Source organism: Pezoporus flaviventris, unplaced genomic scaffold, assembly GCF_033815535.1.
Source record: "Pezoporus flaviventris isolate CSIRO_AGI_PZ_B2104156 unplaced genomic scaffold, CSIRO_AGI_Pfla_v1 ptg000078l, whole genome shotgun sequence".
Classification (NCBI taxonomy): Eukaryota; Metazoa; Chordata; class Aves; order Psittaciformes; family Psittacidae; genus Pezoporus; species Pezoporus flaviventris.
The window spans coordinates 11095398-11237484 of record NW_026892626.1 but is presented as its reverse complement, the minus strand read 5'-3'; the positions used below and the strand labels follow the sequence as shown (position 1 = coordinate 11237484).

Genomic DNA, 142087 nt, shown 5'->3' with positions numbered 1-142087 from the left:
GATGCAGATACTCTGAATATAACACCTACTGTGAGCATGAACAACTGAACCAGAATCAACCCCAAACAAGGTATTCATGAGACACCTGAAAGAGGGATGGATTTTAGACTTACTGCAGTAAGTCATATCTATCAAACTGCTGCCTCTTCCTTGGGGAGGCAATCTTTAGTCATTCCACTCTGCTAGGAATAAGCCTTAGATATATGGGAGTGGAGAAGAATGAAAGACTATCATATGCACAATTCAGGACTGACCTCCTCTATCCCTGCTCATTTTCTTAGGTCAGTTAATACACTGCCCAAGGAAGGTAAAAGGATCAGGCCTTTCTTTATCTCATCTTGGGCCCACATTCTATTACTCCCTCTCAATCACAGTCACTTAAGATACAAACCCCTTGATTTTTGAAGAATATTATATTTTCCTCAGATGTGGCATTTAAAGAGAAGGAATGGTTTGTATAGTAAGAGCCCTAAGCAGTGCTCCTAAACAACACTATAGTGTTACTGCAGACTCCACCAGTTTATCCTGTATACAGGTCAACTGTGAGGTTGAGGTCACTTACTTCCAGTGAAAGCTATCCAGCGGGCATATTTAGTAGCTTCTCTTCGCCAGTGGGAAGCCACCAGCAAACCACATGTGACAGTTAGTGAAATGATTCCCATAATGATGAAAAATAACGTAGTGACCCACTCAGGAGGCAGCCGTGGAGGAATACAGGTCCTGTCACGTCCATGGATGGTTTGACACTGTCGCACAAGGCCAACTGTGAGAGCACCTGAAAATACATAGCAGAGAGGCAAGTAAACTTTCAAAATCCTCTCTGAGGGGCGCTCAATTGCAAACCAAAGCTCAGAATTCTCCAAAAATGAGGGATTTTTTCTCTGATGAACCTCAGTAAGCCTTTCAAACTCAGGGGATGGGGGGGAGGGCATGCTTTAAGCATCTATTTTCATATTCTTTCATCACAGGCTTGCACAAGTTGAAGCAAGATGGCTGCAAGCTGTATCTGGTTCTTGAGTGGCAGTCAAGGTCTAGTCAAAGGGATAAAGCACTCCTCTTCTATAAAGCCTGCCAATAACAGCTAAAGTGGCAACAGAGTTGTATGGAGGACCACTCCATCATCTGTGCAAGACGAAATACTTTTATCATCTAACAAAACGAGCTGCAGCCCCTAAAATGCCTTTAACTGTCAAATGCCTTTTCCCCTTATCTGTAAATACAGCTTTTCTCCTCAAACTCTTGAAGCAGAAACTGCGCTTGATTCATGCCAAAATTTTAAGAACATTAAAAAAAATCCAAACCCTATTCTTTACAGTAACTCTTTAAGAATCCCTCTATGCAAGAGGCTGGTCAATCCTTTTGACAGCTAACAAGTTACTACACACAAACTGGGATACCTATACAAGAGATCTATCAAAAAGATCCTAGGGAAAGGATGGGGCTGGTACAGGAACCCTAGATTTTTACATAAAATAAAGTATTTTCTATTAAATATAAAAAACTGACTTAAAATCCAATTCAGTGCTTTTTAGACTCATAAAGAAGCTTTTAATAAGCTTTAATAATGATACTATCTTTATGTGGAAAATTTTAACCCAAGATTAACATGCAAAATTAAAATCTATTTCTTTCAGTATCTTGTAAACATTAAGTCCTGTATTTCTTATTTTTTCCCCTTGTTCTGAACAGCTTTCCTAAGTAATCACAATTGTCCTTTATCTAAATCAGGAGCAAAAAAACAACAGTGGATAATACTAGAGTCAACATATTCCTCCACAAGTTATTATAAGTTAATGCTATTTTAGTTGATCTGTTTAAAACCCAAAGAAGGAAACTTAGAAACAATTACAGTAAGACTTGGAAGCTCAGGTATAGCATGTCTTTTGGAGGGAGAAACAACTATCATACTACTTTAACTTTTTTTTTTGGGGGGGGGGAGCATGAAACAAGTAAGCTAAGAGTCAAAAGGGTAACCAAGTCCTTGCACCCATCTCCTAGCACTCGGGAGCCAACTTCTGCAAGTGTTCAGATCCTGTCTGCTTACACCTCAGCAATCAGTAACAGCAGAATTAGTTTCTGAGCTTAGAGTCATTGGGTTAGGAGGCAGAATATTATCTTTTATTAGATGTAGCTCTTCTAATACACTCATAGAGGATGAGAAGAACCAAGAGCAAAACCATCACTGAATCAGTTCTGTTGAAGCGTTCCTGTAACCTGTTTAGACTACAATTTTTTAGCCCTAATCGTATACATCCTTTTAATTACGTATTTACCAACTGAAAGATTCTGAGATTACTTTTCAGATAAAAGTTGAAGTAAAATCCTTTAAAAAAGTGTCAGTTACAAACCCAACAAAATTGTCATTTTCTACTCCAAATATATAGCAATCACACCATTGCTGAGCACCAGGATTACACAAAATTGAGCCAGAATTACACAAGCAATCCTACACAGCTCACATGCCTGTGCAGTACACAGTTTTACATGAACTGCTTCTCAGTTGCTTTTTCATAGCCTGCCATGTTTTCATTTTACATCAGCTCCTGGGGCAGAGGGAAGATGTGCATGGGTCCTTAAAAGTCAAGCTCCTTGAAACACAAGCATTTTGCAGATCCTCATACAAAACACTAAGCAGTTTCCTGTAGTTTAGGGATAATGAGCCTATTCACTGCAGTAACACAGAACAGGAAATTAATCCCAATCACTCTGTAAGAATAGGATTTGATAATTTTACTATACTTGCAGTAGAAGTCAGGGTTTTTTTCTAACCTGCAATTCTAATCTAGAGAATGATTTCATAAAAATGACATCATACACTCAGCAGATGCTTTCTGAGTTCAGACATGCCTCCTGAATTCAGTGGCAATAATTGAGTGCATTTTTAACTTTGGCAAAAGCAACAGTGCTAAGAACCACTGTGCTGGACTCCATTCCACTTTGTATGTTAACTGAAACTGAAGAACAGTTGCTACAGATGAGCATGTATTAGAGACAACAAACTTGTGTTTCAGATGCAATTTGAAGTTTATACTGAAAACATTATCAAGTAATAAGAGCACATTCAACATGTTAGATTCAGAGAGAACCAAAGCTAAGCCCAGCAGTGCCATATTTAGATAAAACAGAAGATAACTCCGTCTTGAACTACTATTTTCCAGTGCAGCTCTTTTGCTGTCAATGTCTACTTCTCCAAAGGCTGATTTTCTAAAACATAACAAATCCCAAGAAACCCACAACTGAAAATGAAAAAGAATAGAACACAAATCTCAGAACTGTGAGTACCACAGTAGCACCCCTTTTGAAGACACAAGGATAGTTGCAAGAAATTACTCAGGGCAGGGTTTCCTAAACATCACTTCTGGTGCCCAGTTGTGTTGTTCCACTCTATTTTAATGAGAGTTTTAAAGCACCAGCAATTAAATTCAATAAATCTGCCATTCTGGAGGAAAAATACTGAACTTTATGGTTAAGCTTTTGCTACACATAGTATTTTCTCTGAACTCTGCTTCATGGATTACAAATTTGAAGTAGTTATTCCACATTCAAGGCTTTGAACCCTGAGTCTGCAGAATCTAGGGAGGCAAATGGAGAGCAAGAGAAGCTCTGTGAACTATTTCTAAAGGTTTCCCAAACGTAACTGGGAGAAAAACATTCATTATGTGGTTGTAAATAAATTTAAAGTTCATATGTAGGCTCACTTTACAGGGATACCTCACTTGTGTATATAAACTGGGCAGAAGAAAATTAAACCTCATAGCTGCTCCCATAGTGACAAATCTCCTGTTGAAGGCAGACTTCAACAGAAGTCTCTGGTGTGGAAACCCAGTATTTATTTGCTACAAAATTCAAAAGAAGAATGGGTTTACATGGCATTTTATTGCCTTGGTCCCATTTCAGAGCAATAAAGCAAACAGTTGCCAGGCAGCTGCCAACAAACTAACTTCTTCCAGAAAATCCTGTTTAACCTTTTCTAGTCATTATCTGTCTAGTCATATCTGTCACCATCCTTGAAAGGAGGGACAGAGATACTAAGCTGAATAGTCTCCTTCTGCCTATATTTAGCAAATAGTCCAACAGTACATCTCAAGCCAGTCACCAAGTTCCACTCTGATCCCTAGGTAAGAGGCTTTTAGTCATTCCTGCAGAACAATTCCAACATAATAGATGGAAATCTAAGCCTGTAACACAGACATAAAGCAAACAGCACAGCTGATGCTAACATATTAGGAAGCTTAAAGATGGATACAGCCTTAAACCACGTGCAGTGAGTAACCACGCCTGCCCATCCTCCACCTCCCAGTGCCCGTACTGCACAGCCACTGGCAGCTATAACAACCTGAGATTCAGGATGCTGCTCCCTTTCTCTTATATGTCTCTCTCTCCATAGCTTCAAGACTGGTATTATGCACATCAGTATAGCTAGTGTGAGAGGTGATTAGGATAGATATTTTAATTACTAAAAACTGGTAATGAGATGAGATTCAGCCTTCATCAAAACAGAGAATGCTGCACTGAACAAATGTCAGTCAAGTGGTCCTTAGTCTTTTCCAGTAGATCTATTTCCCAAAGTACCAGTTCATTTCAAACACATTAAACAACCTTCCAGTAGTGATAGTCTGACTGTAACCAGGACTCCAGTTTATACCAGTGAAAGATTTCATGATCATACCCCAACTCCTCCAGACCACCAGTAATGCTTTTTCTGACACTGCATATTTTCACCTGAATCAGTAACAAAAAAGTCTCTTTAACAAATATTTGGGAGCCTCACCTGTTTAACAATCAAATTTCACAAAACCATTGAGGGAAGACAGGGAACAGCACCAAACCAGAGAAGGGGAAGCCCTTGTATTATCCCTTCATGCTGAAGTGCCGCCACCACCAACCAACCCATGAGTCCCGCGGTGCTGTGTCATCCCTCTCCCGTTTCCGTGGTAACTCCAGAGCCATCAAGGAGGAATCACGCTACAGAGAAACAAAGATTCCTGCAGCCCTTCGCTCTCCCACCTCTCCACCACTTCTGAATTATTAAAAGTGGCCCAGCAATATCACAGCTGGAAAGCAGTAGCATAATGATGGCTGCTCATCTGTTACTTCATTGCTGGAACACACGGGATAAAGCATGGACACAGGAGAGATGCCATTGCCATGAAGAGTTTACCACAGTATAAGAAGCAACTGATGTGGTAAAAGAACGATGTAGTGAATGAGGTGGGGCTCAAACGTTTGAAGGTCACAGAACTCAACAGCTATGCTGTAGCATGAACATACCAAAGCACGAATCTTCAGAACTGCTCTTGTACATACCGCTTGGGGTACCTGCTCCTCCTCTGTCCTCTCATACAGTTCCCACTTGACAATATCTTTACTCTTTCCTCTCATTTTAAAGAAAAATGTTATCCCTTGCATTTAAATGCCCCTGCAATCCTTTATATTCCTTGACAAGAGCTTCCTCACTTTTACCTTCCATATATGAACCACATCCTCAGCAAAATCCTGATTACCAACATTAAATAAATATTACAAGCCAATATGCCTAGTGGGGAGGTTAAAACATCCAACCGCTTGCAGACAGACTGCCTGCCCGCCCTCCCTGTCCTGATGAAATGGTGTGGTTCTGCTAGAAACCCCAGTTGTGACTGCCAGACAATTTCTGCTCAAACATGATCCTTTTCTTTAGTGTACAGTGGACTTCCTAAACCATCTTTACTATGTGAAGAGCACAGTTAACACAGTTGTTGGTGACGTAAATCTTAGAGTATGGCAAAGACACTGATAAGTTTTATGTTTTAGTAATGAGCACAGTACATGGAGCTGTGTTATTTGGGCACACTAAAACATTCATTGCTGCTGGTTAGGTAACAGTCACATCCCACAGAATGACATTCATAAAACAAGGGCAGCTCAGTTAAGCCATTCCCTGTAGCTCTTGTTGGGCCACACACATGGACAGGAGGAAATCAAGTTGTTCTTGTAAAGTTTCTAAGTTCTATGAAATTAATAAACTTGAATGGGAAAAGGTCTAGGTTCATCTAAGAGGAGGAACAGGCTGCAGCTGCCTAGTGCATCGCTGTAGCTTGCCACCCAGTCCAAGTGGAGACTTAAAAGGTTTAAAGAGAACGCAGTCATTTTGTCATGGCAGACCAATTTCCTGTACCAGTGTTAAGGATAACCATCAAGTTTATTTCGGCCACCTTGCCTTTAACATGTCTGCTGCTCCTTGCCTGCAACCAAGCCTCTCTGACAGAAGACCGCTTTCAAAGTCAGCGAAGCATAGCCGAGGAAGTCCTGACAGGAATAAACAACAGAGCATGGTAAGAATAGTTCCAATGCAACTGCCCTAACAGCAAACAAGGAGGAGGTATTTCTACAAAGAAAATTTTTCAAAGTCATCCAAGGAAGTTGGCAGTTTAAGTAGGATGTTTTCCAGTCCCACATATGGAATTTATTTTCCTACAGTGGGCACTTTACATGATATTACTATACAAAGAGGGAGGACAGAATGACTTCTTTAGGTTTACTTATATGTATTTTGTTTTGGGGAAAATTTCTATTAATTCTATATTCTAAGTATTGGCTCCTTAGAAACAGAGTACTCTCCCTTCAGCCTTTCCCAAAATCCAGGGAACTGACACTGCTGATCCTTCCCTGCCATAACCTAGGAGGTACTTCAGGCTACATATACTTCATTCTACTTATTCCAGTGTAAAACTCCGTCGGACATCAGGCCCTATACCCTCTCTTATGAGGAAATGAGTTCTGCTTAGACTAAGCAGTGCAGAAGGTTACTGAAAAAGCTATGCCTTTGCAGGATATGCACCACCTCTGGCGTGAAGAGGAAAAAGACACATTGTAAATCTGGGGAGAAAAAAGGAGGATTAATAACGCTGGGGAAGACCTCTTGATTCCAAAAGGCATGGTCCATGTTGTAATAGTTAAAATCATAAGGTCTCTTGTACATAAGGTCCCACTGAATGATGCCAACTGGCACAGCTCATAGAATTTTAAATGGAAAAGTCATTTGTCCTCATCTAAATTTTCAGCCATTCACCCATTAAAGCAATTTAAAAATGTTTATAACCTCAAATTAAGTCATCTCAGACCATTTTGTAAGATAGTATATACACATAAACTGCAGCTAAGAAACTAAGCAAGCTGAACACCCCTTCTTCCACTTTCTTGCGTAGGTCATTGCTGGAGAACAATATAAAACTGGCTTATACCTAAATAACTATAAAGGGTATATAAATGGATCAAAACATAAGAGGATCAACTGTCAGTTTCCAATGAAGTATGAGAATGCCGTATCTGCTACTGTTCTTGCATAAATAATTACTTCTTTTGTGAGGGATGGGGGTAGTTTGAATAGATGCTCTTTAGTACTTATGCCACTAAAATAACTTCGAGGTTACCATGCAAGTACAGCATTCAGGATGTGGCATGACAGATTGATTCTTTTACTGCAGATGTTCCAGTATGTTGTTCAGTTAGTAGATTAAAAGGCAACCAAGTTCAGACTTACTAAAATAAGATTTATGAACGTTAAAGGATGATCTAGAGAAAGGCTTAAAAGAATAACAGAGGATTAACTGCAAAGGCACAGAACATAGAGGAGTTCAAAACAAAAGGATTATAAATTATCTTTCCTATCCTTTGTATGCCAGATCTTATGGTTTTGGCATTCACTCTGATTTGTCTCTCAAATAATCTAATAGGTATTGTAACCCTGACAGAAAAGCTTTGGGAGTTTCTCACTCTGAAGCAGACCAGATGCAAGATAATTCGTATGTCTGCTGGATATTTAATGGTACAAAACAAACACTTAAAAGTATTCATAAAATGTTAAAAGGTCAGTTTTAATAAAGACTTAGATTTACTTGCAAAGTCCTCGCTATATCTGCAGTGTGTCTTTTAAGAGCCATTCAAGTCAATACTGCAAGATGGAGCATGTTATTATATAAGCTATTTCTCTTCTACTCCATTTATCTCCTTCTCTGAAATCAGAAAGCTCTCTCCCTTTCAAACGAACTCTGAAATGCACCATCCTTCTTGCTCTAGAGATATAAAGCGCGTTTCTCTGTTTCAGGAACTAACCATCTTTCTTAAAGATACTCATATTGGCAACAATAGGTGAGGTAATATCCCTAAGCTTAAAGCCAGTTTATGCTAACTATGAGGAACCTACCAATAGAATGTTATTTAGCAATCTAATCTGCAGAGAATTTAATTTATTAGGTACCATTTTTTGCATTCTTTAAAACTCCAAAGCTTACTGGCTTTTAAACAGAAGAATTCTCATTCTGAAAGCTTAAACTCACTGTTAAAAGAGTTGTGGTATATGAACAGAAAGAGCCTGCCTTTCCCCATCTGGTGCCTGAGTTGTCTCAAAAGTTTTCAATTCAGTGTTTGCATCATGCCTAATTCAAACCAAATCCCCCTCCACAAAAACCACAAATTTCTCCTTCCCTCCTCCCACCCCCAAAGAGGAAAAATATAAAAGTCAGGGGCCATCTACTGGGAAAGATCCTTATGATTTACATGTATTAGAAGAGTTTATTACTACAGATGACAGTCATTATGATATACAAGTATTAAGCTGCTTAAATTGCAGGCATTTGGACCAGTAAAAAACAAGTTTATTTCTGAATTCCAACACGCAAGTTCCAATGCCGTGCTGCTTTTGTGCTGGGGTGCGGCTTTTGAATGCTTGGGGTTTGTTTTGCCCTTTTTTAAAACTATTTTTAGAAGAGCTGAACTGCCACACACTGAAAGATCTCTCCTCAGGCATCACCACAAAACAGCTCTCCTGAGGCCATAACAAAGGCTCTGCGTGTTTTCATGCATCACAGCCAAGAAATCTGCCTATGCTAAAGGTATTCTTTCCTACTTCAGAAACAGCATTAATTAAATGTTGGTACACAGGATCTCTAATAAGTTGCATCCTTCTGACTGGCTGTTTTCTGACACTGTAAGCACTTTCACAACAGGACAGTGTTGTCAGTGACTGATATCTTTGCAGTTTCTAAAGTGGCAAGAGCCTGGGGAGAAAAAATAAAAAAGAGAACTTAAAAAAAGCCAAAACAAAACTTGATGTTTTATTTAGCTAAAAATAAAAGAAAATTAAAAAACAAAAAAACCCCAAACACCAAAAAAAACCACAAAACCCAAAACATCCACAGTTATTTCCATTTTCCCGCAACCAAAATAAAGTTCTTCAAAGCTGACAAATTTCACTGCCTAAAAAGCTGAAAGATCAAAGGCAGTGTCAATATTTAAAAGTGAGTTTTCTAGTCAGCTACACCACTTTCATACCATATGTTCAACTGAACGCTAGAAGCTATGACACCTACAGCTGTTCTGCCATTTAACATCTGATGAGCTTGTGTTCTTTTTAACAGAGCTATATTTGGCTTCAGACAGAACTGTAAAATGAAACCTCTCCATCCAGTACACCACACAACCCTACCCCAACCTTCTCAGAAATTGTCTGCTGATCACAGTTCTATGGTTGATGCGCAGGCTCTTCAAGGCTGGCCAACCACCTACAGGAGCCAGTGATGTGAGGTGGCCAGACTGGGTCAGTAATGGCAGCACCAGAGTTTGCCACATGGTACTAACCCAGCACAACCAGAAAAACACAGAAATTATGGATCCTCGTGGTTTAGAGGATCACCTTACACATGGGTGTCTTATAAGGTGGTCTGTTCACAGTCTGGCAACAAGTGGACTTCAGAGCTCTCCATGTTTAACTCCTGCACCATTTCACCAAGCCAGTTCAGTTTCAAACTTAAGATGTCCAAGCAGGTCAGGACAGATACACCAAACCCCCAAATCACACCAAGTACAATATCCTATATTCACAGAGACAAAAATAGGTGTCAGCATTTCCTCTGGCCTAGCAACAAAGGTAGGGAGAAAATTCAGGTTCTGGTCCTGCCCTCAAGATTGTACATTTTATCAAATGAAATTCAGCAGGAATAAGGATCATCTTCCTCTGTCATAACTGTTGCAGCTTTGCGCTGATCTCAGCTTGCATCAGACATGCTCCAAGGACACCCACTGATCTGGCTCCTCCATGGCCTTATGAATCACCCAGTGGTGTGAGGTGAAAAAAGAAGTGTTTAAATGCCTTTGGGCATTCATACGGTTAGAAACAGACTTGCACATTTTGGTTGTCTGGTCTGCAAACACTCAGCTAAATGCACCTTATGAGCACATAATGCTTTCTTAAAGCTGAGCCTAACTTTATCCTGGTCCACTGCTAAGAGAAAATTTTAGGCCTACACTGCCAGAAGGTATGACAGACCTTCCTTAAGGGCATCCTTAAAATGCTCAAAAAGCAAATAAAATGTAGTAACAATTTGGTGGCAATTTCTTTAATCACATAACTGACGGCAGGATTGTATTTATAGCAATGAAGCCACGAGAGGGGAAGTTTCCAGGTAGAAGTAATACCTTTTATTAGAACCACTGGAATAGGTGGAAAATGAAGCACATTTCTGATCTTGCAGGCCCTTCTTTGGACACACAGGCTTCCCCAGGCCTACTAATAGGATATAAAAGATACTATCTCTACTAGACTTCCTTTATTCTATAAAGTACCTTTGTCAATTGAAGAATGGCACCTAAAATGTCCCAAGATGTATTTCATTGCAACAAGAGTAACATTTCAAGTAGAATAAAACCTAGCCTTAGTTTTTATTCCTAAAGGCACTTTGTGACTGTTGCCCAATCTGTGTGTGACATGCTTCTAACCAGAAATACAGGTTAAACTGCACTTTAAATTGGAATTAGGTACAGAGCCAACAAAGAATTTATTCTGTAGGAGTAATGCTTTAAGCGCTGAAAGACCAACTGACATACAACTTAACTAACATACAATGTGTCCTCCGGGACAGCCAGCACATTTCAGCTCCCCCCTGCCGGTACAAAAGGTAGCTTAAACTTTTCAGGCAAACTGGAAAAAAACCCTAACTACCTTCTGCAGTAATAATTCTAAAATGTAGGCATTTGCCTGCTATTCCCATCACAACAAGAACATTAAAACCAAAGAAGAATGAGAAGGCAGGGAGCATATTCAGGATTTATTTTCTTGTAGGGCAAGTCCTTGTTTTAGAAGCATCCATAATTTAAGCTTGAATTATTTAGGCAATTAACAGGTGCTGTCTGTGTGCTGATAACACTTTCTGCCTTATCACAAATCAACATCTACAAAAATAGACTGTAAGAGTCTGAAGACTTCTTTTTTTTTTCCCCTAGAATAAAAGAAGACAGACCACTCCTGAACAGTTAAATGGGCACTTTACTGAAATAAAATACAACTTTATCTTAACAGCAGGGGTCAGTCCTTTCTGAACAAGTGGGACTATTCTTAAAAAGCAATCAGATGTCATACAGTGCTCCAAAGAGCATATCTGTTAACATACACAGTTGTTATACTCACATTGTGAAACAAGAGGCTCTCTAATTTTAGATTCAATATAAACATCCAAGAAATGCTCTGTCTTTATAACCGGCTGCATCTTACTGAACATACTCTTATAGAGAGCATTTACTTCAGATTATATTGGGTGTAAGTCAACAGACTCCCGATTGTAAAACAGCAACTACTACTTCTCACCTTCACCATTTTTCATGTATTAAGCTTCAGGGTGCTTTTGTACTTACCAAGTGACCCAGTAATATTCCACTGAAAGAATTTATGAGACCACACTGGAAATTCTTGGCCATTCAGTCTTTTCAGTTTTCCTGTACAATCTTATTGCATAGTTTTTTAATTGAATTAAGTGTGGGTTTAAAAAAAAGCACAAAGTGAAACGTGTTTCTTCCCACATGAGTTTCTACAATGGAGAGCTACATCATTAATGCATGAATTTAGGTGCATGATTAGTTTCAGAGCGGAATTCAACCTGAGGAGAAAAACAATTATTTCTTCACCCTTTTAACTTCTCTTCCCCCACAGCACGCAATGCTCACAATGCTCCTCGCATCAACAGACACTGAAGATGCAATGCATTTTCTCCTCTACAAGAAAAGATACCAGAATATTCCACTGTGGTAGTTCTGGAGCTGATACTTCCCCTGACTGTGGGAATACTGCTGGTCATTGTCAATGCTCAAGAAAAGAGATCTCTTAATGTTGCAGTTAATAATATTACTATTTTGTACAGAAAAGACTGAACATTAGAGCAAATTTTCAACTCAAACCAGTCACCTTCTATACAAATTCAGCCCTTAGGAAACTTGAGGTCCATGAAAACCTTGTCTTCAAGGTCAATTGTCTTCACTTTGCTTTGTTATAAAGACATTATGCGTGAAGCTCATACTGATGAAGTTACAAATAGAACTGTTCCCTCTTACTTGTACATTTGCCCTGCCTATCACAGAAGTCAGGATCCATCTCATTTCAGATGCATACAAAGATTTTATTGCAGAAAGCAAGCAGTTTCACCAAAACATCCTAATAACATTAGCATGTATGGCATGAATTTGAGAAGTGCAGAAAGAATCTAGATTCAAAGCAGCTCTTTTGAAGTATTCACAGCAAAGCAGTTCCAAGTCAAACAATTCTCTCTTATTCTGATCATATACCTATTCCTTAAAATATAACTAAATTACACTGCTGCAAATAACTGGAAGCAGTCACAGCAAGAGAAGCAGAAATAAGGCAACAACAGCTTAGGCAATGATTGGCAAGCAAGAGAACAGGAAATCCAGTAAGAACTGCAACACTATAAACTTGGACGTCAGCTCAGTGATGAGCACTACAAAAGTAAACTACTTGACTTTACTGCCTAAGAACACTGTTACCTGATTACTAAATTCTTGGATGTGCCAAGCTCAGAGACACGTCAGCCCTACTAACGCAGTGTCCAAACAACTGCACAAAGAATTGCTCAAGGTAAAGTTAAAGACTTAATGTGAACTGTCCTTCAACTGGACAAATACTTAAACATCTAAGTGTGTAATTACTATACCTTGAGAGTCTGTCATCCTTAATAATCCCAAAGTGTTCTGTAATTTATGGCACAGAACTCAGCTACCATGAAGCTCCTGGGTAGCAGACAACTGTTGCTTATCACACTACATTGTGTGGATAGGAAATGCCGGCTTCTGATACTGTAGTAAATCCCCGAGAGGCTTTTGATGCCTTCACAAGGGAGCATTATAGTTCATACCAAGGACCCAGACATAATAGACTATGTTTTGCTCAAAGAGAAGAACTAGTATGTACCCTGAGGAACTCTGAACCTTTAACTCTTAGCAGCTAGTGTTTCATACTGGATTAGTTCATCCCACAGAAAAACCACCACAATCAGGCGCTGTTTCCCAAGGTACCAGAGAGACAAAACTCTTATAGTCTAACTCTATTTGCAAAATTAAAATAAATAAATAGATAAAAACAAACAAAAAATAGACCACAGGTTAATACATCAAACAGGTACTCAAATATAATAGGAATAAAGCAAGAGCTCCAGCCTGAGAAAGGATACAACTTATGACTAATAATTCCATATAGACTCCTGTGGAATTAGGCCAATATAAGTACTTTGCCAGTCAAATGCTCTAGCTTGTTTCCCCTCTCCTTAAAATAGACACGTACCCTGCACAGATCCTCTTCTTGGCCATATCTCCAGTTTTTCAGATCTGTGTGTATCTCCATCAGTCAGAAGCTTGGGGAAGAAAAATGAGATTGAGCAAAGCAGCTGGAGCACACATAAGGGGATGGCTGCAGAATTACCATAGAATTTTTTCCTGCATATAGCCCCCAATAAAAAAAAAGACCTTGTCTATCCCTAAATTTTTGGGCACTGTGAATTACAGTAAGAACTTACAATTATGTAATAAGAAATGGATTTTTAAATTTATAATTGTATAAACTATAAATTTATAATAATTTATAATTCCCCCAAATTACTTTGTACAAGAAATAAAACCAGCCTCCATATTGTATTTGTTCCACCACACTACAAATGTAATTTTGTATTAGATTTTAAAATCAATAGCAGCATTTAACCTGGGCAGGCTCAAATAACCAGGCCAACACAGCCCTCTTTCATAAGCTTCTTCCTACACTTAAAATAGTTCCTTATGTTTAAATGTTGAGTGGTTGAGCTAGCACAAAATTAATTCATGACAATGCCTTTACTATTGATTGTTCTTGTGCCTTAAGGCCTGATCAACAACAGAACCCAAGCACAATTCAAACACTTTGTCAGATTTTATGCCCATGTAAAAGACATCTACAGTCACAAGGTGGAATGGAAATATTAAAAGACTGCACTGACACTCCCAGTCCAGGCACACCTATGACAGACTGCTGTCATTAGAGTATTCAGGTTATATGGGGTTTAGCTTTTTTGTCAGTCTTTACTAGTTCTTTCCTGGGTTTTGCACTGCTGTTTTTGAGGCACTGGCAACATCTCTGAAACACAAAAACACACATACTGTTAGCAGGTTCTGCACCTTACAACAGGTCCTAATCCCCTCATGGTCCAGATCAGCAATGTATCACAAAGGACCACTTTTCCCTCCTTGTTTACACACCTGTAGGCATCTACCACAAGGAAGGTATTCTCCTAAAAATTATGTTTCAGAACCTAATTTTATCACTCCCATGTTCAGTGTTAAACATTATCTATTTTGCTGGACTAAAGATTGCTCTATACCATGATTTCTCCAAAGAGGAGCACTGTACAGCAAGAGTTTCTCAGCACAAGCCCTAAAGGGAAGAAGTGGCAATATGCCATACTAATTTTTACATATGACTACTTTTTGAGTAGACGACTGCATTTAGAACAATAATGCTATCTGGAACTCAGGCTTACACTCTCTTTTAAGGTGTTGATGGTTTATTTATTCTATTCTATCTATTCTACTTAGAAATACTGGTTCATTCCAGTACCTTCATGTGGTATAGGTTTATTCCCTGCATAGTCAGTGCTCCAAGTACAGAAAAATGTTTCTGCGGCAATATGGTCTCAAGCTCAGCAGGAGCCACCAATCATTGCTTGGTTCTATCACCTTATGATACTTCATTAAGCTGATGCCATCAAAGCTACCACTCCTGTTGGAGCCATGGAGCAAAATTCCTCAGGAAGAACTATCACACACAGAGGAATAGCACTGAACAACAGTAATTTGTCACTCAGTACTAGGCAACTTATTTCACAGGAGCTGGGAGTTAACTGCTTCAGGAGGGATGGCTTGCTGGGTATAGCTTCCTCTTCTGTAAGACTATAAATAACACAGAATCTGGAATCACACTTCACAAACATAAAATGCAACTGAGTATGCAAAATGAAGAACTACACATAATACTTTGGAAGGTATGTGGAAAGGCAGCATTTGTTAAAAAGAAAAGACAATTTAAAATGAATGGCATATCGTAGATTCACAATTTACTATCATACAGTTGCTTCATGGCGTGGAACAGAAGGCAGTTTAAATTAAGAGTATAATTCCTGACATAAGTGACCTTGATGCTTATGCCACAGATAAGAGATGAAATTGGAAGCTTTGATGAACACTAGTATCGCCCAAGTCAGCACTGTGTGCAGACTCTGAGTGGCCTCGCTATAACATTATACCATGTGTCCCGTTTTGGTGCATGTATCAGCATAAGCGGATGTGATAAATACTTGCTTTAGAAATTACCCATCAGGGTTTAGCAGCCTTAAATCCTGACATCCATATTAGCTTAATGACTGCTATAAAAAAGGTACAGGTTGTTCTGTAAATTGGAATCAAATGAACAATCATGCTACATAGGAAGGGATGACTAAGTCATATAAACAAAGTGAAAGCTTCACTTTCTGAGGGGGGATTTTATTTGACTAAATTATCCTCTTGAATTATTTGACCTATCCTAAAAGCATTTCAAACTGTCAATCCCCCTACATGTACAGCTTTTAACATGTCTAATTTCAACTGTGCTTACTGCTCACACCCTTTTCCCTACAAAAGGGCTGGGAGCTGAAGCTAAAGCAACTTCTATTCCCCCTCCTCCCATATTGAAGACAAAATATCAAAATCATTAAAGACCCTCCCACACAAAAAAGGAACATATGGAGACAAAACTATCAGCTTTTAAAGTTCATCACAAAATAAGCTTAGAGATACAGGAGCAAAATTCACTACTACTGAAATCAGTGGGAGCCTAGGCACTGGCTTAAATTAAAGGCAACTCTGTCCTTATTTCTCACATCAAATATCAGTTTGACAAGGAAAGGATGTCAGTGCAAGAATGCTGAGAAGCCTCTGGTTTCCAGACTGGAGTTATCGCCTTCTGTACCTGCACAACACAAATAATGAAACCTCACTGACAACTCTCTGAAAGAAAAAATCAATTTAATTTTCATCTTTCCTTTATCATCTTAAAGATGTATCAAATACCTGAAGCCAAATTAATGAGTAATTCTTACAAAACTGCATAAAGAAAAAGCACCCAATAGAGACTTGGACCCATGTCCACAGATGTGTAGTTCCTCTGGCCTAAAGAAAGATAAGCATCTGAAACCTTCAGTGATCTCAGCTGTAATCTTTTGCTCATAATTACAGTGCTGGAGAGGAATTTTTAAAGCCAACATTTTTCAAACTGTAAAACTTATCTTTAAGAGTAAGCTTTCAGAGACTGATCAGCCCTTCCCCTGTATCAACTTCCCCAGAACATAAGCTCCTTAAAAAAAAATAAATTGAAAACAATCTAGATTTTTCAGAAAAGCATTAAAGCCACTGATTTATTTTGCTACCCAATTTAGCAGAAAATCATCATTATCTCTGGAGTAAGATGTACATATTGTTTAGCATTCAAATCAGAACAGCTTGCTTTCTTTCCTTGAAGCCCAGGTTCCCAACCTTAATAGCTGTAAACAGCTCTGAATGAACCAGTGCAGTGCTGCCTTCCCAGGTTTGCCAAGACCTCTGCTCTATGCAGTTCTCAAACAGCTGCAGTACTGAGATGACCAAGGTGTTCCATGCTGTCTTTCAGAACCCTAAGGACAGCAACCAACAAGAGAAACTCCCCTTTTCTCTTTTATATTAGGCTGATTTGTGGAAGGAGAATCTAGAATAATCCCCATAGGAGATGAACTTAAGAACCCAGAGGTAAAACAAAGAAACATTTTCTTTCACCAAATAGTTTCTTTTGCCAGCTGAAAGCAGGATGCTTCAAAAAGCCCTGTACTTCTTAGTGGCAGATATGGATGTTGGATGGCTTGAATGTGGTCCAAGCATATTAGCCTGCTGAGAGCACTTGAATCTCTCTAGCAGCTGGGACAGGGCTCACCATCAGGGCTGTGTCCTCCTGTGCCATACTTCTCTACAGCAGTCTCTGGGTAATGAATGGCACTCATAAAAGTATTTATCTCATAATTCAATACTACAGTGTTTGCCACAGGAAGTCCTTGACTCAATGGGCATCCTCACACTTCCTTTCTTTACAATTTGGGCAAAAGGCTCAATTTAGGTCTAAGTACTATAAATATACATTTATATTGCTTTCAACCAGACATCTTAGAGTGCATCAAATCTCACACCAATAAAAATCTCCAAGAGAGTCACTAAGGAAGGATGACAGCTAGTTCTCCTTTACAATTCTACCAAGTCAACAATTCGTTTGGCTTCAAAATATAGCAAAGAAAAACACTTAGGTCTGTCAAAACATTATTTGACTAGTGAAGTCCTTCAGAAACATCACAGATTTCATGTTTGCCAGCCTAATTAAAACTGTTATGTGCACCCCTAAAAGGAGTACAGGTCCAAAACGGCAGATTAATTTTAAGTAATTATCCATCAAGTAACTAAGAATTTATGGTTTCCAGGTATAATATTTCAGAAAATGAGTTTTGCATTATAAAGAGATACTAAACTTTTTTCTTTAATGAAGGATATAATGGGCTCTGCTTACCTCCCAAAAGACCTCTTCCCCCCCCCCCAGCACCTTCATCAGAATAGTTTTTGTTCTTTCCTCTCAACACAGGCAGAAAGAATCCAGCATTTTACAGACTGCACAAACCTTACAGGATCTGTTAACACGAGGCAGGACTTAATAAAGTCATACTTAAATATTTAAAATGAAGATTGTTTTACTTGACTTCAAGCCCCTAAAGAAAAACTCACTACTGCAGTACTTCTACTAGGTGGAATTGTAAGAGGAAAGATCCAACTGTTTTATATAGCCATAGGCAAGAAGAGCACCATAATTAGCTATAGGAGGAATGCTAAAGTCATCTTGAGTTCCTGAATGCTGCACTTTGGGAAGGAAAGGGACTCCTTTCTCTCCTCTGGACCACATATGAAAGGCCAAGTTGCAGCCTAGGTAACAAGAAGCAATTCAAACAACCATAAGGATAACCTGGTCAGAGGGAATCAATCAACCCCTAACAGTCATCAGTCCCTAACAGCCGACATTTCCAGTAATCTACTTCATCACAATAAAGGAAATATTACTCCATTTGAACCAGTCTGATCCTCTTACACGCCTGAATATTAGGCATGGAAGATGCAAGACAAAACAAAGAAAATTCTTCAAACCCTCTGCAAGAATGTATCACAGAAGCCTTTACCCCAAGAGCACTTTTCTCTATTCTATACCTGTGGTTTGCTTGGAAATTGTCAGTTTGGGAAAAGATGATTAACATAGTTTCATCTGTTCATAGTAAGGATGGCTTTTTTTCCTGACATAGAGATTTGGGTTTCTCTCTGGGACATGTGATGAAAGAGCAGCCCTCCTCCTATTCTCTCTCCCTGCTCCACTGATCAGAACATGCGGGTCCTTATCAACAGGCTGAAATAAGTTGTCATGCAAACAATTACATCATTAGTAAAAAGACAAACACACAAATCCTTGTTCTCTAAAAGAAAGCAATGTCACATTCTAAAATAAAAAACACATGGGATCTAGGCTTAAACGCTGATAACAATCAGCATGCAGGAAATATTCTGGGGGGAACTGAAAAAAAGAAAGACGAAGGAAAGCAATATCTTCCCTGCAACAAAGGAAGCATCAGTATAGTTCGAAAGAATCAAAACCTGCCACAAATGTCCAGACACTGATCCGCATTCCCTGTCCAAGGTGACTGAACCTCCGAGGCGCAGGCAGGGATGCTGCCCTGGACCTCCGGCAGTACAGACAGGGGAGAGGCTTCAGGGGCATGTGCAGGACCCCTTGGGAGACACGGCTCTGGGACCAGCAGCCGGGAGGCAGCCGGGGGCACCGGTGGCTCTGACCGGGCAGCAGGGTCCCACCAGCTCTGACCCAGAGCCTCGCCCATGGCCACATCGGGGGAAGCTCGCCCTAAGGACGGAGCCAGGAGCCCCCTCGCAGCTCCAGCCCCACAGGGCCCTCCCCGGCCACCTGCCCACCCCACCCCCAACCCCGCTCACCCGCAGACTCGCCGGTGTTGATCCAGTCCGGGTTCGCCAGGCTGGCGATGGCGAAGATGTCGGCGGCCAGGAAGAGGCATCCTGAGATGATGGTCAATTTGTCCATCTCCTCCGGCTCCGGCTTCAGCTGCTCCCGGCTCCGGCCTCCGCCCGGCTCCCACAATGGGCCCGGGCCGGGGGCGCCTCACAGCCACGGCTCCATGAGCCCCGCGCTCCCCTCGGCAGCAGCGCCACAGACAGGGCCCCCGGACGGAGCCGGAAGCGAACCCGCCGGGCGGGGGGGGGGGGGGGGGTACGGCAAATACCCCGGAAGAGAAACCCGCTGTCCCCGGCGTTCTCCCCCTGGCGGGGCGGAGCTTCCCGCGGAGGGCGGTGCCTCCACGGCAGCGGGGCGGGGGAACGCCAGACACGGCGGCGGGATTACCCAGGGCCCGGCGAGCGGCGGGGCGGAGCTTGCCTGAGGGGGCGGGGCTTGCCACCGGTGGGCGGGGCGTGGGACGGGAGTGGCCCTATGGGGGCGGGCAGGTGGCCTTGCGCGAAGGTGGGCGCGGCCATGTGGAGGGGCGGGACATGATGCCGCCTCGAGGTCTGTAGGGGGCGCTGCCGCCGGGCGCTGTGCGCGGGGCTGTAGGAGGAGGGCCGGGGCCGGGAGGCGAGGCCACCGCCTCAGGGCGGGTCTGCTGTGAGGGCGGCCGGTGTCCGGGGCCTCGGTGCCTCATTTTGTCACATCTGGTCCCAGCAGTTGTCCCGCATCCCGGTCTCCAAAGGTGTTTTTCAACTGAGGACCACGGGCATCCCTCCTTTATACCTGCACCTGCTCGGACACCTCAGTGCACTCCGGGAGGGCTTGCCCTCCCCCAAGGGAAATCGAGAATGGGCAACTTGGTGGGCACTGCATAGAGGGTTGAGGAACGATCATAAATTTATTGTTTCTCTTGTCACTATCATGCTGTCCCTTTGAAACAGCGGGCGTTAGCTTAAATTTCAGAGTTGCTCCTGTAAAACCAGGGAAGTGGACAGACTGATTCATGGAGGTTCCTCCAGGCCTTTCACGACTCTGGAGCACCACAACAGCACTACATTGCATTGCTGTCTGTATTGTATGCTTGGGAGAAAACCTAGTTCATCCTGACTAGAAAACTTACCCAAATAGACCGATTTTTGGTTACATGCTTGTCCATGGATTTACTTGTATTGAAGCATGGGGGAATCTGTAGCCAATAAATGAACTAAGCAGTAAATGTGAGAAACCAGCCGGATTCTGGCCACAATAACTCTGTGCCTTTGACATTGTCATTCTGGCATGGGAATGCTGAACTCAATCAGTTTAGTAGGCCACATATCTACAGGTAATGGGAAAAATATCTAATGTTTGCGTATTTTTTTCCTTCTAACAGCAAACACCTTCTTGTTTATTTCCAGAGCGGCATCACACTCCAGAAGCCAAGCGGGCAACTATCTGAACTCTTCACGTAAGTCTTTTGTGTAGATGGAAGGCTATACAACCAAAATGGGTATGTTAGTAAAACAAAGTGTTCAACAGCAATCAGCAGGGCTTACTATTTGGAGGGCAAGAGCTCTACTTAGGTTCTATTGAAATCACCTGTTCTTGACAGATTTTCTTAAGGGTAGAGAAAGTAATAAGACTTTTGATGAAAACCTGCTGAAATTCCCTTTAAACAGGGAACAATTGGTGCATGGAATAAATGGGACTATTGATTTTTTTATTTAAAAAATTAGAAATTATATTGCACTAACAACAGCAATAGAGCTGCCTTGAAAATACGTTATTTCCAAGAATCACCTGTGACTATCCTATAAACCAGCTTTAAGTGGTATTAAAATAGCTTTTAATACAAGCATTATGTAAAATTCTGTCTCAGAATATGTTTCTCTCCAAATAACTCAGCTTCATGGCAAAAGGAATAGAGGAAGGAGAGGTGGAAAGGAGAAAGAAAGGGAAGATGTGGTTTTCATTGGCTTTTGATATACAGAAAATATGAAATCTGAAATAGTGACAGAGTCATCTTCATATCATGCAGGCTGTGTGATCAGTTATTTGATTTAATCTTTCTCAGTTTTATCAGGGGACGAGTATGTGCCTAAGGATGCTGTGTGGCAGGACACCAGCAGCTATAGGTTCTCCAGAAAGCTCTGGGGTTTCAGACAGAACTGTGGTATTGATAGGCAGGCAGCCTAAATCTCCTCTTGGACTGAAACAATGCACTAGATGCAGACACATCCTCTGCCCAATGCCAGAGTTCCTCATGCCCGTGGTGCTGTTGTGGTGCTGGGGGAGCTTGGAACCCACCTGCCCTGGCATTCTGAGTAGTTGCTAGACACTGTTGTTTCCTCACCTGCTGGTAGACTCTTCCTCCACAGGTCACCATGGAACAGTAATATGTTTCCAAAAGGCTCACCTAGGACACTCCAGCATTATTTTGGCTTTAAAGGAAAAGATCTTCCTCAGGACTTGATGGAACATACCCAGTCTTTACAAGAGCCTGGGGATGAAACTATGAGTAAGTCATCTCTTTTGGTCATTTCTTCCTCTGTTCATTTCCATCTTCGCACTGCTGCCTCAGCACTATTCTTCCACTCCTGCTTTTCAGTATCTGAAACTTCTTGAGTCCTTGTGCTACCAGGCACTTTATCTTCTTCACAGAGCCCCCAGTGCCCCAAATTTTCTTAGTATCAAGAGGCATTTCTGCTCTTGAGGTTAAGTATTTGGAACAGAATTAAAGGCAGGTGACAAGGAAAATGATGTTTCTTCATGAGAAGAGAGAGATCCTACACTGCTGCCTGCAAACTGCAGAATTGGAGGGTAACTTGGAGAAAATCAGTAGAGGGTTAGGGCAACTGTAATGTAAGTTCTATCAAATACCTAAACTGTCTGTAGCACAGAACAAAGAGAAAATCCACCTTCCTTGGACAGTATATAGACTGATATCAGGTATAGTAAAAAGACAAGAGACTCAGCTAACAATGTGCATTTTAGCATTCCTTCTAATTGTTTTGTAGGTTTTGGTTTTGTCACTGTTTTCATGGTTTTAAAACTCTCATGTCCAGCAAGATAATGTCATATAATAAGAAGCAGCCTAAGATCAGGATTCTGGTATCTATAACTAAAGCTAAATTTATAATAGTGTTGTTTGCCATTTCATTGCTGATCATTTGCTGATGTACAAATGCTCATGAATTTTAATGGGATTTGCTGAATAATTTTGGCTAGAAAACAATATAGTCTTACTTCATACAATCTGTGTATGCTTATTGGCCTGGGAATTAAGTACTTATTCTGGACGTAGGAAACTAGGATTCAGTTCCCTTTTCTGGCTGAAATAGATTGAAACACACATTGAAAAGTGACTAAGAACACCACAGGAAAGATTTCAATCACTTCTACTGATCCTGTTCCACCTTGCATAAATTCCTGAGCAAAAGTCACAGGTCAGATATCTGACCTGTCAGAATTATCAGCAGGTTAAAGGGTGTGCTAGGGTGAGTCTTCCTTTGCTTTTCTTGCTTGACAATGCAAATTAAGTATTTAATCCAAATTAAATTTAAAATAATTTAAAACAACATTTAATTTAAAACAACATTAAAAAAACCCTGCATTTTTCATTGGGAAGGAAAAAAACCACAAACCCATTCCAGCTTCCTTCTCTGTTTTTCAGTTTAGCAGCCAAATTGACAAATAACATGTTCACATTGCTATACTTTCCAGCTTAATTCTTTTATAGACATTCTGGGTTGCCATTTGCAGCCTTATCCAAAGCTTTACTAAAGCCATTGGAAAGATGACTAAATTTCTGTATTTTAGAGAAGGAGGGTAAAGTGGTGGGAATTTTCATTAAGTGTTTTCAGACTGCTGGAGACGGTCTCAAGTAGTTTATTGGTACTCTACTGACAGAAGTTACATTTAGAGATTACATCTTAAAGCAGAGACAGAAAGTAATTTTTAACAGAATACAGCTTGGTTTAGGAGTCTGAAGCACTCATGTGACAGTCTTAATTTTTCCTGGCTGTTAATGAGAACAGGCTTGAGAGATGGAGGAGATTTCTTTATTATCCCTAGTATACTCCTTGGTGGAGACACGGGGATAAATGTCATTTATATTGTATTACTTTGCATTTTAATGGATAGCAGGCGCTCGAGTATTTTATTTCTGTAGATGCTAACTATGGCAAGTGCAGTCCCTTCCCTCATGTCAGCAGTAGGGTGTGGAACCAGTCTGCTGGAAATTTATAAATTAAACTTCTTTATAAATATTGATTTGGAAAAAAAAAACATTTTTATAGGAATTCAATCTTTTCTTGAAGTCCTTAATAGCTGACAGCTCCTCTGTTCTTTTATCCTGTATCCTATTCTCTACTTTCCCTGAATAAATCACCATTAGTAATGAACTCTTAAATAACAGCAGTATTGCTTTTGCTCTTGGTAAAATGTATGACACAGCAGGCAACGCTTATCTAAAGAAGCAGTTAAAGATGAGGGACTTAACTGTTTGGACAATTAAGACTGGGTCCAGCACCTACTCAAATGTCTCCTTAAGCCTGTTGAATTATATCACACTTTCAACCAGTAAAATTTTCCTCTCACTTTTCAAAGGGCAGGTGCCATCACTGGAAAGCATCTTTCACTGCACACTGGTTGCAGTACTGAAGGCAACTCTTAGGATGGGTAAACATGGATTAGGTCTCATAGTCATACAGAATGGGCCGTATCTCCAGATAATAAGCATTGTTGAGAAAAGCTCTGCAGCTAAAGATGGAAGGCTAAAACCAGGTAAAAAGAACCAACAGTGATATTCAAATTTAATAGCATTGAGGATGTTCTGCACCTGGGGCTCTGAGCCCGTCTCTGATTTACTTATGCTTGCATACATCAAAAGAAACTCAGTTTAAAATTACAGGGAAAAGAAACTAGTATAAACCGTGTAAAGCTCAGTGCCAGCATTCCATTGCAATGAAATAGCTGTGATCTTAAAATAGCTGATATGGGTGACTGTTCCATAATCAGATCAAGATTTAAGTCTATGTATTTTTCTCCAACAAAACCAGATTTTCTATTAATCAGGTTTGTCAAAAAATAGTTTGACTATTACCTTTATATAGTAGCTAAACTTGAGTAGTATCATTCTTTGTGGAGTGCATTATTGTTCAAGTAATTTCACTCTATAAGTAACACAAAACTTCCCAAAGGTTTGAAATTAACTTGTCTTATTGTTTGCTTTTTATTTCTCTGTATTATACAGAATAGTTACAAAGTGGCAATAGATAAATCTCTGTGCTCTAACAATCCATGCAGGTGTTCATTCGCTAAATGCTTTAAACCTGAAATGTTCTGTATCAGTACTAACAGACTATTACTGGTTATTCAGGTTTCTTGTGGAACATCAGACACCTATATTAAGCTTGTAATTGAAAGCTCTGTAAACGTGAATGCTTTACATGGGTCCCTAGACCGATTATGTTAGACTCAGGAACTACAGTTTCGGATGTCAGTGTGCTATGTTATTACTAAATATTAAATTGTCTCTAATGTAGAAATCTATGAAGCTATGACTTGAGTGTAATGAGATCATTTAGAACTTCACTGCTGTACAGTGCAAAGGCACGTCTTTAGATTAGAACCATTTTCCCAGCATCACCTTTAGAATTTGGGCAGTTCTTTCTTCTTGCACCTTTCAAAGAGAATTAGAAGAAGAAAGATCTACTTGTTTGATGAAATAAAAACCAGTGAGTAGAGTTCTTAACCTCATTTTAGAAAAGGCTTTGCATTTTTGATCCCTGTATAAAAATCGGTGGAAAAATCCTGAACATAATACAGGAATGGATTTGTATTTGAATTAAGTACCTTTATTATCTTAGGAGCTGATAGCTTGTATCTATTCCCTAAAAAATCCATATATATGATATTGATTTGGTTGTTGGTTTAAGGTTTTTTTACATCTATGAAGTAAAACATACATAATATTAGTCACTGAAACTAAGTAGTCCTGTTTGCAATAGTTTGAAAAAGGCAAGCTCCAAAAGCATTTTCAATAAAGCCTACAAGGACAGGGAGTCAAATTATTTACAGTATGTGATGTGTTTGATTTACTGTAGCAAGTATTGAACAGTTTAAAGGGGGCTAGGGACTGGTAACAAACACTGTCCCTTTGTAGTAGCTGATCTTAGGTTTTGGAACCAAAAGAAAAAATCTGAGCATGCTTCATGGAGCACCTGGATCTAACTCAGCATATTCCACACACACACACACACACACAAAAAAAAACAAACAACAGCAAACAGCTGAATTTGATCAATTCATGTTTAGAGTGAACTTACAAAACCTTTAAGACCAAAGCTGTAAAATTTTGTAGAAGCTCCATCCCTCAAGGATACCACAGGCAGCACAGTTATTTTGGCATTAATACCAATGTACAGAGCATGGGCTTGAGAAAAATATGATACACAAATGTATTGCCTAAGATTTTTTCTTGCAGTGAATTAGGTTTTATCTTTAACTGTTTTCCAGTTGATTAAGATAAGTGTTATCTATACAATGTCAAACAGAAACCTAAAAGAACAGTTTTATAACTGCTTTTAGCTTGGAAGAACTGGTGCCATTCTGCTGACTTTAATGGGAGGAGCTAGAAATTAACAGACGCAGTGGGAGGCATTAATATCTTAAACTTCTATGGTTATATTTACCAAACTCATATGTACATATGCACGCCCTATTCTCCATGCCAGCAAGAAGAAACAGGGCTGCTTAGGACATGTCTCCTCAGCATACCTTCATAGTGCAAGAGATTTTCTCCACGTTAATCTTCAGTGGCCACTGAAGGATATGAATCACAAAATCATTGACGGATGAGCTGAAAAACTGTGTGGTTCAGACCCTAGCTGCTGGAGCAAAGGAGCAAAATTATTTCCATCTGCAGTTCAGAGATGGCTTTGACTCACTACAGCAGTGTTATCAGAACAGGATGGGCAGAAAAAAAAATGAATTCTAAAAGAATCTATTCAAAGCCAAGAGTGTCTTGCGATACTTTACATCATAAGTAAATTTATGTCTGTGCATTTTGAAACATGAATTTGGGTAATTTATCTTTCTGCTTGATGCTGAGAGCTTACATAAAACTGTTGGTAAAATATTTTCTGTTGCTTTTCTTGTTATCTGCTACACTGATAGTTGCTATAGAACTTCTTGTTTGCACTCCAGTAGAACCAGTATCTTGTGATAAAACAGAGTGGAGAGAGGGTGTCATGGTGATGGAGTAGATGGAGTGGTCAGTGGAAAAAGGAGAATGAAAAAATGGTAGTAGTTCAGGTAAACAGTTTGAAAGCCTGCAATTTTTTTGCTATAGGCATTTTTAACCCAAAAGGGATATAAAGAAAATAGAACAGATGGAGAGAGACTCCTTGCTCTGCTAATGTGGCAGCAGACAACTGTACTGATTTTTTAAATCCCCTATGCTGCTCTGTTGCAGTTCAGTGCATAATGCTTACTGATACTGCTCCGCTGTGCAACTGCTTTTGCCAGGCTGCTCATGGAGCTGTAGTCTGCTGCAGGAAGATTCTGCTTGCCTTTTGCAGTCTCCAAAACTACAGGTTTACACACTAACTCCAACTCTCCCAAACCCTCAAAGCCCACCTTGTTACACCCCATGGTATATATAGGTGCTGGGGCTTCTGTACTCTGTTGTTCTTGGATGCAGTACTGCTTTTTGCCAAACTGCAGCTCAGTGCTTTCCACTGGCAGTAGATAATGCTATTTGCAGCTTTATCCCTTAAAACAAACCAACGAACAAAAAACATCACCACCACTTTCTGCTTGAACTCCTCAGCTTCTGCACCAGCTCTTGTAAACACCTCCTATGTCCTCTCTGGCCTGCTTGACATTGTCTTGCAACGTACCCATGTGTTGGCAGCAGAGCTACAGGCGCCAGCCACCAAGGAGAGCCAACCCTGAAAGCCTCCAGGGACCCAGACAAACACAAGGTGACATGTGCAGCTGTAAAACCTCAGCTGAACCTTGCTGGAGTCTGTCTGGTTCCAGGTAGCGATCCTGATCAGAACATTCACCATTCTACCTTTATCTGGCCCCCAAACCCCACAGAAATGGAAGATAGCACTGAATAAGCAACCCAAAGTTTATCATGTTCACTCAGAAAAATCCTGATGTAAACAAGCCATCTGCAGCTTTCCTTAGTGTTGTGAACAGTTAGTTCTTAACAGAGCTAAAATCATTTTCATTAGAATAGAAAGAAAAAGAAATGCCAAACACATGCAATAAAAATGTGATAGTGGTAAGATTACATATTTTATCATATGAACAGTTAAAAATCAAGTCTCTTAAACTGATTGTTGTATGCTTTCTTCCATGGCAGGGGATGTTCTAATAAAAATTGGACATGCCACCATTTTGGGATGGACCCTGCAACAGCTTAGGCAACTCCTGCACAATATTCCTATAGGGACAACTCTACAAATCAGAGTTTACAGAGATTTTGTTGAAGTACCTCAAGACTGGCAAAGTGCAATTGAAGTAATTCCTGAAGTAAAGCTGCCTGTGGTGTCAGTAGAGTAAGAAGTAACTATTGTACATAACTAGAATTTCACATGTTGCTTATAATTCCAGTGAGAAATGAGAAATAGTGTAATAGCTTTTACAGTTTAGTATTTTCTTTTTCTGAAATAGAAACCTGTGATTTGAAATGAACATATACCAAAGAAAAGCTCATTTTTCTAGTTACAGGGTAGACAGGGTCAGGATGAGCATTTTTAGATATGCCCCTTCCTGCCTCCACAGCAAGCAGAAGTCTGGCTGGCAGGAATGCCTCTGAAGTCTAGAGGCCGTATCAGTTTGTCATAGCCAACAACTGGAAGTAGCTGAGGGTACCAAGATGGAGGTCTTGCTACCACCATCTAAAAAGCTTATCTGTTCTTTAATCAGTCTTAACTACTGACAGTGGCTAATGAGTATGACTTTTGAAACTGAACTTCAGTTATGATTAATGTAGACAGGATACAAGTTTTCCTGAGGCACAAAGGTTTAGTAGAAAAGAAGCCTAAAAGGTAGGGGAAGGAACTGAGTATTTAAAGGGAATAATTAGGCTAGAACAGCAGAAATGAAGCTGGAACTTCCTTGGAAGCAAGGGGCTTTCTAAGAGATTAAACCTGGATGCTTATGTTTAAATACATCAAATTATTTCTACTCTGAAGGAACAGAAAAAGGACAGCTTGCTTTTCTGGTGACCAAATTACAACTCGGTTGTGGAGTGCAAGGGAAATAGCATGCAAAGGACTATGAAAAATAGTATTAGTTTGATATTAGAGCAGCTTCAGAACTAATAAACTTGTCTTTAGAACAAGAGTCCATTATTAGTGAACTAAATGGCTGTGGGAATTACTGCATGTTGAAGTAACACCAATATTTTCTGTATTTTCAGCACAGACTATGATGAAGATGGCATCGGGTCCAGTAGTGATGATGATGTAGGCTTGTAAATTTTTCAGTATAAATCTCCCCAGTCATACTGCTGTGAGTTCACTCCTAAGTTACAATCAATGCACAAAATCTGGCAGATACCTGATAAGGACCAGACACTTGGGGTAGGTACAGACCATGTTTGTGATGCTGTTCTTCATAATGATGTTGAAGCATTATACAATCCTGAGTTTGGTACTAGTGGTATTAGTGCTCCTTCATACCGGGCTACAGAAAACTATGAGACCAGTTCCTCTTCCTCCTGCCTTTCTGTATCACATACATCCCATCTGGAAGAATTTGCTTTGCTGCAGAATACCTCAGAACCCGACTTGTTCCAATATAAATTTCTGAAGTTGTATTGTGTCTGTTTTCTTCTAATACATGCCTTCAAAAAATCTGAATGTCCCAATATATTTGAAATGCTATATTAGCTATAGAAAGCTGTTTTAGCAATGCTTTCCCTCCCCACAAAGATGTCAATCAGTACTACTTGTGGAATAGACAGTCAGAGACACTACCTCTGCTCATCCCTGACAAGTAGCAGTTGCAAGCTCTAGGAAGGTCTAATATATTCATCTTTCTTTGAAGGCAAGTTTCTTCATTTTCTTGATATAAGGATGGTGGAGACAGTTGATCACAAACCCCTCCTGAACATACAAGAATACACAGACAGCTAGTGGCAATCACAGTATTTGTCTGCATCACAGTTATCATTATGATATATCTGTTTTTCCCATTGACTAAAATGTCATCTTACTCGCTCACTGTAGTTCTACCTTCAGTATACAGAGCCAGACTTACCAGCATTTTACATACCATTTTCAGTAGGAAAAAAAAAAAAAAAAAAATCAACACAATGTATGAACTCAGCACTTTATTTGACAAGTGCAAGCCCACAATTACTTGAGAGAAATTTGCTGAAATACCTGAATGCACAAATAACAAATTAGTAGTAATTTATTTAGAGCGTAGGTGACTTAGAGCTCATTGTAGGTCCATTGTGAATCTGCATCCCGGTTTCATTTTTACAACTCATCAAGAAAAGGAGTATTTCCCAAATCCCCACTAGCTGCCATCGATTTCTTCCCACTGACAAACTTCTTGGCAGCCTGAAAATACATCGGAAAGATGGATATGAGGAAATATTCACCACAACAGAATTTATCTTGCTGCTCACAGCCTCAGCTTCAAGTTATTAAAGCAAAAGCCAAATCCCAACATTACCATCATACATCAAACAAACAGTTTTCTTTTTGCTGTCAAAACTTGTTTCTATTCTAGATCCTTCTTACTTTAAACAGGAATGGCAGAATGACAGTTGGATATAAAAGGCATAAACTCTTAGAAAATAGTTATGTCTAGAATAATTATTACACCACAAGTGTACAGTAGATCTTTCCTTATTACTAAAGCTATTGCTGGTTGCTACTCCAACACAAAATAGTGGTAACTGTGAAAAAAACAAGTTTTCTTAGAATGTCTGATGGATTTCTGTAAGTTTGCTTCAAGTTGTTAAGCAACAAAGTGAACTGGAATAGCAATGTGGCTACATCAGTTTATTACTGAAAGAGTAATCGTTTTATTAAGCACAGCAAATATTTTAGGCTCAGGAATCCTAAAACCTTTGACATAGAAGTGCCTGCACTGGAACTAGCATCATGTTTTTCTTGAATACTAGTTGACAGTTTTGGTAAACTCAAGTAAAGTAAATGAGAATTTCATACACTCCCAGCTACGCTAGTTTTGCAGCATATTGGATTAAAGGGTCTCCTGTTAATAAAGGCCTAACAAGACAGGCAGCTGGGAGCTGTAAGTTGCCTTGGCTTTTTTAAAAGATTGTGTGTGTGTGTGTGTGTGTGTGTGTGTGTGTGTGTGTTTATATACATACATAAATGAGCACCCGTTTTGTACAAAAACCACTTACACAGTGATTAATAAACACCTGTAATGCTTACACATACTTACACTCACAACATCAGCACTGGCTACAGAGTCGATTTTTTGAGCAACAACAGATGGCGATGTGTGCGTGCCAGACATCAAAGACTCTGAGCCTATTTCATTCAGCAACCCCTCTGCAGTCTCCACTGACATCAAATAGGTGGCTTTCAGCTGATTTCTGCCATCAAATAAAGCATTAAGGATGAGTGAACATGAAAGTCCTGTTATTGGCTACCACGCCTGTAAGCGCATTGAGTTTTTGGTGCTTTTTAAGTTTTCAAGATTCCTCTCCATTTTGGAAGGTTTTCCTTTTCAAGTATGGAAGGGTTCTGTATACGTAGGAAAGAGGTACCACAAATACTCCAAGCATGAAAATGACAGGGTACCCCAGCACCAACTGCCACCTCCTGCAGTCAGAAGATCTCAAGCTCTGAATTTGTTTCTGTTTGAAGGAACTGATGCAGGTACCACAGGATTCAGATAAACTAATCCATCAAGTTTAAAAATTAGGTTTAAAATGGATTCCAGTTTCTCATCAAGAACAGACAATGCAGAGCTATTTTGTTGGAAGTGACAAAGCAGCAGTGGATGTCAATGGTGAGGCTTCTTAAGCAACAGTTCCATGTTCTGTTAAAAGATAGCAAGTTTACACTGTTCTGTTTCATGCACTCACTGCTACCTATGAAAATCTGATTTTTATAAGCTAGTCATTCTATGATTTTTTTAAACAACAAAATGGCAGAAAATGGTTCATTCCAATAGAGTATGATTAGACTGAATTGCCAGACTGCAAATATCGCTGGCCTTGAATTTGGTTTGGTTTTTGGGTTAGTTTTTGGTTGGTTGGTTGGTTGTTGTCACTAAAGAAAAAAAGAGCAAGATAGAAAATATGTGAATCCATTCGAGGAAAAGGAACCCCTCTTCCCCCCAGAAAGCCACAGTACTGTAACTCCCTAATACTAAGCAGCTTTGTTGCAAACAAACCCAAAAAGCCCCACAAAACAATTCACACACACAACAAATAATGTCACATATAAAGGTCCAGAATTCATCATTTAGCTACTAGTGACTAATGCACAACCAAGCATGTCTAGGTTATTACGTTTTCTGTAAGCAGGCTTTACATGGAGTCTTGTAAGTATTTTGCATGTGTAATAGGCAATACTTTAATGTTGCTACTTGAGTGAATCTGTACCATATTGTCATATTGCATAACTACAGTTCGAAAGGCTCAGTGCAGTCTAACACCACCTGGAGATTAAGCTCAACTAGTGTGCACAGCCCTCTATAAATTAGAAATCCTAAAACTTTGTTGATTTTACTGCATCTCTAATAGTAATTTCCCCCACATCTCAAATATTCCTATAGGCACATTATTTCAAACACTAAAGCGCTAATTCAGTGCTTTACACTTGCAGACCCTCATTACTACTATTCTTTGAAGATGCAGAAGATTGTTTAATGTAATTGTTTTGGGAACTGCTGCAGTGCAACTCTAAAGGGAATTACCTGAATAATGCAATTTAGGAATCTAATTTGAATACATCTTAATACTACAGAGTATGATTAAAATGACAGCATCTGTGGATATTTGCTGATACCTTACACTGAAACAGTTTTCAGAAACCATTATCTACCAAGTTTTTATAAGGAAATACCACTAGCAGAGGATCAGTACCGCTTTGGGAAAAAAACCCTACTGACACTGCTTCAGTTTTAACAGAGGAAATTGAGCAGCTCCCCATGGAAATAATTACAGGACAACGATAAGCTCTGCTGTACAGAATAATTTAAGTGTTTGACAAGTAGCTACATGTTAAGAAACTTCTCTTTACAACACACAAGAGAGCTCTTTATGCACTTACTTTGCCCTTGTGACATCATCATCAGTGATGCTGCCCTGAGCAACTGCCTTTACCTGGTTCAAAGCAGCTTTAATCACCTGAGGAAAATTACATCAGTTAAGACTTCTTCCAGCATTAAATTTCAACATGTTATTTATATTACAGCTGATGATGTCACGATTGTCTGCCTGAACTCACTTCTAAACAGCCTCATAACAAAACTAAAACCATAATAATTACATAATAAATGCCCAAGCAAGACACAAAATCAACTGCGGAATGAAACTGCAACACCACATTAATTTGTATGGTCTCACCATTTTTTCATCACAGTTCACTCAGTTCTGCTGGCTTCAAGAGCCAGCATGTTCCTTATGATATACTTAGGCTTACACATGTAAGTCAGCAATTACAGTCAGCAACCAAGGTATTTTACTAGCTCTCATTTGTATTAGGTATTTGTACTTCCCAGACAGCAAGTCTCGATCCCAGCTTACAAAGCTAAGTTATAACTGAACATGCAGCATTCTCACATAAGAAACCAGATGAACTGAGTGTTTTAGATGAATCGGTCTATATCTCAAATGAAAATTAGTTTGAGGGTTATGCTCCTAATAGTTAAATTCTAATTAGCAACTCACCTCCCCAGTGTCTGAAGCCTGGGATACAGTATATATCCCAAAGAGCCCAGAATCAGAGTAATTAACATTAAATGCGGAAGCCTGCAAAACAAACATTATCACCAACTGTTTCATGTATCAGAACAACTCAACATCAAGCATAGAAAAATAATTACTATCAGGATCTAAAATACTGTAAGTCAGGAAGCTAAACTCCATCTGTGCAGAGGAAAGATCAGACTGGAAGTCCTCTGAAATACTGTAACTTGTGCAAGACTGAACTAATTATGATTGTACCTGGAGGTAGTAAACTCTTAAAGGATAATAAACATTTTACTTAAAACATCAGAGTACAATAAACCTCTGAACTTACATCAAATGGCCGGGTAGTCGCTTTAGCAATACCCTGACACAATTTGCTGGTAACACTGCTTCCCCTCTTGATAAGGGGCCCAGCACCTAAAACATGCTGAAGGACACTGAACGCATTTGCTTCTGCACTCCCAACAGCAGTTCCTTCTGTGACAACAGCAGCATGGACAAGGCTCTCACCATTCTGTTTTCTGACTTCTCCTAAAAAACACAACAACAGAATAAAAAGTAATACAGTATTCAGTTAGAAACTACTATACATTCAGAGGTATTGAAATATTCCTAGCCCGGAGTTCGTTTCATGAGAGAAAAGCCAGGGTGTGAAGTTGCAATAACCACTCAGGAAAACAGCAAGGAGCTGTTAGTAGATTATAGGTAATTATAAACAATCCTTAATATTCAAAATTTTTCTTGCAATCACAAACCCATGCACCTTCCTCTGCCTTATTTGAAACTGACCCTAAACCACACATAGTATGAGATAATAAAACCCAGCAAGTCTTCAGATAACAAATACCCAGGAAAGAAGCACTGCCTTCTGTTCAGAACAGTATTGATCCTGTTTTACAGAAAATAAAGTTATTCCAAGTAAATATTAAATGTTGAAAACTAATATTTTCCCCATCTGGTCAGAGTGACCTGATACTCCAAGTAAAGATTGGGTATTGGTATTAACTAGTACACAATACCGCTCTGAAAAAGTTAAGTGTTACATTATCTTTTATGAAAGATTTACAATGTTCTAACAGATCTTCCCTAAAGAGAAAAACTGCCACCACTTTCAGATAGTCCTTAATCTACTCTTCAGTGAATCTTACCCAAAATGCCAAGAGAAACCACAAGCCAGTTTGTTTCCCACTTTATGGAATAAATGATTGTTTCCCACTTTATGGAATAAATGATCCTACAGGTAAAGCTTTACTGGAAATACGTGTTCAGTTTTATCCCAGAACTTCCCACGGTGAGGAATAATTCTCTGCTTAGTTAGATGAGAGATGTCTGAACTGTCACTTCCATGTACAGCATTAAGTACTACTATATTGTTTCCAGTTGCAACTTTGAATACTACTACATTTACAATGAGCAGAAAAGAGTCATCCAGAACAGATACAAGACAAAGACTCACCCCCTCGATAGACAGCCTTTGCACCAGAAACACCAGCTCCACCACGGATATTTAGAAAATTCTCAGCAACTTGCTTTAACACAGAGTGCTTCACACCTGCAACACAATAGTTATTCCAAGTAATGTAATGGCATTGAAAACCTACAGCAGTTACATAAAAATATTTTAAGTGTACCGTAACTGTTTACTTCTATGGAGAACTCCACCTTCCATGCCAGTTTTCCTTTACGAATTGCAATGCCCATTAAAGAACATACATACCTAATCCTACTAGAGCCATTCTTGCACTTGTGAAATTGTTCTGTACGAAATCGTGGAGCTGCAACAGTAAATTCGTATTTTAGAGTACTTTGCATAAATTATAAAAAATGGCAAGTGCGTTTCTGACATCCCCCCTTACACTTCTTCATGCAGCAAACTCCACCATTTCCAAAAGGAGCTGTCTATAGAACGGCATTTTACACATTCTCTGACAAACCCTCTTATATAAGAACACTTGCATTTCACTGACAACCTTACTATGCACAGGAGACAGAAAATTTATATAGTAAGTATAGTCAGTGCTTACTTTCTCAAGTGTCATCATCTATCCTTGATAAAGAAACTGAAACAGTTTCATAACACAACACAAATAATCCTACCTGTTCAGAAGTAATTTTTCCAACTCTGTAGTCTGGACAATATAAGGGGTTTGCCAGAGCATTCTTATAGGCTGCAGCATGCAAGTTTTCCAGCACTCCTAAGGGGAACAACGTTTCAATTATGATGATTAACTTAAGAGCCACTTTTAGTGAAGATCATGAATGAAATGTCAACCCACTGAAACAGAGCTGTGGGCCTTTTTAAGTACCCACAAGATCTGCAAAAGCAGGTCTAGAATAATCTAATACACTTGGAAGTTTCATCCAAATGCATTGGTTTGGCTGAGCCTTTGTGTTTAGGTTTGTTTTGGGTTTTTTTCAAACCCACAAACCTAAATTCATAACCCTAAAGCTGGAATCCATTTTCAGTGTAATGAAAATCCATACTGGTTTTCTATCAAAATAACCATACAAATTCAAGAGGTCTTTTGCAGAATGTCTTTTCTGCACTGGTGAGCAATACCTAAGAATCGTTTTCAGAACACACCCTGCTGCAAATATACTGTCAACAAGAGTCATGTCCTGCACATTCTTTAGCTGTACTTAAATTAAAAAGGTAAAAAGGTGAAATGGAAGCTGCCTTGGGGAATGGCTTAAGCTGTCGTCAGCATGTTACTTGCTGAATGTTACGCACAGGCTACAAAAACTTGTGTATTTATAAAAAAGGGTTCTGTAACAACAGAAAGACCCATACCTATCCATAGGGAAAAACTGAAAGATTAAATGGTCACATGACAGAGCAAAAGGGGAGAAACTATTTTTTCCAGAAGTGTTTAATTCTGAGGAAACTCCCCTGAAGCCAGTGCAGTAGATCAGAAAGTACACTTACCAACTTGAGGGTTCTGGGAGGCAATTGCTTTGTCAACTTTTAACTGAGGCTGAAGGTCAGCTACTTCCCAAGCTCTAAACTCCGGTGCTGTGGTGACATTAAGAAGGTACTCCATAACTGTATCACTAGATTAAAAAGTTGCAAAGGCATTAAGCACAACAGAAGTAGCACATATTTCTTTTGAAGTTGAAAGCAAGTTAAACTAATCTGTAAGCAACATATTAACAACAAAATGTATCACACGAGACAGAGTAGTTACTAGCACTGCCCTACAGAGGGCCAAAATTCCACTTCAGTTCTGCAGCATTCATATACTCAATAATGTGATACAGAAACTGGATATTAATACAGTAGTTTGATTTAGTAGACAAACACAAAAATACATATTACTCCTACCCTGTAAAACGGTCTCCACCACACAGCAGTTTGTAAAGCATGCAATGCCATTTACAGCATATCTAGATACCTACACGTAGTCACGTGGGCATTCAATACAGTAAGCCATCTTCTCTCTTGTTGAGTACACACTAAATGAGAAAAAATACAAACCCCATTTCAGCAGAGAACACAGAAGTGGTTTTTCACACATATTCCTCCCCTCAATATCTAGTTAACCTTAAATCTGCTTGACATGACCATTTAAAATGAGTGATAATGCACACACAGCAGAAACAGACATAACTAGAACTCCCATCCTAAGTATTGTAGTAATAACAAGTGTCTTGTGAGCATCAGAATTTAAAATACAATGCTAATTCAAGGTAAAACAACAAATAAGTTTGAATAACAAAACTTGAAGACAAATGTGTGTATGTATTAAACAAGGCAACTTCGAAATTGTTCTCTTTGGGCAGAAAACTCCCCACTTGCTTCAACACATTTGTGACTAATAGGAACATATATTCCTATATATGGAATATATAGGAATACAATAAAGGGTCAGAGTCTCAAGTTATAGAAAACATTGTATTTAACCAAAATCTATGTAAAACAATCTTACTGGATGATTTCAAGACACATTGCAAGAAAGCAGGCACAGCAAGATCCCTCTTTTATTTCTCTTAGGCTTGTTTTCTAGGCTTTAAACTCTCAAATCATGAAAGCCAACTACTGTCTGAATTGTTCCCAGAATTGCAGTGTCATGAGTGGTATCTATTCACAAAAGATGTAGAAAAAAAAAATAATCTACTGACTTCACAAAGTTCAATCTCAAAGTCTGAAAAAAGAAAAAGAACATTAAGCCTTCTGGACAAATTATGCTTCTTCCAGGTACACAACATTTATGTTTTGTTAATTGAAAGGTGTTCTAAATATACAAACCATGAGTAGTACACTTTTGCACCTTCACTGAACAAGAAGTACAGAAGATGTTCCTTGTCAACATTCACCAATCAAGTGGCATTACCACACTGAGCTTATCTGTCTCTGTATTGTTGTGCTTATTGTTTTAAGTTTCCTTTAATCATATAGCTTGTTTGCATGTTACCAAAACAGATCCTAACGTGGTTACAAACCTCAGGCTGCCCCCAACAGCTTCAATGCCACGAGTAATCCGGAAAGAAGATACTCCTTTAGTAGTCTATTACAGAAATAAAAAAAAGCAACTTAGAATTCCAGCTATTTTAAGAACAGACTTGCCCGAGGTTGTTCAGTGCTCAAGCAACGCGGAAACAGTATCTGTTTATTCATTTATACAGAAGCCATTCTGAGCCAGCTTATTGCACCCCTACTCCCAATCATTTCTATCATCCTCCCGATTTTCCAGTTTAATTGGTCACATATTTGCTCCCCCGCCCCATATTAGAATGATCCAGGTTCGCTTGAACATTAGGATTCTTTGAATTAGATAAACTTCACAAAACCAGGGCAAGAACACCTACACATGCTATCACACTGACAGCTGTCTGACGGAACTTCAGGCAGCAGTTGGGAAGGGTAATAAGCAGCTGGGATGTTCTTTTTTTCTGCCTGAGGCTGATGTGGATTGAACCCATGCAACAGCAGTCACAGACTTGTCAGTGGTGCTGTGTAGCATTAATTGTCACAGTCTGGCTGTTCACATCTGCCCCCACAGCCAGACAGCAACTGAGATGAACAGGAACAAGGGGAAGGGCCACAGTAGGTCAAGCTGTAGGAAGGCTTGCCCAACCTTCTGTACAGCGGCAACAGAAGAGGCTGCTTAAATGTAACATACCACAACCTGTTCAGTGGTATTCCTGCAGCACCTGCAGGAGTTGCTCCTATTAGCAACTCCTTAAAGACCTGCTACTCTAATTTGACGAATTCTTTTTTTTGAACCTACTGTATCTTCCTCCAGAGCATCTTGTATAAGTGAAGCCACTTGGAGAGCATTAATTCTAAATTAAGCATCACATCCTGTCTTCCAGAAAGTAACGTCATTTCTCCTGCACTTGAACCAGGTAACCAAAAAACCAATGTACATTGTTTTCCACTTTATAAGATCTCTTACACTAAATTTTACTGTATCCTTTACTTTTGCATCATAAACTTTTCACCATTTCATCTATTGCCAACATAATAACAAAGTGAACAAACACCTACCATATTCGGTCCAATACGAAGCAAGTGAGCAGTTCCCAAGTTACTAGTCGTTTCATATCTGCTGCCTGCTTTAATAAACACACCAATTCTTGAAACTGGAGAAAAGTTTTCTAGAGAGGCAACAACTAAGCCATTTGGCAATTTTGTGATCTGTATTAAACAGAAAAACATTTGGTTTAGTTACACACTAGAAATACTGTCACAACTCTACTCTGAGTTTTACAAAATAAAAAGGAGACAGAAAAAAAAATACCAGCATTCATACTGACCTCAAGATTCTCAGACTCTCGAGATAATTTCACTCGTTCTGCAGGTTTTGAGATTGAAATTTTAGGGGCTACCTTGAGTGAGTAAAATCTCTTCTAGAAGAGAAAGCATAAGAAAATGGATTTCCTGAATTAGTTCATTGCACATTCCATTACATACTGAAGAAGCAACTAATTCTGAAGTAGAAATATAATCAACAACTTCAAGTCCCAGAGTAAAACCAGTGATTCCCTTGTAATTCCTCTGACAATTGCTTTTTTTTTTTTATATCACTGCTAGAACCTGGGGAATGACTTACATGAGGTCCCTGGACCTTGATGCTATTCTCAAGAATTAGCACTGTAAGAAAGCTTTTCCCCCCTCCCTCTCTTTGCTGTTGTGCACTAGGTATCTCTACTGATACGGTACAGTCTGTAGGACCACCTTGTAGCAATTAACTCAAAAAAAAAAGCCACAGAATTCCACATACTCAGAACATAACTTTGGAGACAACTTTCCAACTTATTAGGTGTAGGCAGTTCAACTCTTAAAGAATTATCTCTCTCACCAACAGAGCTACACTGACTGCTGCATACAAAAAGGATGTGCATGGAAGTCCCCAGACTGCAGAGCAATAACCAGAAGCAGGCCTTCAAACTGAGGAAGTGAACACTGCAACTAGCTGGCAGCAGAAATAACAAGACTTTTAATTTCAAATCTGAAATGCTATTCCTTCTGCCCTTTCTGAAGTTTCTTATGATTATTAAAAAACCCACCAAATTTATTATTCTTCACATTTAAAAAAAAAACAAAACAAAACCAACAACCAAAACCCAACTTAATTCTCATACATCTCTAAGTAAACACTGAGTGACAGACACCCCACTGCAGTCAGCTGAAGGGATACCAATGACATAACTCCACATACTCTGTTCAATGTATGAGTCCAGGAAAAAGTACTTTCTTACCCAAACACAAATTTTAACCACTAAAACTACTTATTTATGAATTATTAGTGAGAGTCTAGAATTGACTTGCAAACACACTATGACTCAGAGGTCATTCACCATCCTGCTTTCCAGTGAAGACCTACACAGATTATACTCCAGCTGCCCGCGGCCTCCAGGGGATCCTTTGCAGCAGAAGCAGCCTTCTGCCCCTTCCACGCCCGGGGAAGAGCCACTTGCCAAGCCCTACTTGTCAAGGGCACCTTGCCACAAACAGCGACAAGGGATCCTCCTCCCTGGCCACACCAGCAGCCCTGCATCGCCGGCCGGAAAGACCTCAGGTGAAGCACCCAAGAAACCCGCCGCCGCTGCCGCAGCTCCCCGCCACAGCGCTGCGCGGAGGCCGCCCCGGGTCCGGCGCGCGGCCTGTTTGACCTTCAGCCCCGCCGCCCCACTCCACCATCTGCCCATCCGCCTCGCCGCCGGCTTTGGCCTCCCCTCTACGCCCCTCGCTGATAGCCCCACAGCCGCTCACACGCCGACCCCCAGCTCGCCCGCCCGGCTTGCCGACCCGCAGCTGTCTGGGGTCAGGCCCACCCACGGCCGCCGGGACCCAGGCAAGCGCTGTCAACTGACGCTATGCCTCTCCCCTGCTACACCCAAGGCGTCCAGGTCATCCTCACCGAGAGGGAACGCGCCACCACTGGGAACCCCTTCATCCTTCCGCGCCCCTCAGCTCAGCCCCGGCGAGAAGATGGCTGTCTGGAGGAGGACTCAACCTTCCCGGCACGCCCTGCGCCGCTTTGACTTTCTAGCGAGAGAAGACCCAAACTCTACTGCTCGCGCCGACAGTCACTCCGCGAGGGGAGAGCGACGCTTCGCGGCGTCCTCGGCGTTTGTGCATGCGCAGAGTGCCACCGCCTCCAGCTCAGCGGGGCTGTCCCAGCCCTCGGGGTCCCCGTGGTGGCCCCGCGTTGTGGTGAACCGTAAATGAGCTGCGGCCGGACCCTTCGCGGCGGTGTGGGCAGTCGCCTGCCCCGCAGCGGTGTCTGACCAGGGGTGGAGACAGGCGGTGCCTGAGGGGGCGCGGGTCAGGAGCGCGCATCGCACTGCGGAGCGGCCCTCAGCTGTTCTTGAGCGGCGATTCCCGCCGTGCCCGTGAGGGCAGCGCGGCGCGGAGAGGCGGAGGGCGCTGGGCGGTGCTGCCGGGGACGGGGGCGGGTCTCCCGCCGAGTACATAGCGGCGGAGCTCGGCCGCTGGTTGTGCGCGGTCTTGTAGTGTCGGTTCGGTGCTCGCTATGGGGTCTGCTCCGCCCGTGTTCATCGGCGCTGAGGAGGTGGAGAAGCACCTGCAACGCGCTAGCCTCCTGCTCCCCGGGCTGGAGGCCGCCTTGGCCAACTTCTCGTCCGGCGCTGTGGGGGGCGTCGCGCAGCCCGTGCGCACTGTGGTGCCGGTACACCGGCACGGCGGGTGAGGCGGGCTGCGGGGCCACCTGCCTGGCACCAGGGTGGGAGCTGTGAGGGGTGGTCTGGCAGAGCCCGGGGTGGGACAGGACAGCGGGGGGATGCTCTGTGCTGCCCTTCCGGAGCGAGAACGGAGGGAGCCGGGCTTGCGGTGGGGAAGGGACCGCGTAGAACAACTTTGAGCGTCAAGAAGGGTCATTGGTACCGAGTTACTGATTAACTGCAAGATGTTAATTGCGCCGGTGTCTGTAGGTATGTAAGTAATACGAGTGAATCTCTCCCAAGGTTCCTAGGAGTCATGCCTGCTTACAGTGCTGCTGATGATGCTCTGACAACCAAGTTGGTGACTTTTTACGAGCACAAGAAGGATTCCTCTGTCCCTTCTCACCAAGCGACCGTCCTCTTATTTGACCCAAGAAATGGTTCTTTAAAAGCTGTGAGTTTCACGGATACTTCTGAGTTATTCTCTGTTAATGCCCTGTAGGTTCTTCCTTCCGATTCTTAGAAGCTGCACTTGATGTAAATTGGCCTGAGTTTTCCTTAATTGTAAATGAAAATTTGTTTGTGCCAAATCAGGATTTAGCCTAAAGCCTTATTCTTTTATACCTGTTGAACTGTATTCTGCTGTTTACTGCTGCCTATGATTTGAAGGGAATCTGATGGCTCACAGGATGATTGGAAGAGAGGCATGATCAGGAAAAGTTTCCTTGCATTTGAAAAGGAGAAAGAAACCTAAACCTTACTGAATAAAGAATTGATCTTGAATCATGTTAAGTCTAAATCACAAGAGAGTTATTGTCATCGCAAGGAATAGTATTCAGTTTGAGTTGTTTCTTTGCTTAAATAATTTAAGAATTTTTTTAAGACTGTTGACCATTTGCATTACAATTTAGTCAAAATTATTATTAAAGAACCAAAACTGGTCAAGAAAACTGTATTAGGCTTTTATTCCAAAACTGTGTTAGTTTAAGTCCTAGAATTCATTTGTACATAGTAGCTAATGCATATTGAGGCAGGAGTGCCCCACTGTGTGTGGTACGTATTAAAGGAATTTTGTGGTTCCCTGTCATCCCTTTATGCAGACCAAGAAAATGCAGGCTCATGAACCAGTTGCACTGGTCTCACTGGAGTGCAGAGTACTGCAGTTGTATTAGTCTGTTCCCTGCGTTGGAGGGCCAGGGAAGTGCAGTGCATGAAGAGTCGTGTGAGTCGGGGACAGCTCTGCTGTGACCTGTTTTCAGATGTGAATTTATGTGGTTTCTGGTTGCTGTAATTGTAACTAACAACCTCTATGTTTTTTATCTGTGCCCTGTAATATCACATAATTAACAAAGTGGATGAAAATGTTTGGTATTTACTCTTATTTTCAGCGTTCATTTCAGTGTGTTTGAACTCTTTTTTTATTTTATTTTTTTTAAGGTGCTGGATGGTAGTGTCATAACAGCAAAACGAACAGCTGCAGTTTCTGCAATTGCTACCAAGGTATGTCTTCCAGTTGCTAAACTGAGACAGATTTAGTGGTGTTATATATAAAATAACTAGAAGGAGTGATGTAAATGACTTTCATTGTGTGTGTGAATTTTCATCAAATACAAATTGGATTTATCATAACATATGTACCTTTAGGGAAAACTTAAAATTGGAGTTTTCTGTTTTGAGTGAGTTGTGTATGGCTTTAACACTGTGAGTGGAGAAGGAATCTGAGCTGTGTTTTTGTGGCTTGTTCTGCACTCTTCCCTGGGAATTTATGAAGCTGCCCTCCTTTGTAATTTTCTTGATTTTGTGCTGGTCTTAACATGCTCCTTTATGGCTTTAGGTTGTAGCTGTGGTGATAAATTCAGTTTTGTTTAGGTGTATGCTTCCTGCTGTTCGGCTAGGACAGGTAGGTTGCACTGGACCTGAAGAAAGAGGAAAAGACCACATTTCCAGGATGCAGTATAGGTCCTCTTAAAATAGTGATGCCCAGGATAGATGGATGACTTGTCCAGAGGTGGCTGTCTTTCTCACTTTCTCTTTAGTCACTGGAAGATGTCCAGATGACTATCCCTGATAACAGTCATGAACTTCAGTGTCTGAAGACAGGTGAGGTCTATCTTGCTGTATGTTGCTTTACATAATTTCAATTTCAGTTGGAAATAGTGAGGCTGTTCAAAAAATTCCTTTTTCAAGCTGTACTTGTTTGGGCTGGTAATATGGGGTGAGAGCAAGTCACTATCCATTGCACAGGAGGGTTTTAGTTTTCACCTCAAAGAATGAGGCATTATAAAGAGAGCCAGGGCTGAAAAATACTTGTTTTTTACCCATCTGCTTTGTGTCAGAATGAAGGCTGATCTCACCACTTTTTTAGTGGCAATATTCATGCCAGTGTGACTCTATCCATGGCAGTAGAGCCAAACTGACCTAAAATTGAAGAACCTGTCCCAGAGAGCTTCCCCTGAACCAAGGGCTAGAACAATTTACAATGGGTTCCTTGGGCAGGAGGTTATAGGTCCTCATTCATCTCGGCTGTTCTGTACTTGGGCAGTTCTGACAGTTTTTAACACAGGCAAGGCTGTGCTGCCCTCAAAGGAGCTTGGCTGCTGAAGGAGCTTTAAGAGCAGATCCTTTGTTGTTGTCTGTTTTGGGAGATTTTCAGGAGTGTTTGAGTTTAGCTCATAGTTGTCATCTTCTCCTTTTTATGGCATTTGCTTCTCAAAGACCCATGCTTTTATGCAATAAACCTTTGAAATCAGTGCTCTAGAGTCTTTGAAAGGAACATTAAAAAAAAAACAAGGATCAGTGAGATTTTTTTTCAATTTATTTGCAGCAGAATAAGGGTTGAGAGCCTAGACAATTCCAAAGCTTTTTATACAAATGTGAGTGGCCACAGCAAATGCATAAACAAAACACAAGGATAGCTTAGGCCTGGACTCCAGCAGCCCTCTCTTCCCTGTTGCCAAATACTGGTGAATCACAGGCAAGAGCTAAACCAGAAAACCAAAACCAGCTACAGAACTGAATTTTATTACTCATTCTTCAGAACCATCTCTCTTTTTACAATGCTTGGTGCATGCATATTACAGCTCTTGCAATGCCAAAATATGATTGAGAGATGATTTATGGCTTCAGTGAATTGAAAAAGGTGGTTTAGTGTGGGGCTACCAGGATCAGTTTACCTACACAGCTACCACTTTCAGTACTAATATCTTTTGGTATCGTAAACCCTGTTTTCAGCCAGCACAGAACACCAGCATTATGTTTTTACACTGAATTAGTCACATAGGTATAGTGTGTTGTAGTAATACTGGAGCATGCCAAGGTTGCAAAATTAGCATTGGCTTATGTTGTTGCATGTTAAGTCTGAATTTCAAGAGTCAGACAATTCAAACCCAGAATTAAATCAAAATTACATTGGTGCTATTGACAACAGATTTTGCAGTTAAACAAAAAAAATAATATATAGTGGTAACTTAATACTGTTTTCTGTTAATATGAATCAATATTAGCATTTGTGTAGAGACTTTTGAAGATAAAAGGACTAAGGATGCTGCTTCTGTGGCATTTTGATATGTATTTGATATCTGATAATATACTGTCTTACATAATTTTTTTTTTGTATTTGATCCTCTTTAGCTGTTAATGCCACCTTTTGCAGAAGTGCTATGCATTTTGGGAGCTGGTGTTCAAGCATACAGCCATTATGATATTTTCACAGAACTCTTCACATTTAAAGAGGTAATGACCATGTCTTAACAGGGTACATTTATTTCTCTCTATTATGTTTCAGGAGCACTTTATATAAATAGAATACAGCCAATGAAGTTTTGTTGAGTCTGGCTGAGATGAAGTTATTTTCCCGTAGCAGCCCTCATAGTGCTGTGCTTTGTGTTGGTAGCTAGACAGGTGTTGATAACACACCAGTGTTTTGTCTACTGCTGAGTAGTGCTTGCACTCTCCAACATTCCCCCTTACCAGTACACTGGTAGGGGGCAAGAGTACAGAGCCAGGACAGCTGAGCCAAACTGACCAAATGTATATTCCATACCATTTGATGTCTGTCAATAAAAGCTGAGAGAAAGGGAAGTGGAGAGGAGGGAGGAATTTGTTACTCAGACATTTGTCTTCTGGAGCAACCACTGTGCATCCTGAAGTCTTACTTTCCATGAAGTAGCTGGACATTGCCTGCTGATGGGAAGTAGAAAATAAATCTTTTGTTTTCCTTTGCTTTTCCTTTATTAAACCACCTTTATCTTGACCCACAAGTTTTGCTGTCTAATTTTCTTCTCCTTGGTGTCCTGCTGAGGTGGGAAACAATAAAGCAGCTTGGTGGGCATCTGGTGGTCAGCCAAAGTCAACCCACCACAGAAGTTAAGAGATTAATCATATTTTGATTCTTTTTCTACAGAACCCAAGAATACTCTGAAAAGCTGTCAGATTTCTTTCTCAAATGTTGGCCTTTTAAAAAGCAGGGTGAAAGGAAATGGTTGGAAACAAAGTTGTTTCAGATGGCTTCTTGTCTTTGATAAAATCCTACTGGATAAGCTTTCTATGGTTTGGTTTGTTTTTTTTTTTCCTTAATATGTTTGTTGGAAATCTTTGTATTTTATAAATACAGTTCTACAAGGAGCTGTTATTCTGACATCACTAACCAGTCACTCAAATGTAGGCACACACAGCTGAAACTGTCACTTGTATGGTGCAGTGCTCTGTTGATAGTTGGACTAAACCTTAAAGGTCTTTTCCAACATAAATGATTCTATGAGAACAGTAAAGGGGAAGAAAACCCCACCTTTAGGATATGTGTAACAATCAACTGAAAATAACCTGTTTCAGCAAGGAGGAGTTCTGTAAGCTGATCTGTTTGTTTCTTTTTTCCTTGAAGGTCAGAATATGGAATCGCACCAAAGAGAAGGCAATGAAGTTTGCTAATTCAGTTAATGGTCCAGTGCGGGTCTGCTCTTCTGCTCAGGAGGCAGTTACTGGGGCTGATGTAATTGTAACAGTCACTATGGCAACAACACCGATTTTATTTGGAGATTGGGTAAAACCAGGTGCCCATATCAATGGTATGCTATGTTCTCATCATCTGAAGGATACCATCATGAACTGTTCAAAAGCTTCTCAGAATGAATGAGCTTTCCATTTTGACTTTCCCTTTTGGCAAGGACCACTTTTCCCAGGCCTGCTTTCCTGCTTTTCTGGAGTCACAACTCCAGTGTATTCCAGCACTGGATGTTTGCTAGAGCATGGGGTATGCTTTTTTCCCAGTGATGCATCATCTTTGACACCGTGTTGTCATTTGATGCTGACTTTGCTCTCCATTTAAATAATCCATACAAACATGTTATTTCCAAAGGGATTCCTGCTCATTGTAATGTTTCCCTGGAAACTCATATTCTCAACCAGTTTTCTAAGCTCCTCTGTTTGTTCCTTTTGGGGCTGATCACACTGATTTACTTTTTTTTTTTTTTTTTTTTTTTTTTACTTGGGTTAAAAAGAGGCAATAAGTGAGTTAAGAACTTCATCATTTAACCACTAATTATCATGAGGGTTTGGGGGCTTACTTTTCCCTGCCTTGCAGTGATGTTGCCACACTTGTTTTGAGTCTCTGGACATGCCCATGTTCTTTTAATTGCAGGCCTGGTTGAGATGACCCTGTGCACTTTCCAAATAGCATGGTAATAAGACAAAAGAAACTTGTCAGAGGGAACAATTTAAAGCAATGTCCCACATTCCAGCAGCATCCTACTAATTTTTCAAACTCAATTTAGTCCTTTGTCATTGAGTGTTGTCCATGTTATGTCATGAAAAGGAAGCCAGAAGTACAAGCAAAATCCATTAAGGTTTACAGTCACTCAGGCAATGCATGCACCAAGACCCCCTCTCCTTTCTTTGCTTTCTTTTTTTTTAACTCTGTTGTGACATTTGTGCTGTTTGAGGAGGCATTCAGGCAACATGGAATTTATTATTCCATAACAGACATTATTAAAAACCATTTAACTACGGTATAGCTGGGTGGGTTTGGGTTTTTTAGACAAGAAGTTGATAGTGGTGTTGCTGTATTTAAAAAGTTTAGCTCCTTGATTTGTTTTCAGTTTCTCCAGGTAAGTGAAAATCCATAATCTGCTCAATTTCTACTGCTTGTAACGTTACAGGGGAATAATAGAAGATTATAGGTTTAAAAATCCAAATTAGTAACACTGAACTCTGTCTGCTTGTGCGAGCCTTTGTTGCACAATACTTTGATTGTCATCCATCAGGATAATGAAGGGATTCTTCAAATTTTATTTTTCTGTATAGATACATAACAAACCCAATCTGAATCAAATGGCTGTAAAAATCACTTGGTAATGATCTGATGGAAGAGAAGGGTAATAGAGATAAAGGGAGATTACTTTCTTGTGTCTCAACTACCCAGAGTCTGCTGACAAATCAGATATTGAATGTTTTTAGAGGTGCTGTATTAGATGCTAATTAACTCTCTTTAACAGGTTTCTGTTGCTTTTTATTTTTAATTTAACAGTCACAGAAACAGGTTACTATTTGTCTGCAGAACAGTTGTTTGTATAACTCTTAAGATTATCTTGCCTCACCAAACAGTCCAAGTTTATTCTAAAGGGGCCTCTGTAAGCAGAAGAGAGTAATTGTCACTCCTAATCGCTGGTGTAATTTTTCAAAGCTGCTAGCAAAGGCTTGTTTGTTTCATACCTATGCATGGTTACACATATCCTTATATTTTTTTTGTGTAGCTATGGAATGATGAAGTGATGAATGGTTAAGCAGTGCTGCTTCCCCTTCTTGGTCAGCATTATCTGGAAGGAGCAGTTTGATCAGTGTACAAAAGAGGTGGAAACAGTGGCAGTAAAGAATCTCACCTCTGCTTACTGAAGAGTTGCAGTTTAATGCCTCAGCAGGTTGAAATTAGATGATTAGTTGATTCCGGTTGTTCTAGCTGTGCTTATGGGAAATACAAGCTTTAGTTGGAGCAGCATCTGCATGACCAAAATCCAGGATGCTGTACATCTTAATGAGCTGTAGTTTGTAGGGTTTGACACAATGTCATCCTTTGTTGATATCACTAGAAATATAAGGGGTTAACACCTTACAGAAACAGGCCGTATATATGTCAGCATTACAGCTGAGACCAGGTTGAGAGAAATCTAGGCCTTTTCCCAGTTGCTCAGGGATATCATATTTTTTCTTGTTGTTTTATCAATCAGCATGTCTGCAGTGCTAACATCAGACTGTATTACATTTCCACAATAATGTCCGTTGTTATTTCACACATTTTCTTGGACAAGATGTTGTTTAAATGTGTTTTAAACGTTCCTCCTGAGTTCATCAGTTTTGTTGTCTTAGCTGTTGGAGCAAGCAGACCAGACTGGAGAGAACTGGATGATGAACTGATGAAGAATTCTGTTCTGTTTGTGGATTCCAGAGATGCTGCTCTTACAGAATCGGGAGATGTTATATTATCAGGGGTAAGACTTTCTTTTTGTTGGCAATTGGCTTGTGTTCAAAATGAATTGGTATTGATGATGTGCTGCACTAAAACTCTTTAGAGCATTAGATAGAGTTGTTAATAATTTCGAGGCACAAACTGAAAGAAAAACTGGTTTCAGGCTGAGACTTCTGTATGTCCATGCCAAAGCAATGCAAGTTCTGTATCAACCATTACATGATACCATATTAAAGTACCACATGTTCAGCATTGGACTTTGTGTACAATAACAATGTATTTTTGAAAGCCCAACATTTCTGCAATGTTTGGTGTTTATGTTCAATATTTTTCAGATCTATTTATTAAAATCTAACTTTCTTCCCATGAGATGTCAGTGATGACTCGCATCAGGCCTTTAGAGAATGGATGACAGAAGCCAAGCAGGCAGTTAGTGATCAAACTAAGGAGGTGATTCTGCCCCTTTACTCTGCTCTCGTGAGACCTCACCAGGAGTATTGTGTGCAGTTCTGGTGTCCTCAACATAAAAAGGGCATGGAACTGCTGGAACAAGTCCAGAGGAGGGCCACGAGGATGATCAGGAGACTGGAGCACCTCCCGTATGAAGACAGGATGAGAAAGTTGGGGCTGTTCAGCCTGGAGAAGGGAAGGCTGCGTGAATACCTCATAGCAGCCTTCCAGTATCTGAAGGGGGGGCTATAGGGATGCCGGGGATGGACTCTTCATTAGGGACTGTAGTGATAGGACAAGGGTAACGGGTTAAAAGTTAAACAGGGAAGTTTAGATTGGATATAAAGAGGAAATCCTTTACTGTAAGGGTGGTGAGGCACTGGAATGGGTTGCTCAGGGAAGTTGGGAATGCTCCATCCCTGTTGGACAGAGCCTTGGGTGACATAGTTTAGTGTGAGGTGTCCTCCCCCATGGCGGGGGGGGGTGGAACGAGATGATCTTAAGGTCCTTTCCAACCCTAACTATTCTATGATTCTATGACCTGAAGAAATTTGATAGCAGGGACTCTCTTAGGTTTAATGAAGTTTTATTTCTCTTTTTTAATGCTTTTGGTAGAACAAACATGGCTTCCATTTCTGAGGTTTAACATAAGATGTCCAGGTATGGTAAAGTATGTGGAATCCTGTGTGTTTTGTTGGATAAGCAATAATCTATCTTCTGTGAAAAATAAAAACCCCTGCTGAGGATAGTCTGCCAGCTGCTCCTGTCTGAAAACCATTCTCCTGATTTCTGCATAATTTCAGTATTTATCTGAATACTGATCTGCTTCACCATGGAAAGGAATTTGTTCTGCGGTAGCAGAACTGAAGGAGTTACTTCTTTTGAAGTGACTCAGAAAAAAGTTTGTCTCTGAATGTATGCTTTTGTATAAATATGTATTTCTCTTCACAGGCAGAGATTTTTGCTGAGCTGGGAGAGGTAGTGAAGGGTACAAAACCAGCCCTGCCTGAGAAAACAACAGTGTTTAAATCACTGGGTAAGGACAACCCCTTCTGTGTACAAGTCTGACAGAAAACAATGCTCTATTATTTATTAGGGCCCCCATGTGTGGGAAAGCTGCTCATCATCTTCAAAGCTGCTATGGCAGTGCACTGTCCTAAAAAACTAGAATGTGATTTACATTTTTCCTTTTCTGTTTCCCTCTTATGTAGCAGGACTGATGTAATTAAAAGTGATTGGAAAGCAAACAAACAATAAGAAGTAGTGCATTTTCTACTTCATAGTCATTGAACACATGACTGTAGCATTTGTTAATACAGCTCCAACCCAGTCCTTAATTGTTGTGCCCATGGAGCCTGTCTGACCTACAGACAATGTGACAGTGTACTGTGGGGTTGGTGTTGATGTTTGGGAAACGTGGGAGTCATAGTGGGTTACCACACTCTGAACTGCATAACATGTCTGAAAGCCGAAGTTGCAATATGAGCACTGAAAATTGGATTCATACTATCACATTAGCTCCATATCGCATACCATGATAGCTATAAACTTTGAATGTAATGCTGTAGGTGTTTGGGATGGGGAATGATTCCTATTCTTGTTCAATTAGATAATTTCCTGAGTCTTTTTGTTCCCTTTTGAAGCTAGATTATTTGTACAGCTGAAGAACTGTTTGAAGGTGACTTCAATTCTCTTTCAGGGATGGCAGTTGAAGATACAGTAGCAGCAAAATTTGTTTATGACTCATGGTCTGCTGGTAACTAGAGAGAAGTCTACAGTGTTAGTGAGGCCAAGAAAATTGTTTGCACTTAGTTTCCTCAGATCTCTTGTTAACAAGACAGACACCAAACCTATCTGCATATGTCCCTTATAGAACATTCAAGAATGCAAGGTAAAATTTCAGCAATGGACTAATTCTTATAGTTTTCTAATGGCAAGTGTTAGATACCTGCAGTATTACTAATAAATATAACTCTCATAATGGCAAGTACTAGATGTTTGCAGTAATACTAACAAAGGTAACTATGTATTTTGCCTTTCCTTCTTAATTATTTGTGTAGCAGCAGTCTGTGGGTAGATTCTTGTGGGTTTTTTAGAGAGGCAACTCATACTGGTGTAAAAGGTACCCATCTGGAAGATGGACTCTGGCATCGTATCTGCCAATGATGGTACATTAAAGGCAACTGTGGGTTTCAGTGCTAGAGTAATAGTAACCTAGTTTTCAGTCTCCTAGAGCACAGCCCACTTCTGATTCCTGGACCGCCCCTTCCTGTCAAGCTCAGACTGGGATCTGGAGGTTGCCATCCTTGCTTTCATCCCCCACAGTCCCTCTCACCTGCCCTCACCCCGTGTGGCTTTCCATTTAAGGACACGCTCTTGAGTGGGACTTTACATAAATAATGATGTCTCCATACAGCTAGATTTCTGCCATTTTTTCTAAAAGATCTGGCTCACTAAGAATCAAGTGCAAAAAAACTCAGAGCTAATATTGTATACATTTTACTTAACTGGAAGGAAACTGTGTACTTAATGCCTCCATTAGTGTATTCTTGAGTGGGATATTGCCATTTTAATGTTGCAAGAAGTCACCAAAAATGTGAGCACTAAAATGTGTTTTGATTGTATTATATGGGGAGATTTTGTTATTAATCTGTATTATTTCCAAGTTCTTTTTTCTAAGTTTCTTGAAGGCTGTAACCATGCAAGCTGATTTCAGTAGGAGAAACGTCAAGTATACAGGCAAATATTTTCAGCTTGGCTGTGTCATGCATCAACTGGTAATTGTTCTTTTATCCCAGTGGATATTAGCGAGGCAGGAATTTCCATGGTCTCTTTCCTGGCAGAAAAACTCTGTGATGTTCTACATAAGGAAAAGTTTCAGTTTTGTGCTGTTATGCAATTGCCTTACAAAAGACTGAGCATCTGCTGAAAACCAGTATTGCCCTGGAAACAAATTCCTGTCTTCAACTAGAGTCATGCCTTGTGAAATCGTATTTCTACTTGTATATTACTTCATGCAGGATATCAAGTGTTTCTTTGTTTGATGTGTGAGGATTAGATGACATGATCATTAGATGACATGATCAATGGTGCCAGTAGAATACAGCAACAGGAAGGTTTAGAAGCAGTTAGCGTTAAAGCCCTTGATGGTGCACAAGTAAGTGTAGAAGATGTTCAGTACGGTGGAGATATGATATAATACTCCAAATTATAAGCCTGGTGTAAACTAGTTGGAAAAAAGTAGTAAGCGTCAGAGTCTAATTTGCAGTTTTAGCATGGAAGGGTACCAGACCAGCAAGTGAATAGGGCCAAGGGATGTGTTTTTATGGATAGAAACCTAACTCCACTGATCTTGTTTATATCAGCAGAAACAAGAACAGAAATTTCTATATAAGCTTTTGCATCTTTTAATTGTAGCAACATTGCCCCTGTATTTTTACATGTGTGTTTTCTTTGTCATTTCTGAAGTGATCAGAAGCGTATGTGTTGGCTTAGCCTGTTATTCAGTGATAGAGAACTTCAGTAGCTTAAGACAAAAATGACAGCTGTTGGTGTTCCATAATTCAAGAAATGCATGGAAACTTGCACTCACTAATTATGACAATATTGTCAAGTTCTGTGCTTGTGTAAAACAAGATTTGTATTTGAAGTGAGACTTGGTGTTTGGGGAAAAAAGTCCAGTTTAATACATACTCTTCTACTAACTGCTCTTTAAAAAGTAGATGGACAGAATACAAAGGCCTGGATTTGAAAACCCACAGTGTTCTCAGCTTTCATTGACAATAGGAGGCTCTGGGAGCCTGGCTTCAGCATTGTACCTCTGAATTCATGAAGAGTATTTGGTTCAGCTACAATGGGAATTGCTTGGAATGCTGTCTTTGGAATTTGGGGGGGGGGGGGGGGAGGATAATAGTCTTAATTTCCATGTTTCCTTCTCTTACAAATTAGATTATCAAGAATTGTGTAACTTTCATTTCTGTTAAAATTAAATAGATACTTCTGGTTTTCTTTGACTTCCATTTTGTTGTCTGTTGCTTTTCTGGTTTGGGGTTGGGTTTTTTTTTGAAGATGAGGAAGAAAGAATTCACATTATTGCAGTGACTGCTGCCTCAACAAACATGATCACTGAATGTAAAGGGGAAAAATAAATTGAGACTGCCCTGCTCCACTGTGATACTCAATTTTGCAGTAATTGTCCCATACTGCACATTCCCTCCTCTTGATGTCTGTCCGGTGCAGAGTATTAAATCCTTAAGGAAGTAAAATCTTGAATTTGGCAGGACTGTGCTGTCTTATAATTTGGGTGTGGATTGGGTTGTAAGATTAGGCATGTGGTATGGAGAGCAGCCCTGAGGAGAAGGAGTTGGGGGTGTTGATTGATGAAAAAGTCAGCATGAGTTGTGTGTGCTTGCAGCTGGGAAAGCCAACCATGTCCTGGGCTGCATCAAAAGGAGCATGGCCAGCAGGGTGAGGGGATTCTGTCCCTCTACTCTGATCTTGTGAGACCTCACCTGCAGTCCTGCCTCCAGCTCTGAAGCCCCCAACATAACAAGGGTGTTGACCTGATCAAGTGAGCCTAGACAGGGCCACAACAATCCTCAGAGGGCTGGAATACATCTATGAAGGCAGGTTGAGGGAGTTCAGCCTGTAGATGAAAAACTCCAGGAAGATCTTTCAACAGTATTCCAATACCTAAAGGGACTGACAAGAAATCTGGAGAGGAGATGTTTACCAAGGCAATTGGTGATCAGAAAAGGGGTGATGGCTTTAAACTTAAAGAGGATAGGTTTAGATTAGATACTAGAAAGCTTCTTTACTGTGAGGGTGGTGGCTTTAAACTTAAAGAGGATAGGTTTAGATTAGGTACTAGAAAGCTGCTTTACTGTGAGGGTGGTGAGACTGGCACAGGTTGCCTAGAGAAGTTGTGGCAAGTGTTCAAGGCCAGGTTAGATGGGGCTTGGAGCAACATGGTCTAGTGGAAGGTGTCCCTGCCTGTAGTAAAGAGTTGGAACTGAATGAGCTTTAAAGTCCCTTCCAACCCAAACCATTCTGGAATAAAAATCTCTCCAACTAAACTGCACTATCCAGATGTTACTAAGGCGTTAGATCTAGGATTCACTAATTTAAATACTTTCAAATTACAAAAGAAACAAAGGGGTTGGTGAAAAAAAAAAGTAAAAGATAGCAAAGCGCATTAGAGGAAAAAACCCTGAAATGTGAGTGTTCTTTTTTATCATTTTACCACCACCAGCCTGAATTTTTCCATGTGGCTGCTTTATGCTGGAGGCCCATTTCCACAATTACCCTGCAGAAAAGGGCTAGCAGTCTTGCTTATAAGCGTATATGTATTCAGGTGATTCCTTTGCCTAAAAATAAATGTGATGTGGGGTGCTCTGGGGCTACGTCTTCAGTCTCTAGACGTGGTTCCAGAGGACAAGGGTCTATTTCTGTATGTGCGGTATTTGCTAGCTCCATGCAGTTACTGTACATACATGGGACAGCTGTGGGTAGATTTGCAGAGTATGCAACGAGGCAGATTTTTGGTGCATTTTAGAAATACTTAGGGCCTGATTCCTTCCCCCCCCCCCAAGGTATAATGACTCCAGGTGCCTTCTCTCTTGTCTGCATTTGGCTACCCTCAGTAACAGGCACTTGCGTGGTTAGCAGGTTTTTTTGAAAGTGTTTCCTGCATAAATAGATCTAACCCAGTTATTTAAAATTTGCTCACCTGTCGCTAGCGAGAAGTCATTGCAGCAGTATGGCCTCAACCGTGTTTGTTAGGAGTGGTAGACTGCCTTGCATTTTTACATCAGTTATGTGGCTGAGAATGGTAGGATTTGACACTTCAAAATCCACTCATTGAATGCCTTCAAATATGTAAGATTCATCAGTTCCTTCTTGCTTTGTTAAACATTTGGGAGTTTCTTAGCCAAAATGAGAACAACACAGCAGGTTAATAACACAGAGTGTGGGGGTGTGCTGTCTTGTTTAGTTACTGCACTGAGCACAGCAATTATTTAAGGTTGCACAGAACAGGACTGTGATGTGACTGCTTAGAAGAAAATACCAAGCTGCTGAAGTATACAAATCCAAGGAGGAGAGAATGTGGTATAAAGTCTAGCCAAGCAAATGAGTTATAATATATAAATCAAGTAACAAAAAGATGTGGAAAAAAGGACTCTTGAAAAAATAGATCATTCATGTCCACAAATGCAGTACTCCCTAAGGAAAAGATTGTCACTGACTAATAGAAAGCTGTAAAAAGAGATTTAAAGAGAAATGTCCTGCTAATGAATGTGCATCTAAAATCTGTGATCTTAGCCATAGCACGGCTGCTGCAAACATCTTATTAGATTCACAAAACTCAATATGAATTATTAATTCATATCAAATAGTGCTGGTTTCCCAAGGGATTAGGCCTGAGAGAGATGAAGGGGACCCTGCTGTGAATGCCTCCAGTTAGACTGCAAAGGATAGAAGCAGAGTCTCATTTTCTTTCTCTTTTCATGAGCTGAGTGAATGTGTACCCAGTTACATGAGGCTTTCAGGCTAAGGCTGGCAACATCCAACAGAAAATGCTGTTTGGTAAGAATCTTGGTTTCTGGGACTTTACATGGAAAATGCACCCTATGGGAACCAAGCTGAGGATACACCAAAACAGATCAAAAATATTGAAAATAAAACCTCAGCTTCTTGTAGTTAGAAGTATTGCAGTCTTGAGACCATTTAGGACACAATGGGTGCTGGCAACTGGGTCCAGTCTAAGAAGAGACAAGAATATACAGCTCTGACTGAACATCTCTTGGCAAGGTGTTTCATGTATTTTTAAATTAGCATCAATACAATAGCAAAACATGTTACTGACAAGAACATGAAATTTGCTGTAAATTGGTCTTATTTACATTAATTCAGATGTTATTTGAGTCAATAATCAAGATTCAGATCCTATTTCTAACATATCACTACCAGTAAGAGCAGTTTGTAAGAATCAAACAGAAGTGAATGGAGAAAACTCAAAGCTCTCCAGCTTTGAGAATGTTCTTTGCATTGTGGTTTTGGAGAAGGAAGGAAGGGCTTTACTAAGGAATGTAGTGTGGCTGGCCTTTGCTAATGTTTTATGTTATTCAGACCAAAAGGAAACCAATCCCCATAAACAGTTCAGGGAGAAAAAGCTTTGAATCTGTAGCTTTTAGGGTTTTATCTTCACATTCTTTCTTCTTGTCAGATTATGCTTGAATTAATATCCTGTTCATCACAGCCGTCTGTCCAGAGAGAAAAATCTTTGTCCTTGCTGTGCTTCCTAAGCAATTGGTAACTTTTCTGCCTTTTGCTTTAGCAGACTTCTGAAAAGAATTGCATGCTCTTTGGAAAGAGGAAAAGATAGTAAGTCAGGGAGCAGGTTACAGCAGCAAGTATCTTAGTTTATAAGCAAGTGTCTACAGTCTTTCCAGGGGTCTTGAGTGCCTGTTTTCTTTTATTCACAGCATTCAAAACTTTCTTTCTTGGCCCAAGTTCCATCTGAATGCTCTGTAGATCCTGATCAGAACATAGCATCAGGGCATCTAAATCAATTTTTTCCCTCATGAAGACAGGAAGAAACTCATCCAGCATCTGTGATGCCAGAAATACCTCAAGGGGTGTGTTCTCTGCTTCCTCGTCATCCCAAATGACTTCTTCCTCATACCAAGGGATATCAGCACCATTTTCAGCATCATCTTCCCTGGTGTTTTCAGCATTTTCAAACTGAAAGAGCTCACTGGACATTTTAAAGCTTGTATCTTCTTTCTCAGAAGATACAGTTCCAGGATTTACATCTGCAGCCAAATTCCTTCCAAACACAATCTTGCCAAGACCCGGCCGCTTAAAAATGGAGAGCTGACTGTCATTATCAGAAAAGCTTTTCTCTTCAAGCTCATTCAGTAATTCATCCTCTTCTTTCTCATCAAAAAAATGCATCACTGTTCTCCTACCTGTACCATTCTCTTGTGCATTGCTTTCCTGGCTTCTTGTGTTGTCATCTGTCTTTTTTGCCTTCAGTTTGAAGGTATCTTTCAGATTTTTGGAGAAAGAACTTGTTGTAGTTGAAGCAAAGAGACTGGGCAACTTTACTCTGGAGTATGTCCCTCTGGAAGAGTTTACTGTGCCAACCTTTTCTTTCATATAATTCCTGTTCATTTCATGCTGGTGTTTCTCTTGGCGCTTCTCACATTCCTTGATTTGTTTCTCCACATTCCTCTGGGCCTGTGCTTTGAGTTTGGAGACCTTCTTTGGATTCAGCATGTTCTGCTCGGTGGCTGCTTTGTCCAGGATTTGGACACATTGTTTGCGGTCTCTGCTGGCAGCTGCCTCCAGGGGGGTGCGGAAATCATTGTCCAGAGCAAAGATATTGGCACCAAAGTTGACCAAAAAAGAAACACAAGAGATGTGACCATTGCAAGCAGCATGGTGGAGAGGCGTGTTCCCCCAGATGTCACATTTGTCCGGATCACCTCTGAGGAGGAAAACAGCATAGAGTGAGCTGGATGTACCCAAGCATAGCACTGCAGGGGGATTGAGCAGATACTAAACATTTAGCTCTGCTTTGCTATAAGTACTACAGCCCAAGGAAAATGAGTCAGCTTAGCTCCATCCTCTAGAACCACGCTGCACCTACTTAACGCAAGCACTGAGTTTAGCTGCGCGTGCGGCATAAGCTCCAATTCCTGCCTGCCTGTGAATTAAGCAAGCTCACTAAGGCTGAGTGTGAATGCATGTGCAACTCCCCTTAACAGAGCCAGGGTATTTCCTTTGTGTTATCCCAGGCTATTGGCAGGGTTTGCTTTGCTCCTTGCTGGTCTCATCTGCCTCACCTACAACAGTGCAGCAAATGCCTGTGTGCAGGCAAGGGACAGTAGCTCTGACTGCTTTGTTGCTGACAGCTCAAAATGGGCTCAGGCTTCTACTTACACTTGCTGGAATTAATGGCAAAACTGTTTCAATAGATTTTGTGTGGAATATTTTAAAGACATTTTGGTGACACTTTCCTTTTGCATATCAAATGGAGGAGCAATATTAGGAGGATTATTCACTGTCCACAGTGGTATATATGTAATGAGCTCATGGAGTAACTTTTTTGGTAGGTAAGAGGTAAATGGTTAGGAGTAAAGCCCTGGTTACACATTTGTCTCCATTGCTATTATATTAAGCTCAGATAGATGCTGTTGTTTTTCTTCAATTCTTTTATTCTCCTTAAGCTGCTTTTTGCTCATGGCGTTTGAAAAGCAGAAGCTCTTTTGAAAATAAAATACCACATCTTTTCAATTAAATTTAGAGCCAGTGAGAAATATTGCTTTATTTTTAACTCTTGCACTGACTTCACACTGAACTGCTGCCTGCAGACAAAAATTGGCTTCAATCTTTTGATATGTATTCGGCATAATCAACATTAGCAAAGTTCAGAACAAAGCTTGAGCCATCTTGTGACCAATGGTCAAGGCAGCCACAGCAGCCTAAAACTTTTAATAACTTCAGAGACAGGGGTCAATTTACAAGGAGAATTTCTACTTTTGGGAGTTCAAAGATGTCTTGGAGATTTGTTCCACAGCAGCTGAACTAAGAGTGAAATTGTACATCCTATCACATCTCCTTCAGGCACTGATCTCTTCCTTTGAGTATCTCTGAATAAAAACACTAACATATTTGTCAAGGGCCAAATCTGAAAACATCCTTCAGCCTGAAATGCCACAGGCAAGAGAGGTCAGGTGTCCCTGCAGAGCTGAGACACAGCGCTGCCCACATCAAGAAACAATAGGAAGCCCGAGCATGCCAGGCTGTGGGACCGCAGGCATTTCTACAGGGAAGTGGCAGCTGAGGGTCAAAGTTTCTCCACTTAGACATGTGGGAACCATGTGTTCATGGTTCTGCTTCTGTAGCTGTGCCCTCTGGAACTGCCTGGCTGCAGCAAGCATGCCAGATTCCTTAATTCCCACATTAGCAAACAGGCTGTGTTATCCTGAGCCTTGGGAGCACTGGGCCATCCCTTCTCCCTCAGGTCTCTCCATAGCTTTTTGTGGTCTCTCTTCCCCATGGATGCTGCCAGCCTTTGAGTCTCAGATAATTGTCAAACTGGAGTGTCTGTTCCCAGCTCAGTGCGACTTTGGATAAGGTTTGACATTTACTTTGGGTTCTCATATTTTCCCTGCTTTCCCAAGAAAGAGGCTCACACAAAAGAGAGCAGATCTGCTACTTGGTCTTGCCTTCATTTATGTACCTGCAAAGCAAGCAGAGAAAATACCTCTTGATGCCTGGGAAGATAAACTATTTCAAGATGAAAGGGGTTATTGTTAGTATTGCTAAATCATCCAAGGACTGAATATGTTGCAAGTCTCAGAGTCCTAAAATCTGCAACCACCCTAAAGAAAACCATCCTGTACCTCAGTGCCTTTGTCAGGAAACCTCTTCAAGGATAGGATGAATTGTTAAAAATAACTAAAATACTTTCTTACAGGAAAATGTTGACTGCAGAACAGACTGAACATCTTCCAAATCTCAGGTTCTCTCAGGAAAACCAGTGAGGCTGCAGCCATACCTCTGACAGGCGCAGCTTGCTGATTGTGTCAGGAAATCTTGGATTAAAATAGAGGTGAATGTGTGTGTTTGAACATTTTGAGAGCAACACTGTCCCAAGCTGTCTTCTAGCAAGAAAAAGAGCTAGAAATACATTAAATAACAATGACATAGAAATCCTGATCTTTGTGTTGTCCACTGTGACTTCTATCAGCTCATGTGGTACAAGACATATTTCTCACTTCAATTTTGACAGCAAAAATTACTTTGTTAATTGTTCCTTAGCTGTCTGTCTTTGAGGTGGTCAGGGACAAACCTTTATTGACTCTAGATATCTCTGTGAAGCTGTCTTAATTATATGAGTTGAAAAACTGTCAATCTATTTTTTGCTTGTCCTGAGGACAAAGCAATAACCATTCAGTCCAAAGGTCTTTTTTATTGTGTTATTACAGCCACACCTGAGCTCAATGAGCTATAAAGCAAATCTATGAAAAAAGCATTTTTATTCCATATTTTCAATTCTTATTTTTAATAAAACCGAGATACATCTGAGTAGTTATTTAGATTTTTTTATCCATTCTTCTTTAACCTATTAGGATTGAAAGTACAGGTCCACTTAATTGTCATCTCAGTGAAGTAACATTTTATTAACTGTCTCTCTACACAAGAGCATGTTTTCTTTCATTAGATCTTATTACAGAATCACAGCTTAAAAGGTAGGCTCCAAGCAAGAGAGTATGGAGGGGTGGGAGGTAATTACCTTGTCAATAATGAATTTTAAGTATGCAGTACATTTAAATGATACCAAACAGAAATATTACTATTACAAAATAAACCTTTAGAAAACCTTCCTTTCCTTTCTTCTTTTTATTTGTTTTGTTTGACAAGGATCCTACCCCAGCTTCTGAAACAGTATTATCATTTTTAGCATTGCGGTAGTTGCTAATACTGTAAAAAGCAGAGAAATAAGAATTTTAGGTGTTACTGTCTTAAAACTATTAGTTGTGACTGGCCTCTGGAAAGCATTAAATCTTCACAAGGGTCTATCAACTGCTCGTTGGAAGCAAATGGGAGAGATTTCTTGCTAAAAATGTTTCAAACAATGCACTTCTGTATGGAGCCCATTTCAAAGACATGTTATCGTCAAAGGTTGTTGGCCAGCTTCTCCTCCATTATAGCAAAGGAAGATCCCAGGCCCTTGCTCCTACCAACCACTCCCTGCAGGCTCCATATACAAGATGGTTCTGCTGATGCTGATGCAGCTTCACCGACTGCATGTACAGACCTGCTTGCAGGTTCTGGAGCTAAAACATTGCGAATTAAGGGAAACAGTTCTTGGCAATGCATTGAAGGAAACTACTGTGATTTTCAGCCTTTTAGGTCTGAGGTCGTCAGGCATTAGAAACATGACACACATTATACTTTTGAACCACAAGCTTTAAGCAATGGAGACTGATGACTTACCCCCTCCGGCATATGACTTCCAGAGCGTCTAGATATCCGTGGTATGCTGCCAAAATGGTGGGTGTCATCCCATCCTCATCTGAACTATTAAGGTCTTTCCTAGTTGCTTCTTTCAAGAGGTCCAAATTGCCATCGGCTGCTGCTTTATGATACCTGCTCGACATTTTCAGTAACTTCTGGTTTCCCAAAGCAGCTTGAACTATATGCAGGGTGTACAGTCACCCTTCCATTACAGGGATAGCTCATTAATGATTACAAGTTGAGACGTCCCTGTGAGGATGGAAATGAGGAGGCAAAGTTCATCTTAGCAGACAAATTAGCTGCAGCTCTGCATAGGTAATAAGGTGGTGGAGTGGTGAATGCTTTCATTTTCTGGAAAGTGGCTCTGCTTTTTACCATTTGTTGCATATTTGACTACTTAAACTTGAGTGAATTCATTCATCTTCTCTGTGCCTTTGCTTAACTGTTCTGAGAAAACTTCAAAAGGACCTTGAACTTCAAACAACCTTCAAAGCCATGAATGTCAGTATGAGCAGGTTACACCCTAAGTGATAAAGTATCCCTGAGTTTTGATAGGATGTAATGCATGAGCAGTTCCCTTTATTGGTGAAGTCCTCTGTAACCTATCATTTACTGGTTTGCTGCATTTGAAAACAAGCCTTTTCCCTGGCGAACTGGCCACATCCATGAAGCTGTTTTGGGAACATGGATTGGTGTGCAGATGGAAACAGACCTGTCAGAACCAGGGTGGTGTTGGGATAAAACCACCAGCAGGTCTGCAAGTCAGAGCAGGCAAAACCACAGCATAGAGTGTGATCCTTTTAACCACAAGTTGAATTTCATCAGAGGATCTTAAGGCATTTGGCAAATCTACATTCATCTACAGGTATTGTAATCTCTAGTTTAGATAGAAAAAAAATGTGCAGGATTTCCTCAGGATAGCACTTTGAATTCAAGAAACGGGAACCTGATGAGCCTCCACCAGCTGCCCCTGCCTGGGCACTGTGGTTCTCCAGGTCCTATCTCCTATAAGCACTACTTGCTTTAGAAGTCGTATCCCCTGATTCAGTGGCATTAACAGCTACCTCTATGAGTAGAAGCTTATAGAATTAGACTGTAATTCTAATTCTTAGATTCAAAAGAATTACTAATAGAAAACCATGTAAAAGGTCAGTTTTAAAAGAGTAGCTGAGAAATCAGAGACTACCTGATGCTTAATAAAATGCTGCAGGCTATCTGTTATTCTGGTCACATTCACAACAGCTGCGAGATGAATATTACTTCTTGTCAAGCTGTTTTCTGTGACTAACCAAATTAACCTGTATCTTGGAGAACCTACCTCAGCAATTAGCAGTGAGGTTTTGTCCCTTATTATGCCCCTTTACAGAAGCAGTAGCAATTGCAAACCAGCCCAGAGCTGGTGCAATTACTGAATAGAGTGCCACCTCATTTACTTCCCATAATGCTACCCATGAAATACACCAGAGACCTTTCCAAAAGGGCTTTCTTTCTTAATTATTTTCTCAGACGGGGATTGAAGAACTCTTCAGGAAAAAACTTGCACCAACATTTTTCTTTCATGAGGACAAGGAGAGTCAGTTAGATGCTGTAGAGGTTTGAATCTTTGAATAAATAAGTCTAGGCAGGAGTAAACCAAAGCCCTGTTTTTCCTACAAGTTATCCACAGACGCAGCCACCTCCGATGCTATCCTGCTGTCCCAGGGCAGTGAGGAAGGGCTATGCTTCACCCAGGTCACCTCCATCCCCGCATTAGAAGGCAGTTTTACCCTCAGCCCTTTTTCAAGTTCCCTGCACTGCCATTAATATTTTTCCAATAAACATACAGTTATTTATTCATTTTTTTTATTTAACCAGGCTCAGCACCAAGTTAAATCTACAGATACTAGAAAAAAACTAGCTGTTGCAGAACAAAGACAGCTAATACACATGTATGTTTATGTTTGCTACAATTAGCTGTTTCTTGATGCCATCAAATTTTATTTCATTTACTGGGCAGTGTAAGCTTTTTTAGTCTCAAGAGTGTAAAATGATCACCAAGGTGTGTACTGCATATATCACTAGTGCCTGGTGGACGAGAGGAAGGAGACAGTAAGTTTCTTGTATTTCACATTGTTAGCTACACCCATTAAAGTGATTTGGTAGCAAAAGAGACCTTTTCATTTTCAATATTATTGATTTCTACTACAGGAGTACATTAGTTTCTTTTCTGTTCTTTAATTCAGTACACACAGTGTTGATCTCATAAATCTCTGTAAATATTGATTTTGAAAGAATCTGTATGATGCTAAGTGGGAGACTGTTGTGGCAAGTTTTAATTAAGAGGTAAAGCAAAACCCACATCAGTTGGAGAGAAGCTCTGGCACTTTGCAAGTGTTATTATTATTAATGTCACAAAAGTGGCCATCACAATAAAGAAAGAAGAAAGAAAAGACCAAAAGAAATCTCTGTCTGTTTCTAAACTCCTGGTACTTGTTCATGTTTGGCCCACCCAAAAAACCTCAACATAAAATGCAACAGTGATTCAATGTCAAATGAGCTAAATTTCTCAGCCTGAATGGAGATTTTTCTTTTCAGATGAAAGATCAGAATTGTGAACTTTTTAAATTGCCTGAGTAGTTAGAATGAAGCTTTTCTTTTGGGGTTTGGAAAGAACTTCAAAACCATTCCACTTCCAATTGAAATGTCTTACCAGGCACAGGAGAAACTCTGTTGTGACAGTATGTGTTGTTGTAAGCTAATGAATTCGTTAACAAGCAGCTCTGATTTGTTATTGGATTTTGTTATGTATATCCTTATTTCTCTATTTTATTTTTTTTTTTTTAGAACTAGCTTAAATAAAATATTACCAGTTAAACTGTTTAGATTGAAAGACTACACCATCATTAGTTATGTTGTTCTAGAAAACTCGGAGCCCGATCTGAACAATGATGTTGTGCCATCTGTTTTGCATGAGGTATTATTCAGCACAACATTTCCTTATTACGGTTTTTATAAGCACCAAATGTGGTATGGTGAAGGCCATAGGAGATGAGGCAAGTAAGTCTCTGCTTGCCTAATGAGATCCCTGGAACTAATGGGCTTAGAGAAGAATGAAGTTAGTCACACAGGGTAATTGTGGCTACACAATTCAGAGATGAGGACAACATTTAAACAACAATAGGAGTTTATTTCTTCACTCCTTAGACAAAACTGCTGTGCCTGAGGACACTGTTGCTGGATGCCCTGTGAGCAGCCGCATTCCCACAGTGGAGTTAAGTATGACCCTTACCGGTTCTGCCCAAGACCCATCCTGACATGATCATTGTTCAGGTTTATCTGCGCCCAAGTCGGGGGTCCAAGGTTAGCCTTTACAATCTGCCTGCACACATCGTTTCAGGAGCAAGGCTTTAATCAATAGGGAAAGATACTAAAATTGAAAGTCAATAAAGCCAACTCTACCAAAGCCTTGTCTCTTCTCACCTGCACACCTCAATTCCTCGCCATACTGGGCACATAAAAGCAGACTGTGGGGTTTCTATGAGACTAAAAGCAGCAACATTTCCTGTTTTATCATAGTGACATTTGCAATGAGTGTTTTGGGACTGCTCAAAAATAGAAGCCCTGACCCAGCCTTGGGCTCTTTGCATTGCTAAAGCCTTTTTGTTGGTTTTGGTTTTTTTCTTTTTCCCCTGATACCAACAACAGTGCTATATGAACAGTCCCAAGGACAGCCATATTGAGCTCAGTGGTGTCACAAATGTTGTCCTGCTGTCAGTGTGTGAGGGACAGGGACTGCAAAGCCCATAGGAAAGTGCCCTGTTGTTACAGGTTATTGTTGCATATTGTTACAGGGTAACAATTTGTGGAGGGAATGGCCACGCTTTCTCTGTAGCTTAATGTGTGGATTCAGATGTGTTGAGCGAAGCAACAACTAATTACTATAGCACACCCTGATGAATTACATCTGACAAACTTACATACTCAAAGATTGGTATTAGGAGATGCTAAAGCACCAGAGGGCTAACCCACTTGAGGTGACTGTCATGATAGCGTTGCTTTAACTGTTAAATGCTGTCTGGCCCAGCATCACCTTTCACTTACACAAGCCACAACCTGTTATGAGGCATTTGGGAGTTGGTAAAACACTAAGTTAACTCTAGCAGGTGAGGACAGGCTGTGCTTCTGCACAGGGACCATGCTGTTGCTTAGGCTTAGGCTTCCACAGGTGTCTCCTGTGCTAGCAGCATCACTCTGGTGTGATGCAAGGCTGAGATTCTACCAACCCAGAGTCAGCCACACTCTGAGAACGTGATCCAAAGCTCTCTGAGACTTACAGCTTTCCCATCAACTTAATGAAGCTGGGAATCAGGGGCAGAGAAATTGCGAGTAAATTTAACTTTACAATGGATTTGATTTCCTGAAAGTACCTAATTTGTGGAATTCGTTAAAGGATGTATACTTGAAACACTTTTTTTCCTCTACTGTGTTAGTTAATCCCAAGCTAAATAATAATAGATACGTGATAAAATAAACTTTGTATGTCTTTGTTGCATTAATTTTCTGTATGACCATTGCCTTTGAAAACAATGAATCTTATTTTAAAAAGAGGAAAAAAACGTACATGATGTATGTTTGTGAATTCAGGAGTCTCTGGGAAGTTAATTACTTGCCAAAGGTTAGCCACCTGCTAATCCTTTTGATGACAAAAGGAGAAGGGTGATTTCTTTTTGTGCTGTTTACTGTGGTGTGGTTATGGATCTAAGCTAATGTTGCTTATTGCTATGAGTGGCATTGTGCACACTTGGTATCCCCACTTGCATATTAGCTTTAACTCTGCATTTGCCATGTTCTCACATGGGTGAAAGTGAAAGAGATGCTCGTAAAGAATATGAGTCTTTTTAGTTACTTACACTAGTGATCTGCATTGCCTATATGGATCATACTGCTTTGCCACACAGTGCACTGGTGGCAGTCATACACTTTGCAGCTACTTCCACTCATGCTGTTGTCCCACTTCCCAGTGCTCTGGTATCTACCAGCAGTGGACAGACAGCTCTTTCTGACAACTCTGGCTTTAAGAGAATTGGAGCTACTGTCACTTGGGCTGGAAACTCTAAAATCTGCTCTAGGCAGAGGTCTGTAACTGTAAAAAAATTATAAATGAATATATTTTACATGAACACATGCTACATTAATACAAAATCTGTCATTCCCTGAAGCCATATTTAACATCCCATTCCTAAATTACCACCCATACTATTCATTTTAGTCTCTTCCTATGATCTGTCTTTTTTGCTTTCTCACATCTCAAGAATTCAATTACTTTTAAAAATACGAGTTTCTGGGTTTTTTAGAAATCTGTTTGAAATCAAAAGCATTGGGGAAGCTGAAAGGCAGCATAGATCTGAGGCGCTTTTCTTTTCAGGCCTCTTCCCCACAGCTCTGAACAATGACAGTCGAGCCAAAGCCTCCAGAGATCTTCCAGACTAAAGACCTGAAACTTGCCGCTTGTGTTTCCTTCCTAATTATATTTATATCAGCATTGCAGACTAGCTCATACAGGGGAACAAAATACTCTCATTTACATTCAAATCTACCAGTGGAATTGTTTCAAATTACCAGAAAAAGTGGCCCAGAAATGTCCTTTTTTAAAAAATAACTGCAAAAAAAAAAAAAAAAAAGCACATTTTTCTGTGCAACACCTAACAAGGAAATAAAGAGAATGAAGAGTACACTGTCAGAGCAAGAGAAAAAACAACCAAAACCTTCAAAATAGAAGGAAAAAACAACCCGTGCCAAAGAGTTAATGTAACATCAAAGTTTCCTGCAAGCCCACCTCTTCATAGTACAGAGACCACACTAGAGGCAGGTGTGAGCTCTCAGTGCCTTGAGCAGCAGAAAGGCAGCACCTGTGCAGAGCCTGAACCATGCCCTATATAATCCTCCCTGGGCAGCCAGAGAGCAAGCTTGTGGTTTCAGTGAGAAGATGGGGTTATTTGTGAAGCAGCAGTGCTTGAATGCTTCAAGGGAGTGGTGAGTTGGGTATGGTCAGGAGCTGGGTCATTTCTCTGCTGCTGTCTTATTTGGTCCTCTTTTTGCTTGCAGGTTGCTGCTTCTGTTTGGATTTTTGCTGCCTTTAGTTCTTTGTGCTGATGGTGATCAGGATCTCTTGGGTAAAGAGGCTTCTCCAAGCTGGTAGTGCAGTGGATGTGGGCTTTAGGTTTGCTTGGAGCTGCTTCCCCCCTGCCTTAGTGTGGAAGGGGGCTCTCAAGTGTGGCTGGCTTGCTGGAGGGCTTGCAGCATGTGTGTTTCTAGGAGGGGACAGTGGAGCTGACAGTAGTTTTTCCTCTGCAGAGGGTGTGACCTGTCACAAGGATAGAATGGATGTTGAGTTTTCCAGAGAGCTAGGCAACTACTCCTGGCATGTGTATATTGTTGGTATGTATTGCTACTGCCCTGACCCCTTTCTGCTGTGGCCTGAAAACAGGTTCCTGCCTGTAGGGCTAAGCTTCCATGCTCTTCCTAGATGTGAGTGATGAGGAGATGGTGAACTGTGACTATGCTGTGGACCATGAGAGACTCCTGCTTAGTGTCCTGTTTGTCAACTGCACTAGCCTGGAGGTAAGGGGGCTCTTCATTCTGGGAAGCTGCTGTGATGGAATGTGAGGCTTTTATCCTGGCAAGGACTGGGTTTAATAGCTCTTAACTTTAACAGCAGAAATACTTATGCTTCTGATAATACTGTTCTACAAGAGCAGTTCATGCCAGAAAACAAATACTACCAGAATATTTATTCTTTCAGCTGTGGGCTAAACACCTTTAGACCCTGCCACAAATGTTATCTGTTAAAGTAGCTTCATTTCTTTATGGGAGTTCTTGTAGGCAGATGGATCAGGTTCAAGAGCTTCACAACACCTCTCTATATTCACACAGAGCAATTAACTTCACATTCTGTTCATAGGTAGAGTAGTAAGAGGAAGGCAAACCCAAATGGGTCTCAGGAACAGAGGCTTTTCTGGAATCTGTTGCTTTTAGGCATTTGAAATGCTGCAAGACTCTGGGTTTTGGCATTTATTAACTTGCTTCTGAAACAGCTGATTCTGCTACTGCACCCTGCTGGTCCTTGGAGTGGTATTGTTGACTCCTGCAATTTTCTATCTTCTGCTCCTCAACCTAACCTTGTGACCCTATGCTTTTCCAGAGAACTTTTAAAATAAAAATTCTTCTTGCACTGGTATAAGCACCCTGAAACAACTCTGAAGTTTAAGTTTGCTCTCAATGGCTTTTAATTGTCTGTATGCTGTAGTGAGTGTTACTGCCTTTTTCTAATTAATGTCTCTTGTCTGTAGTATGGTCAGCACCAGCTAAGATTGAGGCTGATGGTGAATGGCACAATGGGAGAGGAGAATGTAACCTACAGCTCTCGCTGCAATAGTGCTCATGCCGATGAAATCATTATTCCTTTCTTTGCTGGTACAACAAACTGTACAAAAGACTTCATGGCAGTAAGTTGAGGAATTGGAGTGCTATAGGTCCAGGCAGTCTCCTGGAACTGGATGGCTGGGATCTGGGGAAAGCTCCAACTAGCTTCAGGGAGGTCTGTTGGCTGTATGTCCATCTTGGCATGGCCACTAGCTCTTTGAAGAGCATTAATGATGCACATGGTCTGGTTCCAGCCCTATTGCAGGGGAAACTGGGATGCTGGTGCCAGCTGTCTCCTTTGAAAACTATAGGAGAGATTTTTCTTAAAGCTGTAGGGTTGTGATCACTGACTGTTCCAGTGGTCTAACCCTTGTGTTGTGTTTCAGGTTATGTTCCCAAGACTCATTCCAGGCCTCAGTGATGAGCATATGGTATGTGCCCTCTGTCTTGCAGAGGGGAGATGCAGGAGTGCCTGGGGTTTGGACCTAAACTGAACCTGGTATCTCCAAGCAGGAGCAGTTACCTCTCTGGGGTACTTCCATCTTGTTGGGAAGCCTAATTCTATGCTATCAGCATAGCTAACTTGAATGTAAAACCTGCAAGGTCACAGCCTGCCATGTGAAGAGCTCTGTAATGCCTTGATGCTTCTGTGCCTTTCCTTCCTAAGCAAGGATCTCCTGCTCTACAGGTTCTCACAACTCCAGTGAACTGGACTCTATCAATTGATGATGGAACCACAATACATCAGCTGAGCCTTGGGCAAGCCATGCAGCAGGGCTATAGCTTTCTAACTGATGGCCACAACCTCATCTTTCAGGTGGCCTTTACTGCCACTGGAGTTGTCTCCTACAAGGTAGGTGAACGAAGAACTGGCACGGAGGGGGCAGTGCTGCTTTAACAGAGGCTTGATATCTCCCTTCTATAGACCTGAGGAAAGCACTTGCAGAACTGATGCAGTGCTGTAGGCCCAGCGTGCAGCAGGTGTGTGCAAAGCTGTTTGTATAGCTGTCATTGAACAGCCCAGCCCTCTAAAGAGGGAAGCACAGCATACACTGCAGACATCAGCACAGCTGATGGGCATCCACATTGGTGAAATTCTAGCCATAGCTTGTCCTGTGAATATCTGGTAGTCCCATGAGCAGATCCCTTTTGGAAAGGGTGTTGAGATGGGAAGAAACTATTGTTGCAAGCATGAATAGCAGCAGTCCTGAACCAGATACAGTATACAGCCCTGAGGGTTTGGCCATATGATGGATCATGAGCTGAGCACTCTCTAATAGAGCTTTATCTTCTTTGCCAGCACAATAATAAGGTGCTCTATACTGTGGCACTCAAACTCGTGTATGGCCCTCCTGAACGCAGACTGACTGTGGAGTCAAGAATGCTGTGTGCACCAGGTAATGCATGAAGCAAGTCAGAACCTAGAGTGCTTCTGCCTTAAGGAAGTCTTTGTATTTAACAAAGATGTTTTTGCAGATCCAGCAACTTGTAATGCAACGCACATGACTGTTGCCATCCCAGCCTTCCCAGGGACCCTTACGGCTGTGAGTGTAGAGGATAAGACCATTCCCATGGACAAGCTTCAGGAAAATGGGATTGTTCTGGACACAAAGAGTGGGGTCAAGCTGCATATTAACAAGCGAGTCTTGAAGTCCAGGGTGAGTCCTGATCCTCAAGTTACAGGGATTGGTGTGATCACAATTCTGGTGCTTCCTGAGAGGTAGAGTACAGTAGCTTTAACCTTGACTAAGCACTTGTCAAGTCAGCCATGTGCCCTAGGCTGGCTGAGAGCAGTTGTGATTAAGATGAGTGTAAATTGACTGCCTACTTTATAATAGGTAGGCAGCATTCAAAGGTAACTTGAGTTTCATGAAGCCTCTTGGCAGAAACAGCTGGAGGTGAAAATATTCCTTATGGAGTGCTTGGTATTTGGCATGCCTGGAACAATACAAATTAACAAACTGGCCAAGTTTGAAGAGTATCATGGCCTCAGGGCAAGTGGAACCACTCTGATATGTGCATGTGTTAAAGCGAGCTCTTGTAGTTGTGCTCCAGAAGAGAAACTCTTGTCTTTCAGCTACATGGGGTGAGCTGTTCAGGACTTCAGTCATACATGTCTGCTCTGAAACTGGCTTTTCAGTACCATGGGGAGGCTGTGACAATGGTGATGCATCCAGAGTGTCCCTGTGACCAGCACACACCAATAGGTAAGTGACTGACTTCTGCAATGACTTGGCTCAAGTGTTGCTCAGATGATTCTTCAGCATGGCTTGTTCTTAAGCTTGTCCTTCACAGGACAGTATCCCTAGCCAGAACAGAACTGCTCTTGGCAGATTGAGCTGTCACTGACCAGCATGACAACTTGTGAACCTCTGTTACAGCTGCTGTATGCACTCAGGATGGGTACATGGATTTTGAAGTCCTTGCTGACAGTACTATGCCACTTCTAGATTTGGATACACTTAGGCTTAGAGATCCTGCATGCCGGCCAGCTTTCAAGTCATCCCTGAATGACAGGGTTTGGTTTCATGTCCCACTGAATGGATGTGGGACCAGGTATTGGGTAAGTGTGTAGCCAAGATTGATGGGGTGGGCTTCATGCACTGGGAATGTCCTCACTAACACTGTTATTCTGTACACTACATATTATCTGCAGGTTGATGGGGAGAAGATCACTTATGAGAATGAGGTGAGAGCATTATGGGCAGACCATGTAGTGCACAGGATCTCAAGGGACAGTGAATTCAGGTGTCTGGAAACCTCTTTGGCTAATACATAGTCCTGGATGTTAGTATATAGAGCATAATACTTAGCTTGCCTTTTGCTGTTACAGGTTAACAGTCCTGTGCTCCTTCAGAAATAGTGATGCCTCCCTTGCTATAAAGGTAGACAAGCTTCCTTCTCTGGCTTCTTCAGTGAACCAAGGTCCCCTCTCCTTAGATCTTCTAAGCTATCCAGGTAAAGCTGACTCTGGGCTCAGGTGACTGGGAAGAAACTGGAGCTTGTGAGGGGGAGGATGTAGGAGTGAACTGTTCTGGTGCATGGGCTTCTAATGACCTGATATGCTTTCTTCTCTCACACCTATGCTACTTGAGGCAGATGTCAAGTCCTGCGACTCTAGGACAAACTGCAGCTGGTAGACTGGCTGCTGTGGAATTGCTCCAGACCAGAGTTTCTTCAAGAATTTCTCTTTGCACACTAGCTTACCTAACAAGGTTTTGGTTCTTGCAGATGACTCATACAGGCAGCCATACCGCGATGATCAGTACCCAATAGTGAGGTACCTAAGGCAGCCCATCTTCCTGGAAGTTCAGGTCCTGAACCGGAACGATCCCAACCTCCATCTGGTATTGGATGACTGTTGGGCAACAGCTTCACAAGATCCTAGCTCACTTCCCCAGTGGAGTATTGTTGTTGATGGGTGAGTGTCCTGCCAGAGAAATGGAAGCACTTCTGGTAGTGTCTGTGGGTGAGAGGATTCAGTCGTTCTCCCATGCCCCTCCTTTAGGAACAGAGCTTCAGGTACAAGGGTTTCATTCAACATGGCCTTCCAGGTTCTGACCTGGTATGCTGGGACTTATAAGATGGTAGCAACTCTATCCTGAACTACCTTGAACTTTGGCCTGCTGCTTAAAAAAAAAATAGAATTAAACCTTCCTTACCCTGCTGTTCTGACTTGCTTCTTATCTTTTGGCAGGTGTGAATATGACCTAGACAGCTACAGGACTGTGTTTCATTCTGTGGGGCACAGTGTCAGCTATGCAAACTATCGCCAAAGGCTGGAAGTGAAAACTTTTGCCTTTGTCTCCAGGGACAAAACCCTTCCCGGCTTAGTAAGTTATACTATTCTCCTGCTTGGAGCAGTAAGTAGAAGCAGTTATTGTCCTAAAATGAATGGACCTCTCACTATTTGTCCTAGGTATATTTCCATTGCAGTGTTCTGATCTGTGACCGTTTTCAACCAGACTCCCCTTTGTGCATGAGAAGATGCCCTAGGCCATCTAGAAGCAAGCGAGGTAATGTCCTAGCAGATGTTAGGTTGCATTGATCCAAGATAACCCATGTACTATGGGCTTCACTTCTACCACATTGCTGTTGCAGGGAGTGGGATGCCAGGCGTGAACTCTGCAGTTGTGAGCTTACAGGGCCCTGTCCTCCTTGTGCCAGAACAATGGTCTGCAACCCAAGGTGCTTAAGCCAGCATGGTGTTAATGTGTGTTGCTTATGGTGAGTGAAGATCTACTTCCACAAACTGCCTTTCTGCTTGCTTTGCAGGGAGCACTCCCCTGAGCAAGGAGGCATTGGCTGGCATTACAATGGCTGCTGCTGGTATTCTCTCTCTGGTGGCCACAGTGCTACTATTTTTGGCATTTCTTAAATGCCTAAAGAAAAGAGCATCCATGGTAAATGTGGTATGTTAGTGTATTTTTTATAAATAAACTCAGTAGAAATGTAATTGCAAAGGTCTTCTGGATGAGTTGTGTAGCTATGGAGCTGTTGCTGTATAGGATTCAAGGAACTAGACTGAACAAAGATCTGTCTTGCTAAGCAGTGGCACTGCTCCCAATGTCTTTGGGCAGAGTGCTCTAGCTCTAAACCAGAACTGAAGTTCTTTAAAGCCCAGACTTTTTAGGTAAGATTCAAGTGACCATGGCAGCTTGCCCTATACTAGAGAGCTTTTTCACCTCCTTAGTTCACACTGTGAGATGACTAACAGGGTGCTAATTAATCTTTTCTAGTATAGTAAGAAGCCAGTTCTCACAGTAAGATTCCACACTTTTCCTGCCCTTTCCTAGGACTGTAGAAGAGGATTTAACCAAAAAAGTATTAGTTTAAGGTATAGTGCTCCTTAACTGTGCAGTTAACTTGCAGTGTTTAGACACAATACTGGTAACTCAACATCATCTAGGCCCTTCACAGCAGTAAACAAATACTCAGTTTAAATCTATTACTAGCTTAGCTGGGGCTATATGAAAACAAGCAGTGGTTCATGACACCTGCTGGGCAGAATCAAAGCCCAGCTGTGAATTGCACTTAGTGCTGGTCACTAGATTACAAACTCTAGATGCAATCTTGGGTGAACATAAGGTTTTAATAGGGACAAATGGTAGCTGCTTGGTGAATATTTTGTGGCATTTAAATACACTGAGCTGCATGTTCCAGGCAGTAGCTTCTCTCTAATGGCTAAAGATCAGCCTGGGCAGCAGTACTTACTGCTACGTTGCCTTTCAAGGCAAAAGTAAAGTTGGTCATTATTTCACTTGGTTCTGGCTTTCATAAATCACTACTGCAGGTGTGGGAGTGCCATGTGTAGGCTACAGCCTGTAACCAGCTTTAAGCTTACTGCTAGTGAATGTGGAAATGAATCAAATGGCTGTCAGAGACCAGCAAATCTCTTGCTGAAACCTGTAAAGGCCAAGACAGCCGCCACATTAAGAAGAGATGCCAGTTTAAGTTTCCTGGATTTTTAAGACTGTACATGTACATGATTCTGTTGCTTTTAGCTTAGAACATAGCTGGGAAGTGCCCTCTAGATCTGGCATAGGCTGATGTGTTATAGCCCACAGTGGCTTGAAGACCTTTTAATTGCCTGAATCTCAAGGTCAGTTTCAATGTATAAAATGAACTTTCACATAAGGAAAACCTGAGGGTAACACTGAGGTGGTTACAGAGGACTTGGCTGGTAGAAATGGAGAATATGCTGCATTAGCTGTATAGCATTAGGTATGTTGTTTAGAACAATTGCAAAACCCTTTGAAGCAGTGATATTTTATTTGGTTTCATGCATCACTGATACAGGCAGAGAGAACTAAATGGGATGGGTTAAGATGTTCTAGAATAAATTAATGTATATATGCTTGTTTTGTGCCTTCAAATTGATTTCATTGCTGTACCTCTGTCCTGAGGAGCTGAAGACTGCAGCACAGCTTTTAAGATCCCTGGCTGGTCTTTAATTACACTGAAGTCAAAGATCTCAAGTTTCTTGAGACTGAATGAAGCTTAATGGTGGTATTTTAAGGTCTTTTCCAACTGCAACCATTCTATGATTAAACCCCTGGCTGTTCAGCTGTGGTCTGGGGCTGCCTTTCTGTACCTCTGGATTAAAAGCCCTGTTCCCCTTGGCTCTGCCACAGGTGTGCTGCTATTGAGTGCAGCTGACCTTCCTACTAGCCATGCTTCCCTTGCATTATTAGACTGCTGTAGCTACATCAGAGTTACCTTTTGGGCAGCCAACAGCCCACTTGTGGCATTGGGGGCACAAGCACCTGGAGGTGAGAGACCTGTAATTAGCAATAACCCAAGGCTGATGTCCAGTATGAGAGGACTGGACCAGGCACCTCACTAACCAGCAGGTGCATGGTGTCTGCCTTGATTGGGAACTAAGCTCTCAAAAGCAGTTAGCTCATGCTGCAAATGTGTCATCTGAGTGCTGCCATATCTTCTGATGTAGTTAGCAGTAGTTTCTGTTTGCCCATCTCTACTTTAATAGGCCTGGTCCTCGTTATCAGATGTTGCTGTTAGTAATGTATCTTGGAAGGTTTTCTTAAAAGGCTTATAAATGAAGTATCTGTATTGTAACTCAGTTTTCCCAACTGGCCCAGTTAAAAGGAGCAAGAACAATCCCTATATTGCCTTGCTTCCCTACAGAGAAAGGTGATAGAATTTCTTGTGGGTTTTAGGGAAATAGAGGAAGCCTGTTCATGATTATTGGTAAGCAAATAAATACTTCTTAGGCTCGGAGTTTGGAGGTTAAAATTTGGGCTTCTTGAATCATCCAATGGTTTTTATTCTGCTACATTATACTGTGTTCAGTAGGGGTCAGCTAGGGATGATTAGGTGCTTTGAAATACAGTGGCTTAAAACCAAAGGCCTGTCTAAAAGGTTCATATAAACAGGTTTGTTGCTCATTATTAACGAACTATTTGGGTCAACCTGTGAAGGAGACATTGTCTCACACTCTCCACTCCCCTACCAGGCTACTTACAACAGCATTTGGGAATTCTAAAGGGTTCTGGATGGCCTTTAGATATCTTTGAAACCTACCTGCTGCTTTTGCTGGGGATCAGCATGTTGCTACACATACAACATTTGTTTTACACATGGCTATCTGACCCTGAGAATGCCCTATTTTTGTCTGATCTCGAAAGTTAAGGAGGGTCAGGCTCAGGTCTTGTCTAAGGTTAAATGATGATCTAAGAGGACCATCAAGATCTTTTACCCGGGGCTGGACAGTTGTGACTGACAGGGTATTTGGGACAGTATGGGCAAGTATCTGGGACAGTACTATCTCCAGTGCTTTAGAACTTCACCCCTGGAGAAGTGCAAAATCCAGAAAAACTAGTAAAACGCTTACTTAAATGAAGTGTGCTGCCACCCTGGCAATGCCAGAGAAGGACAAATCATGGCAACATGCTAGGGCTTGGCCTATGCCTATGGACCCTCTCTGGAAAAAGACTTCTCTGGATCTGATGGCAAAGTAACAGACAATGCAGCTACTCCAACCCCAGTGACAGACCCTGCAGCCACTCCAAACACAGCGATAGTGCAGCTAACCCGAAGGACCAACCTGTGCCAATATCAGTTGCCTCTATAAGCAAGGGGAAAAGCAAACAAGGGCCACAAAGAGCAACTCATGCAGTGAAGAAAGATGAAGACCCAATGCACTTACTACAGTGGATGGCATCTGAATAGGAGTTATTAATACGTGAAGAGGAAGAAGTGGTAACTTCTCAATCCCAGACACCGAGCTGCAAAATAGGTGAAAAGATTTCAGCCATCTTCCAGGTGAGCACATGATCATCTGGTTGCTCTGATGCTGGGAAAATGGGGCAGATGGTCCTGACCTGGAATGTAGGGAAGCCAAGCAGCTGGGATCACTTGCTAGGGAAGGGGAATTGACAAAGTGACTGCAAAAGAGAAATGAGCCCTCAGCCTCTGGAGGTGGCTCTTGGCAGCTGTGAAGGAAAAGTTTCCCTACAAGAATGATGTTATGTGTTGCTTAGCCAAGTGGACCATGATAGAGAGAGGCATCCAGTCCCTGAGTTAATCAACCATTCTATCATAGGGCAGAAGCTAGGAACTCACCTGTAGATCCAGATGAAGTTGAATGTACATGATGCATGTGGTGGAAGCTTACATGGTATGTGCCACCATCATATGTCTACTTGTTGGCATGAATGACCTGGAGCGAGGCAGCACCACCACCAGCGGACAAAGTGAGCTGTCGGCTCCAAGAACTGGAAGACAATCTCATTCCATCCATCATTTCACCTGTGGAAAAACTGTCCCAGAAGTTCAAACAATTCAGAGATGATCTGTCCAATCTACCCAGCTCCTCATGTAATCCCCACATAATCAACTGTCAGACAGTGAGAAGCAATATGCCTTGTTTATTGATGGCACCTGCTGTGGTGTGAGAAAGCATCGGAGATGGAAGGCAGCTGTCTGGAGTCCCTTATGACAAGTTGCAGAAACTGCTGAAGGAGAGGGTGAATCAAGTCAGTTTGCCAAGGTGAAAGCCATCCAGCTGGCCCTGGACATTGCTGAAAGAGAAAAGTGGCCAGTACTTTATCTCTATACTGACTCGGATGGTGGCAAATGCTCTGTGGGGGAGGTGCAGCAATGGAAGCAGAGGAACTGGCAGTGCAGAGGTAAACCCATCTGGGCTGCTGCACTGTGGCAAGATATTACTGCCTGGGTGCAGAACCTGGTGGTGAAGGTACGCCATGGAGATACCCATGTACCCAAGAGTCAAGCCACTGAGGAATACCAGAACAACCAACAAGTGGATAAAGTGGCAAAGATTGAAGTGGCTCAGATGGACTCAGATTGGCAGCATAAAGGTGAATTATTTTTAGCTTGCTGGGCCCATGACACCTCAGGCCATCAGGGCAGAGATACAACATAAGGTGGGCTTATGATTGAGGGGTGGGCTTAACAATAGACACTCATGGGACTGCTTTTGCTCCGGTGGCTGGATATACTTGGTGGGTAATATGGGAACATGGGGAAGTCCAGTGTGTACCACAAGGGGATTTAATTTGGGGGGGAAAACAGTCAATGAACTCATATGTTGTTGACTGCTATTTATTTAAGTATTTACTGAAACATTAATCTTGCTCCTTTGGATTTTGATTTAGTGTCACACACAGTAAAAAGCTACTGATGACCTCCCAGCTTGCTGCCTGGTGGTGGAAGCTTTTAACACCAAAGGAGTAAGCCTTCTGCATTCTTGTTTAGGAAGATGAAATCTGAAGTTACTGATTTTCTCTGGGTCACACTTATCATTTCCCCTACCACTGAAAGGGAGATCTAATTTCCTGAGCATCAAATACACTCTGAAAGCTGTTAATTCACATGACATATTGCATGTTAAATAACTCCAGTAAAACTCAAGTAAAAACCCCTTTTAACTTTGCTGTATTTATATACTATATAAATTTTACATGCTATATATTTACGGTGGGGCAAGTGCTTTTTATCTTTAAAAAAACAAAGACCAGACTTTAGACATCTCTGATCAACACAGCTTGGATAAACCAGAACAATTACTCAGATGCCCTGTGTTTCCTACAGATTCCCCACTCTTCTCCTGATGAAGGACCAGTGAATAATAAGTGGATCACAGTTTGATAGCATTTAATAATAAAAATTAAAATCACCATATGAATTTGTCTTTAGCTAGCCACTTGAGAGAGACAACACCAGGCAACTGAGACTTCAGACAAGTGACAGTATATTAAGAAAATGTAGTTAAAACATATGGAAGAGTATCAAAGATCACCTGAAGAAATAAATTCAAAACTGCGTATGTGTTGTTTCACAATGCTGAGAACCAGATGGTTTTCTTCCAAGTCTAGAATATAGCTCGTATATGAAATACATGAGCTCCTAGTGTCCGACAGAACAGGAAAGAAAATGAAGCTGTTGCAAAAAATTCTACTTGTGAAATTTTAAGTAAGCCTTTAAATGAAATATACAGACTGCCAGTTGCAAATTTTGTAATCCCTGGTTACTCTTGCACCAGGTGTCTAACTTGGAGTAACATTACATGAATAACATAAAGTCAGCCTGAGTCTGGAATAAGCAGCATTTGAGATAGTCTATTCCAGGGCCTTATCTCATATTTGTGAGATGTTAATGTGGTAATTTACAATGTTCAGCAGTTTTAAGAAGTTTCCACCCTTTGGATTAGAAGTATGTTTTAAAAAACAAAGTCTCAAGTTCAAAACTAAAAAAAAAGTCCTTCATGGTAAAATTCTGTACAGAAATGTTAAGCACCACTTATGATTGGATTTTGTCTTGGTGGTAAATGTTTTGATAATAAATTCTAAGTTTTGATGGTCAATATTGGTACTATGGAGTTCCATGTAAAGAGTCAATGATTTTTCAGGGTAAAAAGTGGGTTTTAAGGGTAAGAAGTAGTTGGTTTTGTTGGTAGGTTTAGTTCAGTTTAGTATCAGTTCTTCCCTTCTGAAAATCTGTTTATTTAACCGGGTGAGGATGCCTGCCCAGAAGCATGAAGGAAGTGCCTTGGGAGTTAATTTGCTGTATTTAGATGAAGTTCTTCTATCCGGCAGGAATAACTATTGAGAGTAACATATAACTAAGGCTACTGTAGCAGGAAATGTAGTATTTCTTAGCATTAAAAAAATGCGACATCTTAATCAGCTATTTGTGGTGCTCAGTGAATCTCTTTTAATTTACCAAAGCTAACGGAATAATGTTCTTGTGTGTGATGATATTTCATTCCGAATGTTCTTTGTAAGAGGAATAAGAGGGAGTGAAACTGGCCCAAACTTTCCACTGTTCACAAGGCCAGTAAAACAAAGTGGCTTGTGAAAATGTCATGCAAGTAGGTACTACCCATGCGGGTGAAGAAAAAACTTTTTAAATTGCAAACGACATTTCCACACTGCAACACTACCGGAAGACAAAAAATCCAAACCAATTAAAAAAAAAAAAAAAAAAAAAAAAAGAAAGAGGACCATCCCGATCACAAACACGCCGCACTCGTTTCCTGTCATAAAAAAGAATCCAGCTGCCAAGCTGGGAAACTCAGAGTTATTCCAGTTAAGGAAGATCTTAACTGGAAGCCAGTTAGGTACACGAAGTAGAGAGGCATGCGAAGCTCTCATTCCCCGCTGTCGGGGCCCAGCACTAACCATTGATAAGGAAAAGCAGACACCTGGTTCTTTTGACAAGGAAAAGCAGACTGATTCTACTGATAAGCAGCTATTGATAAGGGAAAGCAGACGCCTGAAGGGGGAGAGGCAGCTGATTTATGGCTGGGACACCGACCAAACCCTAAGGCCATACGTGAAGACTAAACGGTGAAAAGTTCAAGAAGAGGAAGACTCATTGACTTCCTCTTGAAGACCCCTACCCACAGGAGGAAGACTCATTTACTCCATCTTGAGACCCCTGCCCATGACCAGAGGGGGCACTGCGCAGGCGCACAGAACCTTCTAGCTCATTATAATACGAACCAGGGATAGGACATGAATATATATAGGCATATTGTGCAACCTTATGAATACATATAACTTTGGAGCATAAACGTAGAGGGAAACAACACCGAGGCACGCATGACTTTGAGCAATTATCCCCGTGCTTCTCAGCGCTGACTAAAAAGCATACCTGCTTTACAACTTTAACGAGTTGTGGAGTCAATCCGCACATCAGCATGTTCTCACATGCCAGTTCAGCTCTGCAAATTCTAATGGGACAATAGCACAAAGTGTTAACGTTGAAATTTGTGCTGATTTCACAGTATTTCACATGAATTAGGAACATTTTAATGCTTCTGAATACTAAACACACCATAGGTGAGACGTTCTAGATGGAACAAACAACTCACTGGTTCAGGCGATCCATTTGTTTTAGCAAAGAAAATCTCAGGTGGTTTAGGAGGTTGGGCGTGGCAAGCAAAATCGTCCAGATCTAGCGTTCGTCCAGATCAGCAACATCCTCCCTGTGTTTGCTGGACCAACCTAATGACCTTAGTCCGTCCCCCCCTCCCAGGCCCCTGTGGGGATATTCAGGGGCGGGGTTCTCTGCAAGGAGTTCCTTTTTCAGAGCTAATTGCAAGTAGTTAGCCTGATTTTTCTCTTTGTCTAACGGTTAACTACCTGGTCCTGCAGGGCTCGGAGCAGGTCTTGTAAAGTTTGTATGAACTGAACTGAGATCCAGCTCTTTGTTGTTCTTCGCCAGCCTCCGGTGCAGCAGCCAAGATGGCGCCCGGTACGGCCCAGACAACCGAGTTACCCTTTCCGGGCCGCAGTTTCACATCCTTTTGCAGGGCGCTTATTCGGTCTGTTAGACTTTGCGAATTACACCGATTTTTCTCGGCCCGTTCTGCCCCTGGCAGAGAGGGGCGAGCCTTCTGTTGCTCTAAAAGGCCACACAACACATCTCTGCCCTCAGGGGCAGCTTCACTGCTATCCATTTCGGAACGGGACGATCGCCTCAGGGAGGCAGCGCGTTTTGCTTCCACAAAACGCACCTCTGAAGTCCCTAAGAGGCACGCACCTCATGCAAACCAAGTTAGATACAGCAATAGGTTGGGGGTGTCGTCTCCGGGAGGCAGGAGGCACGTCTGTTTCAACAAAATCCACCCCTTACGTCCCCGAGAGGCACACACGTAATAGCTTTTTACTTTCATAAAAAAAGAGTCCAGCTGCCACGCTAGGAGACTCGCAGTTCTTTATCACAAAAACCGTGCCAGTTAGGCACACGAAGTAGAGAGGCACTCGAAGCTCCCATTGCCCCGCTGTCGGAGCCCAGTAACGCTTCCTGCTACTACTGGCGACCCCGAGCCCGGGGACCGCGAGTAGCACGGAGCAGCGAGAGCGGCGCCGGGGTCTGTGTCCCTCCGAACTGGGGTCCGAGTTTGTCAGCTGCGGGGTCTGCTGCTCTGTCCGCCCCGGGGTCGGGGTCTGTGTCAGTGACTTCTTGTGTTCCAGTGAAAGCACGTAATTGGCCAGAGGAGGCGCGGAAGTTACACACTGCAGAGCAGCATTAAGGTAACACGTATTGCCCAGGTTCTGCAGTCCAGCTCCAGCGTTCAGTGGCTGTTGGCAATCCATGCAGGTTTTCTCAGGTGGAAAAAGAATTTTACGTGGCGGGGCAATTCCGTCGTTAACAACTGCAAGAAAATCAGATTTCAAAAAATATTTACTGTTTCTGTAACTCGTTTACTGTCATAAAAAAGAATCCAGCTGCCAAGCTGGGAAACTCGGAGTTACTCCAGTTAAGGAAGATCTTAACTGGAAGCCAGTTCGGTACACGAAGTAGAGAGGCACTCGAAGCTCTCATTCCCCGCTGTCGGCGCCCAGCAACGCTTCCTGCCACTACTGGCGACCCCGAGATCGGGGACCGCGAGTTGTACGGAGCGGCGAGAGCGGCCCCGGGGTCTGCGTCTCTCCGCCCAGGGGCCGGAGTTTGTGACCCCCCAGGGGTCTCGCTGTCCTCCCCAGGGGCGTGTGCCCGGTGTTTCACCGCGGTCCGAGGGTCTGCTTCTGCGGGGTCGCGAGATAAGCTCTCAACGTCGGTTAACGTCCAGTCCGAAATGGAACTGTCCGGCCTTCCGTCACCAGCGCTACGCATCAAGCACACACCCGCTCACCCCCTGCTCTGCCTGTCCGAGGGGTTTTGGTCCCTAAGAGCGTTGTGGCACCGCTGATCTCACGGACCGGCGCGGCACGCAGCATGGCCGCTCTCGGGAGCGGCAAGAGCCCAAACACAGCCAAACCAAACCAAACCGAAGCCGACGCGGCAGGCGAGGCCGGAGCAGGGCTCCGAGGGATCCCTCGCTTCACGTCTCCTCGCCCTTCTCACTCCACCTCCCGCTCCGACCCAGCCCCGCTCGCTAATTCCGGCCCGCGGCAACCGGTGTTGCGGGGGCAGGCGCAGCGCCGAGCCGCCTCAGCCCCCTGCCGCCCCGCCCCGGTCCTGCCGGTCCAGGCGCTGGTGGCGGCCGCGGCGGCGGCGGAGCTGGGTCCGTCCGCTCCATTCTGGGGACGTCGCCCAGCTCCGCCGCGCCAGGCAGTTCCACCCCTCCGCTGCCCCGCAGGCAGGAGGGTAGCGGCCGGGTGCCCGACCGGCGCCACAGCGGCCACCAGAGCCGAGCCGAGCCGAGCCGAGCCGAGCCGGCTGCTCCCGCCGGTCTCTTTCCCTTCCTTTTGCCGTGCCGGCTCCGCTCAGCATCTGAACTGTGTGGCCGCTTCCATCAGCCACGGTGCCAGTGCAGTGCAGGCAGAGAAATGCACGGGAAACTTCAGCTCAGCCGGACTGACTTAAAACTGACACTATTCTGACAAAATAAGCTTTACGTTGCTTCACATTTTGAACCGGTTTAAACTGGTACAAAACAGAACCTCTGTCAACTGAGCAGCATTTATAATGCTTTCTAGTGTTTGAAAACTATACATATTTTTAAGATTTAGTACATACCTAGGTAGATATGCTGGCTGGAAAAGCTAAGACTCTTGTAGACCAAATCCTACAAACTAAGACTTTTGGCTTACAATTCCTTTTCTGTATTTCCTTGTAAAATGTTTCTAGCTACAGTTTGAATAGAAAATGTGCTGATTTAGTTAAGAGGTTAAGATCTGATTTTGCAACTGTTCTTGTAAGTAAAAGGCCTCTTTGCCTACCTTTAAGCACACTGATTTAAATTGACAGGTTGAATTTTTCAGAGAGAAAACTCCTCAGCTGCAAAATCGGTTGTTTTTGTAAGGCTGAACACTCATAGCTGTGTTGCTATGAATGTTACTCCATTAACAGCTGGTTTCCCACCCTAAATTAAGGAGGGATTTTGCCCGTTGCCTTCCATGAGCTTCAGTCAAATATAAGGCAAGTGGGGGAACAACTCAGATCTCTTCTCCTCAAGTCGATTCATTAACCAGACAGATTAGTCAGATGAACTGTATTTCACAGAGGTTCCCACTCACTGGTCTCCTGATGCAGGACCAGTGACTATGAAGTGCATCACAGTTTGACAGCATTTAATAATCAAAATTAAAATCACAGTATGAATTTGTCTTTAGCTAGCCGCTTTAGGGAGACAAAACCAGACAACTGAGACTTCAGACAAGTGACGGTATATTAAGAAAATGGAATTAAAACAGATGGATTTTGCCTTGACGGTAAATGTTTCAATAATAAATTCTAAGTTTCGATAGTATCGATAAAGTCCAGTTTGAAGATAAAGAGTCATAGTTTTTTTCGGCAAAGAGTCGTCGGTTTTGATGGTAAAGCCAGGTTTGATGGTAAACAGGTTTGATGGCAAAGAGTCAGTTTTGATGGTAAAGCCAGATTCGATCGTAAGCAGGTTTGGTGGTAAAGCCACGTTCCATGGTAAACAGTCACGTTTGATGGTAAGCAACGAGGCTTGGAGGTAAAGAGTCAGTTTTGATGGCAAAGCCAACGTTCGATGGTAAACAGGTTTGATGGTAAAGAGTCATTCTTGATGGTAAACAGCCAGGTTCGATGGTAAACCATCAGGATTGATGGTAAAGACTCAGTTTTGATGGTAAGAAGTAGTGGGATTTGTTGGTAGGTTTAGTTCAGGTACTGAAGGATTCCATCAGTGAGCTTTGCATCTGAAAGACAGAAGAAAGCAGTGTCACTCCCTGTCATGACATTCAACGTCAAACCCTGTCTCAGTGGTTTGGTTTCTGAACGACAAGTCTCAAGCCTGCACGCAGCTCCGTCTGCTCTGTGACTACAGGATCCGACAGACTCGAGAAGGTGGCTTCCTCACATCCCAACCAACTGCATTTTGGATCTACGCTAAGGTGGGCGAACTGTACACAGTATTAGGACAAAGCTACCTCCTTTCATAGCAAGTGGTAGGCTTAGGTAAATTTAGGTGAGGTTTTGTCTAGACAGCATCGTTGTTTTACCAAGGTGTTCAGATCTGGTTCAAGCTCACCAGATCTTACGTACTAAGCCTTCAGAAGCCTGTAGAAACTTGCTGGAGAGAATTTGTAGGAATGTAGGAAGCAGCTGCTTTAAAGCTGCTCCGTCTCCCATCCCACCTCCATTTTCCTTCAATCACACATTATCACAAGCCCTTTCCATCCTTATTAATTTACTGGGGAGTCCTGGTGAAAAGGCACAACCTAACAATTCCTTCTCAGCTGTTGTCTGTCCCTAGCCTGTTTGAGAGGTTCCAGGCTCTTTAAAAACACACTGCTGCGGTGGCCTTTTTTTGAGAGAGATTCCGTTATCCAGAAATTCCTACTTGGGACCCATTTATTTAGTATTTCTAAAGACGGACGTTCCACAAGAGGAAGTTCCTTAACATCTATGGACTTGAGGAAATACTAAAATTCTGCAGACTTAAAAGACTGCTTTTCACAGCCCTCATATCCCACTTGTGTTGCAAGCAGTGGATCAAAGTGGGGTTCTATCACTGTGTTTATCGGTTAACATCTCTTATGCCTACACAGATAGCGCACTAATCGTAATGCCCCTGACCTGTGTGGTGGGGTGCAAGGCATTTAATTTCTTCCTATAAGACTTTAGATGCAACAAACATTAGCCGTCAGACTGAATGACAGTAAGTCTTGGTTTGTACACAAATCCTTACAGGGGCTAATTGTGGAATATGTGGAATTAAAAATACGTAATTGTTGCAACCTAATCAGGAACAGGCGCAGATGTGGTTCTGTCCTGGGTTCAGCAGGCTGGGCTTAAACCACGACAGGTTCTTCGCTTTGTGCTCCAGATCTAGCATTCTAAAGCTATTCAGCAACATCCCTCCTATGTTTGCTTGACCAACCTAATGACCAACCCGTAGTCAGATTATCCTATATAAATCACTTAGAAACAATGGGAAAAAGGCAGGCATGGGAAACATTCAGAAAAGAGTTAGGAAAAAAATGGCAGATTATGCTGGAATCCCTGCTTACTTGTAATCCTTCTCTTGATATTTTTCTTTGGACTTCATTTTCTTCTTGACCTTCTTTTTTCTTTCTTTGGTCATCTATCTTGCGGCGTTTCTTTCCCACTTCAGCTTCGCTTCCTTCTGCATCGCCGTATTTCCTCTTGCCAAGCCTCAGTTTCTCATTTTCCCAGAAAGAGTTGTCAAATCGTGCATGAGCTGAGGCAGGTGGAGGTGCGTGCCCTTCCCGAGAGTGTTTTTCAGACTGCTGAGGTACTGAACAGTGACGGAAGTTCTCTCTGTGGCTACTCAAGTGATGGGCTCCTTCCTCTCTGGAGTGAGTGTTGTGAGCCCATCTGCTCTTGCAGTGATAATCCCTACGTGATTTGTAGAATTGACTCAATTTGTCAAAGGCTTTATCAAAATGAGAGGACTTCCTCTCTCTACCATCACCTGTTCCATGAACAGAGTAATAATCCTTGTAATATCTGCATTTTTCCCATCTCCGTAATTCATCTTGGTAGTATCTTTCCCTGTTCCAAGTCCTCTCTCCTTTGGAATGGTAATACTTATTCCTGTCTTGTTCCGTTCTTTCTCTGCTTCGGGATTTATAACGAGAGTATTTTCCTGAGCTTTTGCCATTATTTGGACTGTTTCTTTCATGATGGGAAGGTCTGTACTTGCCTTCATTGCAATAATCCTGCTTATGATGATATTGCTTATTTGTTTCCATGCTGCAAGAGCGCCTCCTTTTGTAGGAACGATCATCCGCTTTGCTCCTGCTTTGCTTCCGGTCTTTACTGTCAGAGTATTGTCTCTTCTTTCGGTAGTGCTCTTTGTCAGTTTTTTTGGAGTCCTGTACCTTCTCCTCGTATTTTTGCCTATTATCCTCTTTGCATTTTTTATTATTCAGCCCCTCATTTTGTCTGGGGAATTGACTCTCCAGAACTTTATCCAGCTTTGGAATAGAAGAGTCATTAACAGGTGGTACCTCTACATAGTTATTAGAAATGTCCTTTGTATCTTGGCATTTATCTGTAACACCTAGACATACAATTTTTTTAGGACTACATTCAATGTCAGACTTCACAGAGGAAGCTTGCCATAATTTCTCTTCACTCTCGGGAGACCCTTTCATATACGAAGGATCTCCTTTTGCAAAGAGTACAGGTTCTTTTGGTCTTCCTGGTTTGTCTTTGTCTCTACTTTCTTCAGACTCACAATGCCCAAGGTATTCATCTTCAGTATCCAAGGATATTTTCCTGACCTTGTGCTGACCGCTGATACTGGGATGTACGTTATCAGCATTTGTTATCACACTTTCAGCAACGTCTTCGGTAGCAATGGTTTCAGTGGTTTCAGAGTCTGATACAGTAAAAGGACTCTCAACCTCACAGCCAAGGTCGGAAAGAGGCATCCTGGATTGTTCATAGACAAACACTGTTTCCGTCACTACGGTTTCCATAAGACGATCACCCTCAGACTTCTGAGGTGCAGGGACACTGCACAAAACAAAAACACATTTTTCACTTGAAAAAGTTCCCCTAAAAGATAAATGTTAGGAGCAAAAATCCCTTGAAGTAAAAGATTTGGTGGCTACTGGTAAACTCTGTATGTTTCTAAACTCCCTTACACAGTTTGGAAACTGTAGCTTTCTAAAGGGACTCTGTAAGGCAGTCCCTTTAGAAACCGACTCTTACACATTCAGCAGTGCCCAGAGAAGATGTTTTTCTTCTCTTGAGCTTGCAAGTAGTACATTAAAACCCACACCCAACACATTTGTCTCCCTCTGCTCACTGCTCTGCATCGCATCAGTAGCCAAAACCACTACCTTTGCTCTCCCCAAACTAGAAAAAAGTCAACTCATTCATTTCCCTTCTCTCCACAAAATGGGAGGGCACGAGGTGGGAATTTACATTGGAAAAGAAATCCAATTGTAAAAAAAAGTAAAATTATCCTATGAAGAAACAGAACCATTCTGGGAGGCATCTGCTTTCATTAATATCAGAATAACACATGTTCAGTGCTGATGTCTGCAACCCTACACATACAGTGTGGAATTTGCTGTACTGTGTAAAGCTTTCTATTAAATAGTACTAGTAGATGGGTAAAACAATGATAAACTTGTATGAAATCTTGTTTTCATCAGAGTGTACTCAATTTACCTTGTTTTCTCTGCCAACCTGTTCAGGTGGCTGTAGGCCAGGGATTCTAAGACTATTTCTTGAGGAATCGGTGACTCAGCTACAGGTATCTACAATTAAAACGCAGACGTTAACAGACAAAAAAATACCACCTTCAGAAGAAAACTGTTTTCAAAATTTCCTCATTAGTTATTAAACAAGATCACTTTGCCTTACATGCACCATTGCTATTTCACACATCACCCCTTCCCCCCCAGTATATTTATGAAACTTATGAAGTACTATCTCAGGTGAAATTCTGGCTGTTGCATGATGGTTGTGAAGAAAGCTGCAGTGTGGGAGGGAAAACAATTCATCAGATGCTCTAAAACAACAAGCTACACACCCCCCACCCCCCCCCCCCCCCATCAAAAGAAAACAACATTATCAATTTGGTGCTATTATTTGCTCCCTGCAAATTACCTTAATCATACGAGGAGGAAGCCGTGCTCCCATAAATCCAGCCTGCTTACTATTAGGCCCCCGCTGACCAAGGAATGAATGGGGATAAGAAGTTGCTGGTAAGTAAAAACCACGTTCTCCAACTGTCAAATCGTAGCGCCTTGAGAAAAAAGCAGTGATATCACTTTAGAGTTTTTCTTTCAATCTATTCTTGGATTAAAACCCCATCTGTAATTTTATAAGAACAGATGACGTGACACAGAAGCCACATACAAAAGACTCAACCAAGACTACAAACTAAAAAAACAGACAATGGTCTCCCTACAATGACTATTCTTGTCAGAGCAACATCTCACCCTTATGCCATCTACGGTGTTATTTCTCCTCTTCTAAATTACCCTGCTACGTAGAGCGGATACAGAGCAATGTACACAAGCACACCAGTTTAAGGCCAAGCAATGAAAGACAGTAAACGACAGCGGTAAGTTCAGGTTAGACAGAACTGAATTACAGAAACAGTAAACTTTTCCTAGGACAGAAAGAAAAACACTTGGAAAAAAAGAAAAGTATCAGTAACAGGAAAGTAAATATATTCTGAACAGATTCAGTAGTTGGTATTACCTGATATAAAAAAGTAAATAAGCTTGCTGATTGAGAACCGTTTTGATATCGGAACGCTCCACTATGGCATCATTCATTCGATACCAAAACCCATTGCCGGCCTGCAAACAAAAGACAGTGGCGTCTTCAGACAAAATGCATGATGTCCAAATGACATCACAGGCGGAACACTACAGCACGAAACGTACCAAACAAATCAAACGGAACACATCATTCAACCTTTCTCCATCAAAATGGTGGTTGCCGGTAACATTGATTTTCTTTGTTTATTTTACCCTGTTAGAAATCAAGCTGATACCCACCTTTATGAAGCAGATATAGTGTCCTGCATTGCAGCTGAAACCAGAATGAACAAGAACTGCGTATAAAGAATACATGAGTGGTTCTCCCCTTGACTGGGACATATATGCTCGAAGATCCAAATATTCAGGGTATTCCACATCCTAAACACAAACCAGGAAGATTCAAAAATTACCCTGAAACACTTCATGGAACAGCCTGACAAAAACCCTTCTCAAAACACAGGCTAGGATCACACAAATATAGTCTTGATTCATTTAAAAATACCTATTCTCAGAAACAATATTTCATAATTGAAGCTGCAGAGAACTGTTTTCTGCAGAATTAACTCTAAGAGTGAGGTATACTCTTATGGTTACCGTAAGCCATAGTTGTTAGATTGACTTTTCTTAGACTATTGTTATTACACTTACAGCCTGCAAACATTAACAACTTTTAAACCGTAGAATCATAGAATAGTTAGGGTTGGAAAGGACCTTAAGATCATCTAGTTCCAACCCCCCTGCCGTGGGCAGAGACACCTCCCACTAAACCATGCCACCCAAGGCTCTGCCCAACCTGACCCTGAACACCGTCAGGGATGGAGCATTCACAACTTCCCTGCGCAACCCATTCCAATGCCTCACCAGCCTAACAGTAAAGAATTTCTTCCTTATATCCAATCTAAACTTCCCCCGTTTAAAATGATATTTTCTTGGGGAAATCACCCATTCCAAGAAGATAAAGCTGCTTTACAGCTGCAAATATACCTTGTTGATCTTGCCACCAGTAAAATCTGCAAATCTTTTCAGTGATACGATGAGAACTTTGGAGGAGCGATGTATCGTGCACCTCTTGGAGGCAGGAACCATGTTTTCGCACCTTAAAAACAAGCACAGACAAATGTTTAACAGCAAATTCTTCCCCCTCCCAAAACTCAAACAAGTTTTCATCTCTCGCACAGGCTTATGAACCCATATGCTGCGCTTCACGTTTGTTAATAGACAGAAGGTAACAGCATGTAAGCGGACAGCTCTACAAAACAAAGGACTTAGAACATTATCCTTTCACACGGAACACTAGGACCTTCAGCCAGCTGATGTTGCCTCCCACCCCAAATCGTTGTCCTTAGCTCCGTGCTTCAGCTCACCCCTACTTAGCAGACATCCCCTTTAACTTCTGGCCAGAAGAATATTTCTGTGTGCAACCTCACACTGACGAAGGCTAATAAACCCCAGCGTAGGCAGCAGTAGGAATAAAAGTCTAATATGAGCTAATGGCCACAATTCTTCTATTTCCAAATATTCACGTGACACATTAAACGCCTTCTCTTGGACTCAGATGGAATTAGTAGGAATCTTACTTGCTACACTTATAGCTGTTTACTCCGTCCAGTTGTTCAGGTTTCACAAACTGTTCTAGAGCCGCAGTGAGAGACGTAACGGTCTGGATGAATAAGAAGGTAGAGCACTAAGTCACCGGAAATGCAGAATTTCAAACACTTCCTGGTAGTTAACGAGAGAACCTTGCTAGCTCATCCTCAAGTGACCTACTGTCAACCGGCAACCACCGTGAAGGAGGCAGAAACCTCAGAGTACGCTGAGCATTTACCTCCTGTGGAAATGATGCTACTTTGAAATAAAAGGATAAAGTTTGCAGTGCCACAGACACCATCTGTACTATGCTACGGCATCAATAATGAGAACAAGCAAACCCATCAGCCTAACGATAGATTTATAGATGCTGAAGCAGAATAACAGAGAAGTGTGAGGGTATAGGTGTTTGTGTAGATGTGATTACTGTTTTTACAGGTTAAACCCACTGCAAACATGGAGAGCATCTAGATGCCTTCCACACAAGACCAAAGCCCAATCCACTCCCACTCAACACCAAGCTCTTTCCTTTTAGCAGTGTATATTTTTAAGTAAAATGCCTTTATCTGGAAAGCTCTACAGGTCCTTATGCAGCTCGAGCCGTATTCACAAAACACCTTACCTCTATATCCAAAGTAATACTGAGGAATGGCTCGTGCCTGTCCGAAACGGCTTTGCAGTTCAAGCATTTTACTGGAATCAGAATACAAATGCTTAACACTGACTGGACAAATTTAGAGTCTTCATACATTTTACTTTAGTCAAAGCACAAAGTCCTTTACTACAGACAAACAGACACAGACCAGTTCAAAGGACAGGAAGAATTGTAACAAGTACCTTGGGATCTTAGGTATCCTCCAAATATTTGATAAATAAGTGTAGTGGCTTGAGAAGATGTGTCCCATCTGGAAAGAAATGATAAATCAGGCCTCAGATGATACAAGGCTCAGAGTTAACTCTTCAAACAGTTTTTACCAAGGACAGTCATTTTAATGTAGTATAGTAAAGAAAGGAGTAAAAGGGGCTAGAGAACATCTAAGGGTTAAATAATTCGTTTATGCGTACGTGGTGCTTCCATTCAAGCAAGCTCTCTGCAAAGCATCAACAGTGAAGGACAAGAATTCATGTGCATCCTCTTGACTGCCGTAACAGAAATGTTCTCCTATACCTAATAAATAAGAAGGTGGTTATATTTATCTCCTAGAAAATGAAAGAAAACTCACGTTTCTAAAAGTATCAAAATCATTTCTATGCATCAGAGAGTGCTTTGAAGTTACCCAATATATCAAAAGAAAACCATCTGAAATGACTTACTTTTAAGGCCATTGATAACAGATATAGGTTTGATAGCATTATTAGAGAAACACAGGGCCTGGTTAACGTGAGCTTCCAATGTACACATCATACAGAAGCCTTTTTCGTGACCTGAAGAGTGAAAGAAGCAACACAGTCTAGTCAAATAAGCATTGCTACCAAAAAAAGAACAAACCCAGAAAACAACAGCCACAAAAAACACTACTGATATTGATGACACAGCGCTAAGAGAGAATGCGTGCGATTTTCAGCATATTGCTGTTAGGTGAGCTACATGACACAGAGCTAAGAATCCTCTGGGAGAAAGGAAAGGTTAAAGGAAGGTATGTATAAGTATTTCTGCCCTCCTTTTTGCAACAGGGTTCTTAACTGGAAGCATTTTTATCTATGTCAAAAAAACCCACAGTTAAATTTCTAGGAATAAACACAAAGATGCCAAACCAAAAAGCATGCATGTACCTTTGTCAAAATAGACCTAAGAAGGATATGAAAAGAGGCTCCTATGCCAAATCAGTTCAAGCATAGAATGGAAAAGGGAAGAACACAAATTCAAAGGCTTAAAAAATACAAACTTTTAACTAGAATAAAACCAGTCTAAATTTTAATACTGCCCCACACAAATTTCCGTTTCAGGTCAGCAGAAATTATCTCGTAGTGCTTTCTAGGGTGTGGGCTTTTTTAATGGGTCAATAGTGAACATGTCATTTATTGCAGTACTAGCACATGACGCTATCTAGGCTGCAGAGACGAAGACGCTACGATGCCAACATCCTACATTTTACCACCTTTCTACCAGCAGGAAACACAAATGCCAAATGTTCGTCAAATGCCTTCCTTTACAACGTATTTCGCTATTCACACAAAGCAAGAAATGCTCTTTATTTGCAACTTTGCCATTGGGCATTAAATGAACAAATGCACTTTATATGCCATTCTGAGCTTCCTGTTAAATAAGCATGGAATCACAGAATCATTTACGTTGAAAAAGACCACGAAGATGGCAGTCAAAGCCAGCTTCGACAGGTAAAACGGGAAAGCCACGCATTTTCTCCACAGAATCACTCTTGTTCTTTCACCTTTGCAGCTGCCCAACGTATTTATAATCATGTTAGAAAGTACTCACATGACTTGCTGTGTTCAAGAGACAGCATGTAATTGGCCAGAGGAGGTGTGTACGTCAAACATTGTAAAGTAGCATTAAGGTAACACGTATTGCCCAGATTCCACAGTCCAACTCCAACGTTCAGTGGCTGTTGCCAATCCATGCAGATTTTCTCAGGTGGAAAAAGAATTTTACGTGGTGGGGCAATTCCATCGTTAACGACTGCAAGAAAATCAGATTTCAAAAAATAGTTACTGTTTCTCTTTGAAAAAGCATGTTTAAAAGGGAGCATTCTGCAGGAGGACCCAGAAGAACCAGGTCCGCTCCACAACGCAAAACAACATGAACAGATTGTAAGAACTAGGATGGAAAAGTAAGCGAGTAACCAGCGGAGCAGGTAACCCTACGGATACCAGACCTCTTCCTGAGCAGGGTTAGCATTCAAAGGCTTGTGAATAATGGAAGCCGTAAACACAAAGGTAAAATGTACTTTTCTCTGCACAGCACAGAAGACCTGGCTAAGTCTGTGTATTATAAAAACCTCCTCAAACCCATTGTTGCAAGTAGGTTTTTAAAGATAAAACTACAGGTTTTCCAATACCAGTCCCTTCAGTTGCCTTAGGGGACTCACAAAATTGCAGCCTAGTGCTGAAGGCTTTAGTCATCATCTTGTATCAGTGCAACAAATGAGAACTGCGTTTTCTAACTTTTGGGTATTTTGTTCTGAAGAAAGGAGGGGAAGGACAGAAGACACACTAACTTTGCTCTTCCTGGCCAAAAGGCTTAGGTTTTTCAGAGGCTCTAGAATACACAGAACCTGTCGGTGCTTTCTCTGCATCTTCCTCAGGTTGTGACAGGTTTTTAAATACTGAAGATACTCTCTTTAAAGTCATTGTTCGTATCTGTAACAGAGGTAAAAGTTCTGGTTGACTTAAGACTATCAAGAAGCATTCCAGAAGGAAATTCTGTCACTCAGTATCAAAGAGATAACTTGAAGAACTAAATAGCTGGTAAGAAATATGAAAAAAAAAACAAACGACAACAACCAAACTAAAAACCCCACTCACAAAACTGCCGTTAAGTGCAATTACACATTTGTCTCATGACAAAACAAACACTGGCAGCGGTGACTGTAAAACAATAACATACACAAAAACACCTACGTAGAAATAAGGAGCAATACAAAACTACTACTACTGTAGTAGACATGAAGACATGAAAGCACTTCTATGTCTCTAAATTGCAAACCACACTTCCACAATGCAACACTACCGTAAGAAAAAGATACCCAAACTAAACCAACAACAAAAAAGCAAAACCACCCCCCCCAAAAAAAACCACAAAACCAAAACCCAAACGTATACACACACACAAATTCGAAATAAGGAACAACCCGAACACACACACAAACACACACACACAAACCCATACACACACGCCACGCTTGTTTACTTTCATCAAAAATAATCCAGCTGCCAACCCAGGAAACCCGCAGTTAATTATCACTTTAACCTTACCTGGAAGCAAAGGGGTCCGAGTTTGTCAGCTCCGGGGTCGGGGACGGCGTCGGGGTCTGTGTCCGTCCCGGGACCGTGGTCTCCGTCCGCCCAGGGGCTTCTCTGCTCTCCCAAGGCGCGGCTGCCCAGTGTTTCACCGGGGTCTGAGGGTCTGCTTCTCCCGGGTCGCAAGAGAAGCTCTCGAAGCCGGTTAACGTCATAGTAGCAGTTCCAGATGGAACTGTCCGGCCTTCCGTCACCAGCGCTAAGCCTGAAGCACCTACCCGCTCACCCCCCGCTCTGCCTTTCCGACAGGTTTTGGTTCCTAAGAGCAGTTTGGCACCGCTGCTCTCACGGACCGGCGCGGCACGCAGCATGTCCGCGCTTGGGAGCGGCAAGAGCCCAAACACAGCCAAACCAAAGAGACCCTGACGCGGAAGGCGAGGGCAGAGCGCGGCTCCGAGGGATCCCTCGCTTCACCTCACCTCGCCTCGCCCTACCCGCTCCACCTCACGCTACGACCCAGCCCCGCTCGGCACTTCCCACCCGCGGCAACCACTGTGCGGGGACAGCCTCAGCGCCGCCCCGCCCCGCCTCGGTGCCCTCAACCCCTCCCCAGGTGTCGCTTTCCGGGCTCGCACCTCCAGGACCGTCCGGAAGCAGGAGCGCAGCAGCGGGCGGCCTGGGGCGACTCTGTGCTCATGGCAACTAACGGACGGGACGTGAGGACGGCGAGAATCCAAGCGTTCGATTCCCCGCGGGAGGCCGCAGGCCCCGCGAGGAGCCGCCGCCTCCTCGCCAAGCAAGGAACAACGCCGCTCGTGCCGCGGGAGCTGGGGTTTTACCGCGATGCTTTTCTACTCCCAGTGCACGTGCTGTTCAGAAGGGAAAGCCCCTAGTTCCATGCTGGACGCACAGGGTGGCTTTTTTGGACTGCTTCCGGTAGCAGGCAGTTTTTCACAGACTTGTTGAACCTGAGCCGTGCCTGCTGTGCCAGTGACCGCTTTGGGGACCCAGTGCTTTATCAAAGCAATTTTGCTTGGTGGAGTTGCAGAGCAGCTCGGCATACAGCACAGGGAAACGTGCCGTCCTGGCAAAGCCACAGACTTACCAAGGCGATGTGTTTGAAATCCCCTTTTGACTGTCAAGGCGAGGCTGGTTGGTTGTTCCAGTCTTGCTGATGTGCCCTGTTTTGCATGGGGTGTCATCCTGCCAGCGTTCTGCTTTATTGCATGTTTGCCATAAAGGCTGAGAGGAAAAGAACAAAGTAAACGTTTCTACACCTCAGATTTTCCCCAGAGCGTGTGGAATTGTGGTCTGCTTGGATGCCTGTTCAGATACAAGTACTTTCAAGGGAGTGAAACTCAACCAGCGGAGGTACAATCCTTGAACAAGTGTCGGCGTGGAGATACCTTTGCTTAATGGAACACATTTAAACTCTTTCTAGAAATGATTTGGAGTCGTATGTCCTGCGTTTGCAAAGCAGCGTGATCTCAGAGCTGCTCACATCACCTGTTTCGAGTCTTCTGTTCCGCAACTTCAGGTTTTGTTTTTGAGCAATGCGTGCATCAGTTTGAGCTCTGTACAAGTAGAGCTGTAATGCAAATAAGCCAGAATCAGTGGTACCAAGAAGTGCAAGGGTGTGAAAAGCAGCCAGTAAGGTATTTCTGGAGAAATGTGAGATTACAAAAGCATTCATAAGCCATGAAGAACTTTTGTATCAGTTCTTCCCTTCTGAAAATCTGTTTATTTAACCGGGTGAGGATGCCTGCCCAGAAGCATGAAGGAAGTGCCTTGGGAGTTAATTTGCTGTATTTAGATGAAGTTCTTCTATCCGGCAGGAATAACTATTGAGAGTAACGTATAACTAAGGCTACTGTAGCAGGAAATGTAGTATTTCTTAGCATTAAAAAAATGCGACATCTTAATCAGCTATTTGTGGTGCTCAGTGAATCTCTTTTAATTTACCAAAGCTAACGGAATAATGTTCTTGTGTGTGATGATATTTCATTCCGAATGTTCTTTGTAAGAGGAATAAGAGGGAGTGAAACTGGCCCAAACTTTCCACTGTTCACAAGGCCAGTAAAACAAAGTGGCTTGTGAAAATGTCACGCAAGTAGGTACTACCCATGCGGGTGAAGAAAAAAACTCTCAACCTTTTTTTTTCCCTTTTACTATTGGGCTTTAAGTCCAGGGGTAGCTACTCAGACAGACTGGCTGCTCAGTGGCCTAAAGCAGCACCTGTTAGAGGTTGGCCGTGCTGAGGAAAAGCCCTCTGGGGACGACAAACTTCTCCCTTCCTGTTGCACTGAAACGCGTGCAGTTCTTCTGCTCCCGGTTTTCAATGCTGCCCTTTGCAGCTGCAGGGGCCAGCCAGAGCCAGGCAGGCGTCTTCGCTCAGCATCTGAACTGTGTGGCTGCTTCCATCAGCCACGGTGCCAGTGCAGTGCAGGCAGAGAAATGCACGGGAAACTTCAGCTCAGCCGGACTGACTTAAAACTGACACTATTCTGACAAAATAAGCTTTACGTTGCTTCACATTTTGAACCTGTTTAAACTGGTACAAAACAGAACCTCTGTCAACTGAGCAGCATTTATAATGCTTTCTAGTGTTTGAAAACTATACATATTTTTAAGATTTAGTACATACCTAGGTAGATATGCTGGCTGGAAAAGCTAAGACTCCTGTAGACCAAATCCTACAAACTAAGACTTTTGGCTTACAAATTCCTTTTCTGCATTTCCTTGTAAAATGTTTCTAGCTACAGTTTGAATAGAAAATGTGCTGATTTAGTTAAGAGGTTAAGATCTGATTTTGCAACTGTTCTTGTAAGTAAAAGGCCTCTTTGCCTACCTTTAAGCACACTGATTTAAATTGACAGGTTGAATTTTTCAGAGAGAAAACTCCTCAGCTGCAAAATCGGTTGTTTTTGTAAGGCTGAACACTCATAGCTGTGTTGCTATGAATGTTACTCCATTAACAGCTGGTTTCCCACCCTAAATTAAGGAGGGATTTTGCCCGTTGCCTTCCATGAGCTTCAGTCAAATATAAGGCAAGTGGGGGAACAACTCAGATCTCTTCTCCTCAAGTCGATTCATTAACCAGACAGATTAGTCAGATGAACTGTATTTCACAGAGGTTCCCACTCACTGGTCTCCTGATGCAGGACCAGTGACTATGAAGTGCATCACAGTTTGACAGCATTTAATAATCAAAATTAAAATCACAGTATGAATTTGTCTTTAGCTAACCACTTTAGGGAGACAAAACCAGACAACTGAGACTTCAGACAAGTGACGGTATATTAAGAAAATGGAATTAAAACAGATGGATTTTGCCTTGACGGTAAATGTTTCAATAATAAATTCTAAGTTTCGATAGTATCGATAAAGTCCAGTTTGAAGATAAAGAGTCATAGTTTTTTTCGGCAAAGAGTCGTCGGTTTTGATGGTAAAGCCAGGTTTGATGGTAAACAGGTTTGATGGCAAAGAGTCAGTTTTGATGGTAAAGCCAGATTCGATCGTAAGCAGGTTTGGTGGTAAAGCCACGTTCCATGGTAAACAGTCACGTTTGATGGTAAGCAACGAGGCTTGGAGGTAAAGAGTCAGTTTTGATGGCAAAGCCAACGTTCGATGGTAAACAGGTTTGATGGTAAAGAGTCATTCTTGATGGTAAACAGCCAGGTTCGATGGTAAACCATCAGGATTGATGGTAAAGACTCAGTTTTGATGGTAAGAAGTAGTGGGATTTGTTGGTAGGTTTAGTTCAGGTACTGAAGGATTCCATCAGTGAGCTTTGCATCTGAAAGACAGAAGAAAGCAGTGTCACTCCCTGTCATGACATTCAACGTCAAACCCTGTCTCAGTGGTTTGGTTTCTGAACGACAAGTCTCAAGCCTGCACGCAGCTCCGTCTGCTCTGTGACTACAGGATCCGACAGACTCGAGAAGGTGGCTTCCTCACATCCCAACCAACTGCATTTTGGATCTACGCTAAGGTGGGCGAACTGTACACAGTATTAGGACAAAGCTACCTCCTTTCATAGCAAGTGGTAGGCTTAGGTAAATTTAGGTGAGGTTTTGTCTAGACAGCATCCTTGTTTTACCAAGGTGTTCAGATCTGGTTCAAGCTCACCAGATCTTACGTACTAAGCCTTCAGAAGCCTGTAGAAACTTGCTGGAGAGAATTTGTAGGAATGTAGGAAGCAGCTGCTTTAAAGCTGCTCCGTCTCCCATCCCACCTCCATTTTCCTTCAATCACACATTATCACAAGCCCTTTCCATCCTTATTAATTTACTGGGGAGTCCTGGTGAAAAGGCACAACCTAACAATTCCTTCTCAGCTGTTGTCTGTCCCTAGCCTGTTTGAGAGGTTCCAGGCTCTTTAAAAACACACTGCTGCGGTGGCCTTTTTTTGAGAGAGATTCCGTTATCCAGAAATTCCTACTTGGGACCCATTTATTTAGTATTTCTAAAGACGGACGTTCCACAAGAGGAAGTTCCTTAACATCTATGGACTTGAGGAAATACTAAAATTCTGCAGACTTAAAAGACTGCTTTTCACAGCCCTCATATCCCACTTGTGTTGCAAGCAGTGGATCAAAGTGGGGTTCTATCACTGTGTTTATCGGTTAACATCTCTTATGCCTACACAGATAGCGCACTAATCGTAATGCCCCTGACCTGTGTGGTGGGGTGCAAGGCATTTAATTTCTTCCTATAAGACTTTAGATGCAACAAACATTAGCCGTCAGACTGAATGACAGTAAGTCTTGGTTTGTACACAAATCCTTACAGGGGCTAATTGTGGAATATGTGGAATTAAAAATACGTAATTGTTGCAACCTAATCAGGAACAGGCGCAGATGTGGTTCTGTCCTGGGTTCAGCAGGCTGGGCTTAAACCACGACAGGTTCTTCGCTTTGTGCTCCAGATCTAGCATTCTAAAGCTATTCAGCAACATCCCTCCTATGTTTGCTTGACCAACCTAATGACCAACCCGTAGTCAGATTATCCTATATAAATCACTTAGAAACAATGGGAAAAAGGCAGGCATGGGAAACATTCAGAAAAGAGTTAGGAAAAAAATGGCAGATTATGCTGGAATCCCTGCTTACTTGTAATCCTTCTCTTGATATTTTTCTTTGGACTTCATTTTCTTCTTGACCTTCTTTTTTCTTTCTTTGGTCATCTATCTTGCGGCGTTTCTTTCCCACTTCAGCTTCGCTTCCTTCTGCATCGCCGTATTTCCTCTTGCCAAGCCTCAGTTTCTCATTTTCCCAGAAAGAGTTGTCAAATCGTGCATGAGCTGAGGCAGGTGGAGGTGCGTGCCCTTCCCGAGAGTGTTTTTCAGACTGCTGAGGTACTGAACAGTGACGGAAGTTCTCTCTGTGGCTACTCAAGTGATGGGCTCCTTCCTCTCTGGAGTGAGTGTTGTGAGCCCATCTGCTCTTGCAGTGATAATCCCTACGTGATTTGTAGAATTGACTCAATTTGTCAAAGGCTTTATCAAAATGAGAGGACTTCCTCTCTCTACCATCACCTGTTCCATGAACAGAGTAATAATCCTTGTAATATCTGCATTTTTCCCATCTCCGTAATTCATCTTGGTAGTATCTTTCCCTGTTCCAAGTCCTCTCTCCTTTGGAATGGTAATACTTATTCCTGTCTTGTTCCGTTCTTTCTCTGCTTCGGGATTTATAACGAGAGTATTTTCCTGAGCTTTTGCCATTATTTGGACTGTTTCTTTCATGATGGGAAGGTCTGTACTTGCCTTCATTGCAATAATCCTGCTTATGATGATATTGCTTATTTGTTTCCATGCTGCAAGAGCGCCTCCTTTTGTAGGAACGATCATCCGCTTTGCTCCTGCTTTGCTTCCGGTCTTTACTGTCAGAGTATTGTCTCTTCTTTCGGTAGTGCTCTTTGTCAGTTTTTTTGGAGTCCTGTACCTTCTCCTCGTATTTTTGCCTATTATCCTCTTTGCATTTTTTATTATTCAGCCCCTCATTTTGTCTGGGGAATTGACTCTCCAGAACTTTATCCAGCTTTGGAATAGAAGAGTCATTAACAGGTGGTACCTCTACATAGTTATTAGAAATGTCCTTTGTATCTTGGCATTTATCTGTAACACCTAGACATACAATTTTTTTAGGACTACATTCAATGTCAGACTTCACAGAGGAAGCTTGCCATAATTTCTCTTCACTCTCGGGAGACCCTTTCATATACGAAGGATCTCCTTTTGCAAAGAGTACAGGTTCTTTTGGTCTTCCTGGTTTGTCTTTGTCTCTACTTTCTTCAGACTCACAATGCCCAAGGTATTCATCTTCAGTATCCAAGGATATTTTCCTGACCTTGTGCTGACCGCTGATACTGGGATGTACGTTATCAGCATTTGTTATCACACTTTCAGCAACGTCTTCGGTAGCAATGGTTTCAGTGGTTTCAGAGTCTGATACAGTAAAAGGACTCTCAACCTCACAGCCAAGGTCGGAAAGAGGCATCCTGGATTGTTCATAGACAAACACTGTTTCCGTCACTACGGTTTCCATAAGACGATCACCCTCAGACTTCTGAGGTGCAGGGACACTGCACAAAACAAAAACACATTTTTCACTTGAAAAAGTTCCCCTAAAAGATAAATGTTAGGAGCAAAAATCCCTTGAAGTAAAAGATTTGGTGGCTACTGGTAAACTCTGTATGTTTCTAAACTCCCTTACACAGTTTGGAAACTGTAGCTTTCTAAAGGGACTCTGTAAGGCAGTCCCTTTAGAAACCGACTCTTACACATTCAGCAGTGCCCAGAGAAGATGTTTTTCTTCTCTTGAGCTTGCAAGTAGTACATTAAAACCCACACCCAACACATTTGTCTCCCTCTGCTCACTGCTCTGCATCGCATCAGTAGCCAAAACCACTACCTTTGCTCTCCCCAAACTAGAAAAAAGTCAACTCATTCATTTCCCTTCTCTCCACAAAATGGGAGGGCACGAGGTGGGAATTTACATTGGAAAAGAAATCCAATTGTAAAAAAAAGTAAAATTATCCTATGAAGAAACAGAACCATTCTGGGAGGCATCTGCTTTCATTAATATCAGAATAACACATGTTCAGTGCTGATGTCTGCAACCCTACACATACAGTGTGGAATTTGCTGTACTGTGTAAAGCTTTCTATTAAATAGTACTAGTAGATGGGTAAAACAATGATAAACTTGTATGAAATCTTGTTTTCATCAGAGTGTACTCAATTTACCTTGTTTTCTCTGCCAACCTGTTCAGGTGGCTGTAGGCCAGGGATTCTAAGACTATTTCTTGAGGAATCGGTGACTCAGCTACAGGTATCTACAATTAAAACGCAGACGTTAACAGACAAAAAAATACCACCTTCAGAAGAAAACTGTTTTCAAAATTTCCTCATTAGTTATTAAACAAGATCACTTTGCCTTACATGCACCATTGCTATTTCACACATCACCCCTTCCCCCCCAGTATATTTATGAAACTTATGAAGTACTATCTCAGGTGAAATTCTGGCTGTTGCATGATGGTTGTGAAGAAAGCTGCAGTGTGGGAGGGAAAACAATTCATCAGATGCTCTAAAACAACAAGCTACACACCCCCCACCCCCCCCCCCCCCCCCATCAAAAGAAAACAACATTATCAATTTGGTGCTATTATTTGCTCCCTGCAAATTACCTTAATCATACGAGGAGGAAGCCGTGCTCCCATAAATCCAGCCTGCTTACTATTAGGCCCCCGCTGACCAAGGAATGAATGGGGATAAGAAGTTGCTGGTAAGTAAAAACCACGTTCTCCAACTGTCAAATCGTAGCGCCTTGAGAAAAAAGCAGTGATATCACTTTAGAGTTTTTCTTTCAATCTATTCTTGGATTAAAACCCCATCTGTAATTTTATAAGAACAGATGACGTGACACAGAAGCCACATACAAAAGACTCAACCAAGACTACAAACTAAAAAAACAGACAATGGTCTCCCTACAATGACTATTCTTGTCAGAGCAACATCTCACCCTTATGCCATCTACGGTGTTATTTCTCCTCTTCTAAATTACCCTGCTACGTAGAGCGGATACAGAGCAATGTACACAAGCACACCAGTTTAAGGCCAAGCAATGAAAGACAGTAAACGACAGCGGTAAGTTCAGGTTAGACAGAACTGAATTACAGAAACAGTAAACTTTTCCTAGGACAGAAAGAAAAACACTTGGAAAAAAAGAAAAGTATCAGTAACAGGAAAGTAAATATATTCTGAACAGATTCAGTAGTCGGTATTACCTGATATAAAAAAGTAAATAAGCTTGCTGATTGAGAACCGTTTTGATATCGGAACGCTCCACTATGGCATCATTCATTCGATACCAAAACCCATTGCCGGCCTGCAAACAAAAGACAGTGGCGTCTTCAGACAAAATGCATGATGTCCAAATGACATCACAGGCGGAACACTACAGCACGAAACGTACCAAACAAATCAAACGGAACACATCATTCAACCTTTCTCCATCAAAATGGTGGTTGCCGGTAACATTGATTTTCTTTGTTTATTTTACCCTGTTAGAAATCAAGCTGATACCCACCTTTATGAAGCAGATATAGTGTCCTGCATTGCAGCTGAAACCAGAATGAACAAGAACTGCGTATAAAGAATACATGAGTGGTTCTCCCCTTGACTGGGACATATATGCTCGAAGATCCAAATATTCAGGGTATTCCACATCCTAAACACAAACCAGGAAGATTCAAAAATTACCCTGAAACACTTCATGGAACAGCCTGACAAAAACCCTTCTCAAAACACAGGCTAGGATCACACAAATATAGTCTTGATTCATTTAAAAATACCTATTCTCAGAAACAATATTTCATAATTGAAGCTGCAGAGAACTGTTTTCTGCAGAATTAACTCTAAGAGTGAGGTATACTCTTATGGTTACCGTAAGCCATAGTTGTTAGATTGACTTTTCTTAGACTATTGTTATTACACTTACAGCCTGCAAACATTAACAACTTTTAAACCGTAGAATCATAGAATAGTTAGGGTTGGAAAGGACCTTAAGATCATCTAGTTCCAACCCCCCTGCCGTGGGCAGAGACACCTCCCACTAAACCATGCCACCCAAGGCTCTGCCCAACCTGACCCTGAACACCGTCAGGGATGGAGCATTCACAACTTCCCTGCGCAACCCATTCCAATGCCTCACCAGCCTAACAGTAAAGAATTTCTTCCTTATATCCAATCTAAACTTCCCCCGTTTAAAATGATATTTTCTTGGGGAAATCACCCATTCCAAGAAGATAAAGCTGCTTTACAGCTGCAAATATACCTTGTTGATCTTGCCACCAGTAAAATCTGCAAATCTTTTCAGTGATACGATGAGAACTTTGGAGGAGCGATGTATCGTGCACCTCTTGGAGGCAGGAACCATGTTTTCGCACCTTAAAAACAAGCACAGACAAATGTTTAACAGCAAATTCTTCCCCCTCCCAAAACTCAAACAAGTTTTCATCTCTCGCACAGGCTTATGAACCCATATGCTGCGCTTCACGTTTGTTAATAGACAGAAGGTAACAGCATGTAAGCGGACAGCTCTACAAAACAAAGGACTTAGAACATTATCCTTTCACACGGAACACTAGGACCTTCAGCCAGCTGATGTTGCCTCCCACCCCAAATCGTTGTCCTTAGCTCCGTGCTTCAGCTCACCCCTACTTAGCAGACATCCCCTTTAACTTCTGGCCAGAAGAATATTTCTGTGTGCAACCTCACACTGACGAAGGCTAATAAACCCCAGCGTAGGCAGCAGTAGGAATAAAAGTCTAATATGAGCTAATGGCCACAATTCTTCTATTTCCAAATATTCACGTGACACATTAAACGCCTTCTCTTGGACTCAGATGGAATTAGTAGGAATCTTACTTGCTACACTTATAGCTGTTTACTCCGTCCAGTTGTTCAGGTTTCACAAACTGTTCTAGAGCCGCAGTGAGAGACGTAACGGTCTGGATGAATAAGAAGGTAGAGCACTAAGTCACCGGAAATGCAGAATTTCAAACACTTCCTGGTAGTTAACGAGAGAACCTTGCTAGCTCATCCTCAAGTGACCTACTGTCAACCGGCAACCACCGTGAAGGAGGCAGAAACCTCAGAGTACGCTGAGCATTTACCTCCTGTGGAAATGATGCTACTTCGAAATAAAAGGATAAAGTTTGCAGTGCCACAGACACCATCTGTACTATGCTACGGCATCAATAATGAGAACAAGCAAACCCATCAGCCTAACGATAGATTTATAGATGCTGAAGCAGAATAACAGAGAAGTGTGAGGGTATAGGTGTTTGTGTAGATGTGATTACTGTTTTTACAGGTTAAACCCACTGCAAACATGGAGAGCATCTAGATGCCTTCCACACAAGACCAAAGCCCAATCCACTCCCACTCAACACCAAGCTCTTTCCTTTTAGCAGTGTATATTTTTAAGTAAAATGCCTTTATCTGGAAAGCTCTACAGGTCCTTATGCAGCTCGAGCCGTATTCACAAAACACCTTACCTCTATATCCAAAGTAATACTGAGGAATGGCTCGTGCCTGTCCGAAACGGCTTTGCAGTTCAAGCATTTTACTGGAATCAGAATACAAATGCTTAACACTGACTGGACAAATTTAGAGTCTTCATACATTTTACTTTAGTCAAAGCACAAAGTCCTTTACTACAGACAAACAGACACAGACCAGTTCAAAGGACAGGAAGAATTGTAACAAGTACCTTGGGATCTTAGGTATCCTCCAAATATTTGATAAATAAGTGTAGTGGCTTGAGAAGATGTGTCCCATCTGGAAAGAAATGATAAATCAGGCCTCAGATGATACAAGGCTCAGAGTTAACTCTTCAAACAGTTTTTACCAAGGACAGTCATTTTAATGTAGTATAGTAAAGAAAGGAGTAAAAGGGGCTAGAGAACATCTAAGGGTTAAATAATTCGTTTATGCGTACGTGGTGCTTCCATTCAAGCAAGCTCTCTGCAAAGCATCAACAGTGAAGGACAAGAATTCATGTGCATCCTCTTGACTGCCGTAACAGAAATGTTCTCCTATACCTAATAAATAAGAAGGTGGTTATATTTATCTCCTAGAAAATGAAAGAAAACTCACGTTTCTAAAAGTATCAAAATCATTTCTATGCATCAGAGAGTGCTTTGAAGTTACCCAATATATCAAAAGAAAACCATCTGAAATGACTTACTTTTAAGGCCATTGATAACAGATATAGGTTTGATAGCATTATTAGAGAAACACAGGGCCTGGTTAACGTGAGCTTCCAATGTACACATCATACAGAAGCCTTTTTCGTGACCTGAAGAGTGAAAGAAGCAACACAGTCTAGTCAAATAAGCATTGCTACCAAAAAAAGAACAAACCCAGAAAACAACAGCCACAAAAAACACTACTGATATTGATGACACAGCGCTAAGAGAGAATGCGTGCGATTTTCAGCATATTGCTGTTAGGTGAGCTACATGACACAGAGCTAAGAATCCTCTGGGAGAAAGGAAAGGTTAAAGGAAGGTATGTATAAGTATTTCTGCCCTCCTTTTTGCAACAGGGTTCTTAACTGGAAGCATTTTTATCTATGTCAAAAAAACCCACAGTTAAATTTCTAGGAATAAACACAAAGATGCCAAACCAAAAAGCATGCATGTACCTTTGTCAAAATAGACCTAAGAAGGATATGAAAAGAGGCTCCTATGCCAAATCAGTTCAAGCATAGAATGGAAAAGGGAAGAACACAAATTCAAAGGCTTAAAAAATACAAACTTTTAACTAGAATAAAACCAGTCTAAATTTTAATACTGCCCCACACAAATTTCCGTTTCAGGTCAGCAGAAATTATCTCGTAGTGCTTTCTAGGGTGTGGGCTTTTTTAATGGGTCAATAGTGAACATGTCATTTATTGCAGTACTAGCACATGACGCTATCTAGGCTGCAGAGACGAAGACGCTACGATGCCAACATCCTACATTTTACCACCTTTCTACCAGCAGGAAACACAAATGCCAAATGTTCGTCAAATGCCTTCCTTTACAACGTATTTCGCTATTCACACAAAGCAAGAAATGCTCTTTATTTGCAACTTTGCCATTGGGCATTAAATGAACAAATGCACTTTATATGCCATTCTGAGCTTCCTGTTAAATAAGCATGGAATCACAGAATCATTTACGTTGAAAAAGACCACGAAGATGGCAGTCAAAGCCAGCTTCGACAGGTAAAACGGGAAAGCCACGCATTTTCTCCACAGAATCACTCTTGTTCTTTCACCTTTGCAGCTGCCCAACGTATTTATAATCATGTTAGAAAGTACTCACATGACTTGCTGTGTTCAAGAGACAGCATGTAATTGGCCAGAGGAGGTGTGTACGTCAAACATTGTAAAGTAGCATTAAGGTAACACGTATTGCCCAGATTCCACAGTCCAACTCCAACGTTCAGTGGCTGTTGCCAATCCATGCAGATTTTCTCAGGTGGAAAAAGAATTTTACGTGGTGGGGCAATTCCATCGTTAACGACTGCAAGAAAATCAGATTTCAAAAAATAGTTACTGTTTCTCTTTGAAAAAGCATGTTTAAAAGGGAGCATTCTGCAGGAGGACCCAGAAGAACCAGGTCCGCTCCACAACGCAAAACAACATGAACAGATTGTAAGAACTAGGATGGAAAAGTAAGCGAGTAACCAGCGGAGCAGGTAACCCTACGGATACCAGACCTCTTCCTGAGCAGGGTTAGCATTCAAAGGCTTGTGAATAATGGAAGCCGTAAACACAAAGGTAAAATGTACTTTTCTCTGCACAGCACAGAAGACCTGGCTAAGTCTGTGTATTATAAAAACCTCCTCAAACCCATTGTTGCAAGTAGGTTTTTAAAGATAAAACTACAGGTTTTCCAATACCAGTCCCTTCAGTTGCCTTAGGGGACTCACAAAATTGCAGCCTAGTGCTGAAGGCTTTAGTCATCATCTTGTATCAGTGCAACAAATGAGAACTGCGTTTTCTAACTTTTGGGTATTTTGTTCTGAAGAAAGGAGGGGAAGGACAGAAGACACACTAACTTTGCTCTTCCTGGCCAAAAGGCTTAGGTTTTTCAGAGGCTCTAGAATACACAGAACCTGTCGGTGCTTTCTCTGCATCTTCCTCAGGTTGTGACAGGTTTTTAAATACTGAAGATACTCTCTTTAAAGTCATTGTTCGTATCTGTAACAGAGGTAAAAGTTCTGGTTGACTTAAGACTATCAAGAAGCATTCCAGAAGGAAATTCTGTCACTCAGTATCAAAGAGATAACTTGAAGAACTAAATAGCTGGTAAGAAATATGAAAAAAAAAACAAACGACAACAACCAAACTAAAAACCCCACTCACAAAACTGCCGTTAAGTGCAATTACACATTTGTCTCATGACAAAACAAACACTGGCAGCGGTGACTGTAAAACAATAACATACACAAAAACACCTACGTAGAAATAAGGAGCAATACAAAACTACTACTACTGTAGTAGACATGAAGACATGAAAGCACTTCTATGTCTCTAAATTGCAAACCACACTTCCACAATGCAACACTACCGTAAGAAAAAGATACCCAAACTAAACCAACAACAAAAAAGCAAAACCACCCCCCCCAAAAAAAACCACAAAACCAAAACCCAAACGTATACACACACACAAATTCGAAATAAGGAACAACCCGAACACACACACAAACACACACACACAAACCCATACACACACGCCACGCTTGTTTACTTTCATCAAAAATAATCCAGCTGCCAACCCAGGAAACCCGCAGTTAATTATCACTTTAACCTTACCTGGAAGCAAAGGGGTCCGAGTTTGTCAGCTCCGGGGTCGGGGACGGCGTCGGGGTCTGTGTCCGTCCCGGGACCGTGGTCTCCGTCCGCCCAGGGGCTTCTCTGCTCTCCCAAGGCGCGGCTGCCCAGTGTTTCACCGGGGTCTGAGGGTCTGCTTCTCCCGGGTCGCAAGAGAAGCTCTCGAAGCCGGTTAACGTCATAGTAGCAGTTCCAGATGGAACTGTCCGGCCTTCCGTCACCAGCGCTAAGCCTGAAGCACCTACCCGCTCACCCCCCGCTCTGCCTTTCCGACAGGTTTTGGTTCCTAAGAGCAGTTTGGCACCGCTGCTCTCACGGACCGGCGCGGCACGCAGCATGTCCGCGCTTGGGAGCGGCAAGAGCCCAAACACAGCCAAACCAAAGAGACCCTGACGCGGAAGGCGAGGGCAGAGCGCGGCTCCGAGGGATCCCTCGCTTCACCTCACCTCGCCTCGCCCTACCCGCTCCACCTCACGCTACGACCCAGCCCCGCTCGGCACTTCCCACCCGCGGCAACCACTGTGCGGGGACAGCCTCAGCGCCGCCCCGCCCCGCCTCGGTGCCCTCAACCCCTCCCCAGGTGTCGCTTTCCGGGCTCGCAGCTCCAGGACCGTCCGGAAGCAGGAGCGCAGCAGCGGGCGGCCTGGGGCGACTCTGTGCTCATGGCAACTAACGGACGGGACGTGAGGACGGCGAGAATCCAAGCGTTCGATTCCCCGCGGGAGGCCGCAGGCCCCGCGAGGAGCCGCCGCCTCCTCGCCAAGCAAGGAACAACGCCGCTCGTGCCGCGGGAGCTGGGGTTTTACCGCGATGCTTTTCTACTCCCAGTGCACGTGCTGTTCAGAAGGGAAAGCCCCTAGTTCCATGCTGGACGCACAGGGTGGCTTTTTTGGACTGCTTCCGGTAGCAGGCAGTTTTTCACAGACTTGTTGAACCTGAGCCGTGCCTGCTGTGCCAGTGACCGCTTTGGGGACCCACTGCTTTATCAAAGCAATTTTGCTTGGTGGAGTTGCAGAGCAGCTCGGCATACAGCACAGGGAAACGTGCCGTCCTGGCAAAGCCACAGACTTACCAAGGCGATGTGTTTGAAATCCCCTTTTGACTGTCAAGGCGAGGCTGGTTGGTTGTTCCAGTCTTGCTGATGTGCCCTGTTTTGCATGGGGTGTCATCCTGCCAGCGTTCTGCTTTATTGCATGTTTGCCATAAAGGCTGAGAGGAAAAGAACAAAGTAAACGTTTCTACACCTCAGATTTTCCCCAGAGCGTGTGGAATTGTGGTCTGCTTGGATGCCTGTTCAGATACAAGTACTTTCAAGGGAGTGAAACTCAACCAGCGGAGGTACAATCCTTGAACAAGTGTCGGCGTGGAGATACCTTTGCTTAATGGAACACATTTAAACTCTTTCTAGAAATGATTTGGAGTCGTATGTCCTGCGTTTGCAAAGCAGCGTGATCTCAGAGCTGCTCACATCACCTGTTTCGAGTCTTCTGTTCCGCAACTTCAGGTTTTGTTTTTGAGCAATGCGTGCATCAGTTTGAGCTCTGTACAAGTAGAGCTGTAATGCAAATAAGCCAGAATCAGTGGTACCAAGAAGTGCAAGGGTGTGAAAAGCAGCCAGTAAGGTATTTCTGGAGAAATGTGAGATTACAAAAGCATTCATAAGCCATGAAGAACTTTTGTATCAGTTCTTCCCTTCTGAAAATCTGTTTATTTAACCGGGTGAGGATGCCTGCCCAGAAGCATGAAGGAAGTGCCTTGGGAGTTAATTTGCTGTATTTAGATGAAGTTCTTCTATCCGGCAGGAATAACTATTGAGAGTAACGTATAACTAAGGCTACTGTAGCAGGAAATGTAGTATTTCTTAGCATTAAAAAAATGCGACATCTTAATCAGCTATTTGTGGTGCTCAGTGAATCTCTTTTAATTTACCAAAGCTAACGGAATAATGTTCTTGTGTGTGATGATATTTCATTCCGAATGTTCTTTGTAAGAGGAATAAGAGGGAGTGAAACTGGCCCAAACTTTCCACTGTTCACAAGGCCAGTAAAACAAAGTGGCTTGTGAAAATGTCACGCAAGTAGGTACTACCCATGCGGGTGAAGAAAAAAACTCTCAACCTTTTTTTTTCCCTTTTACTATTGGGCTTTAAGTCCAGGGGTAGCTACTCAGACAGACTGGCTGCTCAGTGGCCTAAAGCAGCACCTGTTAGAGGTTGGCCGTGCTGAGGAAAAGCCCTCTGGGGACGACAAACTTCTCCCTTCCTGTTGCACTGAAACGCGTGCAGTTCTTCTGCTCCCGGTTTTCAATGCTGCCCTTTGCAGCTGCAGGGGCCAGCCAGAGCCAGGCAGGCGTCTTCGCTCAGCATCTGAACTGTGTGGCTGCTTCCATCAGCCACGGTGCCAGTGCAGTGCAGGCAGAGAAATGCACGGGAAACTTCAGCTCAGCCGGACTGACTTAAAACTGACACTATTCTGACAAAATAAGCTTTACGTTGCTTCACATTTTGAACCTGTTTAAACTGGTACAAAACAGAACCTCTGTCAACTGAGCAGCATTTATAATGCTTTCTAGTGTTTGAAAACTATACATATTTTTAAGATTTAGTACATACCTAGGTAGATATGCTGGCTGGAAAAGCTAAGACTCCTGTAGACCAAATCCTACAAACTAAGACTTTTGGCTTACAAATTCCTTTTCTGCATTTCCTTGTAAAATGTTTCTAGCTACAGTTTGAATAGAAAATGTGCTGATTTAGTTAAGAGGTTAAGATCTGATTTTGCAACTGTTCTTGTAAGTAAAAGGCCTCTTTGCCTACCTTTAAGCACACTGATTTAAATTGACAGGTTGAATTTTTCAGAGAGAAAACTCCTCAGCTGCAAAATCGGTTGTTTTTGTAAGGCTGAACACTCATAGCTGTGTTGCTATGAATGTTACTCCATTAACAGCTGGTTTCCCACCCTAAATTAAGGAGGGATTTTGCCCGTTGCCTTCCATGAGCTTCAGTCAAATATAAGGCAAGTGGGGGAACAACTCAGATCTCTTCTCCTCAAGTCGATTCATTAACCAGACAGATTAGTCAGATGAACTGTATTTCACAGAGGTTCCCACTCACTGGTCTCCTGATGCAGGACCAGTGACTATGAAGTGCATCACAGTTTGACAGCATTTAATAATCAAAATTAAAATCACAGTATGAATTTGTCTTTAGCTAACCACTTTAGGGAGACAAAACCAGACAACTGAGACTTCAGACAAGTGACGGTATATTAAGAAAATGGAATTAAAACAGATGGATTTTGCCTTGACGGTAAATGTTTCAATAATAAATTCTAAGTTTCGATAGTATCGATAAAGTCCAGTTTGAAGATAAAGAGTCATAGTTTTTTTCGGCAAAGAGTCGTCGGTTTTGATGGTAAAGCCAGGTTTGATGGTAAACAGGTTTGATGGCAAAGAGTCAGTTTTGATGGTAAAGCCAGATTCGATCGTAAGCAGGTTTGGTGGTAAAGCCACGTTCCATGGTAAACAGTCACGTTTGATGGTAAGCAACGAGGCTTGGAGGTAAAGAGTCAGTTTTGATGGCAAAGCCAACGTTCGATGGTAAACAGGTTTGATGGTAAAGAGTCATTCTTGATGGTAAACAGCCAGGTTCGATGGTAAACCATCAGGATTGATGGTAAAGACTCAGTTTTGATGGTAAGAAGTAGTGGGATTTGTTGGTAGGTTTAGTTCAGGTACTGAAGGATTCCATCAGTGAGCTTTGCATCTGAAAGACAGAAGAAAGCAGTGTCACTCCCTGTCATGACATTCAACGTCAAACCCTGTCTCAGTGGTTTGGTTTCTGAACGACAAGTCTCAAGCCTGCACGCAGCTCCGTCTGCTCTGTGACTACAGGATCCGACAGACTCGAGAAGGTGGCTTCCTCACATCCCAACCAACTGCATTTTGGATCTACGCTAAGGTGGGCGAACTGTACACAGTATTAGGACAAAGCTACCTCCTTTCATAGCAAGTGGTAGGCTTAGGTAAATTTAGGTGAGGTTTTGTCTAGACAGCATCCTTGTTTTACCAAGGTGTTCAGATCTGGTTCAAGCTCACCAGATCTTACGTACTAAGCCTTCAGAAGCCTGTAGAAACTTGCTGGAGAGAATTTGTAGGAATGTAGGAAGCAGCTGCTTTAAAGCTGCTCCGTCTCCCATCCCACCTCCATTTTCCTTCAATCACACATTATCACAAGCCCTTTCCATCCTTATTAATTTACTGGGGAGTCCTGGTGAAAAGGCACAACCTAACAATTCCTTCTCAGCTGTTGTCTGTCCCTAGCCTGTTTGAGAGGTTCCAGGCTCTTTAAAAACACACTGCTGCGGTGGCCTTTTTTTGAGAGAGATTCCGTTATCCAGAAATTCCTACTTGGGACCCATTTATTTAGTATTTCTAAAGACGGACGTTCCACAAGAGGAAGTTCCTTAACATCTATGGACTTGAGGAAATACTAAAATTCTGCAGACTTAAAAGACTGCTTTTCACAGCCCTCATATCCCACTTGTGTTGCAAGCAGTGGATCAAAGTGGGGTTCTATCACTGTGTTTATCGGTTAACATCTCTTATGCCTACACAGATAGCGCACTAATCGTAATGCCCCTGACCTGTGTGGTGGGGTGCAAGGCATTTAATTTCTTCCTATAAGACTTTAGATGCAACAAACATTAGCCGTCAGACTGAATGACAGTAAGTCTTGGTTTGTACACAAATCCTTACAGGGGCTAATTGTGGAATATGTGGAATTAAAAATACGTAATTGTTGCAACCTAATCAGGAACAGGCGCAGATGTGGTTCTGTCCTGGGTTCAGCAGGCTGGGCTTAAACCACGACAGGTTCTTCGCTTTGTGCTCCAGATCTAGCATTCTAAAGCTATTCAGCAACATCCCTCCTATGTTTGCTTGACCAACCTAATGACCAACCCGTAGTCAGATTATCCTATATAAATCACTTAGAAACAATGGGAAAAAGGCAGGCATGGGAAACATTCAGAAAAGAGTTAGGAAAAAAATGGCAGATTATGCTGGAATCCCTGCTTACTTGTAATCCTTCTCTTGATATTTTTCTTTGGACTTCATTTTCTTCTTGACCTTCTTTTTTCTTTCTTTGGTCATCTATCTTGCGGCGTTTCTTTCCCACTTCAGCTTCGCTTCCTTCTGCATCGCCGTATTTCCTCTTGCCAAGCCTCAGTTTCTCATTTTCCCAGAAAGAGTTGTCAAATCGTGCATGAGCTGAGGCAGGTGGAGGTGCGTGCCCTTCCCGAGAGTGTTTTTCAGACTGCTGAGGTACTGAACAGTGACGGAAGTTCTCTCTGTGGCTACTCAAGTGATGGGCTCCTTCCTCTCTGGAGTGAGTGTTGTGAGCCCATCTGCTCTTGCAGTGATAATCCCTACGTGATTTGTAGAATTGACTCAATTTGTCAAAGGCTTTATCAAAATGAGAGGACTTCCTCTCTCTACCATCACCTGTTCCATGAACAGAGTAATAATCCTTGTAATATCTGCATTTTTCCCATCTCCGTAATTCATCTTGGTAGTATCTTTCCCTGTTCCAAGTCCTCTCTCCTTTGGAATGGTAATACTTATTCCTGTCTTGTTCCGTTCTTTCTCTGCTTCGGGATTTATAACGAGAGTATTTTCCTGAGCTTTTGCCATTATTTGGACTGTTTCTTTCATGATGGGAAGGTCTGTACTTGCCTTCATTGCAATAATCCTGCTTATGATGATATTGCTTATTTGTTTCCATGCTGCAAGAGCGCCTCCTTTTGTAGGAACGATCATCCGCTTTGCTCCTGCTTTGCTTCCGGTCTTTACTGTCAGAGTATTGTCTCTTCTTTCGGTAGTGCTCTTTGTCAGTTTTTTTGGAGTCCTGTACCTTCTCCTCGTATTTTTGCCTATTATCCTCTTTGCATTTTTTATTATTCAGCCCCTCATTTTGTCTGGGGAATTGACTCTCCAGAACTTTATCCAGCTTTGGAATAGAAGAGTCATTAACAGGTGGTACCTCTACATAGTTATTAGAAATGTCCTTTGTATCTTGGCATTTATCTGTAACACCTAGACATACAATTTTTTTAGGACTACATTCAATGTCAGACTTCACAGAGGAAGCTTGCCATAATTTCTCTTCACTCTCGGGAGACCCTTTCATATACGAAGGATCTCCTTTTGCAAAGAGTACAGGTTCTTTTGGTCTTCCTGGTTTGTCTTTGTCTCTACTTTCTTCAGACTCACAATGCCCAAGGTATTCATCTTCAGTATCCAAGGATATTTTCCTGACCTTGTGCTGACCGCTGATACTGGGATGTACGTTATCAGCATTTGTTATCACACTTTCAGCAACGTCTTCGGTAGCAATGGTTTCAGTGGTTTCAGAGTCTGATACAGTAAAAGGACTCTCAACCTCACAGCCAAGGTCGGAAAGAGGCATCCTGGATTGTTCATAGACAAACACTGTTTCCGTCACTACGGTTTCCATAAGACGATCACCCTCAGACTTCTGAGGTGCAGGGACACTGCACAAAACAAAAACACATTTTTCACTTGAAAAAGTTCCCCTAAAAGATAAATGTTAGGAGCAAAAATCCCTTGAAGTAAAAGATTTGGTGGCTACTGGTAAACTCTGTATGTTTCTAAACTCCCTTACACAGTTTGGAAACTGTAGCTTTCTAAAGGGACTCTGTAAGGCAGTCCCTTTAGAAACCGACTCTTACACATTCAGCAGTGCCCAGAGAAGATGTTTTTCTTCTCTTGAGCTTGCAAGTAGTACATTAAAACCCACACCCAACACATTTGTCTCCCTCTGCTCACTGCTCTGCATCGCATCAGTAGCCAAAACCACTACCTTTGCTCTCCCCAAACTAGAAAAAAGTCAACTCATTCATTTCCCTTCTCTCCACAAAATGGGAGGGCACGAGGTGGGAATTTACATTGGAAAAGAAATCCAATTGTAAAAAAAAGTAAAATTATCCTATGAAGAAACAGAACCATTCTGGGAGGCATCTGCTTTCATTAATATCAGAATAACACATGTTCAGTGCTGATGTCTGCAACCCTACACATACAGTGTGGAATTTGCTGTACTGTGTAAAGCTTTCTATTAAATAGTACTAGTAGATGGGTAAAACAATGATAAACTTGTATGAAATCTTGTTTTCATCAGAGTGTACTCAATTTACCTTGTTTTCTCTGCCAACCTGTTCAGGTGGCTGTAGGCCAGGGATTCTAAGACTATTTCTTGAGGAATCGGTGACTCAGCTACAGGTATCTACAATTAAAACGCAGACGTTAACAGACAAAAAAATACCACCTTCAGAAGAAAACTGTTTTCAAAATTTCCTCATTAGTTATTAAACAAGATCACTTTGCCTTACATGCACCATTGCTATTTCACACATCACCCCTTCCCCCCCAGTATATTTATGAAACTTATGAAGTACTATCTCAGGTGAAATTCTGGCTGTTGCATGATGGTTGTGAAGAAAGCTGCAGTGTGGGAGGGAAAACAATTCATCAGATGCTCTAAAACAACAAGCTACACACCCCCCACCCCCCCCCCCCCCCCCATCAAAAGAAAACAACATTATCAATTTGGTGCTATTATTTGCTCCCTGCAAATTACCTTAATCATACGAGGAGGAAGCCGTGCTCCCATAAATCCAGCCTGCTTACTATTAGGCCCCCGCTGACCAAGGAATGAATGGGGATAAGAAGTTGCTGGTAAGTAAAAACCACGTTCTCCAACTGTCAAATCGTAGCGCCTTGAGAAAAAAGCAGTGATATCACTTTAGAGTTTTTCTTTCAATCTATTCTTGGATTAAAACCCCATCTGTAATTTTATAAGAACAGATGACGTGACACAGAAGCCACATACAAAAGACTCAACCAAGACTACAAACTAAAAAAACAGACAATGGTCTCCCTACAATGACTATTCTTGTCAGAGCAACATCTCACCCTTATGCCATCTACGGTGTTATTTCTCCTCTTCTAAATTACCCTGCTACGTAGAGCGGATACAGAGCAATGTACACAAGCACACCAGTTTAAGGCCAAGCAATGAAAGACAGTAAACGACAGCGGTAAGTTCAGGTTAGACAGAACTGAATTACAGAAACAGTAAACTTTTCCTAGGACAGAAAGAAAAACACTTGGAAAAAAAGAAAAGTATCAGTAACAGGAAAGTAAATATATTCTGAACAGATTCAGTAGTTGGTATTACCTGATATAAAAAAGTAAATAAGCTTGCTGATTGAGAACCGTTTTGATATCGGAACGCTCCACTATGGCATCATTCATTCGATACCAAAACCCATTGCCGGCCTGCAAACAAAAGACAGTGGCGTCTTCAGACAAAATGCATGATGTCCAAATGACATCACAGGCGGAACACTACAGCACGAAACGTACCAAACAAATCAAACGGAACACATCATTCAACCTTTCTCCATCAAAATGGTGGTTGCCGGTAACATTGATTTTCTTTGTTTATTTTACCCTGTTAGAAATCAAGCTGATACCCACCTTTATGAAGCAGATATAGTGTCCTGCATTGCAGCTGAAACCAGAATGAACAAGAACTGCGTATAAAGAATACATGAGTGGTTCTCCCCTTGACTGGGACATATATGCTCGAAGATCCAAATATTCAGGGTATTCCACATCCTAAACACAAACCAGGAAGATTCAAAAATTACCCTGAAACACTTCATGGAACAGCCTGACAAAAACCCTTCTCAAAACACAGGCTAGGATCACACAAATATAGTCTTGATTCATTTAAAAATACCTATTCTCAGAAACAATATTTCATAATTGAAGCTGCAGAGAACTGTTTTCTGCAGAATTAACTCTAAGAGTGAGGTATACTCTTATGGTTACCGTAAGCCATAGTTGTTAGATTGACTTTTCTTAGACTATTGTTATTACACTTACAGCCTGCAAACATTAACAACTTTTAAACCGTAGAATCATAGAATAGTTAGGGTTGGAAAGGACCTTAAGATCATCTAGTTCCAACCCCCCTGCCGTGGGCAGAGACACCTCCCACTAAACCATGCCACCCAAGGCTCTGCCCAACCTGACCCTGAACACCGTCAGGGATGGAGCATTCACAACTTCCCTGCGCAACCCATTCCAATGCCTCACCAGCCTAACAGTAAAGAATTTCTTCCTTATATCCAATCTAAACTTCCCCCGTTTAAAATGATATTTTCTTGGGGAAATCACCCATTCCAAGAAGATAAAGCTGCTTTACAGCTGCAAATATACCTTGTTGATCTTGCCACCAGTAAAATCTGCAAATCTTTTCAGTGATACGATGAGAACTTTGGAGGAGCGATGTATCGTGCACCTCTTGGAGGCAGGAACCATGTTTTCGCACCTTAAAAACAAGCACAGACAAATGTTTAACAGCAAATTCTTCCCCCTCCCAAAACTCAAACAAGTTTTCATCTCTCGCACAGGCTTATGAACCCATATGCTGCGCTTCACGTTTGTTAATAGACAGAAGGTAACAGCATGTAAGCGGACAGCTCTACAAAACAAAGGACTTAGAACATTATCCTTTCACACGGAACACTAGGACCTTCAGCCAGCTGATGTTGCCTCCCACCCCAAATCGTTGTCCTTAGCTCCGTGCTTCAGCTCACCCCTACTTAGCAGACATCCCCTTTAACTTCTGGCCAGAAGAATATTTCTGTGTGCAACCTCACACTGACGAAGGCTAATAAACCCCAGCGTAGGCAGCAGTAGGAATAAAAGTCTAATATGAGCTAATGGCCACAATTCTTCTATTTCCAAATATTCACGTGACACATTAAACGCCTTCTCTTGGACTCAGATGGAATTAGTAGGAATCTTACTTGCTACACTTATAGCTGTTTACTCCGTCCAGTTGTTCAGGTTTCACAAACTGTTCTAGAGCCGCAGTGAGAGACGTAACGGTCTGGATGAATAAGAAGGTAGAGCACTAAGTCACCGGAAATGCAGAATTTCAAACACTTCCTGGTAGTTAACGAGAGAACCTTGCTAGCTCATCCTCAAGTGACCTACTGTCAACCGGCAACCACCGTGAAGGAGGCAGAAACCTCAGAGTACGCTGAGCATTTACCTCCTGTGGAAATGATGCTACTTTGAAATAAAAGGATAAAGTTTGCAGTGCCACAGACACCATCTGTACTATGCTACGGCATCAATAATGAGAACAAGCAAACCCATCAGCCTAACGATAGATTTATAGATGCTGAAGCAGAATAACAGAGAAGTGTGAGGGTATAGGTGTTTGTGTAGATGTGATTACTGTTTTTACAGGTTAAACCCACTGCAAACATGGAGAGCATCTAGATGCCTTCCACACAAGACCAAAGCCCAATCCACTCCCACTCAACACCAAGCTCTTTCCTTTTAGCAGTGTATATTTTTAAGTAAAATGCCTTTATCTGGAAAGCTCTACAGGTCCTTATGCAGCTCGAGCCGTATTCACAAAACACCTTACCTCTATATCCAAAGTAATACTGAGGAATGGCTCGTGCCTGTCCGAAACGGCTTTGCAGTTCAAGCATTTTACTGGAATCAGAATACAAATGCTTAACACTGACTGGACAAATTTAGAGTCTTCATACATTTTACTTTAGTCAAAGCACAAAGTCCTTTACTACAGACAAACAGACACAGACCAGTTCAAAGGACAGGAAGAATTGTAACAAGTACCTTGGGATCTTAGGTATCCTCCAAATATTTGATAAATAAGTGTAGTGGCTTGAGAAGATGTGTCCCATCTGGAAAGAAATGATAAATCAGGCCTCAGATGATACAAGGCTCAGAGTTAACTCTTCAAACAGTTTTTACCAAGGACAGTCATTTTAATGTAGTATAGTAAAGAAAGGAGTAAAAGGGGCTAGAGAACATCTAAGGGTTAAATAATTCGTTTATGCGTACGTGGTGCTTCCATTCAAGCAAGCTCTCTGCAAAGCATCAACAGTGAAGGACAAGAATTCATGTGCATCCTCTTGACTGCCGTAACAGAAATGTTCTCCTATACCTAATAAATAAGAAGGTGGTTATATTTATCTCCTAGAAAATGAAAGAAAACTCACGTTTCTAAAAGTATCAAAATCATTTCTATGCATCAGAGAGTGCTTTGAAGTTACCCAATATATCAAAAGAAAACCATCTGAAATGACTTACTTTTAAGGCCATTGATAACAGATATAGGTTTGATAGCATTATTAGAGAAACACAGGGCCTGGTTAACGTGAGCTTCCAATGTACACATCATACAGAAGCCTTTTTCGTGACCTGAAGAGTGAAAGAAGCAACACAGTCTAGTCAAATAAGCATTGCTACCAAAAAAAGAACAAACCCAGAAAACAACAGCCACAAAAAACACTACTGATATTGATGACACAGCGCTAAGAGAGAATGCGTGCGATTTTCAGCATATTGCTGTTAGGTGAGCTACATGACACAGAGCTAAGAATCCTCTGGGAGAAAGGAAAGGTTAAAGGAAGGTATGTATAAGTATTTCTGCCCTCCTTTTTGCAACAGGGTTCTTAACTGGAAGCATTTTTATCTATGTCAAAAAAACCCACAGTTAAATTTCTAGGAATAAACACAAAGATGCCAAACCAAAAAGCATGCATGTACCTTTGTCAAAATAGACCTAAGAAGGATATGAAAAGAGGCTCCTATGCCAAATCAGTTCAAGCATAGAATGGAAAAGGGAAGAACACAAATTCAAAGGCTTAAAAAATACAAACTTTTAACTAGAATAAAACCAGTCTAAATTTTAATACTGCCCCACACAAATTTCCGTTTCAGGTCAGCAGAAATTATCTCGTAGTGCTTTCTAGGGTGTGGGCTTTTTTAATGGGTCAATAGTGAACATGTCATTTATTGCAGTACTAGCACATGACGCTATCTAGGCTGCAGAGACGAAGACGCTACGATGCCAACATCCTACATTTTACCACCTTTCTACCAGCAGGAAACACAAATGCCAAATGTTCGTCAAATGCCTTCCTTTACAACGTATTTCGCTATTCACACAAAGCAAGAAATGCTCTTTATTTGCAACTTTGCCATTGGGCATTAAATGAACAAATGCACTTTATATGCCATTCTGAGCTTCCTGTTAAATAAGCATGGAATCACAGAATCATTTACGTTGAAAAAGACCACGAAGATGGCAGTCAAAGCCAGCTTCGACAGGTAAAACGGGAAAGCCACGCATTTTCTCCACAGAATCACTCTTGTTCTTTCACCTTTGCAGCTGCCCAACGTATTTATAATCATGTTAGAAAGTACTCACATGACTTGCTGTGTTCAAGAGACAGCATGTAATTGGCCAGAGGAGGTGTGTACGTCAAACATTGTAAAGTAGCATTAAGGTAACACGTATTGCCCAGATTCCACAGTCCAACTCCAACGTTCAGTGGCTGTTGCCAATCCATGCAGATTTTCTCAGGTGGAAAAAGAATTTTACGTGGTGGGGCAATTCCATCGTTAACGACTGCAAGAAAATCAGATTTCAAAAAATAGTTACTGTTTCTCTTTGAAAAAGCATGTTTAAAAGGGAGCATTCTGCAGGAGGACCCAGAAGAACCAGGTCCGCTCCACAACGCAAAACAACATGAACAGATTGTAAGAACTAGGATGGAAAAGTAAGCGAGTAACCAGCGGAGCAGGTAACCCTACGGATACCAGACCTCTTCCTGAGCAGGGTTAGCATTCAAAGGCTTGTGAATAATGGAAGCCGTAAACACAAAGGTAAAATGTACTTTTCTCTGCACAGCACAGAAGACCTGGCTAAGTCTGTGTATTATAAAAACCTCCTCAAACCCATTGTTGCAAGTAGGTTTTTAAAGATAAAACTACAGGTTTTCCAATACCAGTCCCTTCAGTTGCCTTAGGGGACTCACAAAATTGCAGCCTAGTGCTGAAGGCTTTAGTCATCATCTTGTATCAGTGCAACAAATGAGAACTGCGTTTTCTAACTTTTGGGTATTTTGTTCTGAAGAAAGGAGGGGAAGGACAGAAGACACACTAACTTTGCTCTTCCTGGCCAAAAGGCTTAGGTTTTTCAGAGGCTCTAGAATACACAGAACCTGTCGGTGCTTTCTCTGCATCTTCCTCAGGTTGTGACAGGTTTTTAAATACTGAAGATACTCTCTTTAAAGTCATTGTTCGTATCTGTAACAGAGGTAAAAGTTCTGGTTGACTTAAGACTATCAAGAAGCATTCCAGAAGGAAATTCTGTCACTCAGTATCAAAGAGATAACTTGAAGAACTAAATAGCTGGTAAGAAATATGAAAAAAAAAACAAACGACAACAACCAAACTAAAAACCCCACTCACAAAACTGCCGTTAAGTGCAATTACACATTTGTCTCATGACAAAACAAACACTGGCAGCGGTGACTGTAAAACAATAACATACACAAAAACACCTACGTAGAAATAAGGAGCAATACAAAACTACTACTACTGTAGTAGACATGAAGACATGAAAGCACTTCTATGTCTCTAAATTGCAAACGACACTTCCACAATGCAACACTACCGTAAGAAAAAGATACCCAAACTAAACCAACAACAAAAAAGCAAAACCACCCCCCCCAAAAAAAACCACAAAACCAAAACCCAAACGTATACACACACACAAATTCGAAATAAGGAACAACCCGAACACACACACAAACACACACACACAAACCCATACACACACGCCACGCTTGTTTACTTTCATCAAAAATAATCCAGCTGCCAACCCAGGAAACCCGCAGTTAATTATCACTTTAACCTTACCTGGAAGCAAAGGGGTCCGAGTTTGTCAGCTCCGGGGTCGGGGACGGCGTCGGGGTCTGTGTCCGTCCCGGGACCGTGGTCTCCGTCCGCCCAGGGGCTTCTCTGCTCTCCCAAGGCGCGGCTGCCCAGTGTTTCACCGGGGTCTGAGGGTCTGCTTCTCCCGGGTCGCAAGAGAAGCTCTCGAAGCCGGTTAACGTCATAGTAGCAGTTCCAGATGGAACTGTCCGGCCTTCCGTCACCAGCGCTAAGCCTGAAGCACCTACCCGCTCACCCCCCGCTCTGCCTTTCCGACAGGTTTTGGTTCCTAAGAGCAGTTTGGCACCGCTGCTCTCACGGACCGGCGCGGCACGCAGCATGTCCGCGCTTGGGAGCGGCAAGAGCCCAAACACAGCCAAACCAAAGAGACCCTGACGCGGAAGGCGAGGGCAGAGCGCGGCTCCGAGGGATCCCTCGCTTCACCTCACCTCGCCTCGCCCTACCCGCTCCACCTCACGCTACGACCCAGCCCCGCTCGGCACTTCCCACCCGCGGCAACCACTGTGCGGGGACAGCCTCAGCGCCGCCCCGCCCCGCCTCGGTGCCCTCAACCCCTCCCCAGGTGTCGCTTTCCGGGCTCGCAGCTCCAGGACCGTCCGGAAGCAGGAGCGCAGCAGCGGGCGGCCTGGGGCGACTCTGTGCTCATGGCAACTAACGGACGGGACGTGAGGACGGCGAGAATCCAAGCGTTCGATTCCCCGCGGGAGGCCGCAGGCCCCGCGAGGAGCCGCCGCCTCCTCGCCAAGCAAGGAACAACGCCGCTCGTGCCGCGGGAGCTGGGGTTTTACCGCGATGCTTTTCTACTCCCAGTGCACGTGCTGTTCTTAAGGGAAAGCCCCTAGTTCCATGCTGGACGCACAGGGTGGCTTTTTTGGACTGCTTCCGGTAGCAGGCAGTTTTTCACAGACTTGTTGAACCTGAGCCGTGCCTGCTGTGCCAGTGACCGCTTTGGGGACCCACTGCTTTATCAAAGCAATTTTGCTTGGTGGAGTTGCAGAGCAGCTCGGCATACAGCACAGGGAAACGTGCCGTCCTGGCAAAGCCACAGACTTACCAAGGCGATGTGTTTGAAATCCCCTTTTGACTGTCAAGGCGAGGCTGGTTGGTTGTTCCAGTCTTGCTGATGTGCCCTGTTTTGCATGGGGTGTCATCCTGCCAGCGTTCTGCTTTATTGCATGTTTGCCATAAAGGCTGAGAGGAAAAGAACAAAGTAAACGTTTCTACACCTCAGATTTTCCCCAGAGCGTGTGGAATTGTGGTCTGCTTGGATGCCTGTTCAGATACAAGTACTTTCAAGGGAGTGAAACTCAACCAGCGGAGGTACAATCCTTGAACAAGTGTCGGCGTGGAGATACCTTTGCTTAATGGAACACATTTAAACTCTTTCTAGAAATGATTTGGAGTCGTATGTCCTGCGTTTGAAAAGCAGCGTGATCTCAGAGCTGCTCACATCACCTGTTTCGAGTCTTCTGTTCCGCAACTTCAGGTTTTGTTTTTGAGCAATGCGTGCATCAGTTTGAGCTCTGTACAAGTAGAGCTGTAATGCAAATAAGCCAGAATCAGTGGTACCAAGAAGTGCAAGGGTGTGAAAAGCAGCCAGTAAGGTATTTCTGGAGAAATGTGAGATTACAAAAGCATTCATAAGCCATGAAGAACTTTTGTATCAGTTCTTCCCTTCTGAAAATCTGTTTATTTAACCGGGTGAGGATGCCTGCCCAGAAGCATGAAGGAAGTGCCTTGGGAGTTAATTTGCTGTATTTAGATGAAGTTCTTCTATCCGGCAGGAATAACTATTGAGAGTAACGTATAACTAAGGCTACTGTAGCAGGAAATGTAGTATTTCTTAGCATTAAAAAAATGCGACATCTTAATCAGCTATTTGTGGTGCTCAGTGAATCTCTTTTAATTTACCAAAGCTAACGGAATAATGTTCTTGTGTGTGATGATATTTCATTCCGAATGTGCTTTGTAAGAGGAATAAGAAGGAGTGAAACTGGCCCAAACTTTCCACTGTCCACAAGGCCAGTAAAACAAAGTGGCTTGTGAAAATATCAGGCAAGTAGGTAACCTCGGAGTTATTCCAGTTAAGGAAGATCTTAACTGGAATCCAGTTCGGTGCATGAAGTAGAGAGGGACTGTTCAGCTACCTGAGGAGGTAGCTATTATGTATTGTCGAGGGCATCAACAAGGTGAAGTTTGTCCGATTCTGAAGCCAAATGAGAAATTGAACAATCTAAACTCATTCCCTTAATCCCTGACGGCAAACTAACAATTGAGAAATCTAAACCTAGATATTCAAAGGAGGACAGAAAATCGGAGATCCTGAAGGAGAGGAAAACAAAGAAGATTGGGTTCAGATACCTGATGGGTGAACTGTAATCCCCTATAAGCAACTCTGGAAGCTAGTTCAGGAGAAAGATAACAATTCATTGGGGTAGCAACTCTTTGTATAAATACTTAGATGACCAAATTGCAGGAAGGAATCTATATAACACAGTTCAATTAGTGACAATGTCAGCTCTGTCTCAAGAATAATCCTAAAATTGAAAATAGAAATCAAATTGGTACAACTCGGGAGGAATTTATCTGGGACAACACTGGCAAATAAATTTTTCTGAATTACCGAGACCAATATTTGTTGGTGTTAATGAATACTTTTTCAGGGTGGCCAGAAGCATTCCCTTGTAGAATAAATAATGCAAGACAAGTAATTGGAACATTGTTAAACACTATAATACCTTGTTTCGGAGTACCAGAGGCAATTTCTTCCGACCGAGGCTCACCCTTTAGTGCAAAAGAGTTACAAGAAATTAGCAAAAATCAGGCAACTACATGTTCCTTACAGGCCTCAGGCCAGTGGGCAAGTAGAAAAGATGATCAAACAACAGATTAGTAAAATATTAATACCAAGCCTTACCACTGGCTCTATTAAGAATTTGAACTAAACCTCGGTCGAAAGAAGAGGCTATCCCATGTAAAATTTTATATGGAAGACCGTATCAGTCCCAGTTTAAAGGAGAAAACCTTCTCCGACTTCCAGAAGACTTTCTCCTAAAATTTCTGGTCAATCTGGGAAAGCAATTAGAAGAAGTAAGAGAATACTGAGGACAAGAGTGAGAGGCATGGATTATTCGACTCACCCTTTTAGATCCAGAGACTGGGTTTATGTTAAGAATTTTTCAGGAGATCCTCTACAGGAGAAGTGGAGCGGACCGTACCAGATAATATTGACCACCTTTACAGCAGGGAAGATAAAGAAACAACCTGCTTGCAAGAATATAGAACCATAGAAGACGTGGCGGATCAAACCTTCAGGACCCTCGCATATGAAATTATATCAGTCGTGATTTGGATTTATGTGATAACTGACATACCAGCTTGGGACTAATACTTATACCTGAAATTAATGCAGAATGCTACTAAAGTTGTTAATTGTAGTGACTGTTTGGTGTGTGCACAGTTGCCTGAATCGGGAGAAGACCAGGGCCTTCCATTAATTGGCATTCCAATTTCCAACACTGCAATTTTAAGATTTGGAATAGTTAACCAGAATAGGAGACTATGTTTGTTTAAATGCCACAGGTGTAGGTCACTCTTCAAATTGTATAGATGGTATCGTGGTTCAGTGGTAGCTTGGTTCCTGAAGGGAAAGGATGGTATTGGTTAAGAGAGGGTTTAACCCTATTGCTGAACAGAATACTGCATTTTGTGAGATGTTTTGTGAGGCAATCATAAATATCTCAGCAACCGTAGAGGAAATATGGAAAAAGTTAACTTCATGGTTACCTGATCTCTTCTGGTTAAGGCAACTGGTTGCAGGAATATTACTATTAATTGTTTTAATATTGATTACTTGTGGTATAACAAAATGTTCTTCCTGAAATTGTAAACGATCTATGATAAATGATGAAGATTGAAAAAAGAAATGAAATTTAAGTATCAAGTAGAAACGGGAAACTATTTCAAAAACACTATGGATGGTAATGGCACTACATAAAATGTTGCAAGAGAATTTGCAAAAGGACAGAAAAAGGGGGTATAGACATCTGTTGGTACTATCAGACACCTTTTCAGGTTGGCCGGAAACCTTTCCAACTAGAAACGCACAAGCCTGGGAGGTAACAAAGATGTTGTTACAGGATGGTTGTGGGGATTTCGAAAGTATGTGCTGCATGAACTTATCTAACCATTCTGAATCAATTCATGCTAAGCTGCGAAAATTGCAGGAAAATGTGCAAGAGCTTAGAATTGTTGGAGGTAGAATGGATGAATGGCTAAATAACCTAGGAGTTACTGGATGGTTCAGGGAAATACTTAAACAAGGCCTTCTAATCTTAACTATAGGACTACTCATTTTAATGACTGAACCTTGCATAATACAAAGTATATCAAAATCATTTTATAAATCGATAGAAGAAACATGGATAGCTCTGTTATAAATAATATAGTAAAAGAATTTACTCATTTTATAGAAAAAGGGGGGATTGATACAGGGTTAACCAATGTACAGGGGGGTTGTACGGGGGGGTGTAGAGGGGGGTTAGAGAAATTTGCTTGCTTAAACAAAAGTATTGTCTGCAGCTATCATGCCTACTAAGCAGAACAAAGGCACTAACCATTGATAAGGAAAAGCAGACACCTGGTGCTTTTGACAAGGAAAAGCAGACTGATTCTACTGATAAGCAGCTATTGATAAGGGAAAGCAGACGCCTGAAGGGGGAGAGGCAGCCGGTTTATGGCTGGGACACCGACCAAACCCTAAGGCCATACGTGAAGACTAAAAGGTGAAAAGTTCAAGAAGAGGAAGACTCATTGACTTCCTCTTGAAGACCCCTACCCACAGGAGGAAGACTCATTTACTCCATCTTGAGACCCCTGCCCATGACCAGAGGGGGCACTGCGCAGGTGCACAGAACCTTCTAGCTCATTATAATATGAAGCAGGGACAGGACATGAATATATATAGGCATATTGTGCAACCTTATGAATACATATAACTTTGGAGCATAAACGTAGAGGGAAACAACACCGAGGCACGCATGACTTTGAGGAATTATCCCCGTGCGTCTCAGCGCTGACTAAAAAGCATACCTGCTTTACAACTTTAACGAGTTGTGGAGTCAATCCGCACATCAGCATGTTCTCACATGCCAGTTCAGCTCTGCAAATTCTAATGGGACAATAGCACAAAGTGTTAACGTTGAAATTTGTGCTGTTTTCACAGTATTTCACATGAATTAGGAACATTTTAATGCTTCTGAATACTAAACACACCATAGGTGAGACGTTCTAGATGGAACAAACAACTCACTGGTTCAAGCGATCCATTTGTTTTAGCAAAGAAAATCTCAGGTGGTTTAGGAGGTTGGGCGTGGCAAGCAAAATCGTCCAGATCTAGCGTTCGTCCAGATCAGCAACATCCTCCCTGTGTTTGCTGGACCAACCTAATGACCTTAGTCCGTCCCCCCCTCCCAGGCCCCTGTGGGGATATTCAGGGGCGGGGTTCTCTGCAAGGAGTTCCTTTTTCAGAGCTAATTGCAAGTAGTTAGCCTGATTTTTCTCTTTGTCTAACGGTTAACTGCCTGGTCCTGCAGGGCTCGGAGCAGGTCTTATAAAGTTTGTATGAACTGAACTGAGATCCAGCTCTTTGTTGTTCTTCGCCAGCCTCCGGTGCAGCAGCCAAGATGGCGCCCGGTACGGCCCAGACAACCGAGTTACCCTTTCCGGGCCGCAGTTTCACATCCTTTTGCAGGGCGCTTATTCGGTCTGTTAGACTTTGCGAATTACACCGATTTTTCTCGGCCCATTCTGCCCCTGGCAGAGAGGGGCGAGCCTTCTGTTGCTCTAAAAGGCCACACAACACATCTCTGCCCTCAGGGGCAGCTTCACTGCTATCCATTTCGGAACGGGACGATCGCCTCAGGGAGGCAGCGCGTTTTGCTTCCACAAAACGCACCTCTGAAGTCCCTACGAGGCACGCACCTCATGCAAACCAAGTTAGATACAGCAATAGGTTGGGGGTGTCGTCTCCGGGAGGCAGGAGGCACGTCTGTTTCAACAAAATCCACCCCTTACGTCCCCGAGAGGCACACACGTAATAGCTTTTTACTTTCATAAAAAAAGAGTCCAGCTGCCACGCTAGGAGACTCGCAGTTCTTTATCACAAAAACCGTGCCAGTTAGGCACACGAAGTAGAGAGGCACTCGAAGCTCCCATTGCCCCGCTGTCGGAGCCCAGTAACGCTTCCTGCTACTACTGGCGACCCCGAGCCCGGGGACCGCGAGTAGCACGGAGCAGCGAGAGCGGCGCCGGGGTCTGTGTCCCTCCGAACTGGGGTCCGAGTTTGTCAGCTGCGGGGCCTGCTGCTCTGTCCGCCCCGGGGTCGGGGTCTGTGTCAGTGACTTCTTGTGTTCCAGTGAAAGCACGTAATTGGCCAGAGGAGGCGCGGAAGTTACACACTGCAGAGCAGCATTAAGGTAACACGTATTGCCCAGGTTCTGCAGTCCAGCTCCAACGTTCAGTGGCTGTTGGCAATCCATGCAGGTTTTCTCAGGTGGAAAAAGAATTTTACGTGGCGGGGCAATTCCGTCGTTAACAACTGCAAGAAAATCAGATTTCAAAAAATATTTACTGTTTCTGTAACTCGTTTACTGTCATAAAAAAGAATCCAGCTGCCAAGCTGGGAAACTCGGAGTTACTCCAGTTAAGGAAGATCTTAACTGGAAGCCAGTTCGGTACACGAAGTAGAGAGGCACTCGAAGCTCTCATTCCCCGCTGTCGGCGCCCAGCAACGCTTCCTGCCACTACTGGCGACCCCGAGATCGGGGACCGCGAGTTGTACGGAGCGGCGAGAGCGGCCCCGGGGTCTGCGTCTCTCCGCCCAGGGGCCGGAGTTTGTGACCCCCCAGGGGTCTCGCTGTCCTCCCCAGGGGCGTGTGCCCGGTGTTTCACTGCGGTCCGAGGGTCTGCTTTTGCGGGGTCGCGAGATAAGCTCTCAACGTCGGTTAACGTCCAGTCCGAAATGGAACTGTCCGGCCTTCCGTCACCAGCGCTACGCATCAAGCACACACCCGCTCACCCCCTGCTCTGCCTGTCCGAGGGGTTTTGGCAAAGCCACAGACTTACCAAGGCGATGTGTTTGAAATCCCCTTTTGACTGTCAAGGCGAGGCTGGTTGGTTGTTCCAGTCTTGCTGATGTGCCCTGTTTTGCATGGGGTGTCATCCTGCCAGCGTTCTGCTTTATTGCATGTTTGCCATAAAGGCTGAGAGAAAAAGAACAAAGTAAATGTAAGAAACTAAGGATAAGAGTATTGTTTATTAGGATTTATGTTAAGCCCAATGTAAAGATTAGGTGTAAGAAACTAAGGATAAGGGTATTGTCTATTAAGATTTATGTTAAGTCCAACATAAAGATTAGGTGTAAGAAACTAAGAATAAAGGTATTGTTTAATAAGATTTATGTTAGGCAACAAAAAATGTGAAATCACGTACTCAAACAGTCACCGGACACAGCTTGTGCAAGATAAGATAACCGCAAACACTTACACAAACTAAATCAAGTACCGCTTAGACAAACATAGCAGATGTGGACTAAAGATAACAGTAAGATGTTTCAGGAACTGGCAGAAATAAGATAAAACAACTCCATATAAGGACATATGTGTAAAAGGTCAACTATAGGATGAAGGAGGAAGACTTCTTACTTCAGCCTCAACGACCACCAGGAGACAGAAGTGACCCCCTAGCAACAGCTGAAGCATGCGCAGAGTACCTCCACTACTTCACGAGCACGGAAGTAAAGATGTATAAAAAGGGACTATTTGAACTGCTCAGGACGGCAGTTGTCGGAGCGCAGACTCCCCTGTCGTCCAGCGCTGTTTTTGCTCATATCCTACTTGCTATAATTAATAAAAATTTTAATTGGATTATGATCCGTTGTGGTCTCAATTTATGACAATTTTCTGGTGCCGTGACTCGGATAAGGAACGGTGGGCTTTGGTCCTCCGGGGAGGCGCCCCGCGACATTTCGCGGCCCCGCGACCAACAGCTCACCCCAACCTTACCGACGAACCTAAATTCTAGAATAATGAGCAAAGGAGAAACCGGTAAAATCCCATAAAATTCTGTGCACGGGAGTCCGGACGAAGACGCAGGACGCGTAAGTATATTGCGAAGTTGTTCGCGGGTTTGCCGTTCGGGCGGGATTGGGTTTCCTGGAATATAACGAGTGAGAGGTTCGATATACTGAACCAAGTGAGTGTGGACTCTTAAGTACTGCGTTTCCCATCTCCCGCGAGGGACTGGGCCAGGAACAAGAGGAGTGAGTGAGTGTATGTTTGTGCATATTCCAGAAGATGGGGGCGAAGGGCAGCAAGCCTTCGACTCCCATGGGAAGGGTATCACAGTATCACAGTATCACAGTATGTTAGAGATTGGAAGGGACCTCGAAAGATCATCTAGTCCAATCCCCCTGCCGGAGCAGGAACACCTAGATAATGTTACACAGGAATGCATCCAGGCGGGTTTTGAATGTCTCCAGGGAAGGAGACTCCACAACCTCCCTGGGCAGCCTGTTCCAGTGTTCCGTCACCCTCACTGAGAAGAAGTTTCTTCTCAAGTTTAAGTGGAACCTCTTGTGTTCCAGTTTGTACCCATTACCCCTTGTCCTATCATTGTTTGCCACTGAGTAGAGCCTGGCTCCGTCCTCGTGACACTCCCCCTTTATATATTTATAGACACTGATAAGGTCACCCCTCAGTCTCCTCTTCTCCAAACTATAGAGACCCAGCTCCCTCAGTCTTTCCTCATAAGGGAGATGTTCCACTCCCTTAATCATCTTTGTTGCCCTGCGCTGGACTCTCTCCAGCAGCTCCCTGTCCTTCTTGAACTGAGGGGCCCAGAACTGGACACAATACTCCAGATGCGGTCTCACCAGGGCAGAGTAGAGGGGAAGGAGGACCTCTCTCGACCTACTAACCACCGCCCTTCTAATACACCCCAGGATGCCATTGGCCTTCTTAGCCACAAGGGCAGTGTTGGCTCATGGTCATCCTGTCGTCCACTAGTACCCCCAGGTCCCTCTCCCCTACACTGCTCTCTAACAGGTCGTTCCCCAACCTATACTGGAACCTGGGGTTGTTCCTGCCCAGATGCAGGACTCTACACTTTCCCTTGTTATATTTCATCAAGTTACTCCCTGCCCAACTCTCCAGCCTATCCAGGTCTCGCTGGATGGCAGCACAGCCTTCTGGCGTATCAGCCACTCCTCCCAGCTTAGTGTCATCAGCAAACTTGCTGATAGTACACTCAATTCCCTCATCTAAATCATTGATGAATATATTAAATAATACCGGTCCCAGTACTGACCCTTGAGGCACTCCACTAGTTACAGGCCTCCAACTAGACTCAGCCCCATAGACTACAACTCTCTGGCTTCTCTCCTTCAGCCAGTTCGCAGTCTACCTCACTACCTGATCATCCAGTCCACACTTCCTCATTTTAGCCGCGAGGATGCTGTGGGAGACTGTGTCAAATGCTTTGCTGAGGTCAAGGTAGACCACATCCACCGCTCTGCCATCATCCATCCACCGTGTTATTTCCTCATAAAAGGCTAAGAGATTGGTCAAACATGATTTCCCCCTGGTGAAGCCATGTTGACTGCCCCTCATAACCTTCTTATCCTTGATATGCCTTAAGATGGTACCAAGGATAAGGTGTTCCATCACTTTCCCAGGGATGGAGGTGAGGCTGACCTGTCTGTAGTTACCCGGGTCCTCCTTCTTGCCCTTTTTGAAGACTGGAGTGACATTTGCTTTCCTCCAGTCCTCAGGCACCTCTCCCGTTTCCCAAGACTTGGTAAAGATGATGGAGAGTGGTCTAGCAATGACTTCCGCCAGTTCCCTCAGCACCTGCGGGTGCATCCCATCTGGACCCCTGGATTTATGGATGTCCAGATTGCTCAACTGGTCTCTAACCCATTCCTCATCGACTAAGGCAAACCGCTCCGTCGACCTGACTTCATCTAAGGTCTCAGGGGTACAGGGCTCTTCAGGACTGCCCGCAGCAGAGTAGACAGAGACAAAGAAGGCATTCAGTAACTCTGCCATCTCTTTATCTTCTGTCACCAGGGCACCCATCCCGTTCATCAGTGGGCCTACATTGCCTCTGGTGTTAGTTTTGTCTGCCATGTATTTAAAAAAGCTCTTTTTGCTGTCCTTGACCCTTCTTGCCAGGTTTAATTCTAAGGATGCCTTAGTCCTCCTAGCTGCCTTCCTACATCCTCTAGCAGCAGCCTTATATTCCTCCCAAGTGGCCAGCCCCTCCTTCCATGACCTGTAAACTCTCCTCTTCCACTTGAGCATACCCAGCAATTCCCTATTTAGCCACACAGGTCTCTTGGCCCTCTTCCTTGACTTCCTACGTGTCGGGATGCTCCGATCTTGAGCACGGAAAAAGCAGTCCTTGAATGTCAACCAACTATCTTGGGCCCCTTTACCTTCAAGCAGCCCTGCCCATGGGATTTCCCCTATCAATTGCTTGAAAAGGCCAAAGTTTGCCCTGCTAAAGTCCAGGGTTGCAATTCTACTTGGTATTCTACTAGTCCTGCCACACAAGATCCTGAACTCCACCATCTCGTGGTCGCTGCAACCAAGGCAGCCCTCAACCCTTACTGCTTCGACCAGATCCTCCTTGTTAGTGAGGATGAGATCCAGCAGCGCTCCTCTCCTGGTCGGCTCATCCACCATTTGCAGGAGGAAGTTATCATCCATACACTGGAGGAACCTCCTGGACTGTGGCTGGGTTGCCGAGTGGTCCTTCCAGCAAACATCAGGGAAGTTAAAATCCCCCACGACGACCACGGCCTGTGACTGTGAGGCCGCTCTCAGCTGCCTGTAGAAGGCCTCGTCAACTTCCTCACCCTGATCCGGTGGTCTGTAACAGACACCTACAACAGTATCCCCCCTGCCAGCCTGCCCCTTAATTCTCACCCACAGACTCTCAACTCGCTCATCATCTGTCCCTGGACAGAACTTGGTGCACTGTAGTTCCTCCCGCACATAAAGAGCAACCCCACCACCCCGCCTGGCTGGCCTGTCTTTCCTGAAAAGGACATAGCCTTCCATGACTATATTCCAGTCATGTGAGCTGTCCCACCACGTCTCTGTAATTGCCACCAGATCATAATCTCCTGACTTAACACAGGTTTCCAACTCCTCCTGCTTATTTCCCATGCTGCGCGCATTGGTGTACAGGCATTTCAGGGAGCGAGCTGAGCACACCGATTTCACCCTAGGATTGTAGGAGGCCTCCCAGTCTTCATTAATTCTGGAGCGCTGCCCCACTGGGGCAAGCCCAGCTACAAGCCCATCCCCCTTCGAATCTAGTTTAAAGCTCTCCAAATGAGCCCTGCTAATTCGTGCCCCAGCATCCTTTTCCCTCTGTGAGACAAACCTTTCTCACTTGTCATTGTCCAGACTGGTGCCCTATAAAACCAGCCGTTATCAAAGAATCCAAAGCCCTGCCTGTAGCACCAGTCTCGAAGCCAATTGTTCATGAACTGAATCTTCCCATTCCTTCCCACATCAGTGGAAGATGGAAGGAGAGAGGAGAAGATCACTTGAGCCCCAGACTCTTTCACCATCCGCCCCAAGGCCCTGTAGTCTTTCTTCATCCCCCTCAGACTGCGGGAAGCAGCTTCCTCCCCACCTGTCTGGAAGACCAGCAGCGGGTAATAGTCTGTCGGGTGCACCAGGTTGGGGAGCGCCCTGGTGATATCCCTGATCCGGGCTCCAGGCAGACTACACACTTCCCTATGATGAGGGTCAACTCTGCATATCGGGCCCTCTGTTCCTCTCAGAAGGGAATCCCCTACTACAATGACCCTTCTTTCTTTCTTAACAGAGGCAGTCTTGAGGTGCAAAGTCGACTCCCTTTTCCTATGTGGCCTTGTGGGCTGGCCTTGCCCCACATTCTCACCTACCCCTCCTTCAAGATCCAGGGCCTCGAACCTATTACGGAGGGACACCTGGGGAAGCAGGGCAGGAAGGGGGGAGGGTTTCCCACGACGTCGAACTGGAACTCGCTTCCAACCCTCATCGTCTTTTTGGTCCCCTACCTCTGCGCAACAGCTACAGGGCAGGGGCTGCCTCGGGCCATCCCCCTCTGTGTGAGAAGGCAGGGGGTCCTTCCCCTTTTGGGGGGTATCTCCCTGGAACCGTTTTGACTGGCCCGCCAGGGAGTTACTCCACCAGTCGATCTCCCTTTCACACTCCCTGATGGTCCTCAGTGTCTCAACCTCCTCCTTAAGTCTTGCCACCAGGCTAAGCAGATCTTCTACCTGCTCACACCTCACGCAGGTGGAATGCTGTCCTCCCTCCCCCGGCAGCAGCAGGCTCTGGCACTCCCTGCACCCAGAGACCTGAACAGCCACGGTCTGGGACGGGGTCTCTGTCTGAGTTGCTGTAGTCACCTTACTGCAAGCTCTCTTTCTGGAGGCAACCATATTGGTGCGCAGTCTGGGACACCAGCAACACGACCTGCTTGTTCCTCCCTGTGCCCGGTGGGCAGTGACAGGTCGCTGCCCTCTCAAAGGCTTTTTCAAGGCAAGCAGCAGGGGAGTGGTCGCCGTCACCGTGGGAACGCCCCCCGCCACGTCAGCCTCTCTCTCGCAAGGGCTGCTGGGGCTTCGGGGATCGGGAGATGTCGGGAATCGCGATGTCTCTGCGCTATCCCCTCTGATTTTCCTAATCTCCGTTGACCCTCGCGTCGCTGAAGCGTGCCGGCTGTGGCTCTAGCTAGGCTAGCTCCGATCAGCTGACTGAATGCTAGTAGCGAGTTTAGGCCGCTTTTAAATCTCCCGCCGTCACCGTGGAAACGCCCCCCGCCACGTCAGCCTCTCTCTCGCAAGGGCTGCTGGGGCTTCGGGGATCGGGAGATGTCGGGAATCGCGATGTCTCTGCGCTATCCCCTCTGATTTTCCTAATCTCCGTTGACCCTCGCGTCGCTGAAGCGTGCCGGCTGTGGCTCTAGCTAGGCTAGCTCCGATCAGCTGACTGAATGGGTACCCATTGTACCTAAGAATACCCCTCTGGCATATATCTTAGCCAATTGGAGATATTTCCCTGGAACCCTAGGAAAAGATAAACAAAAAATGATAGAATATTGTACTAAGATATGGGGAGGGAAGAAGATTTCTAAAAATGTCTTTTGGCCAGTCTATGGGTCAGAAGAAGATTGGGTAAGACAGCAATTAAACCTCTGGGTTAATAATAAAAAACCCCTTAACCCGGAGGAGAGTCAATATGCGGAAGTGTGGCTAGAAAAATCGGGAGCTAGACTTTACCCGTTGAATGAAATAAAAACTAAACAAAAGAAAAAGAAGGAAGAATTAGATGAAACCCTTCTAACCCTCCCTCCTTACATTCCTCCTCCTGCTCCCACAGCCCCTCCAGAGGCCCCCAGAGCATCCACTCCCCCACCAGAGTTGGAACAAGAGTCTCCCCCTCCTCCTAGACGCGTAACTAGAAGTCAAAAAGGGGCAGCTCAGATGTACCCTCTAAGGGAAATACCCATGTGGGGACCTCAACCTGTGATCGGATATATTTCCGTACCCTTAAATTCGGCTGACCTACGAGATTTTAAAAGAACCGAGATGGGAAACTTAATTGAGGACCCACTCGGAGTGGCAGAAAGATTAGATCAATTTTTGGGACCAAACCTTTATACTTGGGATGAGATGCAATCTATCCTTGGTCAATTATTTACTACTGAGGAAAGAGATATGATTAGACGAGCAGGAATGAGACTGTGGGATGCTCAACATGTCCAGGGACCCCAAGCAGATATTAAATGGCCACTCCAAAGACCTAATTGGGATAATCAAGATCCGGTACATAGAACTCATATGCAGGATCTGAGAACTATAGTAATTCAGGGAATTAGAGAAGCAGTACCCCGTGGCCAGAATATCAATAAAGCATTTAATGAAATGCAAAAGAAAGATGAAAGCCCTACTGAGTGGCTAGAACGACTGAGGAAAGCCCTTCAGCTGTACTCTGGGGTAAATCCAGACGACCCTTTAGGGCAAGCGCTCCTCAAAACTCAGTTTGTGGCAAAATCATGGGAAGATATCAGAAAGAAGATTGAAAAGTTAGAAGACTGGCAGAATAGAGGGCTGGATGAATTACTGAGAGAAGCTCAGAAAGTTTATGTAAGGCGGGAAGAAGACAGCAGCAAGCGACAAGTAAAAATGATGGTAGCAGTGGTCAGAGAGGATCGCAAAGGGCGAACTGGTGAACACAGATCTGCTGGAACGAAACAAGGGAACGTAGTAGTAGAGAAGGAACAGAGATATTGTTTTTACTGTGGAAAGAAGGGACATATAAAGAAGAATTGCAGACAAAGGATCAGGGATGAGGAAATGTTGAAAACGGAATAGGAGAGTCAGGGGCTCTATATCTTAGGGGACCGGAGTCATCATGAGCCCTTGATAAAATTAAGAATAGGTCCCCATAAACAAGAGTTCACCTTTTTAGTAGACACTGGGGCTGAAAAATCAACTATTAAGCAAATACCTGAGGGATGTAAAGTTTCCCCTGAAAAAGTACAAGTAATTGGGGCAAAAGGAGAACCCTTTAAAGTAAGCAAAATCAAAAATGTGGTATTCGAAACTGAAAATAAATTTGGAATGGGTGAACTCTTGCTCGTCCCTGAAGCAGAATTTAATCTGTTAGGACGAGATTTAATTGTTGAATTGCAATTAGAAATTAAAGTGAAAAATCAAGAGCTGACAGTGTCTGCTTATCCTTTGACCGTGGATGATCAAAAACAAATTAACCCCGATGTCTGGTACTCTCTGGACACAATTAGTAGATTGGAAATTCCACCAATTAAAATCCAAATTTCCGAACCCCACATACCTGTGAGGGTAAGGCAATACCCCATATCCCTAGAAGGACGAAGAGGATTAAAGCCAGAAATTGATCGATTGTTAGCACAAGGAATCTTAGAGCCTTGTATGTCGCCCTTTAACACCCCCATTTTACCTGTAAAGAAACCAAATGGGAAATATCGGCTCGTACATGATTTAAGGGAAATAAACAAAAGAACTATCACCCGGTTCCCTGTAGTAGCAAATCCATACACACTGCTAAGCAAACTAGGACCCCATAACTCCTGGTATAGTGTGGCTGATTTAAAGGATGCCTTTTGGGCCTGTCCACTGGCAGAAGAATGCCGTGATTATTTTGCCTTTGAATGGGAAGACATAGAGACAGGCCGTAGACAGCAATTGAGATGGACCGTGCTTCCCCAAGGGTTTACTGAGTCCCCTAATCTGTTTGGACAGGCCCTGGAAGAGCTCTTAAAAGAATACCAGGTACAAACGGGGAACGTGCTGTTACAGTATGTAGATGATCTGCTCATAGCAGGGAATAATAAGGAGGATGTAAGAAAAGAAAGCATTCGACTTCTAAACTTTCTTGCACAAAAGGGCCTACAGGTATCACAAGAAAAGTTACAATTTGTGGAGGAAAAAGTGAAATATTTGGGACATTATTTGTTTAACTGCCAGAAGATATTGGATCCAGAGCGCATTAAAGGAATTTTGGAATTACCTATGCCTGTTACTAAAAGGCAAATTCGGCAGGCATTAGGGCTATTTGGGTATTGTAGGCAATGGATAGAAAACTATAGCTTTAAAGTTAAATTCTTATATGAACAACTGTCTAAAGACAAAATACCCAAGTGGACATCTCAGGATCAAGAGCAGTTTGTCAGTCTCAAAAGAGAGTTAAGTCAAGCACCGGTTTTAAGCCTACCAGATTTAAAGCGGCCATTCCATTTATTTGTTAACATACATGAAGGAACGGCATTCGGAGTATTAACTCAGGAATGGGCCGGACAGAAGAAACCGGTGGCATACCTATCAAAGTTATTGGACCCTGTGAGCAGGGGTTGGCCGAGTTGTTTACAAATCATTGTTGCTGCTGCCTTATTACTTGAGGAAACAAATCGCATTACCTTTAATGGAGAGGTTGTCTTATATGCGCCTCATAACATCCGGGGAGTGTTACAACAAAAAGCAGAAAAATGGCTTACAGATAGCCGATTATTAAAATATGAGGGAATACTTATAGAATCCCCTAAACTATCTTTGAAAACTATTGGAGCAGTTAACCCCGCTGAATTTTTGTACCCAGGAGAAGGTAATGAATTATTGCACAATTGTTTTCAAACAATTGAACAACAGACACGCATTAGGCCAGATTTAGAAGAAGAAGAACTACAATGTGGAGAAGTATTATTTATAGACGGGTCATCACGAATAGTGAAAGGTAAACGATTATCTGGATATGCCATTGTTAAGTTGGAAAAAGGGGAATTTAGGACAATAGAATCAGGCCCCCTGAGTGCTAGCTGGTCGGCTCAAGCCTGTGAGCTGTATGCATTGTGGAAAGCATTAGTGTCACTAAAAGGAAAGGATGGAACTATATATACAGACTCACGCTATGCGTTCGGAGTAGTGCACACTTTTGGAAAAATATGGGAGGAAAGAGGATTTGTTAACTCACAGGGAAAAGAACTAATACACCCGGAATTAATTCGGCGAGTTCTGGGGGCATTGAAAATGCCGAATAAAATAGCAGTTGTACATATAAAGGGACACCAGCGAGGTACAAGTTATCAAGTTAGGGGAAATAATGCAGCTGATACAGAAGCAAAACGAGTGGCAGGCAATTATAGTATGATTTTGACTATGCAACAAGTACCTGTTAATAAGAATTTGAGTTTTGAGTCTGCAGAAAAGGAAAAACTAGAACAAATGGGAGCTAAGGAACAAGATGGGAAGTACATATTGCCAGATGGGAGAGAAGTCTTGCCGAAAGGCATAGCACTTGAAATATTTTCAAAAATACACAGTAAAACACACTGGGGAACACAGGCGTTAGTTGATCATTTCAATCAACAGTTTGCCTGTATAGGCGTATATAATATAGCAAAGACAGTCACGGCAGCCTGCGAGACCTGTCAAAAGGTCATGAGACAACATGAGACAAAGACCTCTTGGAGGACGTTCCCCAGCATACAGACCTTTCTCACACATACAAGTAGATTTTACTGAACTACCTAGGGCAGGGCGTTATAAATATTTATTAGTTATGGTGGATCATTTAACACATTATGTTGAGGCTTTTCCTACCTCCAGGGCAACTGCTAACCAAGTTACTAAAGTGTTACTTGAACACATTATACCTCGATATGGAGTACCTGAAGTAATTGACTCGGACAGAGGAACACACTTTGTGTCAAAAAATTGTTAGAGATCTAACAGAAAGCTTGGGTATTAAGTGGGAATACCATACACCATGGCATCCACAAAGTTCAGGAAAAGTTGAAAGGATGAATGGAGAAATCAAAACTATTTTGACTAAATTAATGATAGAAACCAAATTATCATGGATTAAGTGCCTACCCATGGCACTATTAATTCTCAGAACCAGACCCCGAGTAGATGTAGGAATATCAGCGTTTGAAATGGTGTATGGAATGTCTTACAGAATTGAAAGTCCACAAACAAATGTTTTAATTCGAGACCGTGTGATTAATGAATATGTTTCACAATTAGCAGAACATCGTAACAAGCTTTGGGAACATGGACTGATTGTGCAACGACCCCCGTTGGACTTAAAAATTCACAATGTTAAACCTGGGGATTGGATATTGATTAAAGTGTGGAAGGAAGAAACCCTAAAACCCAATTGGGAGGGACCTTATCTTGTTTTGCTTACAACAGAAACAGCTGTCTGGACTGCTGAGCGTGGATGGACTCATGCCAGTCGCATTAAAGGCCCAGTGACGAGACCCCACTGGAAAGTAATCAGTACTCCAGGTGTGAGGTATGCCAGGATAAATGGTGGACACACTGTGAATATGGATACCCTCCGATAGAAGCTTGCACACGGTATTGGAAAATCCAAAGAACTCTCACTGAGTGGAAATTAAAACAATTAGAGTCTAAAACAAGAAATTATTCGGGAATTCCATGAGTAGTGGAAGATTTTTTTGCCAAAGGAATAAACCCTCAATATTATTGTTACCACTCCAACGAACCAGTCCCCTTTGTAACTGAAATTTTGGTTATAAAGTGTAAGTGTAGAAGGGAAGTACTAACCGTGCCTTGCTTTGCCCCATTAGTTAAAGCTGCAAAGTGGGAAGCCTATGTAAATAGGCAGAAAGCCCGAAACAGCTACTCTCCTGAAGAATTCCCTTGCTGCCAAGAAGATGGTACACCCCGTGGCTCGAAGCAACCGAGTCGACGGGCGAGGCAGAGGAGGAACAAACTGTGGAGAAAAGAACCAGAGCAATGGGACGCAAAAGCAGCAATGGCCGAACTTCCCCAGGACTGGTAAAAATATACTTAAACTGGAAAAATTGACAGACACCCTTTTTCCTGGTATGCCGTTAGTTTTGTTATTGATAATAACCCAAGCAAATGGAAACCCTCATGAACCTATGGCCTGGAAATTATATAATTTACCAGAGTCAAAATTAATTCAAACTCAGATCGGTCCAGGGAAGTGGAATTTCTCCGTGCATCTATATTCCCTGATACCTATAGAACAGGACTCCCCTGTTTTTACCCCAGATCTAGCAAAGCTTCAGGCCCAATGCAAGGCATTTTATATATGTCCAGCAAGTAACCCTGGCAGAAGTTATTGTAATTATCCAGGTCATTTTTACTGTGGCTATTGGGGTTGTGAAACTATTGCTTCAAATTGGAAAACGCGGGGAGATAAATATATAGATGTAACTTGGGGACCCCCAGGCTGCACTCCCCCAAAGCATGATTTTGATGGACACCCTAGAAGACCCTGTGGCAGCGTGTCCGTGTCCTGTACCAGAATTGAAATCATTATAAAAGAACCCCAAGATGACACATGGTTAGTTGGCCGCATCTGGGGAATTAGATATTGGGAATCAGGAGCAGATAGGGGAAGTTGCTTTAGAATAATTAAAGAAAAGCTTCCTCATGATCCTTTACCAGTAGGACCAAATCTGGTCCTAAATCCACCCACTTTCTCTGAAGAAAAGGTTGCCCCCGCAAGTGTCGCACCCACTTCTCCAGACTCCCTTTCGAAAACAACTAATGGCATTGTATCCAGGGATCTAGAGTTGTCAGAATCCAAAGACCCCTTATGGAATCTAATGCAAGCCTCTTATCGTGCCCTTAATGAAAGCAAACCAAATTTAACTGAGGAATGTTGGTTATGTTATAGTGTTAGGCCACCATATTTTGAGGCAATTGGAAAACCAGGTAGGATTCAATGGTCTAATGGTTCAAACCCACGAGAATGCCCATGGAATGACCAGAGGAACCATATGCAAGGAATTACTATTCAATTAGTAACAGGTCAAGGAAAATGTATAGGTACAGTGCCCAAAAAGTATCAACCTTTGTGCAACCGAGCAATCACTATAGAAAAACACACTATAGAGAAACACAAGAATAAAAATGACAAATGGGCTATCCTGACACCAGGAGCTAAATGGGTTTGTTCAGACATCGGAGTAACGCCTTGCCTATCCCTAAAAGTGTTTAATCAATCTCAGTTTTGCGTACAGGTGATTATTGTTCCTCGTCTGATCTATCACACCTCTGAGGAGGTGTTACACCATTTTGAAGGAGACCTGAATAGACAAAAACGAGAGCCAATTACAGTGGTAACTTTAGCTACACTGCTGATAGCGGGTGGAGTTGGAGCAGGCACAGGCATAGCCTCCCTAGTAAAAGGTCAGGAATTACAAAGTTTGCAGATGGCTGTAGATGAGGATTTAGCAAAAATAGAACAATCTATCCAAAATTTAGC

At 42.5% G+C, this 142087-nt stretch overlaps 9 protein-coding genes across 11 annotated transcripts in view; 4 read left to right on the top strand and 5 right to left on the bottom strand.

Moving 5' to 3' along the window:
• MOSMO (modulator of smoothened) overlaps positions 1-19662 on the bottom strand; it is a 26075-nt gene extending 6413 nt beyond the window's left edge. For both annotated transcript variants that reach the window (XM_061474179.1, XM_061474180.1), the window contains exons 1-2: positions 19387-19662; positions 563-775 (exon numbers count right to left, since the gene is read on the bottom strand). In XM_061474179.1, coding sequence (XP_061330163.1) covers positions 563-775; positions 19387-19492 — 319 coding nt within the window. In that variant the 5' untranslated portion in view covers positions 19493-19662. The remainder of the gene's footprint in view (positions 1-562; positions 776-19386) is intronic.
• Positions 19663-20872: 1210 nt separating this feature from the next.
• Positions 20873-28915, top strand: PDZD9 (PDZ domain containing 9). Its single transcript, XM_061474071.1, has 4 exons — positions 20873-21908; positions 23999-24175; positions 27768-27963; positions 28830-28915. The coding sequence occupies exons 1-4, from the start codon at positions 21788-21790 to the stop codon at positions 28885-28887; spliced, it is 552 nt and encodes a 183-aa protein (XP_061330055.1). The 5' UTR covers positions 20873-21787; the 3' UTR covers positions 28888-28915.
• Positions 28916-29729: 814 nt separating this feature from the next.
• Positions 29730-40846, bottom strand: LOC133279873 (cytochrome b-c1 complex subunit 2, mitochondrial). 2 transcript variants are annotated; one of them, XM_061474070.1, is made up of 14 exons: positions 40682-40846; positions 39075-39164; positions 38806-38955; positions 37758-37822; positions 36714-36770; positions 36244-36368; positions 35415-35512; positions 35035-35092; positions 34774-34869; positions 33649-33848; positions 33297-33377; positions 32677-32753; positions 30836-30989; positions 29730-29979 (listed from the first exon to the last, which is right to left on the bottom strand). In XM_061474070.1, the coding sequence occupies exons 1-14, from the start codon at positions 40715-40717 to the stop codon at positions 29896-29898; spliced, it is 1371 nt and encodes a 456-aa protein (XP_061330054.1). In that variant the 5' UTR covers positions 40718-40846; the 3' UTR covers positions 29730-29895. The 2 variants fall into 2 exon arrangements, with proteins under 2 accessions (XP_061330054.1, XP_061330053.1); XM_061474069.1 differs by having other exon boundaries at positions 39075-39167; positions 40682-40845.
• A 370-nt stretch (positions 40847-41216) lies between these two features.
• CRYM (crystallin mu) lies at positions 41217-51378 on the top strand. The gene is made up of 8 exons (XM_061474176.1): positions 41217-41469; positions 41748-41898; positions 42882-42944; positions 45075-45176; positions 46324-46507; positions 48801-48922; positions 50302-50386; positions 51050-51378. The coding sequence occupies exons 1-8, from the start codon at positions 41297-41299 to the stop codon at positions 51112-51114; spliced, it is 945 nt and encodes a 314-aa protein (XP_061330160.1). The 5' UTR covers positions 41217-41296; the 3' UTR covers positions 51115-51378.
• Positions 51379-56140: 4762 nt separating this feature from the next.
• ANKS4B (ankyrin repeat and sterile alpha motif domain containing 4B) lies at positions 56141-61668 on the bottom strand. Its single transcript, XM_061473519.1, has 2 exons — positions 61360-61668; positions 56141-57841 (listed from the first exon to the last, which is right to left on the bottom strand). Exons 1-2 carry the CDS (start codon positions 61521-61523, stop codon positions 56773-56775), a joined length of 1233 nt encoding a protein of 410 aa, XP_061329503.1. The 5' UTR covers positions 61524-61668; the 3' UTR covers positions 56141-56772.
• A 5585-nt stretch (positions 61669-67253) lies between these two features.
• Positions 67254-73244, top strand: ZP2 (zona pellucida glycoprotein 2). Its single transcript, XM_061473252.1, has 18 exons — positions 67254-67392; positions 67465-67532; positions 67714-67797; positions 67886-67980; positions 68709-68864; positions 69168-69212; positions 69470-69634; positions 70082-70178; positions 70258-70439; positions 70859-70988; positions 71163-71344; positions 71438-71529; positions 71615-71739; positions 72013-72202; positions 72479-72614; positions 72701-72797; positions 72883-72969; positions 73057-73244. The coding sequence occupies exons 1-18, from the start codon at positions 67346-67348 to the stop codon at positions 73200-73202; spliced, it is 2124 nt and encodes a 707-aa protein (XP_061329236.1). The 5' UTR covers positions 67254-67345; the 3' UTR covers positions 73203-73244.
• A 12438-nt stretch (positions 73245-85682) lies between these two features.
• LOC133279576 (ubiquitin carboxyl-terminal hydrolase 42-like) lies at positions 85683-115729 on the bottom strand. The gene is given in 7 exon segments (XM_061473425.1): positions 85683-85757; positions 85759-87174; positions 87838-87926; positions 100798-101032; positions 101696-101784; positions 114658-114892; positions 115556-115729. Coding segments are annotated over 6 exon segments (2088 nt in total). The 5' UTR covers positions 114856-114892; positions 115556-115729; the 3' UTR covers positions 85683-85696.
• LOC133279829 (ubiquitin carboxyl-terminal hydrolase 42-like) lies at positions 115552-121559 on the bottom strand. Its single transcript, XM_061474004.1, has 12 exons — positions 121427-121559; positions 120688-120888; positions 119565-119675; positions 119316-119418; positions 119088-119155; positions 118873-118943; positions 118241-118323; positions 117648-117759; positions 116901-117041; positions 116599-116699; positions 115999-116137; positions 115552-115644 (listed from the first exon to the last, which is right to left on the bottom strand). The coding sequence occupies exons 1-12, from the start codon at positions 121557-121559 to the stop codon at positions 115552-115554; spliced, it is 1356 nt and encodes a 451-aa protein (XP_061329988.1).
• A 17770-nt stretch (positions 121560-139329) lies between these two features.
• Positions 139330-141033, top strand: LOC133279530 (uncharacterized). Its single transcript, XM_061473322.1, has 2 exons — positions 139330-140109; positions 140415-141033. Exons 1-2 carry the CDS (start codon positions 139620-139622, stop codon positions 140627-140629), a joined length of 705 nt encoding a protein of 234 aa, XP_061329306.1. The 5' UTR covers positions 139330-139619; the 3' UTR covers positions 140630-141033.
• The last annotated feature ends 1054 nt before the right edge of the window (positions 141034-142087 follow it).

Bases quoted from the DNA above. Each gene is read 5' to 3' on its own strand.
- PDZD9 (XM_061474071.1), top strand. From the start codon at position 21,788: ATGTTTCCAAAAGGCTCACCTAGGACACTCCAGCATTATTTTGGCTTT. The intron at 24,176-27,767 runs GTAAAAAGAACC...CTTCCATGGCAG, and splicing joins AGATGGAAGGCTAAAACCAG to GGGATGTTCTAATAAAAATT. The intron at 27,964-28,829 runs GTAAGAAGTAAC...CTGTATTTTCAG, and splicing joins CTGCCTGTGGTGTCAGTAGA to CACAGACTATGATGAAGATG.
- LOC133279873 (XM_061474069.1), bottom strand. From the start codon at position 40,717: ATGAAGGGGTTCCCAGTGGTGGCGCGTTCCCTCTCG. The intron at 36,771-37,757 runs GTTTGTAACCAC...TTTCTCATTTAG, and splicing joins GCTGTTGGGGGCAGCCTGAG to TGTGTACTCAACAAGAGAGA. The intron at 36,369-36,713 runs GTAGGTATCTAG...TTTTTAATCTAG, and splicing joins GAATGCCCACGTGACTACGT to TGATACAGTTATGGAGTACC.
- CRYM (XM_061474176.1), top strand. From the start codon at position 41,297: ATGGGGTCTGCTCCGCCCGTGTTCATCGGCGCTGAGGAGGTGGAGAAG. The intron at 41,470-41,747 runs GTGAGGCGGGCT...ATCTCTCCCAAG, and splicing joins CCGGTACACCGGCACGGCGG to GTTCCTAGGAGTCATGCCTG. The intron at 42,945-45,074 runs GTATGTCTTCCA...GATCCTCTTTAG, and splicing joins TTTCTGCAATTGCTACCAAG to CTGTTAATGCCACCTTTTGC.
- ANKS4B (XM_061473519.1), bottom strand. From the start codon at position 61,523: ATGTCGAGCAGGTATCATAAAGCAGCAGCCGATGGCAATTTGGACCTC. The intron at 57,842-61,359 runs GTAAGTCATCAG...TTTCCTCCTCAG, and splicing joins GAAGTCATATGCCGGAGGGG to AGGTGATCCGGACAAATGTG.
- ZP2 (XM_061473252.1), top strand. From the start codon at position 67,346: ATGGGGTTATTTGTGAAGCAGCAGTGCTTGAATGCTTCAAGGGAGTG. The intron at 69,635-70,081 runs GTAGGTGAACGA...CTTCTTTGCCAG, and splicing joins CTGGAGTTGTCTCCTACAAG to CACAATAATAAGGTGCTCTA. The intron at 71,740-72,012 runs GTAAAGCTGACT...TGGTTCTTGCAG, and splicing joins AGATCTTCTAAGCTATCCAG to ATGACTCATACAGGCAGCCA.
- LOC133279829 (XM_061474004.1), bottom strand. From the start codon at position 121,559: ATGACTTTAAAGAGAGTATCTTCAGTATTTAAAAACCTGTCACAACCT. The intron at 117,760-118,240 runs GTAAGATTCCTA...CTTGTTTTTAAG, and splicing joins AACAGCTATAAGTGTAGCAA to GTGCGAAAACATGGTTCCTG. The intron at 117,042-117,647 runs GTATATTTGCAG...GTTTGTGTTTAG, and splicing joins CTGGTGGCAAGATCAACAAG to GATGTGGAATACCCTGAATA.
- LOC133279530 (XM_061473322.1), top strand. From the start codon at position 139,620: ATGAATGGAGAAATCAAAACTATTTTGACTAAATTAATGATAGAAACC. The intron at 140,110-140,414 runs GTGTGAGGTATG...TTGCCCCATTAG, and splicing joins GAAAGTAATCAGTACTCCAG to TTAAAGCTGCAAAGTGGGAA.